The sequence below is a fragment of the Rattus rattus genome, chromosome 16, assembly GCF_011064425.1.
Source record: "Rattus rattus isolate New Zealand chromosome 16, Rrattus_CSIRO_v1, whole genome shotgun sequence".
Lineage (NCBI taxonomy): Eukaryota > Metazoa > Chordata > Mammalia > Rodentia > Muridae > Rattus > Rattus rattus.
Window position 1 is genome coordinate 31,569,597 of NC_046169.1, and position 120,710 is coordinate 31,690,306.

At 49.8% G+C, this 120,710-nt stretch overlaps 3 protein-coding genes across 3 annotated transcripts; 1 reads left to right on the top strand and 2 right to left on the bottom strand.

Annotated features, from left to right (window-relative positions):
- The first annotated feature begins 15,809 nt into the window (after positions 1-15,809).
- On the top strand, positions 15,810-43,812 carry Tctn1 (tectonic family member 1). Its single transcript, XM_032886714.1, has 15 exons — positions 15,810-16,151; positions 19,162-19,282; positions 24,267-24,397; positions 26,017-26,168; positions 28,202-28,301; positions 30,167-30,276; positions 31,343-31,363; positions 34,065-34,199; positions 35,579-35,704; positions 35,987-36,072; positions 36,839-36,979; positions 37,555-37,717; positions 40,647-40,766; positions 41,460-41,622; positions 42,424-43,812. Exons 1-14 carry the CDS (start codon positions 15,878-15,880, stop codon positions 41,601-41,603), a joined length of 1,824 nt encoding a protein of 607 aa, XP_032742605.1. The 5' UTR covers positions 15,810-15,877; the 3' UTR covers positions 41,604-41,622; positions 42,424-43,812.
- Positions 42,550-65,653, bottom strand: Hvcn1 (hydrogen voltage gated channel 1). The gene is made up of 6 exons (XM_032886715.1): positions 65,520-65,653; positions 49,739-50,011; positions 45,178-45,282; positions 44,683-44,914; positions 42,934-43,046; positions 42,550-42,654 (listed from the first exon to the last, which is right to left on the bottom strand). The coding sequence occupies exons 1-6, from the start codon at positions 65,538-65,540 to the stop codon at positions 42,583-42,585; spliced, it is 816 nt and encodes a 271-aa protein (XP_032742606.1). The 5' UTR covers positions 65,541-65,653; the 3' UTR covers positions 42,550-42,582.
- A 20,282-nt stretch (positions 65,654-85,935) lies between these two features.
- Ppp1cc (protein phosphatase 1 catalytic subunit gamma) lies at positions 85,936-103,072 on the bottom strand. The gene is made up of 8 exons (XM_032886389.1): positions 102,740-103,072; positions 92,597-92,728; positions 91,733-91,963; positions 89,222-89,326; positions 88,245-88,468; positions 87,917-88,051; positions 87,113-87,173; positions 85,936-86,232 (listed from the first exon to the last, which is right to left on the bottom strand). The coding sequence occupies exons 1-8, from the start codon at positions 102,792-102,794 to the stop codon at positions 86,162-86,164; spliced, it is 1,014 nt and encodes a 337-aa protein (XP_032742280.1). The 5' UTR covers positions 102,795-103,072; the 3' UTR covers positions 85,936-86,161.
- Between the last annotated feature and the right edge of the window lie 17,638 nt (positions 103,073-120,710).

Consider the following 120,710-nt stretch of genomic DNA (forward strand, 5'->3'; position numbering starts at 1 on the left):
TACAAAATGCCAACCCAGGTGCTACCATGTGCTTCGTTTATCTACTCGGTATTCAGAAGCTCTTGGGATAGAGAGCCTCACACAGATTAGACATGATGCTAATAAGGTGGGAAACTCCACCCTAAAGGACGGTAGCAAACCTTGTTGCATTGGGCTGAGCTCCCACGCTGAACAAAAAGCAGGCAGTCGACTGACCACTGTGCTCATCTCTCTCTGCTTCCTGACTACAACGGTCAGGATTCTCAGCTCCTACCATGTAGTTGCAGAGACGGAACCAAGGCAGAGTCTTAGGTTTTACCTGCTGAGCCATCTCTGGTCCTGCTCCCCCTCCCCCCCATGCCCAGTCATTGGCCATCGGCATCTTTATTGATCAATCAAAAACCAATTGTGGGGGCGGGGAGCTGGAGAGATGGCTCAGTGGTTAAGAGCACTGGCTGCTCTTCCAGAGGTCCTGAGTTCAAATCCCAGCAACCACATGGTGGTTCACAACCATCTGTCATGGGATCTGATGCCCTCTTCTGGTGTGTCTGAAGTCAGCAACTGTGTACTCATAGATAATAATTAAATCTTAAAAAAAAAAACAATTGGGGACAAGGACCTTTAGTGTTTGCACAGGCAAATTCCCGATTGAATCAAAGCATTAGAACCAATCTCCAACGACTAAGTAAACAATCTGAGGACAAAGCAGACTTGGTGAAAGAACCTCTGAGGTCACACAGAACAAGCAACCTGTTTTACAACTGAGGAAAGAGGGTAAATAGAAAGTCTATGCCGCTACATTGTGGAGGCACGTGTTTGTAATCCCTAGGCTCAAAAGTCAGATGAAGGATATCTGTGAACCTGAGGCCAGCCTGGTCTACATAGAGAGCATAGAGAGTTCCGGGACAGACAGAGCTTTTTTTTTTTTTTTTTTTTTTTTTTTTTTTTTTTTTTTTTTAAATAAATTTCTAACTTTTTTTTTTTTTCTTTTTTCTTTTTTTCGGAGCTGGGGACCGAACCCAGGGCCTTGCGCTTGCTAGGCAAGCGCTCTACCACTGAGCTAAATCCCCAACCCCGGCACACGCACTTTTAATCCTAGCACTTGGGAGTCAGAGGCCGGTAGATCTCTGAGTTCAAAGCCAGCCTGATCTACAGAGCAAGTTCCAGGATGGTCAGGGCTACACAGAGAAACCCTGTCTTGAAAAGAAAAAAAGAGGGCTGGAGAGGTGGCTCAGTGGTTAAGAGCACCGACTGCTCTTCCTGAGGTCCTGAGTTCAAATCCCAGCAACCACATGGTGGCTCACAACCATCTGTAATGAGATCTGGGGGCTGGGGATTTAGCTCAGTGGTAGAGCGCTTACCTTGAAGCGCAAGGCCCTGGGTTCGGTCCCCAGCTCCAAAAAAAAAAAAGAACCAAAAGTGAACAAAACCTCAAAGACTACTCATAAGGAGCCAACGGGTAGTTGGGTGTTGCTGGTCTGAACTGGAGACCGGGAGAGGTGTTGCCAGGAAATTAATGGCTAGGAAGGAACGAGGCACCATCGGTTCTTTGGAGTTGCTTTGCTAGGATGGGGTGGTCGGTGTTTCCCCCTCCTGAAACCCCTTACCTCCTCTTTTTTTTTTTTTTTTTTTCTTTCGGGCCTGGGGACCGAACCCAGGGCCTTGTGCTCGCTAGGCGAGCACTCTACCTGAGCTAAATCCCCAACCCCCCTTACCTCCTCTTAGCTCTCTGAGAAAAGAATTTGGTTCTCTTGGAGGAAAGCTAATCCACTGTGGTCTGAGATTTGTGTACTTGGACCAATGTTCCGAGAACCGACACACGAACTGGAGAGATGGCTCATTTGGCAAGGATAAAGACCTTAGTTCGGATCTTGAACACGGACATAAGAAGTCGAGCTCAGTGGTTGTGCATCTGCAATCCCAGCGCAGGGGAGGTAGAAACGGGAGAATCCCTGGTGCTTACGAGTGAACTCCAGGTTCAGTGAGAGATACTATCTCAAAAATAAAATGGGATCGATCCATCAAAGGAGACACCCGATGTTAGCTTCTGGCTTCTGCACACCATATTTGCATGGTGCATGTGCACATACTCAGAAATATGTCCCGAAAAGTGAAGACCCAGCTGTGGCCAATCAGCATCATAGGCTCTTGGTCACAGTCATTGGTTTAAAGAGGAAGGAACTAGGGTTGGGGATTTAGCTCAGTGATAGAGCGCTTGCCTAGCAAGCCCAAGGCCCTGGGTTTGGTCCCCAGCTCCGGGGGGGGGGGGGGATATAACTAGTGTCAAACCGATGAAAGCGATTTTGAGATTCTGTAGAAAGTTAAGAGGAATCTCGATGCCCACCAGGGCTCCCAGAGCTGGTGGGATGCAAGCCTGGGTCTCTGAGGGCTGTCACCTCGGCTTCCTGGGAAGAATGAACAGCCGGACTGGATTCAAGGGAGGATAGATCACAAATCACTGGAGTTCCCCCTTGGACTTAAGCCTCAGGCTTTGACTTGCAAAACAAGGCGTCCAGACAGACACACCACGTGACCAGCTTCCATGGCTACCCTAACACTGTCAAGAACAAAGTTCCTACAACAAAGAAAGCTGTGCGGGAGGAGCTTCTCTTCTGATTTGCATAGAGAAGTGGGAACAGGTGCCTCTCACCCAAGAAACCACTGACTTCCTGCTTCGGGCTCTGCTCGGCATACAGCAAGCTCTTGATTGGAAGCTTGGGCAAGATGCTGGGTGTGTAGCCAGTCTCCTCCTCCTTTCTCCTCTCACCTACCCTGACCTTCAGACATGTGCATTCTGTGGATACCCGTGGAACCTGTGAATTCCTGGTCCCTGTAGTAACCCAACCCGGGTCTAGCAGAAATCAGTTTGATACCGCGAGGCTGTTTCTGACCAAGCTGGGTCTCCTATGAGATTTGCACACAAAGTTTCGATTTCTAGTGTCCTGATTTGCAACGGCAACGTTACCAGTACTGCCATTCCACAAAACCGAACATATTCACTTTTTGCAGAGCTCCCATAGGAAGACACGGGGACGGACTTTGGGAGCCTAAAATAACACACAAAGGTCAGGGTTTTTTTTGGAACAAACCAGGTCTTGGGTTTAAAATGTGAGTTAGGTGGATTTTGGGTCTGGGTGGTTTGAGATAGCTGAAATTATTCTACAGGGTTTTAACTGGCAGAGACCTAAGGACACGGTTTCTGGTTTCTGGATCGAGGAGGCCGTTCCCACCTTTTCCTAAACTATGAAAACCGCCCTCAGGCTGTATGGTGGGTCTCCTGGGTGCATCTAGGGGTGTCCCTCTCAGACCAATAAAAGAAGGCCAGCTCTTGCCCTTAAGGTCGATCTGCATTTTCATTCTTTTTATTTACCTCTGCCAATTTCATTCCTACTATGTGGATCCCAGAGGTCAAACTCAGGTTATCAGGCTTGGCAGGAGTCTTATTTACTGAGCTCTTTCACCAGCCCTAGGCCTACTCCCCCACCACACACACCTTTTTGGGTGGTACTGCGAATTGAACTCATGGCCTCCTGAGAGCTAGGTAAACACTGTCCCTGTACTACTTCCAGCCCCTTCCGCCTAAAAGTAAACGAGTTACTTAAAAACTTGAAATTTAAGAAATGAAAAGTGTCAGACAGGTAGCTGGTGGCGAAAATCTTTAACCCCAGCACCAAGGAGGCAGAGGCAGGCGGATCTCTGAGTTCAAGGCCAGCCTGGTCTACAGAGCAAGTTTCAAGACAGTCAAAGAAAGATACACAGAGAAACCCTGTCTCAAACCCCTTCCCCGCGAAAAGACTTGAAAGTAGAGACTGTTCCCTTGACTTTTGACATGAAGCAGGAGAGAGAAGTGGGAGAAGCTGAGGCCTGAGAACTGCAGGCAGATGGAGGCAGGTCTGCTCCAGACATCGAGAAGGACTTGAGGGATGGAGAGATGGCTCAGTGGTTAGAGCACTGACTGTTCTTCTAATGAGGCCCCGAGTTCCTAGCAACCACATGGTGGCTCACAACCATCTGTAATGGAATCAGATGCCCTCTTATGGTGTGTCTGAAGACAGCTACAGTGTAGTCATAGAAATAAAATAAATAAATAGATTTAAAAAAAAAAAAAAAAAAAAAAGGAGGACTTGATTTGCTCTGGGAGAAAAAAAAAAGTTCCTGTCACCTGCCAGAAAGCAGCCAGGAGCAGAGAGAGCAGCTACTCAGGCTGGAGAAGCAGATGTTCAGGCTTGAACTGAAATCTTGGGAGACAGCCTCAGCAGGTGTGAGAGGGAGGGAAGCTTTTCAAGGTGCTCTGAGAGGTTTTAAGAGGGAAGAACAACCCACAAGTTCAAGAAACCCGAGAAAAGCTGAGGTAACCATTTAATTAAGTCAGTGGGAAGAAAATATTATTACTCTTTTTTTTTTTTTTTTTTTTTTTTTGTGCTTCAGGAGGTTAGTCATCCCTTTGGGAAGACCTAAAGTGGAAGCTGGGTTTTGTGGCTCATGCCTGTCATTCCACTCTCTGGAGGCTGAAGTAGGAGGGTCAAAAGTTCAAGACCAGAGCTAAGAAATGGCTCAAGGGGTAAATGCGCTGAGTTTAATCCGGGAGCCTGCAAGCTGTCCTCTGGTCTCTGTATCTGTACTGTATTTTTGCACGCACGCGCGCGCGCGCGCGCGCGCGCACACACACACACACACACACACACACACACACACAATTAATTATTATTTTTCCACCAAGAATTCAAGGTAGCCTAAGCTAGAGAGACTCTGCGTCAAAACAAAATCAGGTTAATTTGATCCCTGACTTCATATACAAATGCCACAAAATGAAGAAACAAAGGAAAGAGAGGATAAATTCCAGGCAGGAAATTTTTAATCCTTTAACATTTTTATGTATTATTATGAGTGTGTATAATGCGTGCGTGGGAGGAATGTGGGGGGCGGTGCAGGTAGAGTTGGCTCTCTCCCACCTTTATGTGGGTCCTGGGGTTCTAATTCCCACTGTGGAGCTTGTCCGGCAAGCACCTCCCAATCAGCCATCATACTGTTCTTTTATTAAAGTCATTACTTATTGTTTAACACATACCCACGCGCCCAGAGGGTGTACGCATGCGCACTCACATGGGCCTGCGACCCAGAGGGTGTGCGCGTGCGCATTCTCATGGGCGTTTGTACACGTGTTCCTTTTCTCTTTCTACCATGTGGGGTTCAGGAATTGAATTCAGGTCACCGGGCTTATATGTCAAGTGTCAACCTACTGAGCAATCTTGATGGCCGACAATTTGCTTTGTGTGACCAAGTTTCACTATATAGTGCTGGGTGGCGTAGAATTCTCTCCGTAGACTGGCCTTTCGTCAGGCTCATGGAGATCTGCCTGCCTCTGCTTCTTCAGTGCTTGAATAAAAAATGTGCGTTACCATATCCGGCATAAACCTTTTCTTGAAGTTACATTTATTTATTTATTGGGCACATGTGTACATGACATCATGTGTGATTGAGGCCATAGGAGAACTTGAAGTGGAGTCTCTCCTTCCATCTTCGGTTGGTTGGTTCAGTTTGTTTGTTTGTTTGTTTGGTGTTTTGTTTTGTTTTGAAACAGGGTTTATTTGTGGAGCCCTGGCTGTCCTAGAACTCTGTAGACCAGGCTGTCCTTGAACTCAGAGATCCACCTGCCTCTGTCTCCCGAGTGCTGGGATTAAAGGTGTGGGACCACCACTGCTCCCCTCCTTCTATCTTTATGTGGGTTCCAGGGATTGCCATCAAGTCATCAAGCTTGAAAGCAGTCACCTGTACCCACTGAGCCATCCTACCAGCCCTAATCTTTTGTTTTAAAGTTCAAGCCTCAGGGTTGGGAATGGGGTTCTGTGAAGGAGCTCGCTTATCTAACATGCACAAGGTCCTTGTTTCAAGCCCCAGTGCCTGTCTTGACCTCATTCCATTGTAAAAGAGAAAAGGAGAAAGGAAGGGAAGAAGGAAGGAAGGAAAGCCATGGTTTGGGACCCATTTTTCATTTCTTTTTCGTTTGGCTTTTAAAACCAATTGTTTTGGGGGCTGGAGAGATGGCTCAGTGGTTAAGAGCACTGACTGCTCTTCCAGAGGTCCTGAGTTCAATTCCCAGCAACCACATGGTGGCTCACAACCATCTATAATGGGATCTGATTGATGCCTTCTTCTGGTGTGTCTGAAAACAGTGACAGTGTACTTATAAATATAAAAGAAATAAATCGTAAAAACAACAAAAAACCACAATTTTGGATTTACTTTATTTCTATAAATACAAGAGTTTGTGTGTGTGTGTGTGTGTGTGTGTGTGTGTGTGTGTGTGTGTGAAGTGTGGGCCTGGTACCCAAATAGATCAGAAGAAGGCATAAGATTTCCACAATCCCCTGGAATTGGAGTTACAGAGTAGCCACATGGGTGCCGAGAACTGAACTTGGATCCTTTTCAGGATGAATAATTACTCTTAACCACTGAGTCATTTATCCAGCCCTTTTGGGTTTTTTACTTTGTTATTTGTTTGTTTGTTTGTTTGTTTGTTTGAGACAGGACTCACTCTGTATCCCAAACTGGCTGGACCTCACTAGAAACCCTGGGCTAGCCTCAAACTCGTAGCAATCCTCATCTCAGCCTTCTGAATGCTGGAGGGAAAAATATTCATAGAGCACGCAGTCAAGAAAGAGTTCTGGGATTGGGTATTTAGCTCAGTGGTAGAGCGCTTGCCTAGCAAGCGTAAGGCCCTGGGTTCGGTCCCCAGCCCCGAAAAAAAAAAAAAAAGAGTTCCTATCTAGGGACCCAAGAGATGGATCTAGGGCTAAGAGAACTTGCTGCTCTTTCAGAGGACCCAAGCACAGTTCCCGGGCGCTCATTTTAATAACTCCAGGTCCAGGGATCAGGCACGTGTGCACAAAGAAGGAACTCACATCCAGAATACACAAATAACTTCACATTAATACAAAGTAACAACAACAAAAGTCTAAATACCCACCAGACAACTCAGAAAAGAAAATCTTTGTATCCAATAAATAGGAAGAGATACTCCCTCCCAAGGAGTCCGCAGGCAGATGCCTGCAGTATAGAGGTTAGTTCCAATGGCACTGGGGAGAATTTTAGCCTTTGAACCAAGAAGTCTGTGTGACACGGAGACTGGAAAGTGAGCAGAAGACTGTACAGCATAAGGACCAGAGTTGGGGGTCTCAGAATCTACATAATCAAAGCTAGACACCTAGATGTGGTGGTTGTGATCCTGGAGACAGGCAGATTCCTGGGTTCACTGACCAGACAGTCTTGCCTGCTTGGCAAGTGCTAGGCCAATGAGAGACCCCGTCTTAAATAATGAGATGGACAGCACCTGAAGAATAATAACAAAGGGGGAACCATGGCTGGAGAGATGGTTCAGCGGTTAGGAGCACTGACTGCTCTTCCAGAGGTCCTGAGTTCAATTCCATGGTGGCTCACAGCCATCTGTAATGAGATCTGATGCCCTCTTCTGGTGTGTCTGAAGACAGCTACAGTGTACTCACATACATACAATAAATAAATCTAAAAGGGGGGGTGTGACTGTTCGATCTGCCCCCCACACACACAGTTGACTCATACCTCTAACCACAACACTCAGGAGACTGAAGCAGGAGCATTGCTGAGAGTTGGAGGCCGGCTTGGACTATCTAGTGTCCTGTAGCAGTTTCTTTGGAGATTAAAACCGTCTGTTTTAGAGGGAAACTCCTTAAAGCACCGGATATTAAGTAGTAGATAAAACACTAGGATATTTTAAGACAGGATGCCTGCTCTCTCTCTCTCTCTCTCTCTCTCTCTCTCTCTCTCTCTCTCTCTCTCTCTCTCTCTCTCTCTCTCTCTCTCTCTGTGTGTGTGTGTGTGTGTGTGTGTGTGTAACAAGATAGTCTAAACTGAAACATTTCATCCTGCATGAAAGCTCATTAAGTCAGGAAGTAAACTACTCAAAAATGGCTTCAGGAAGTCCCTAAAACTGACGAGATTCACTATACTCTGCCCCCCAATCCCAAGCCTGGTGAGTCACTCAACTGAGTTTCCAGGAAAAGATACTTCCTAGACTGTTGAGCTAACTGGGCTCTAGGTTCTCAGCTTTTGAGCTGTCACCCATGCTGGGTTGGGTCTTGGTCATCCAGCTGTCTTTGAGTTGTTTCTGCATCTGTAAGTAACCCCTCACCCAAATTCCTATAAATAACCACAATAAAACTCATTGGTTCAGGTTGGGGATTTAGCTCAGTGGTAGAGCGCTTGCCTAGCAAGCGCAAGGCCCTGGGTTCGGTCCCCAGCTCCGAAAAAAAAAAAAAAATCAAACTCATTGGTTCACCAAGTTGGACTTCTGTCTGTCGTTGATGGCCTTCCAACCTAGGGCAATTGGAAGCTCAGTCTGTCATTGGTTCCCTCCCTACGAAGGGCGAGTACATGTTTATTCATGGTTCCCCAGGAATAGTCTCACGAGACACGACACGCAGGGAAAACCCTCTCTCTGTGGGGTGTGGGTGGGTGTGAGGGGGCCAGAAGTTCAGTGAAAAAAATGAGGAAGTAAACCTTGGTGAGGTTGGGCAAGATGAAGGAACTTCTTCTATAGGTCATCTGGGGGTTACAGGAAGAATTTGGCCTGTTTGGGGTGCCAGAGATCGTCCTTCACATTCAAGTCGATGGCACTGGAAAGAAATTCTCAAGTCCCTTCTCCTCCCAGTCCCGTTCTTTGTCAGTTAACAGATCTTACTGTTAATTACCAGGAAGAGTGAGACACCGGGAGGCCATCTGTGACTCACACAGACGCACCTCAGAAAGATATTCAATTTGCCAAAGCCCAAACAGTTAGTGAAGCTAGTTATAGGTGTGGTGGCAAAGACCTTTGATCCCAGTACTCCAGAGGCGGAGGTAGGTGGAGCCCTGTGAGTCGGAGGCCAGCCTGGTCTGCATAGTAAGTTCCTAGACAGCTAGGGCTATGGCGAGAGGCCATGTCTCAAAAAAACCCCAAACCAAACCAAACTAAAACATAAAAGCAAAAGTCATAGTAAATAACGTCATTTGCAGATTTTTTTTGTATGTTAAAAAGGGGGGGGGGGCTGGAGAGATGGCTCAGTGGTTAAGAGCACTGACTGCTCTTCCAGAGGTCCTGAGTTCAAATCTCAGCATCCACATGGTGGCTCACAACCATCTGTAATGGGATCTGATGCCCTCTTCTGATGTGTCTGAAGACAGCTACAGTGTACTTATATATAATAAATAAATAAATCTTTTAAAAAACATTTTATTTTTGAGGGAGAACCCTGGTTAAGGCTTTGACTCAAACTAACTCAACTGAGTAATTTTCTAGGGGACCCCTCATCTCCCTTGAAAGAAGACTCTAGAGCCCTTGGACATGATAAGTTCTAAGTGTCTTTAAAACTAGTGTTTCTTCTATAATGGGGGGAAGGCATGTGTGTGGAGGTCAGAGGATGACTTGTAGGATTCCATTCTTGATTTCCAACTTGTGGGTCCTGGAGCTGGAACTCTCTGTATTGTCAGACCTGGCAAAAGCACTTTTACCCACTAGGCCATTTCCCTGGTCATTAAGTGTTTTGTTTTGTTTTTCCCTACTGTGATCTCACTGGTTCACTTCGCCTATTAGGTGCTCAGTTAACATTCACTAAAGAAACAGGAGCTAATGAAAGAAAAGCCGTTTTCCTTCCCCTTGGAGATGAATAATTTTAATGACAAACAGTGCCACCTGCAGGTCGAAGGTGGAAGTGTAAGGTTGAGAACAGCAAAATGCCAACTTGTTCAATGGCAATATTACATTTTCTTTAGTTTTATGTGGACTGTAATCATCCCGAACCTGTCCTTCCCAGCTGTGGAACTCTGAAATGTGCTCAAGCCTCTAAAAGCTTATCGAGTGGCTAGTGCCATGCCACATCGTGTTTTATCACTGTCACTGCCGTTACAGGAGTCTAAGGACAGAGGACACAGTCACAGTCACATTGCTAGCACGTGGCAGAAGTAGGGGGTTTGAACCCAAGCACTGCTCTACAATGTGTTCTGAATTTCTGCTTTTTACTTTTGTTTTTCTGTGAATGTGCACATGCTTGTGGCGTGTGTGTGTGTGTGTGTGTGTGTGTGTGTGTGTTTTATTTTGTTTTCTGTTATTGTTATTGTTTGAGATAATGTCTCCCTGTGTAGCCTCTACTGGTTTGTAATTAGACAGACAAAGCTGACCTCAAACTCACAGAGCCAACTGCTTTGCCTCTTACCATGAATGCTAGGGTTAAAAAAGATTAGCTCAGTGGTAGAGTGCTTGCCTAGCAAGCGCAAGGCCCTGGGTTCGGTCCCCAGCTCCGAAAAAAAGAAAAAAAAAAAAAAAAAAAGACTCTGCCACCAAGCCTGGCCCATGCCTGAATTTTAACATATTCTTTTTTTTAAATGTATGTGAATACATAAAGGTTTATTTATTTTATGTGAATACACACTGTAGCTGTCTTCAGACACACCACAAGAGGGCATCGGATCCCATGACAGATGGTTGTGAGCCACCATGCAGTTGCTGGGAATTGAACTCAGGACCTCTGGAAGAGTCGTCAGTGCTCCTAACTGCTGAGCCATCTCTCCAGCCTTAACATATTCTTAAAGGCAATTTAGATTCATAGCAAAATCAAACAAAAGGTAGAGTAACTTTTCCCTGTATGCCCCTGCCTCAGCCTCGTGTAGTGCTTCTCCTCATAGGATGCTCTTACCATCTTCTGTCTCTCCAATGTCTGACACAGAGATGTTGCCTGAAACACAGAAACATGGCAGACAGCAAGGCTATGGTCGTCACTTTTCAGAGGTGCACCCCTAAAACAATCGTAAAGGGATCAAAAGGTGAGCCCGAACAGAGAAGGGGAGAGAAGACCGTTTGTCAGACGCTCAAGGTCTTTTCTGAAAGGTAGGACCATCAGTCAGGCTGAGTACTGGAGTTCCTCGGAGTACAGGAACTCCAAGCTTTGCAAAAGGAATTGCTGAGCAGTAAGCCAGCTGGAGCAGAGGAACCCCAGAAAGCTTCTTGGGGTGAGGCCAGGCTCATAACCCAGTAATCCATGGGACATGTGCAACATGGGGAGCCTTATTATTCTATCTCCCTATTTAACCTATAAAGAAGTTCAGCATCCTATGGCTGTGAAGGGACACCATGACCATGGCAACTCTTACAAAGGAAAACACTTCGCTGGGGCTGGATTACAGTTCAGAGGTGTAGTCTATTCTTGTCGCAGCGAAAAACATGGTGGAACACAGGCAGACATGGTACTGGAGAGGTAGCAGGTGGTCTATTACGTCTTGATCCAAAGGCAGAAGTGAACTGTGGGCCACTGAGCCTGGGCTTAAGCATCTGAGACCTCAAAGCCCGACCGCTAGTGACACACTTCCTCCCACAAGGGCACACCTACTCCAAGACCACACCCCTAAATTGTGCCACTCTTTGTGGGCCAAGCATTCAAACACATGAGTCTATGGGGGGCCATTCCTATTCAAACCACCACCGTTTGAATAGGAATTCCACTCTCAGGCTTCTGGGAGATTTGTGCTTGTTTGTCTCTGAGATGGGAGTGTCACTATGTTGGGGTAGAAATCACGGCTCGCGTCCGTACAAAACACAACGGGCCAACAAGGTTCCACGTGGAAAGGTTTAATGAGAGAAGAAAAGTAGAAGAGGAGAGGAGTAAAGGCCGGCCATGAGCACGTGGAGGGAAGGGGTCAGGGTAATGGGGAGAGAAGGGACAAAGGGGAAAAGGGGAAGAGCAAGAGAGTGAAAGAATGAGGAGGGAGCAAGCAGCCCCTTTTATAGTGAGCCAGGCATACTTGGCTGTTGCCAGGTAACTTTGGGGCGGAGCATAGCTGGCTGTTGCTAGGTAATTATTGGGGTGGAGCTTACCTGGCTGCTGCCCTGCTAACTGTGGGGGTGGAACTTAGACAGAATACCAACACAGTATGACCTATATGAGCCACACTGGCCTTGAACTTGCCTGCTTTAGAGTTCTGAGTGCTGGGACTACAGGTGACTACTACCACCCCTCCATGGCTTTTAATGTACTGCACAATGAACCATCAATAGTACATTTTATGATTTCTTTTGAAGATTTTCTCTCTCTTTGTGGCTGTGCCCGTGAATGTGGGTGCCAAAAGAGGAAGTCGAGTCCCCCAGATCTAGACTTACAGACCGTTGTGAGTCACCCGGAGTAGGTTATAGGAACCACCCCCAGGTCTTTGACAAGGGCTGAAAGCATTCTTCACCTCTGAGTCATCTCTCCAGCCTTCACTTTGCATTGAATTCTGTTTATTCTTTGAATAAGCCTGGGGTGGTAGGTAATGTGCATGTGCTGTCACACAGGCTGCAGCTTCCGTGCTGACTGATGAGGCCCCATAGGGTTTCAGGAAGAGCTGACCGAAAGAAAGAGGAACCTCCAGGTCCCCGGAGCAAGGGTAAAAACATGTTTACATCACAGAAGTCCAAACAGAAACCGGGAAGGAAAGAGCAGCAGATCTCAAGGGGGCTAAGAGTAGGTAGCTCGATTCTAGTTTGAAGCTCGATTTCCATTCCATGCAGACCATTGCTACGTAGCTGAAGGTGACTTTGAATTCCTGATCTTCCTGCCTGCTGTCATCTCCTGAGTACTGGAATTATATTCACTTCCTTCCTGCCTTTTCCTTTCAGACAAGATCTGTGTAGCTCAGGGTGGCCTTGAACTTGGAGCCGCTCTCCTGCCTGAGTATTCCAAGTATCTACTACACCTGGCCTCAGACTGTGTGCTTTGGTAGCTCGGAATTAATCTACAAAGTCAGCAGGTCACGGCATGTCGATGGGATAGTAAGAGACAACTGTAGGTTGAAGTGTACACACCTGCAGTTCCATCACTAGGGGAGGCTGGTGAGGAAGGGACGGAGAACACACAGTAAGATTTTTGTCTCAAAACAAACAAACAAACAAACAAACAAACAAAAAAACCCCACCAAGCCTGGGAATATGGTGCACTTGGTAGATGCTTGTCTAGGACACACAAAGCCCTAGGTTGGATCTCTAGGGTCATACACACTGGGTACAGCGACATGCACCTGACATTCCATCCGCTTGGGAGGAGGGAGCGAAAGACCAGAAGTTCAAAGTCATTCTTATTTACATAGTGAGTTTGAGGCCAGCTGGTGCTACACGAGAGATCCTGAATTAAAAAAAAAAAAAAAAAAGGATCTGGGGCTGGAGAGATGGTTCTGCGGTTAAGAGCACTGTCTGGGGTTGGGGATTTAGCTCAGTGGTAGAGCGCTTGCCTAGCAAGCGCAAGGCCCTGGGTTGGTCCCCAGCTCCAAAAAAAAAAAAAAGAAGAAAAGGAAAAAAAAAAAAAAAAAAAAAAAAAAAAAGCAGTCTACTCTTCTAGAGGTCCTGAGTTCAATTCCCAGCAACAACCATCTGTAATGAGATCTGGTGCCCTCTTCTGGCCGGCAGGCTTATAGGCAGGCAGAACGCTGTATACATAATAAATAAATCTTTTTAAAAAAATTATCCGACAATGGGAAACCGCCACAGGCTTGTCAGGTTAGCCAAAATCAAAAATGGAAATGAAGTTGAGCAGGCCTAAACTCCCAGCGTTTCGAGAGCATTCGAACCTGGAGCTGTGTTGTGGTTTGCCTTGGAGTTCTCTCTGAATTTGTAAAATAAAGGCAAAAGCTCGAGATTTGGGCAGAGGGAGGAGTCGGGAGCGAGAGGGGAGGAGTCAGGAGGGGGAGGAGTCAGGGGAGGAGAAAGGAAAGAAGCGGGGAGAGAGTTGTCGTGGGAGAAGGAGAAGCTAGAGACCTGGCAAATAAAAGGTGCAAGGGATGAGGGATTTGGGAGCTAGGAATAGGACAGTGTAGGGTGGATCTGCCCAATCTAGACGCTAGATTGTTTTCATATTAATTGAGTTGCGTTTTCTTTGTATGGGCCGATTCCGGTTGGAGAGGAAACTGCAACAAACTGCAACAAAAGAGCTGGCAGACTCTATTGGTGGGAAAAGAAAACTGGGGAGTCGCTCTAGAGAAAGGTCGGGCCGTTTCTTATAAACTTACAAACACACATGACCATAGAATGCACTCCTAGGAAGGAGCTCTGAGAGAAACGGAAACACAAGTCCACTTAAAGTGTATAGTGAACCTGTAGAGCGGCACTCATTAAAAACCACTGAAAACCAAAACCAAACCAAATTCTACCACCCAGTAAATGGATGACACTTGTTGCCAATAAAGACGTTGACTGGGAAGAAACCCCAGCATAGGTGACTATATCGGTTATTTTTATATATTCAGTGCCGAGAACTGAACCCTGGTCCTCTGCAAACAGCAAGTGCGCCTAATGGCTGAGTCATCTCTCTAGCCCCTAGATGGACTCATTGACCTATGATGGGGGGGGGGAACCCTAACAAATGAGTCCCCAGGGGCCCTAAGGCTTGCAAAAACAAATGAACAGATGCAGTCTGCACCTTGACTTTTACATTGGGGCCATCAGGGCTTGAGATTAGATAAGACGACTTTGAGAACTGAACTTTTCGCAGAATGGTTCGAAGAATGGGACTGTAAGACTTGAGGAGGGGCTGGAGGGTTAAGAGTTCTGGCTGCTCTTCCAGAGGTCCTGAGTTCAATTCCCAGCACCCATACGGCAGCTCATGACTGTCTATGACTGCAGTATCATGAGATGTGATGCCCTCTTCTGGTGTGCATACGGACATAACACCCATATACAAAAAATACACAAATAAGCCTAAAGAAAGAAAGGAAGGAAGAAAGAAAGGAAGGAAGACAGACAGACTTGGGAGGCAGAAGCAGGCGGTTCTCTGAGTTCAAGGCCAGCCTGGTCCACAGAGTGCGATCTCGGACAGCCAGGGCTATAGAAGCCCTGTCTCAAACTCCTCCCCCATCTTCCCCCAACCAACCAACCAACACACGAGAACATTCCGAATGATGTAATCATAACAGCAGAAATGGAGGTTGGGTTCCGTGGTGCATGTCTGCATGAGGCACTGATACAGAACTTCCTTGAGTTCGAGATTAGTCAGGCGGAAACAGAGAGATCCTGTCTAAAAGAACCAAAAAGTTAAGAATTCTTTTGTTTCTCTTATCATAAATACGTGGATAGAAGTAGTCTGGCGACCTCCTGCGATGTATCTAAAGGCAAAGAAAGTAAAGTCAGTAAGTAACATGGGGTAAGAAATTCAAGGATGGGGGTTGGGGTTTAGCTCAGTGGTAGAGCGCTTGCCTAGGAAGCGCAAGGTCCTGGGTTCGATCCCAGCTCCGAAAAAAAAAACAAAAAAAAAAAAAAAAAGAAAGAAAGAAATTCAAGGAATATGTCTTAAAGGACTCAAGTCGCTTCTAAACATGCACTTCTAACCATGACACATTAGTGTCACAACAGAGGTTTACAGCTTCCGGTTTTCAGAGGGCTCCTTAGAAAGAGCAGTCTCTCGGGGTTGGGGATTTAGCTCAGTGCAAGGCCCTGGGTTCGGTCCCCAGCTCTGGAAAAAAAAAAAAAGAAAAAAAAAAAGAAAGAAAGAAAGAAAGAGGGGTTGGGGATTTAGCTCAGAGGAAGGGGGCCTGCCTAGGAAGCGCAAGGCCCTGGGGTCGGCCCCCAGCTCCAAAAAAAAAAAAAAGAAAAAAAAAAAAAAGAGCAGTCTCAGACCCCGCCCCCCACGGTCCCGGCCCCGCCCCTCCGACGCCAATCAGGTCCCGCCCATAGCCCTGCCCAGTTCCCGCCCCTTTCGTGATCGGCGGGCCTTAACCCAATCCCCGCTGGTCTGGCTTCAGGCCCCACCTTTCTCCGCAGACTAGCGTGGCCTCGGGAGCCCTTACCCGTGGTGCCTAGCGCTCGGCTGTGACTGTTGCCCGGCAACAGACAGGCCTAGCTCTCTGGCGCGGGATAGTATGCTATTCCATGGGGTCGCGGTGTCTCCCGCCGCTCCTGCTGGTGCTCCTAAACTGCTGCACCTCTTCGAGCACCCAGGTCGTTGCCACCCCGGCTGCGGCCACCCCGGTGGTGACGAATGAGGATCTCAACTTCACCGAGGCCACCCCGGTGGTGACGAATGAGGATCTCAACTTCACCGAGGCCACCCCCGCCACTCTCAGACCCTCCCGGTCTCCTAGGACCCCGGGAACTCCCAGGCCACCGGAGCTCTCTGGCCCCAGGCCCACCCCGGTCACGGACGGTGGGTACAAAGTGCTAACTCCCTGACGCGAGTAGACCAGTAAGAACGTACGGAAAATGATAACCCTTCTCAAAGTTCCACCTTTCTCAGCCTCCCTGTCGTTCCCTGAGAGGGAGACGGGATCTCCAGCACACAAACGCGGAGAGCGGAGCTAAGTTACTCCCTTTCCCACATAATTTCAAACAGCTGGAGTGTTGATGCAGAAAGTGACTCTGGAGTGGAGTTCTAGATAGAAACCTTCAGAATGAGTTGTAGGCAGTACTGGTAGAAGAAAGGGTGCTAAGTAGATCTTAGTCCTTTCCATGCAGACACACGGACGTGAGCATACGAGTGCTGTTTAGATGACTTGAGAGCTCAGTGGAGTTATTAAACACGCCAGCTTTACCCTCATCTTCTTACCTTCTGAAGCTTTTGCAACAATTCGTGGTTGTAATTTTAAACACATGAGGCAGTGGGCCTAATTGCTCTCTTTCTGCTTTCCATGCCAGTTAAGGGATTGTGGCGTTATTTTAGCGAGCATGCCCAGTTGTCCATGGCTAGAGAGGACCTCATCTAGAAGGAGCACATTTGCCTTTCGGACTAAGAAACATTTTTGCATTTATCAATAAACTTCCTTTTCCTTTCGTGTCTTTCCAGAGCACATTATACCATTTTGGGGGAGAATTTTTCTAAAACTATATATATATATATATACACACATATATATGTATATATATACACACACATATTTAATTATGTGTGTATATTTGTATAGGTGAGCACTTGGGTGGCTGGATATGTATTGGTGACCTTGGAGAACAGAAAAGGGCCTCAGAGCCCCGGGAGCTGGAGTTGGTTTGTAAGCTGCCTGACTTGGGTGCTGGGGACAGAAGCAATATGTGCTTTTTTTAAAAACTCCTGAGCTATCTCTCCAGCCTCCTGTAGAAATATTCTAGTCTCCTGCTTTCTCCTTTTTTCTTAACTTTGTTCCTGACAGTTTTGCTAAGTGACCCAGACTGGCCTATATATAACCTGATACCTTTCTGACTATCCTGACTGCTTCCCTGTTGCTGAGATTCCCAGGTGTGGGCCTCCCATCATGCCTCCCATCTCTAGAGGTTGTTTTTATTTTTTTTTTTTAAACCATTCATTCATAGAAACAATGCCATGATGTCCTATTAGCTAAAGTTCTTTGAAGCCTGAGATTGTTGCCTCCCCCACTTCCCCTAGGAAACAAAACATTACAGTTAAGAATCAGGGAGCTGGAGAGATGGCTCAGTGGTTAAGAACACTGACTGCTCTTCCAGAGGTCTTGAGTTCAATTCCCAGCAACCACAGGGTGGCTCACAACCATCTATAATGGGATCTGATGCCCTCTTCTGGTGTGTCTAAAGACAGCTGCAGTGTACTCATATAAACAAAATAAATAATTCTTAAAAAGAAAATCAAGTGAGGTGGTGGTGGTGGTGGTTGTACACACCTTTATCCTGGGGTAAGGTGGGTGGCACAGAGGCAGGTGGATCTCTGAGTTCAAGCCAGCCTGACCTCCAAAGTAAGTTTCAGGACAGCCAAGGCTACACAGAGAATCTCAAAAAAACAAAACAAACAAACAAACAAACAAAAAAACCCCAACAAAACAAAACAAAAAAAAACCCCCAAAGATTCAGTGACATTTTAGCTGGGGAAAGGGAGAACCGTGGTGGGTCACAACTGTGATCCTTCATCTTCTGCGGAGAGGTGGGAGGTCAGGAGACACGATCCAAATGAGCCTCTGTTTCAGAAAACAAAGAGCAAAACAACCAAGATTATCAAAGCCCCGAATTTATTACTTCCTCCCCGTCATGGCAGTCCGAGCCATGCATTCAGTTTACTTCCAGGCTCTGGTATTGGTCGTCCTTGTTGTTGTATGTTCTGGTTTTTGAGATTTATAAGGGGTGTTTTGCCTCTGTAGATACCTGAATGATGCCATATATGTGCCTGGTAGGTACCTGCAGAGACCAGAAGAGGGCATGAGATCCCCTGGAACCAGAGTAACAGATGGATTTCTCTTTTTCATAGATTTATTTATTTGGTCATTTAATGTATGTGAGTACACCGTAGCTGTCTTCAGACTCACCAGAAGAAGGCGTCAGATCCCATTACAGATGGTTGTGAGCCACCATGTGGTTGCTGGGATCTGAACTCAGGACCTCTGGAAGAGCAGTCAGTGCTCTTAACCACTGAGCTATCTCTCCAGCCCCTGTTATTCTGTTCTTTCTTTCTTTCTTTCTTTCTTTCTTTCTTTCTTTCTTTCTTTCTTTCTTTCTTTTTTTTTCCTTTTCTATTTTTCGGAGCTGGGGACCAAATCCAGGGCCTTGTGCTTGGTAGGCAAGCGCTCTACCACTGAGCTAAATCCCCAACCCCCTGTTATTCCTTTCAAAGGGTTTTCTCCGTGGACAGAGACGGAACGAGTAGGGCAGTAAAGTCAGTGATAAATTGAAGCAGTCTCTCGAGTACACTCAGCACCCTGGGCTCGGGAGGTTTTGGAAATTTCGGAGGAGGCTGCCTCCGCTGCTCTTGTGGGGGTTCTCTACCTGTTAAATGGGGTTAGCCATAGGGTCCTGAAGAGTCACAGCGGCTGTCAGCGCGGATGAGGTCTAAGTTGCTGGCGGGTTGGGGGCCTTTCCTCCATGTTGTAGTATCCTGTCATCAGTGTATTACCCTACATTGTAAATTTTAAATTAACAAAGGCCATCTTGAGCCAAATCAGGAACACTTGATTTTTGTTCGGGATCTTGTGACTTTGAGTTCTGCTTCAAAGCAAAAGGCTGCATGTGAGGAAAGGAACAAGGCTGCCAACAGTCCTTCCTGCAGCTACCCTAGAGAGACACTGAGGTGAGGTCCTCATGTACTCAAAGTGACTGATGTCTATGAGCAACTTTTCCCCCCAATAGGGACCAGATGCTTTTGTGACATTGGTTTCTGGAGTCCTTGGTGGCAGGGAGCAGTAACAGCCTACTTACCCTCTGGACCCCACTGTCCTGTTTCCTAGTTGCTGCTCTGTGTGTCTGCGACCTGCTTCCTGCACAGTGTGATATCAACTGCTGTTGTGACCCTGACTGCAGCCCTGGGGATTTCAGTGTCTTCTCTGCCTGCTCCGTCCCAGTTGTCACGTAAGCATATGACAGGGGGGTTTGATGGCCATTTGGCCAGGATGATTAAGTTTGGGGACAAGAATTGTGTTCCACACTCTTCAGAAACCCTGTTTGCAAAGCCCTGTGTGCAAAGCCATGTGCTGTCAGAAGCAGTCATTTGTCCCCATGCAGCCTCTCAACAGTGTGGGCAACAGGGGCATGTGTGTTGCCTCCAGAGTGTTATGAAGTTTGGAAATTGATATTTGAGTTGTGCATGGATAATGTGTCACCAGCTTGTACCTGGGAAATAGTCTCATTTGGCCTAGGGGTGTGTGTGTGTGTGTAAGTGTACATATACACCGGCGTGCGTGTCTTTGCATGTATGTGTGTTGAGCTTCCTACCTTCATTTTTGAGGTGGGCTTTCAATTTTTTTCTTTTTTCTTTTTTTTTTTTTGGAGCTGGGGACCGAACCCAGGGCCTTGCGCTTGCTAGGCAAGCGCTCTACCACTGAGCTAAATCCCCAACTGAGGTGGGCTTTCTCACTGAACATAGAACTCAACTAACTCACTCCCCTGCCCCACCCCCCACCACTGATTGACAGATGGGCTTGCAACCTCCTGTCTCCGCCCTGCCCAGCGCCCTGTTACAGATAGACACCGGAGCCCAGGCTAATCCCTGCTGGATGTCAGGCTTCTTTTATCATGCTTCTGAAGCAGGCACTTTCCCCACTCAGCCGTCTCTCCAGCCCCTGCGGACTCTTTCTGTGGACTCTAGTTAGTGAGGATGCTTTGTGTGCTCCTCTCTGGTTGTAAACGAAGCAAAGATTCTCAGTTCACAGTGCATGGGAAGTGGCAGAGAGGGAAGTTCTCAAGCGAGTGTAGTCGAAGATGTGATCACTTCTGAGTGATCTCGGCTTGCTTTTCAGGGGTTTTTGTAACAAAACAAAACAGCCCTTTGAAAAGGTTTGCCTTCAGGATGGGACCAGCTTACTGCAGAAGAAGCTGGCTAAAACTCAGGAGAGTCACCTGACATGCTTAGTCCTTTTGGAAACACAATGGACTCTTCCCATGAGAAACCGTTTTATCAACCCAGGAGGGCAAGGGCTGGAGGGTCCTTTTCTAGCCTCCAGTACCAGAGCATGGTTTAGCCTTCCTTGAAAATCAGTCTGCTTGTCTTAGGACTGCAAGCATGCCCTGCCAAGAATGCTGTTTTTAAATTGGAGTGCTGTTTATTTAAATATGGTAATTTGATTTCTTTTTTCTTATGACAGGGTTTAACTGTGAAGCCCTGACTGTCCTAGAACTTATATGTATACCAGGCTGGTCTCGAACTCACAGAGATCCACTTGTCTCTGCCTCTGAGTGCTGCGGTTAAAGATGTGCAGCACTGTGACTTTGTTATTTTTATTTTAATTAATTATGTGTATGCATGTGTGTCTTTGGGGGAATGGGATATGCACATGAGTATAGTTGCCTGCCTTGGCCAGAAGAGGGTGTTGGATCCTTTGGACCTGGACTTAAAGGAGACTCTGAGCTGCCCAACATGGGTCCTTGGAACCAAACTCAGGTCTCCTTCAAGAGCAGGACATGCTTTTTTTTTTTTTTAATTTATTTATTCATTTACTATATGTAGGTACACTGTAGCTGTCTTCAGATACACCAGAAGGGGGCATCGGATCTCTTTACAGATGGTTGTGAGCCACCATGTGGTTGCTGGGAATTGAACTCAGGACCTCTGGAAGAGCAGTCGGGTGCTCTTAACCACTGAGCCATCTCTCCAGCACGAGCAGGACACACTCTTAACTGACAAGTCATCTCTCTGGCCCCTTTAAATTGTTGAGACAGGGTTACTCTATGTAGTCCTGGCTGTCCTGGAACTCACTGTGTAGACCAGGCAGGCAGTGAACTAAAGAGATCCGCCTGCCTCTGCCTTCTCAGTACTATGATTAGTAATACTTAGTCCCGTACAACTTTTTTTTTTTTTTTTTTTTTTCTTTTTTTTCGGAGCTGGGGTCTGAACCCAGGGCCTTGCGTTTGCTAGGCAAGCGCTCTACCACTGAGCTAAATCCCCAACCCCAACTTTTTAGTTATATGAGTACACTGCAGCTGTCTTCAGACACACCAGAAGAGGGCATTGGATCTCATTACAGATGGTTGTGAGCCACCCTGTGGGTGTTGGGAATTGAACTCAGGACCTCTGGAAGAGCAGTCAGTGTTCTTAACCACTGAGCCATCTCTCCAGCCTACACCTTTTTTTTTTTTTCTTTTCAAAGCTGAGGATCGAACCGAGGGCCTTGTGCTTGCTAGGCAAGCGCTCTACCACTGAGCTAAATCCCCAACCCCTTGAGATTACTTTTTTACCTACTTTGTGCGTGTGTGTGCTCATACTGCAGCGCTCATGTGGAGGTCAGAGGACAGCTTGAAGTCAGTTTTCTCCTTCTAGTATGTGGATCCCAGGGGTTGAACTCATGTCATCAGACCCGGCAGCAGAGACCTTTACCCTCTGAGGCATCTTGTTGACCCTCAAGTATGGTCACTTTATTAGATAGGGTATTTGAAACATAAGGAGAGAAGCTTTGTAAGGGGCCAGCCAGGCAACAGGTTAGTCAACGTGGCGTCACACGGTGTCCATTGCAGCTGCCATTCATAATGTGAACGAGGTGGGCCTGTGCCCTATAAAGCTGTACTTCTAAAAACACCTCATCTGTAGACCCCTAGTTTGAATCAGGGCTAAATTTCTCAGGAAGATTTCAATTTATTTTAAATTAGTTTTGTTTGTGATCTCCACCCCCAGCCCCCACCAAAGGAACCAGATTAAACCAGATTAAGCTCAACCTCCTGTAGCCACAGCTCCTGAGGGGCCTGAAGTGGGAGGAACACTTGAGCCTGGTGTTGGGAACTAGCCTGGGTAATTAGAGGCAGACCTTCTCTCTAAAAAAGGAAGACAAAAGTCGCAAAAATCCCAGTGCCAGTTTGTAGCCCCGTTGTAGCTTCAGTTCATAAAGGTTTTGTTAAGTCTATTGACTGCCACCAACTTGCCTGTTGGATAATGACTTGGTATCTGCTGGTGAGCATCCCCGTGAATCTGTCCTCATCAGAAGGGACCTTCGTGAGCACAGGAATCTCTGGCTCCTACCATGTAATTGCCTTTACTGGCTGGGACACCACTTAGTGGTAGAGCGCAGGCCTAGCGTGCATAGGGCTCTAGGTGTGTGTGTGCTCCTTGCTAACACACTAGCTGACTGGGTTAATAGAGTTATGGGTCCATTTCCACTGCTGTCAGCCTTTCAGGCAGACACCAAGCCAGGAACCTGAGGCTCTTGGCCCCTGCTCCTTCCTGGCTTTTTATGCAGGGCAGGAGGTCGCAGGATAGAAGCAGGGCCTGGCACAGCATGGTGGGTACTCTGTACTGATATACTTAGCCATCTTCTATAACTTTTTTGAGCACCCACTGTTAGCACTAAGGGCATAAAGCTCAACCTTCCCCATGCTTTTTGTTTGTTTGTTTGTTTTGTTTGTTTGTTTGTTTGTTTTGGTCTTTTGAGATATGGCTTCTTTGTGCAGCCCTGGCTGTCCTGGAACTCATTCTGTAGACTAGGCTGGCCTCAAACTCAGAGATCCACTTACCTCTGCATCCCAAGTGCTGGGATTAAAGGTGTGCACCACCATTGCCTGGCTGCCCATACAACTTTTAAGAGCTCACTGTTGGCTGGGGGAGGTGAGTGAATGCAAGGGCCCTGAGGAAAAGATGGTCAGAGCTGTGTCGTGTCCTGAAGATCACCCACAAGTTGGGCACCAGAAGTTGGGAGACAGACCTTCTCTAACTGTGGCATAGGCCCAACAGGGAGCTGAGATAGCGAAGGTGGGAAAGAGAGCAGGGCAAGATGGCTCAGTGGGTAAAGGTGCTTCCTGCTGGCCTGAGCTTAATCTCTAGGACCTACATCATAGAAGGAGACTGACTCTTGTAAATTGTCCTCTGACTTCCACACATGTGACCTGGAGAAAACATTACACACACACACACACACACACACACACACACACACACACACACATAATTACTCCACACAAACTTCCTGGTATGTCTTTGTATTTTATTTGTGTGTGTGTGTGTGTGTGTGTGTGTGTGTGTGTGTGTGTGTGTGTGTGTGTGTAGGTATGCATGTGTGTGTGCGTGCTCATGCACATCTGTGTATGTCATGGGTACCACATACATACAGTGCCTACAGAAGCCTGAAGAGAGCATCAGAGCCCCTGGAATGGGAGTTCCGGCACGGGCGGTTGTTATGGGTTCTGGGGACTGAACCTAGGTTCTCCTCAAGAGCAGTAAGCATTTAACTACTGAGCCACCTCTCCAGCTCCCAGAATGTCACGATCTCAACGCTGTCCAAGTTTATGGAAAGTGTTCTGCACGGTGCTCCTCACCCAGGAGGCTTCCCTTACACGGTGGTAGTGTATTTTCTTTTTTTTTTTTTTTTTCTTTTCTTTTTTTTGGGCTGGGGATCGAACCCAGGGCCTTGTGCTTGCTAGGCAAGCGCTCTACCGCTGAGCTAAATCCCCAACCCCGGTAGTGTATTTTCTGAGATAGGGTCTCACTGTGTGGCTTCGGCTGATGTGGAACTTGCTGTGTAGACCTGAGCTCCTAGACTTGCTTGTCCCGACCACCCCGGGGCTGGGGTTAAAGCTGTGCGCCACCACAGCGGACAGAAGCAAAGCCTCAGCACCACCCTTACCAGCAAGTCCAGCCAGACGGAGTCTCCGCTGACACGACGCCTTCATCAGTGTCCCTGCATCAGTGTCCCTGCATCAGTATCCCTGCATCAGTGTCCCTGCATCAGTATCCCTGCATCAGTGTCCCTGCATCAGTGTCCCTGCATCAGTGTCCCTGCATCAGTGTCCCTGCATCAGTGTCCCTGCATCAGTGTCCCTGCAGCTCCTATTTCTGTAGTGGAGGCGTCTGGGAGATTAGGATGATCTGGCTTAGATTTCGGACTGAAAATTTGCTGTTTTCTTTATCTTTCAGGGGTGATCGGCAGTTTTGTAGTCAGAAGGCAGCCTTCTACTCAATGAATTTGACAGCAGACCCGCCTCACCGCGACTTTAAACTCATTGACCAGATCAACCCTTCCATCTTCTGCATCCATATTTCAAACTGTAAGTATTTGGATTTGACAGATTTTGGAAGCTCCATTTTCTTTTAAGTTACTGTATGGAAGAACACCTCCTCACTCAGTTCATTTCAAGCACCTATCTCCTGTTCTGGCTGTGAATAATTCAAGCCCTGAGGCGGGTTTACAGGTGGCTTTTTTTTTTTTTTTTTTTTTTTGTTCTTTTTTTTCGGAGCTGGGGACCAAACCAGGGCCTCGCTTCCTCAGGTAAGCGCCTACCACTGAGCTAAATCCCCAGCCCCTACAGGTGGCTTTATAGATCCTGGGCACGCACTGACTTCAAGTATTTGCTCTGTAACTGTCTTTATCTTACACTTGACTTCAAAGATCTTTATGCCATGGAGTCAGAGGGATCCAAGTTGTGCGTGCCCGTGTGTGTGTGTGTGTGTGTGAGTGTGTGTGTGTGTGTGTGTGTGTGTTCATGTGCGTGCATGCACGTGCCTGTGTGCATGTGTGTGCATGGACGTTTATTTCCTCGTAGAGCAATGGTTAAAAATTAGTCTCATCTTTAAATGTTACCTGTGGTTTCCATTTCCTTTTTCTTTTTTATTTTTACTAAGGATATTTGCATGAATACAGGATCTTTATTTTTAACCCGAGCAGTCAGGTCAGGCGGATGTGTTGGTCCACAGTACTCCTGAATGTGTGCTACTCTCAGGATACCAGGCCCACTCATGGCCCTGTCAGCTAAATGTTATCATCTCATTCCCATGTCTTTCCATGTTTGTGATTTGTTCCCTCATGACTAAAGACCCAGGGGAATGTACTTATCCAAAGTGACAAGTGACAGTGACTGTCTAAGCCCAGTGGGCATGGAGCCTGCCTCTTCCTCTCCAGTCAGACACAGCACAGGAAGTGGCTGCCAAGAGATTAGTCCCATTTTTTTTTTTTTTTTTTTTTTTTTTTTTTTTTTTTTTTTTTTTTTTTTTTTTTCGAGCTGGGGACCGAACCCAGGGCCTTGCGCTGCCAGGCAAGCGCCTACCACTGAGCTAAATCCCCAACCCCTAGTCCTATCTTCTGACAGGCACCTCAGAGAGTGTGCTCTAGAAGGGGAAGAGGCAGACTCTTGTCATGTGCTGGACAGAGTGACCAGCCTGACCCTTGCTTCTGCTGTGTTGTTTCCCTGTAGGCCTTCAGACTTAGATGCAGCCCAGTCGAGTGATCTTGCTTATCTATTGAATTTTCATGACAGGGTCTCCTCATGGATCCTTTGCTGGCCTAGAACTCACCATAGAGACCAGGTGTTCTCAAATTCATGATGATTAGGGATTCTGATCATTTAACAAGTCTCAAGAAATCCTGGGAGAGGCAAATGTACAAGAAAATATCTTAAAATTTAATGTGTTTGTGTGTGTGCACACACATGTGTGATTGTGTAGATTAGAGGGTGACTTGTATAAAGTCAGTTCTTTTCCTCTATGTAAGTTCTGGGGATCAAACTGAAGCTGTGAGGCCGGCCGGCAAGCGCCTTCACCTGCCGAGCCGCCTAGACAGCCCTGAAAGACGGTTTTCCTACAGGAGTCTTGTGCTGCTAACTGTGGTTTCCAAAGTTCAGGTGTCACATACTCCATATATTGCTGCTGATTTCCAATGCTTTGTCTACAGACAAGCCGGCGCTGTCTTTCGCCAATCCGGAAGTGCCAGATGAGAACAATTTCGATAGACTGATGGGAGCATCAGGTGGCTTTACACTGAGTGCCGAGTCAGGAGTTCCTTCCACAGCCACCTCAGATGACCCACAGCCCACTAAATATGAGGTGAGCCAGCAACCTGATGGCCATTGTTCATACACTCTGAACTACTCTTTCCTTATAAGCTAACTTCAGTATCGACGTATAACGCCAAACTGCCTGCCCCTTGGACACTGAGAGAAACAGGTAGAGGGAAGTGGCCCATGGACTCAGTGTCAGATTGTCGTGACAAGCTCACCTTCCTGGTGTTGTCCCACCATCCTAGTCTTGGCAGTGATGAGGGTGGGACTCATGCTATGAATGAATTCCCCAACCCCCAGCCCCAGCCCTCTATACGTTTCTGGAATCACGTGTCACAGTGTAATTCAGCTGGTCCTTGAAATGATCTCCCGTCTCTACCTCCCGAGTGGAAGATCAACACCAGCCGCTGTCCATTCTTGTCTGTTTATGGTGGATGCCTTTAGTAGCAACGTTTTGGAGGCAGGCAGATCTCTGAGTTTGAGGCCAGCCTGGTTTACAGAGCCAGTTTCAGAACAACCAGGGCTACACACAGAAACCCTGTCTTGAAAAACCAAAATAATAATTATGTTTTTATACTTATTTATTTTTGAGAAGAATCTCACTATGTAGCCTTGGCTGTCTGACCTAGACCTCACTCTGTAGACCAGGCTGGCTTTGAAGTCTGGCAGCCTAGAGATCCGCCTGCCTCTGCTTTGAGTGCTGGGATTAAAAGCGTGAGCCCCCCTGCTGGTATATTACGTTTGTGTGGGAGGGCATGTGCAAGTGAGCATGGAGACCAGGAGAAGGAGACGGATCCCCTAGATCCCTTAGAGGTGGAGTTACAGGTAGATCTAAGCTGCCTGATGTGGTTGTTGGAAGCTGCAGTGGGTCCTTTGCAAGAGCAGTATGTGTCTTTAACCATTGAACCACCCACCCTCCCACATAGGCCCCTCCCCCCATCCACAGACACATACAATCTCTGAGATTTTAATGAGTATCACATAGTGAGACAGGTGACAATATGGTGATGCTGGCACCACACACACACACACGTTCTCCTTAGCCTCTGTCTATTTACTTGAGATAGAGTCTCACCGTTTAACTCTGATTCACTTAGAACTCCCTGTGTGGACCAAGACGACGTCTAATTTACAGACATGTGCCTGCCTCTGCCCCCCTAGTAGAGGACAGAACACAGATAAACCTGGGTTAAAGGCTCGAGCCACCACACCTACCCCAAGCAACTTTAATCCCAGCGTTGGGAGGCTGAGGCAAGAGGACCACTGAGCCCTGGCAGAGTGAGACTAGCTTGGGCAACAAATTAAGAGTCAGCTCAATAAATGCATGAAAATTAAGGGGCTAATACAGGGGTTCTCAACCTTCCTAAGGCTGTGACCCTTAAATACAGTTCCTCATGGTATTGTGACCCCCAGCCATAAAATTATTTTCAATGCTATGTCATAACTGTCCTTTTGCTACAGTTCTAAATTGTAACGCAAAGATCTGGTGTGCGGGATGGTCTTAGATGACCCTGTGAAAGGGTCATTCAGCCCCAAGTTGAGAACTACTCATTTATTATCTTCTGGACCTGGCCTGAGAGTCTTTTTAGCATCTCTGCTCTGCTGGTCTCAGGAACTCTAAGCTTTTATTCCTTACTCTTGGCAGGGAGGGACCTAGTGAAGCTGGCCAGCTTCAGGGACTTCCTGAAGTTCCTTTGAGTTGTTTACCTTTCTGTGTAAGGAACTTTCCTTCAGGGTGGACTATTTTGTTCTTGGAGGAAACTGTTAGACAGCAGTTTTGGCTGTGTAGTCCTGGCTGACCTGGGACTATGTATACCAGGCTGGCCTCAACCTCACAAAGATCCATCTGCCTCTGCCTCCTGAGTGCTCCCACAAAATTCATTTTAAAAAGGTGTGTGTGAGAATGACCCCGCCCCATTCTCAGCACTGTATTCCCAAACCCTCAGCTGTGTGAGCACTGTGTCAGTAGGGACTGTGTTCAGCACTGCGTCCCTAAATCCCCAGCCCTGTGGGCACTGCCATGTGTCCAGCGCATGCTGCAGGAGCACTTTATCTAACCTGTGGGTGCTGTGTTTGCAGTATGGAGCCCTTCTGCAGACCGCAGGTGAATCTTCAGGGTCATTTCTGAAACTGCCTTCGCCTCTCACTTCATCTCTGTGTGCAGATGAGAACCCTGCAGGTAAGAGGGTGTGGCTGTGCTTCCTGATGGCCACTAAAGCTTGCCAGTTACACAGGCTCATTGCCTGCAGACTCCAGGTAGAAGGCCTGAAAGGTCACCCCCTGAGGAGGTCCTTTCTACCTGGTCAGTGACCGCCTGTACCCCGTAGTGAGTGCCTGCAGTAGAATCTACCCATTTCAGGCAGCGTGAGTCTCTGCAGCATCTGATTCAGCACTAATGAGTGCTGGTCACCAATCTGCATGGGGCTGCTTCTTGGCACCCAGGGGCTGTGACAGGGCTTAGCAGGGAAAGATGCTTGCCACCAAGCCTGGCAGCCTGAGCTTATCTCTGAGACTCCTCGCAGAGGACCGTATTAGCCTCTACCTTCCACATCCACCACAAGTCAAATGTAATTTAAAAAACAAAAGAAAATAAATTGTTTTCACACTGCCCCTTGAGGTCATGCTAATATCCCTGCTTTGTCTCAGATGGAAATGGTGAGGCTTTAGTTTTCTTTCTATTGTTGTTGCTTTTTGGGTTTTTGTTTTTGTTTTTTGTTTTTTTTTTTAATTTTTTGGTTGTGAGTCTAGCTTTCAATAGCTGAGCCATCATCAGTCTAGTCCCAACCCTCCCCCACCTTTTTTCCCCATTTTTTAAATTTTTTGAGACACTGTCTCACTATATAGCCCCAGCTAACCCAGAACTATGTAGATCAGGTTGATTTAAAAAGATCCACCTGCCTCTGCGCTTCCTTCTGCTATCCCCACATTAGATTTTTTTTTTTCGGAGCTGGGGACCAACCCAGGGCCTTGTCTCCCCAAAGCAAACAAGCCAAGCTCAGACCCCATTTCCACTGTTCAGATGGATTAAGCTGAAAAAGGTGGAAGCTGTGGAGAGACAGACTCTCCTGCCGCAGTCGGTCGGGGACAGCTGGTCACGCCCTGCCATAGGCAGCGTGACATACGATCAACATTACCAGAGCTCCTGAAGGAAGGCTTGGCCCACACACAAGAGCCCCATGCAGATTGTGACTGCAACAGCCAAGGCAGAGACAACTGCTGTGGCCATTAGCTGGGAACTGGGGAGTAATTATGCCGCATCCGGGCGAGAGCGCTAATTACCCCTTCAGGGTTGCTGGAAGGCTCAGCGTGCGCACATTGCTCCCGGGAAATGTGCAGAGCAGTGCAGGGTGTGCATCCCTGTCCAAAAGGGGACAATGGTTGTTTAAAAAATAACCTTTGCACATGTGTTTTGTTTCATTTGCATAGTACTTCTGAAAGCTTCTGCAGGCATCACCTTCCCCCTCTGAGGCACAGCCCTGGGTGGGGGCAGAACTGGGAGGAGACACTGTTCTGCATCTTCCGGGCGTTTTGTATTTAGACGATTTTGTGCATGTATTTCCTAGTTGAAACCCATTTTTAAGCCCCATTTTAAACTTGCTGCATTTGAGTTGTAGCTTATTTTGCCTTTTCTTTTTTTAAAAAGAATTATTTATTTATTATGTGAGTACACTGTAGCTGTCTCCAGACACACACCGGAAGAGCACATTGGATCCCATTACAGATGGCTGTGAGCCACCATGTAGTTGCTGGGATTTGAACCCAGGACCTCTGGAAAAGCAATTGGTGGTTTTTTTTTTTTTTTCTTCTTTTTCTTTTTTCTTTTTTTCGGAGCTGGGGACCGAACCCAGGGCCTTGCTCTTGCTAGGCAAGTGCTCTACCACTGAGCTAAATCCCCAATCCCGCAGTTGGTGTTCTTAACCACTGAGCTAAATCCCCAACCCCTATTTTGCCTTTTCTATTGACTTTCCACTTCCCATTCATAAGCTGAACATGTTCTGTATATCCCTCCCCAACTCCCCACGCCCTGCATGTTACCGTTCCCAGCATTCCTGGTGAACCAGGCCTTCGAATGCAGCCGAAGGGTGGCCCTAGAACAGTGTGAAGGAGTGGAAGCCCTCAGCATGGCTCACTACAGCAGCCCTGCCATTCTGAGGGTAAGAATCATCTGGAAACAGAACCGACTGACCCTTTAAGATGTACAGTGGTCTCCGCATGCCTGGCCCAGGTGCGTCCTCTGGCACTGTGGCCTTGGTGGCTGCCCGAGGGATCTCTGTGAAGTTTGTCTGTGGCTCGGCTGGGTCTTGCTTGCACTCAGCTTTAACATTGACCTCATTTGTCTGGAGAGCCGCTGAGCAAGGCCAGGTCTTCAGTGACTGCTCACAAATCAACACCATAAAAAGTGGGCTCCCAGGACCAGCAGGGAAGGGAAGTGCATGTTTGCCTAGAGACAGGGGCCATCAGGAAAGGTCTAGCAGTGGGTGGAGGGCACCCAAGTCCCAAGGAAAGGGCCTTTCCCTTAGAGTTGGTGACAGCTGGGATGGCCGTGAGCAAGGCCCTGGCCTACTTGACAGGGAGGACTGAAGAGAGAAAGAGGTGACTCAAGCATGGGACTATGTCCAAGGCCCCCCCCTGGTTTCCAAGTTCTTACTAGGGCTGTGGGAGGGTGAGGCAGCCTGGGCGGCCATATTCAGTCGTTCACCCCTCCTCGATCCTTCGTGTTTTCTAAGTTGGTCCTCCAGGCCCAAGTTCTAGTAAGTTTGAATTCTCAAGTTGTCCTCGAGTGTGACAGGGTGTAGCTCTCTCTCAGTACAGGCTTGGGAGAGCATGTCTTATCTGTCACTCTCCCAGAGGACCCCAGGCCTGATAGGGTATATAGCCATGAGAGTGGGAGGCAAGCCTTTGGAAGGACAGCTGTGTGATGTAGGAAACCAGAGACAGGCCCTGCTGTGAAGACAGGCGCAGCAAGAGGCAGTGTGGGATGGTGACAGCAAGGCAGGCAGGCCTTGGAGTGCTGCCGCTGAGGGAAGATGAGCTGGCAGAGGGAAGGTCAGTGGCTACCACATAGACGGAAGCGTGCAGTGGCTGGGCCTGCGCGGGGAATCTGCCATCATGTCAGTGGCGTCTCAAATGATGGCTGTGGCCTTTAGCTGAAGTCTGAAAAGGCTGTGGAAACTCAACCATTTGTTGGGCCTAACTTAGCTGTGGTTTATTTTTGTCTAGGTGCCTAATTCAACGACACAGGTAAAAGCATAAAGCCCCCCGCCCCTGCCTGCCTGCCTGCCTGTCTGTCTGTCTGTCTCTGTCTCTGTCTCTGTCTCTGTCTCTCTCTCTCTCCCTCTCTCTCTCTCTCTTTCTGGGTGTGTGTGGGTGTATGATTTAGTGGGATGGGATGGGGAGGATGTATACATGTGTGTACAAAAACTGTTAGCCAGAGGTCAACCACCCGTATCACATTCCTCAGTTACCTGATTTTTTTTTTTTTTTTTAAAGATTTAATTTTACCCAGGCATAGAAGCACATGGCTTTGCTCCCAGCAACTGGAAGGCAGAGGCAGGCAGATCTCTGTGAGCTCAAGGCCAGTGCAGTCCACATAGAGAGTTCCAGGCCAGCCATGGCAACACAGTGAGATCCTGTTTTCAAACAAAGCAAAATGTGTTTCTGTGACACAGCCTCTAGAAAGTGCCTGTTTCTACCTTTGAAGCTGGCCTGGCCCACTCCATTGCTGGGTAGCATCCAGTGGTCTTTTGATTTTAACAAGACCCAGCTAAGTCACAGCCCAGGGTCCCCACTTGACTCTGCTGAGGTACGTTGGTGGCATAGAGAGTTGTGCACACTAGATTACCTTTATCCTGTCCCCCACGTCCCCACACTGTCCCTACACTGTTCCCTGTGCGAGTGAGTGATTTGCCCTGAGAGGGCAGTTGTAGTGGCCTTGGTCATAAGAGCAGACGTGTAAGGGCTGCATCTTTAGTTCTAAAGTGATGGCTTCAACACTTGCCAGTTTGAATTATAAACAGCTCAGCAAAGTTGAAGACAACGTGAAGAGCTTTGGGCGCCTTCCCAAGTATGGCTTCCAAGAATTAACCTGGAGAGGCCTCGTCAGAAGCGTCCTGTCTGTCCTCAGGATGCTTTGTCACTCTTCTGGTGTCACGATCCAGGCTTCCTGACACTATTTAGAAAGTTTGCAGGCTCTGTCCTCCCCGATCCTGCTGCTTAGCCAGCCACTGTGTGAGCTGCCCGGAAGGCAGGCTGCACCCTGAGGCAAGGGTTTGCTCTGGGAAGCCGGGCTTCGGCTGTGAACCTAAGACTGAGTGTGGAGGTCTGCACTGTGTTTCGGTGTTAAGCGTGTGTGTGTGTGTGCGTGTGTGCGCATGTGTGTGCGTGCGTGTGAGTGTGTGTGAGTGTGTGTACACGTGCGTGTGAGTGTGTGTGAGTGTGAGAGTGTGTGTGAGTGTGTATGAGTGTGTGAGAGAGTGTGTGTGTGAGTGTGAGAGTGTATGTGTGCGTGCGTGTGTGTGTGAGTGTGGGAGAGTGTGTGTGAGTGTGTGAGTGTGTGTGAGTGAGTGTGTGTGCCTTGTGTGAGTGTGGGAGAGTGTGTGTGCGTGTGTGCGTGTGTGTGTGTGTATGTGTGCACACGCGTGCACAGTTGGTCATACAATGGAATTGTGTATTTGTAATGTGCCATGCAGTTTCCCCCTTTGGTGCTGGGTTGTGAACCCTGTTCTCCCATATGCTGGCTCTTCTGTCAAAGTGACCAATGCTCTGGCTTTTAGTGTCATTACAAGGTTGTGCCAGCGTCTCTGCAGTCTAACCCAGGAAGTTTTCATCACTGTAAGAACTGTAGTATCCCTTAGGTGTCACTCCGTGGGCTTTTCAGTTCTGGTCCCTGATAACCACTTTAGTCTCTGCATTGGAATGTCCATATTGAGTGCAGTCTGCAGGATATGTGGCCTTTGGTGTCTGCTTTCTGTTCTTTCTTTCTTTTTTAAGATTTATTTATTAATGTCTGTGAGCACACTGTAGCCATCTTCAGACACACCAGAAGAGGGCATCAGATCCCATTACAGATGGTTGTGAGCCACCATGTGGTTGCTGGGATTTGAACTCAGGACCTCTGGAAGAGTGGTCAGTGCTCTTAACTGCTGCGCCATCTCTTTTAAACATTTCTTTTCAAAACATTTCTTTTTATTATTTTTAAACTATATTCTGGGAGTGGGAGGTGGCACACCTTTAATCCCAGAACTTGGGAGGCAGAGAGAGGCAGATCTCTGAGTTCCAGGCCAGCCTGGTGTACAGAGTGAGTTTTAGGACTGCTGGGGTTACACACAGAAGCCCTGTCCTGAACCTGCCCCGCTCTCCCGCTCCCCCGCACCCCCACAGATGATTATGTGCATGTCTCTGTGTGTGTGTAGTCCCAGAAGGAGGCGTAGGCCACTTAGGGCTGTACTTACAGGTGGTTATGAGCCCCTCAGCATGGTTCCAGGAGCAGTGCTCTTAACCACTGAGCCATCTCTGCAGCCCCTGGTGTCTGATTTCTTCCACTTACTGTTTTCAAGACTCACCCTGCAGTAGCACGTGTGGGGATTTGGTTTTCATGTGTGAGTCATGTTCCTTGTGCAGATGGACACTTGACACTGGTCCAGTTCTCAGCTGATGGACGTCCGGGTTGTTTCCGTGTCTGTGATGAATAGGCTTCTTAGAATGCACTCTGTGAGTTTCCTTTGAACGCGTGTGGTGTGTGTGTGTGTGTTTGCTCGGAAATACCTTCACTCTTGCAAAGGTGGGTGCACTGTGTGCACAGTGTGGGTGGCAGTGGGTGTCCTCTGCTTTGCATTTGCTGCCACTGAGTGTTCATTTTAGGCTCTGGGTGCTGGAACAGGGTCACCTGTGCTGTATGTCGGATGTGGCTGGTAGCCTCATAACCAAATACTTTCCCTCTCAGGTCTCCATCAAGATCCAGTCTATAATGTATCGGTCTCTGAATCACACACTGACCCAGTTAGAAGGCCGTGGTGTCCTGCGGCCATCTCTGGTCAGCACTGGGCAAGACAGACTCTGCAGCAACGTTGTTCTCCAGGTAGGCATCCAGTGTGCCTGCAGTCCTGCTCCAACTGCCTGACTCCAGCCTGCTGGCTGCAGGGGAACTGCACACCTTCCAGAGGGGACGCTGGTCCCTACCGTGCTGGTTCTCTTCTTGGTTGACCTCCAGCTGCTCCTGCTGCTCTGCTCTCCCGTCAGAGAGCAGGCCTTCACCTGTCTACATGAACCTGTCTACATGACCCAATACCTTGCAGGAATACATCACATTTTTCTTGTCAGTGGTTAGGACGATGGCTCAGTGGAGTAAGAGTGTTTGTTCCACAAGGATGCAGACCTGAGGTCAAATCCCCAGCACCTATGTAAAAAGCCAAGCATGGCTACTACCATAACCCCAGCACTGGGGGACAGCAGATCCCCAAGAGTCAGCCAGCCTCACTGAAATAGAGCTTGTGGTTCAATGAGGGACTGTGTCTCCAGGCAATAAGTCTGAGAGTTACAGAGGAAGACACCCAGTGTCATTCTCTGGCCTCTGGTCTCTGCATGTGCAGGCATGGGTACACACTCTCACATACTCACTCACACTCTGCATGTGCAGGCATGGGTACACACTCACACACTCACACTCTGCATGTGCAGGCATGGGTACACACTCTCACACACTCACACTCTGCATGTGCAGGCATGGGTACACACTCTCACACACTCACTCACACTCTGCATGTGCAGGCATGGGTACACACTCTCACACACTCACACACTGCATGTGCAGGCATGGGTACACACTCTCACACTCACTCACACTCTGCATGTGCAGGCATGGGTACACACTCTCACACTCACTCACACTCTGCATGTGCAGGCATGGGTACACACATACTCACACTCTGCATGTGCAGGCATGGGTACACACTCTCACACACTCACTCACACTCTGCATGTGCAGGCATGGGTACACACTCTCACACACTCACACACTGCATGTGCAGGCATGGGTACACACTCTCACACTCACTCACACTCTGCATGTGCAGGCATGGGTACACACTCTCACACACTCACTCACACACTGCATGTGCAGGCATGGGTACACACTCTCATACACTCACTCACACTCTGCATGTGCAAGCATGGGTACACACTCTCACACACTCACTCACAGGCACCATACATACAATTTATCGCTACCACATTTGATTGGACTCATTTCTTCTGCAGAAATAGGCTGTTCACATTGTGCTTGAGTCAGCTGATCTGAAATGTCAAAACCCTGGGTACAGAGAGGCTGAGGTGACTGTCCACTAGGATGCTAAGGGGACACGAGTGACGTGATTGGACAGCAGACTTGGGGGCTGTGGTCTTTCTGTGGCTGCTTTGTTGGAGTTGGTAACATGGCTGCTGAGCCCCATTCTTCCCCAGGTAAAGTACAGTCTGCTATACACAGCCAGCGGCCAGATCCAGGAAGCCGACCTCTCCCTCGTGCTGGGGACACTGAGCAGCACCGTGAGTCTCCTGCAGCAGAAGTTTGAGATTCACTTTATTCAGGTGAGTCTGAGAGGAAGCCTGGCTTCTGGGGCAGCACTGACAGTCGAGAAGCATGCATGACCCAGCTCCCAGCCTGCGCTGCAGTAGCGTGTGGGGTTTGCCTGGAAGCCGGGTGCTGTCCCGTGCCTTGCAGGCTCACAGAGCGCTGTCCTCCCACTCTCTGGGATCTATTTATACTTCAGAACAGAGGGGGCTGCTCTTCCAGATGTTACGGTGAGAAGCACTGTGCTGCCCCCGCTCTGACCTAAATAATGTTGCCCAGGTCAAAACCTTGTCTTTCAGCACGGCACCAAGCCTGTTCCTCTCAGTGGCAACCCTGGTTACAGAGTGGGACTCCCGCTGGCCGCTGGCTTTCAGCCTCAGAAGGGGTATCCTTTTTTCCGGGTCTGTGGAGAAGGTCACCTTCCCTGTCTGCATGGTGGGCCGTGCTTCCATTTGTTGCCAGGGACGCTGTGGGCGGCCTATGGGAAGGAGGTACCTGATTGGCCAGAGCTTCCACTGAAAGCGCGTTCCACTGAAATGTGGCACGGCTGGTTTAAGTGGAGTCTAGTACTTTGGGGAAGATGGCAGTGCATTTAAAAGGACAGCTGGAGGCAGAGGGTTCTTCTAATCTTTGATTCATTTATTCAGTTGTTTTTGAGAAAGTCTCTCGCTTTGTACTGAAGCTCACTATGTAGGCCAGGGTGGCCTCAAACTCAGGAGGATGCCTTGCCTCCTGAGTGCTGAGGTCAAAGGTCACTCTTTGGCATCGCTTCCAATCTCAGGCTGGCTGTGGCAGTGACTTGAGGAGTCTCCTGTCTCAGCCCCCTCACCTTACACTTCATTTCGAAACAAGGTTCTGGCAAGTCGGTCACCCTGACTGGTCTCACGCTCACTTGTAGCTCAGGTGGTCCTCAAATGTGGCCCCCTCAGCCTTTTGAGGGGCTTGATTGTGGGCCTGGCCACCGCAGCTGGCTGGAACTAGTTTGGAAGATGAGCCAATCAAGAAAGAGATTTGTTACCCTTCCTGGTAATAGGCCAGGGCCTGGAGGAGTCTGCGTCTCACTCAGGTCTCACAGCATGCATGAAGCCATTTTCTTCCTAGACAGTCTGACTGCTCTGGAAGTGTTGACTGTCCCTTAACAGTCTGTGAATGTCTGGGATTATTCAGACAACGAACAGACAAGGCCAACTTACTATTCTTCGTAGCACAGGCAAGCAGGACTGCCTTGCCAGCGAAGGGCAGCGGGCTCCCGTGCTGTTTGGCTACAATGTGCAGTCTGGCTGTCAGCTCAGGTGAGTGGCCGTGGCAGAGATCACACATCCTTCAGCTTTAGCCACGTCACTAGCACAGGCGTCACAGTGGAGGCTGACCCTAACCCTGTGTAGCTCAGGGCAGACTCGAACGCCTTCTGAGATCTGTAATGGCATTTATGGATCTCTGGGTCTGTGTATTTGTTGATGAATTCCTACTCTGTACAAACCCTTCTCTTTGCTCCTCTCATTTCTCCCTTCCCCGTAGCCTTCCCACATCTTTGGAGTGACTCTGTTGTTGTTAGATTGCTAGATGTCAGATCAGTGTTTCTTCCTAAGAGTTCCACCTAACACTCTGCCACAGGATGCCAGGAGACATGAGAAAGCCACTGTGTTTCCCGGCTTCTGCCCATGGCACAATGTTCAGAGGGGCGGGGGAGTGGGAGACAGGTTGGGAAGCTGCTTTGGGCTATCTCCATGACCAGGATGTCCAAAGGCAGGGCCATGTCAGCAATTGGAGGATCACATTTTTGGAGAGGGAGGAAGAAGTGTAGAGACTGACGTGTCTTGGATGTTGTCAGCTCCTCCCTCTGCTGGCCTCTCTTTCCTTCTCAAAGGTTGACAGGCACCATCCCATGCGGGCTTCTGGCACAGAAGATGCAGGATCTGCTGAGAGGCCAGGCCTTCCCTGACTACGTGGCTGCGTTTGGGAACTCAGGAGCCCAGGATGTGCAGGACTGGGTGCCTGTGCACTTTGTCACCCACTCCTCCAACATGAAGGTAAAGACTGAGAGGCTGCTGGCCCCCCTCGAGTGTGCCTTCCTCTGCCTGGTGGGCCACAGGAGGCTAGGGAGGCACCAGGGCGGGAGGGAGGCAGGCAGGCAGGTTTCAGGGAGGGAGGGAGGAAGAGGGCTACAACCAAGCTGGGTGGGTTCCCAGCTCGCTCCTCTTCACGTGCCTTGATGAGTAGTTTTCAAGCGTCTGTTTGCTTCCCTGTGATGTGGAGACTGAATGGACCAGGTCAGCACAGGACCCCAAGGCCAAGTTCTCAGCACAGAGGAGATGTATTTGCCCCAGAGGGACAGAGGGCAAGGAATAAGAGACAAAAACAGGAGATAGAGGATGAGGGGGAAGGAGAAAGTAAGAAGGGATGGGGGTTAGGGGAGTGATAATGCCCTGCAGGGACAAAGAACTGCCTCTGGATAGAAAGGAGACAGACAAGGCCCGTAGGCAAATAGAAATTTATAAGGGATGAAATGTTTTATTTTAACTGGGTGTGTTAACCAGGGCAGCCAAAGGGGGCTTTACTTTGATAGCTGAACCTTGGTAGTCAGCCTCAGGAGGAGGAGGAAGTGGCCAAATGTGGGCACAGGCCTTGGGGCCAGCTTGGGGATGTGATCTAATGATTTAACAAGGCAGGGGGAGGGGGAGGAGCAAGGCCTGCCAGAGCCCTCCAGAAACAATGTCACTGACCACACAGGGTTATTTGTCTGGTGTTGGCAGGACACAGTGGTCACTCCATAAACTGGGAGCACAAGTGACTACCATAGTCGAATATGGTTGGGAAATCAATGTTACATCTAAATCTGGAACTTTTTAGTGCCAACATGTTACTCATCACATGGTAGCTGTGGTCAAAACTTGGGCTCCCTGAAATATCTCTAGCCCTCCTGTGTGAGGTGGACATGATCTGTGAATTTCCTGTCCATCTTCAACTTTCCCAGTCCCCAGGATACCAGGCCCTCCAGAGTTTCCTGCAGTCCTCCAGGATGGTCAGCTCAGAGGGCAGTGATGCAGTAAGCCTTCCTTGGGCATTTGGGGACAGGAGGGACAGGGGATGTGGCCTCCTGTCTCCACTACTTCCGTGCCATGCCCTCTGTGCTGTAATGGCAGTCCACCCACACGGGAGTTCTTTCCATTCCAAAGTTCCCCAAAGAGTTTAATGGAAGCTGACATCCTACAAATAGCTTCCTGGTCACACGTGACTCTTCTGCCCACCTCCTTCTCTTGTCTTAACAGCAGAGTGTGGGCTGTCCCCAGCGGAGGTGTGCACTCCATTCTCCCCTAATTACCCAGCTATTTCTTGTCACAGCCGCTTCAGGCCTCTCAGTATCTGCTTTGTGTATTTATAAGGAGCAGCTCAGTGGGGAGAGGAACCTCACCAGACCCCCATTCCCTCCATTCCAAGAATCGCTTAACCCCTGCTCAGCCTCAGTGAGCCTGGGGTATGGCTCTTAGCTTCCTGGCACTGGGTAAAGACACCAGGCATTAGTGCCAGAGGAAGCAGGCCCACTGCACCTGCCACAGCTCCTCACCTAGCGACAGGATATTGGCAAGCCAGTTCAGTGACAAGGTTCCTAAAAGGCACTTGTAAGCTGAAGAATCCTGTGACTGCTTTTGGCAGGCTCCAGTCTAGCAGGTCTGCTAGCTTTCTAAGCCAGGACATAATTTAGAAAACTATGCATGGAGAGTGAAACATCCAGGCAAGTACTGTACTCTGCCCACTGCAGCTCCTGCAGTCCCAGTTCTCAGCAAGAGGAGGGTCCGGAGGCCCCGAGTCCATCTACCTCAGTGAGGATGCTGTACTGTTACTGTTTGTTGATTGAGACAGGGTCTCTGTAGTCCTGGCTGTCCTGGAACTTGCTGTGTGGACCAGGCTGGCCTTGAACTCAAGTATCTGCTGCCTCTGCCTCCGAGTGCTGGGAATAAAGGTGCGCACCATGACTGCTCTGCACTGTCACCTTTGGGAACATAGACACCATAGAGCAGGCTGGCTTCAATCCCAGAGATCTGCCTGCTTCTGCCTCCCGAGTACTGGAGGAAGGGCATGTGAAACTGAGCTGGGTTTTGTTTTTTGTTTTTGTTTTTTTTTTTTTTTTTAAGATTAAAAAAAAAAAAAGTGTATGGGGTTTTGGGAGAAAGGCTCAGTGGTTAGGGCACTGACTGCTCTTCCAAGGGTCCTGAGGTCCAATCCCAGCAACCACATGGTGGCTCCCAACCATTTGTAATGAGATCTGATGTCCTCTTCTGGTGTGTCTGGAGACAGCAACAGTGTACTCACATATATAAAATCTTTTATAAAAAAAATGTGTATGCGTGCACATATATATGCATGGGCATAGTTCCTGCAGAGGCTAGAGGAGTGTGTCGGGTCTCCGAGAACTGGAGTTACAAGTGGTTTTGAGCTGTCAGGTGGGTGCGGGGACTCAACCTAAGTAACCAGTGCTCAACTGCAGAGCCATCTCTCCTCCCCAGGATGTATTTTCGTTGCTAGATGGTGAAATTAGATGACAGAATGATGGTGTTTCCTGTTTCATTCTAACATGTGATACAAGCAAGTTCACCTTTCCACTGTTAAATTCTCTCTTCCCTGCTGACCCCTAGCCAGTGTCCAGAAACATCTCTGAAGTGGATGAGGACTGGTCGAGGCCCTGAAGGTCCCACCATTGGGTAGTGGAACTTCACAATTGCACAGTGACTCTGGCTTTTGGGACTAGGAGGGGCTGGTGAAATGGCATTTGTAGCACTGGATGCTTTAGTAACTCCGGCTCTGTGAAGTCGCTTGTACCTGAACTTATGTGGCCCATTTACCCTAGTGTTCTGAACATTCTGTAATTGGGAGACATTTTCTAATTAAAACGTTCAGCTGCAGAGTTGGTCTGACTTGTGGTTGTGGGATATTCTGGTTTAATCTAGTTTTCTTTTGCAGGGCTCTTGCCAGCTTCCTGTGGCTTTGGGTATAGAAGTAAAATGGACTAAGTATGGGTCCCTGCTGAACCCCCAGGCCAGGATAGTAAATGTCACTGCCCAGCTCATCTCAATTCCAGAGGTAGGCCTGCTGGCAACGGTCTCCATGGGCTGGGGTATGGCCCAGGGGTAGGCCCAATCTTTTTTCCCTCCAAGACAGGGTTTCTCTGTGTACCCCTGATGTCCCGGAACTCTTTTTGTAGATCAGGCTGGCTTTGAACTCAGAGATCCATCAGCCTCTGCTGAGATTAAAGGTGTGAGCCACCAGACAGAACAGCTCTAGGCCCGTTCTTAGCCTAGGACAACCTTCAGCCTCACACAGAAAGAAGTATGAAGGAAGACAGAGGGCCCAGGGACAGCAGGGTGACGGGGAATGTTTATTACTCGGGATGAGAGGTGGCCATCACTCTCTGGATTTCAGTCTCTTTACAGTGGGGTCTTGGGCTTGAGATGGCTGTGCTCACGTCACAGCTCCTACGTGAGGGAGGGCAAGGTAGGCAGATGATGCTGTGCCCTCTCTCACTGACCCTGAGTCTCAGGCTCCTAACTTAATTTTGAGTCTTAAAACAATTTCATGATCATTCTTTAACTTGTACTCAAAAAGGCTGACAGGTTTTATTTGCAGTCACAATTCTTGTGAACACAGAACCGTGGTTGCTGCTGCTGGACCAGCAGAGTTGATAGCATAGTGCTCCTCAGCCGCTGTGCGGCTCCTCAGGCTGGCCGTGAGGGCGGGTGAGGAAGATGATGACAGCGCTGACCCTTTTCCTTGCAGCCCCTCCCAGGGCCCGAGAGGACCATGGTCGTTTCCGCTGCAGTGACATTTGTGGATGTTTCGGCCGCTGCAGAGGCAGGCTTCCGGGCCCCGCCCACCATCAACGCCAAGCTGCCCTTCAGCTTCTTCTTCCCATTTGTGTGACGAGGTGGCCCCCACACGGGTGAGTACCCATCCTGAGGGCTTCCCTTTGGCAGCAGTGGGCACCTGGGCCCCAAGCTCAGGAGGACAGGAACCTCGCTGCCACTTCTCCTTGGTGTTTCCCTTAAAGCAGCCCTCTGCCCCGCCCACTGCCTTCTCCCTCTCAGAAGCTTTGCTCTGCGGGGCATTGGGTCAGATGGTCCAGCACACACAGGTCAAAGGCGGAGTCACCTCTGGGAGAGAGGAGGGAGCAAGCCTGATGCAGCAGTGCGTGGGACGCCTCCTCGGTGCACCATTCCTGGTCTAGTGGGAGCTGACTAGAACGCCCGTCAGCATCTGAGAAGTACAGACCTGCAAGAGGCTGTGTAAAACCATGTGCCCCAAGGGAGCTGTACCCCAAGAGCATGCTAATTGCAGGGCAGTCTTGGGGCCCTGCCGTGAGCTGGCTGGATAACTGGTGGGCTGGTGTGGGCTGCCACTGAGGAGAGAATGTGGTAGGCGAGCCCTGGGGAAGGAGAGCCTATTATACATTAATTGTACAGTAACTGAAAGATGCTGGTGGGTGCAGAGCCAGTTCGAAGCTGACGGTACAGCCGGATGCTGCAGTGGGGCTGGGTACCATGATGGCTCCCCAGGGACTGCAGCAGGAGAAGCTGTGGACCATCTAGTAAAGGAAGGGTTTGCAGGATGGGCTGGCACAGGGCGCAGGCTCCAGCCCCATCCCGGATGTGTGTCAAGTTGGTTTACAAGTCCAGCTTTCTCCATCATTTCCAAGCAACAGAGTCTAGCTTGAGAAAAGGTTGTTATGATTCCTTTGCTGCAGGCGTAGGGCGTGGACACGGAGGAGACAGCTGTGGCCATGAAGATTTGTCCCCAGCATCCAGGAGTGCAAGCCAAGGCAGAGAGGGGTGGGGACTGGACCTTGCACCACGGTTGCTCTCTGGACACAGCCCAGCTACTCTGGATGGACCTTCTGGAAGGCTTAGTTCACGTTCACGTCCCCAAGAAGTCCGTTCTGTCTCAACAGCTTGCTCAGTCGCTCAATTTCTTGTTCCTATTGTAAAAGCAAACGCACACAGGGTGATGGCCTTCTGAGCCACATTTCCCCCAGGCCCAGGGCTGCAGATAGCTAGGAGCCACAGTCTGTGGCATTCTGGCTGCTGAGGGAAACCCCTTTCAGGAAGGGCCCTGGGCAGTGAGAGCAGGAGCAAGATGCCCCGAGGAGGGACTGGACCTGGCTCTTGAAGCCCATACTGAAGTTGAAAAGACCAAGAAGAGGGAGCTACATGTCAGCATGGGCTGGAGGGGACCGCAGTGGAACCACTTGTCTCACCTTCTCGGAGCAGCTGAATTCCAGATGCTGGATCTTGGTGGCCAGTTGGAAGTTTATCTGCTTTAACCGTAAGATCTGACGTTCAGAGCGTGTCTTCACTGAGATGATGATACCTAGAAGGGAGAGGAGGGTTTTGGTGGTGCAACAACTTCATCGTAAACGTGTGAGAGAGGGGTAGGGGGATGGGGTGCATGTGCACCACAGAGTCTGTGGACGTCAAAGGACAAGACCTGGGAAGTCTGTCTTTCCTGTCACCATGTGTGTCCTATGGCTAAACTCAGGTCACCAAGCCTTATGGCAAGAGTCAGCCCCACGACTTGTGCTGACTCACACATAGAGTTGGGCATGTAGACAACTGTCACTGGGCAGCCTCAGTGAGAAAGACAAGGTGGTTATTTCTGAGCTCAGAGTAAGCAGCTAGACAGTATTTCCCTATGGCCTGCATGGGTGCTGAGTCTCTACAAGCTAGCTGTGTTCCCGTTCCCCAAGGACGTGCGTCCCTAGCAGTAAGAGAAAGCTGCTTGTCTTCCCTGGTCAGAGTCCATCCAGAGTGTGGAGATAAAAGGCAGGAGTTAAGGCAGGGACTCCCTGCCGTAGGCCAGCCCTGACTGGCTGACACCTGGCCTGCTGGCTTGGGGAAGCCTTGCACGGCTCCAGAGACCCAGCTCCTGCCCCACTGGCAGTGCTGCCCCTCATGAAGACCCAGAGAGGCCCAGGTGTGCACCCGAGTTACCTGACCCAGCTGCAGTGGGAGGCTTCCACCCCTCTCAGCCAAGGCACCCCCGTCAGGGAGCCTACTCTGTGGCTGCACTATGTGATAAATGTAATAAATCTTTATGTCTGCCTTTTGATAAATTCATTAAAACCTTTTTTTTTTAACTAGCTTGTCACCTCTGTCTCCACCTGACACAAAGGAAATGTTCCTAGTTTGCTTTTCTCTTCTCTCCAGAGCTAAACTTGCTTAGCTGTGGCCCCGCCATCCCACAGCCCCAGCGGCCCACTTCACCTTCGGGCCCTGACACACTGAGTGGGCTGTGGTGCACGAGGTACCAGCCCCTCAGAGGACACCCCCACCCCAAACAGGGCCCCACTGCCACCTTCTCAGCCCAGGCTTCCCAAGCCTGCCTCGGGGACAGCTCTAGGTGAATGCTGTGTCCCAGACAGGACTGAACTGCTCCAACTGCCAGCTAGCCACAGACCCGCAGAACCCCTGCTCCTAGACACAGGCACAGGGGCAGCGCTTGTGCCTGGACTTGGGCAGAGCAGGACTTCCTGGGTGTCCTCTCTAGAGACAGAAGCCAAGCGATCCTGACGAGTGTCTGCAGCAGGAGGGTCATTCAGGGGGCCTCTGGGAGCCCCGGGGCCTGGGCTGTGTAGGCTGATGTTCCCCGTGTGGGGACCCTGGGGTAGGGTAGTCAGCACAGAGAGCTGCTTAGCCACTGTGTGTCTCCTAAAGGATGCCCTCCGGTGCTGCCCTGGGCACAAGTCCCACGCTTCCTGACTACCTTCTGGTAACCAGGAAAGCATGGGCAGAGGGTGAAATGGCTTTCAAGCAACCACAGTCGGCAGCTAGAGGTAACCCTCATCACCAAACATCACTGTCATACATTTCTCCCAAAACCCACGAGGTAGCAGCCATGACACAGACCAGGGATGAGATCCTGGGTATCTGGTGACTGTATTGCCACTGCCACCTCAGTACCCCACCCTGCCCCCACCCCGTGTAGCCTGCGAGCACAGGAGACTCACCGTTGATGATCCGGGCCACCCTCCAGAGCCGAAGCAGAATCAGCAGACCAAGAGCTTCAAAATGGTGGTTTTTAAGCAGGAGGATGAGGTCAAGGACAAAGGACACCACCACCACAATGGCATCCAGGATCTCAAACTTGTGGTGGAAGAACTCCAAGCGGAAGACAAAGACTTTAAAGGAAATCTCCAGCATGAAGAAGGCCAGGATGGCAAAACCCAGGTAGCGGAATACCTGCGGGCACAGAGCAGGAGCAGAGTCACGGGGTAGTCTCTGGTTAGCAGTGCCGAGGCCAGGGTCACCGTCGCAGGCAACGTCTCCACCCTTTAGAGAGAATGGCTGGGCCTGGCTATCATCCCAGCACTTGGGAAGCTGAGGCAGGAGGACCAAAAATACTTGAACACTTCCCTGGGCTTCAGAGTAAAACTGCCTCGACTCAAAAGTAAAGATGGCCTGGGACAGCAGCTCGGTCACGTGTGTCCCCGCCTTGTCCCTACCTTGACCGCATAGTGTTTCTCGTCCAGCTCAATGATCTTCAAATCCAGAATGAGGTCAGCCAGCACCAGGAGAGCGTCCAGGACCACCAGGCAGATGATGATGACCTAGAGGAGCAGCAAGAGGCTATGAGGGCAGGACAGGCCTGGCCCCCCTTCATTCTCAGGAACGCTGGAAGTGCCCTATGGGGAGCTTGGGGAACCCCTCCCTTAGGGTCCCACAGTCTCTCCCACTCCCTGCCCCTTGGTCACCCAGTCTGTTTCTCCAGTACCAGCTCTCAAAGGAAATGCCACTCTTAAAAGGCAAATAGAGGAGGTTGGGGATTTAGCTCAGGGGGAGAGCACTTGCCCAGAAACCGCAAGGCCCTGGGTTCGGTCCCCAGCTCCAAAAAAAAAAACCAAAAAAAAAAAAAAAAAAGGCAAATAGAGTTTAACTTTCCTTCTCTACTTCTGTGGTTCACTGTTGCTGGGGTAGACGCAGAATAGATACTCAATAAGTGGTCCGACACACCCCAGCCTTGGGACTCTGAGTTCCAGAAGGGACACCCCCTCCCTGGAAAGGCTGCCTGTCCTTAGGGAGTAGGGTGGCAGTGTTCTCACCCTGTGTGCTAAGCAAGCTCATCCTAGCGTGGTCAGCTAGGGCTGCATGGTCAGGGGCAATGGGGAGAAGGCAGGGCTTCCAGGAGAATGGAAGGATGGGGTGGGGTTGTGACCTGATGGAATGGAGGAAGGGCAGGTGACAGACTGGGGTGGAAGCCTGGGCACTAATGGCAGAGGGAAGAGGGGCTTTTAGGTTTTTTTCTTTATGTGTGTTCCCATGTTGTGTTATGTGGGGAAGCTAAAGGGCATCCTCAGGTGCTCTGCCCTAGGAGGGGAGCCCCCCTACCTTGCCTTTTTTTTCCTTGTTGAGATAGGATCTCACTATGTAGCCTTGGCTGACCTGGAGCTTCCCACATAGACCAGGCTGGCCTCGAATTCACAAAAATCAGACTGCCTCTGTCTCCCAATTGCTAGGGTTCCAAATGTGACACACATAGCCTGAGCTTACGTTTGGAGGCAGAGTCTCTCGTGGGTGTGGGCTCACTAGACTGGCCAGCCAGCAAGCCTGAGGAGCTGACCTTCCTCAGGGCTATCACAGCAGCTTCTTCTGTCTTTTACAGCCTGGGTTCTGCGTCCTCTTACTTGTAGAACAAGCACTTTCCTGACAGAACCATTTTCCCAGCCTGGATTTTGGTTTGGTTTTTAATTCTTGGTTATTTTAGAGCCAGAAGAATCAGAAAATTCACATGCTCTAAAGCCAAGGCAAAGCCACACTGATGCGTGGATCTGTGCACTGTGGATATGTCGTGAGTGTGCTAACACAGAGTGCAGGCTCATCACAGTCACCGAACAGCACGACACATGGATCTGCCCTGTGTGGATGCGCTGAGTGTGCTAACACGGAGTGCAGACATGATCCCCAGGAACAATGCAGCCTGGGGTTCTCCTGACACAGGATGGGCAGTAACAAGAAGACTTGGAGCTGGCTAGTGGGAGCTACACAGTTTTCTATGCACTGCACACCACAGAAATTGGTACTTTCCAAAGATTAATCTTACATCAGGCCTCTGGTACCTCAAGTTAGAAGTGAGAGAGAGAGAGACCAAAAAGATACTTGGCCTCTATGAACTGATGCCCCTTCATCTGGCTGCCTTGTGTGGCAAGGAAGGTCGCATCCCTTTGTTAACCCACATCCTGCCCTGTGGGGTGACAACTGCAGGGTTCACACTGTGCCCGACAATGGGCTTGCTACGCCAGGTGAGCTGAGGGAGGGCTCAAGCTCTGGCTGCCCCTTGTTCAAGATGGAAGAAAGTGCCAGACCCACCTCAGATCTGCCTCCCCTGCAGGCTGGTTCACCCCCACCTCAGAGCTGCCCCCCCTGCAGGCTGGCTCACCCCCACCTCAGAGCTGCCCCCCCTGCAGGCTGGCTCACCCCCACCTCAGATCTGCCCCCCCTGCAGGCTGGCTCACCCCCACCTCAGATCTGCCTCCCCTGCAGGCTGGTTCACCCCCACCTCAGATCTGCCCCCCCTGCAGGCTGGCTCACCCCCACCTCAGATCTGCCCCCCTGCAGGCTGGCTCACCCTTGTCATGCCTTTATTATGCCATCGTACATGACAACTGACAGCACACTATCACTATGTCCTGCAGATCCTACCAGCAGACACAGCAAGAGTCCTGAACCCTTTCCCCCTCCTCCCATCCCACCAGGCTTCCATCAAAGATCTGTAACCAATCTGGTCACAGCCTGTCCACAGCAGCCCCTGCCTCAGGGAGCGATCTTGCTGCTTTCCCCACAGGAACCTTGCCACCCTCTCCACCCTTAACCAACTCAGGCCTCTGCCTGAAACATGCCCTTCCACCCACCAGACCTACTATGTATGCTCAGCCTTGTGTGTCACATGACAGTCACCAACTACCTGACTCCCAATTTCTGCCTGCAGGGGACATCTTGCTGGCTAAGTAAGCATTTGTCACCCCTGCCAGCCAGCTTGCTGCCATCCACAGTAGGTGCTATACTGTCCCCTCAGACAATAAATACCATGATGAGAGTCAGACCCAAGCCCAGTAGTCAGAGGGGTAGAGATGAGTGCCTTCCAGAGACAGGGACATGGGGGGACGGCCGGGGCTCCCTGTACAGCTGGAAGGAAGCTGCCTCCCTCCACGTGCTCAGAAATTGCAGGTTTGGGATTTCAACCCCAACAACATAATACCACGTTTCTTGCCACAGCCGCAAAGGGCTGGCAAGATGCAAGGGATGCTGGGTTGTTGGCTTTAAGTGGGAGAAAAGAAAACATTTTTTCCCTCCTTGAGAACAGGGTCTGTGGTGAGACCGAGGCTGTCTCTTCCTGCTTCCAGAAGGGATTTGGACTCAATGCCCAGAGTGGCACCCCCAAAGCACCCCCCCGCCCTGTGGTACTGGACTGGACAGGGGCTGTATCTACCCCTATGCATTCTTTGGTCTCTTGTATACTCGTGGAGGCAGCCCTGCTTCTAGACACTTGTGTGCCACCTCTGCACAGAGACAGAAGCTTTCATGGGGCTAGAGAGCTGGCTCAGAGGTTAAGAATGCTCACTGCTGGGCTGGAGCGATGGCTCAGTGGTTAAGAGCGCTGACTGCTCTTCCAGAGGTCCTGAGTTCAATTCCCAGCAACCACATGGTGGCTCACAACCATCTATAATGAGATCTGATGTGCTAGGGCTTCTGGTGAGTCTGAAGACAGGGACAGTGTACTCATATATATTAAATAATCTTAAAAAAAAAAATGCTCACTGCTCTTTTCAGTTCCTAGAACCCCCATCAGGTGACTTACAACCACTCTAGCTCCAGGGGATCAGACACCCCTGACCTCCCTCTGAGGGCTCCAGCATACGAATGGTGCATGCACACACATACAAATGAAAAATCTTTTTGAGAAAAATTGCCCTTTGCAATGTTGGAACAGATGGCTTCCAGAGTTCAACTCAACTGTTTCTCTCTGAAACCAGGAAGTCCCCTCCCTCTCCCTGTGACAGCATCTGCACAGAGGTGGTGACCGTGAGAGCCAGCCGGTCTGTGTGTGTGTGTGTGTGTGTCTGTCTGTCTGTCTGTCTGTCTGTCTGTCTGTCTGTCTGCATACATGTAAAAATCAGAGATCCACGTTCGTGTCTACAGTTTCTCCATTTAATTCTTCGAGACAATCTCTAATGGAACCTGGGTCTCCCCAACTGGCCGGTGAGCCCCAAGGAGCCACCTCTGTCCCCCTTCCCAGTGCTGGGATTCCTGGCAAGTACTGCGACACCCAACATTTTCCCTGGGTGCTGGGGAACCGAACTCAGGACCTCATGCTTGCATAACAAGCACTGTACCCACCTTAACCTAAGCTTCCCCAGCCCCACGTGTTCTTGGGTCCAAGGGCCAGGCATGGTGATGAGCTTGCAGAACGGGGGACCCTCATGCCCTCATCCAGGAGCAGGCACTCTGGAATGAATGCTCTCCTAGTGTACTTTGAGCATATACACAGGCCAATTCCTCACAATGAAAATAACTAGAGTAAAGTAACCATTCACAGATTGCCATAAAGATCTGCGGCAGTGGGTACAGTCACAAGGCTGTGCAGCCGCCACCACTGTCTACTTCTAGTCTATTTCCACCACCCCAAAAGGAAATTCCCTTCTTTCTCAAGCCGCCGCCCCCTCTCTCTTTTCCTCTCTCCCACAGCCTCCCATCTGTCTACCCAGCTGGCTATGGTGGACGGTTAGCTATCTGGCGTCCCACGCAACTGGGACCTTCCCTATGTGGTCTGTCACTCAGGTCATGTTTTCAAAGTCACACCATATGTATGCATGTCCTTTGTCATGCCCAGGTCACACCCTCTGGAGGGACAGGGACGGGCCACAGAATGGCCCCTCCCCCCACTGCTAACACAGGTCAGACCACAGAGCATAGCACGTCCAAGGTGCTCAGAAAGCACCTGTGGGATGCAGAGGCAGCAGCGGCGGATGGGGCTCCCACCTTAGCGACCTGGCGACCTCCCTCTCTTACCTGAAACCTGTGGTAACTGAATAGTTTCCTTAGCCGGCTCCTGAAGTCCAGGGACGGCCTGGGCGTGGAGGCAGAGCCAGCCTCAGCGTCTGGGCCCACAGCACTGCCCTCGCCCTCCGCTGACGTGGGGGCGGGCTCCTCCTCATCCTCCTCGTTCTCCCACTTCTTGTAGTTGACATTCCAGGTGTGGTAGTCGTCCCCCACCACTGTGAAGTGCTTCAAGAACCTGCTCATCCTCTTGGTGGGAGCCACCTTGGTTCTGCGAGTGACGGCCTGGAGGGGTGGGACAGAGCAAGCACTTGAGGTTCCCCAATGCCGATGCCCCCGTGATGGGGAGTAGGGCCCAAAGCAGGCCTCAGGGTGCTCAGAGCAGCCTAGCCCAAGTCAAAAAGGTGGGGTTTTTAGGGACACTTATTTTTGGAACTTAGAATCGCAGTTTACAAGGGGCAACAGGAAACCCCAATCCGGCCAGACATGTCCTTGCGGTCTGGCTGGCAGTCATCAACGGTACTACAGCCCGGACTCCGCATAAGGCCCACGTGTAAGTACCAGAAGAGCTGTGCACTCTCAGAGAAATGAAGGGCTAGTGAGAGCAGAGGAGGAAGTGTCCAAAAGTAAAAGTAAGAGTTTCACAGAGAACTCAAAGAAGTCGCCCCTACGCTCCCCAGACTGCCTGGATGCACAGGCAGAAAAGGGGTTCTCCCCAAGTATATCCAGCAAGGTGCCACACACCTGTCACCCCAGCAACCAGCATTTAAGGGGTGAAGAGTTCAAGGCCAGCCTAGGCTACATAGTATCTCAAAAAAAAAAAAAAAAGAAAAGAAAAAAAAAAAGAAACAAAAACCATTATGGGCTATCCCACTGTGTACTCAGCCTGCCTGTTTGTTTTTTGTTTTTTTCCTTTTTCTTTTTTTCAGAGCTGGGGACAGAACTCAGGGCCTTGTGCTTGCTAGGCAAGCGCTCTACCACTGAGCTAAATCCCCAACCCCATAACCTGCCTGTTTTAATCTGCCTTAAAAGCAACAATGTAGCAACTAACCTTCCTTGCCCTGGATTTCCCGTGGAATCAGCTTTTACAACCTAAGCCAACACATGGCTGTAGTCTTAAGGACTCTTCCACGCCCCTGACCTACAACAACACGTGTGTCCTTGGCGGAAAGAAACCTTCTATAATGAAGATCCATTCATGGACACTGGTTGGTAAACAGTGGGGTCAGTTGGAGCCAGTAACTTAATCTTTATCTGGAGAAGATGTAAAGTGTCCCATCCCTCCCCTGGGTGATGTTTTCTGTCACTGGTCGATTGAAGACAGAAGTCCTTTGTGGGGGACAGACAGGGCCACCCAGTAGACACATGTGGTCACACAACAGACAATACGCAAGTTACACACAGTCACACTCAGGGACAGACAAATGCACAAGACAGTCTCCTCCAAGCAGGCACGGGTTCCAACAGAACAGAAGATGGAGGAAACGCGTAATGGAGAATTCAAATCCAAGGGAAAGTGCTTTTATTAATTCTCCTCCCGGGTGCTTTTATTCCTTTCCTTAATGTTTTGTTGGTGACTCAGTGTTCGTCACTAAAGTGTATAATCTATAATCCACGTAGGTGATTCTGAAAGTTCTGCCTTTAACCTCTGTTCCTACCATGACCGGCTCCCACATCTCTAGACCCAACATGGCTCCCAGCTGTCTCTGCCTAGACAATTCCTAGAACCCAGGAGGTGGAGAGAACCTTCTCTTGTCCTTGGATCACCACAGGGACAGTACACATACACACACACACACACACACACACACACACACACACACACACACAGAGAGAGAGAGAGAGAGAGAGAGAGAGAGAGAGAGAGAGAGAGAGGAGAAAATACATGTACTTTAAATGTGTTTTAAAGCTCTGTATGAAAGAATATGTAGGGGTTGGGGATTTAGCTCAGTGGTAGAGCGCTTGACTAGCAAGCGCAAGGCCCTGGGTTCGGTCCTCAGCTCTGGAGAAAAAAAAAAAAAAAGAAAGAATATGTAGAAGTACAGGGACATGCTTAGAAACTATGAAACTATGTGTGGGGCTGGAGGGATGGCTCAGAGGTTAAGAGCCCCGACTGCTCTTCCAGAGGTCCTGAGTTCAATTCCCAGCAACCACATGGTGGCTCACAGCCATCTGTAAAGAGATCCGATGCCCTCTTCTGGTGTGTCTGAAGACAGCTACAGTGTACTTATATATAATAAATAAATAAATAAATCTTTAAAAAAATAAAAAGAAACTATGTGTGGAAAATGTGTCAGGTATGCACAGAGGCAGGAGCATGACACACGAAGGAAGAGATTCTGCCTCCTGGCCAGTAACTGGGGCTGCCTTTCCTTTCTCCATGCTCAGGAAATAAAATAAAACACACACTGTGTTCCTGTTAAAGGAATTGATCCCACAGTTACCCCGACTTCCTGTCTGGAGGAACTTTCTAGATGAGGAAATGAAGACTGGTGCTCAGGGAGTCTGCAGTTCCCTCCCTTCCTCAGGGATCTCAGGGCAGGGGAACTGAGACAAAAATGCACTTTCACTGGACCCTAAATGTCACAGATAGGGGCAGATGATACAATGTAACTCAGGAAACAAAACAAAACAAACACCTCCCCTGAGACAGTGTCATTTACAGAGAAAACTTGTTTCTAGTTATGGTCTGGCTCAGCCCTAGCAGACATTTAATCCCAAGAGCTTTCTGTAAACAGAATTGAATAAAGTCAACCACAGGCCAAGAGGTGGAGAAGGGAACAGAAGGAAGAAGGGACAGTTTTAGCGGGACAGGTATTCAGAGACGTGTTACAGAGAAAACAAGCCAGATAAAATGAAGACAGAATGAACCAGAGAATGAGAAGGAGTCAGAAGATTAGAACAGACTGCCAGAGTTAGTTTGAGACCAAGCAGAGCAATTCAATCAGAAGCTGAGAGAAGCCAGACTGAATCAGTCAGCTAGGAGAGGACTTTGAGCCAGCCAGCCAGAGTTCAGAAAGAACCAGGAAGGGTGAGCTTATTCAGCAGTAAGTCTCAGAAACTGAAAACATTCTAGGCCTAGATAAGACTGAACAGAGGCTAGAAGCTTCCAGGACCAGGGCTCGGCCAGCAGACAGAGGCAACAATTACAACAGGTGAATAAAAACTATTTTAACAGCGAGAGGCAGAAAAGCTGCAGAGACAACTGGAGGCTGGTTGAGGCAGTCTATTCCCAGCAGCCAGAGAAGTCTTCACAACCTCCAGGCTTCAGCGGGAACTCCAGAAAAAAACCAACAGACTGACTTCATCCCACGGACTCATCCTAAGGAACACACCTTGAAAAGATCAGCCATGGGGCTACGAGATGGCTCAGTGGTAACGGCACTTGCCGCTAAGCCTGATGTCCTGAGTTCAATCCCCATGACCCACATGATAGAAGGTGAGACACCCATAGGGTATCCTCTGACTTCCCACGTGTGCTGTGGTGTGTGTGTGTGTGTGTGTGTGTCCCTCCATATATGAATAAGTAAATGTAAAAAGGAAAAACTCATGGTTCCATTAAAGGAAGAAATCAGCTGATCCCTAACTAAATGAAATGACCCCTATTGAACAAAAGTCAATTCCCTATCCGGAAAGACAACAGCATGTGCTGAGCAAAACGGATGCCATACTGTCCAGCATGTGACAGACACCAATCAACAAAAAGATGCAGGAAAACGTAGCCCACACCTACTCTGAACTCAAGGTGGACACACATGATAAAACTGGCCACCAGATCAGCTGTAACATATATATCCAAAGACAGCATGGCAGCAGGGACTAAGAACACAGGCGCTTGGGAAGCTGGGGCAGAAGGATTGAAAAATTAAGGAGAGAAGGAGTAGCCCACACCTTTAATCCCAGCTCTTGGGAGGCAGAGGCAGGCGGATCTCTGAATCTGAGACCAGCCTGGTCTACAGAGCGAGTTCCAGGACAGACAGGGATATACAGAGAAATCCTGTCTCAAAAACAAAAACAAACAAAGGGCGGAGGAGGAGGAGGAGGAGGAGGAGGGGGAGGAGGAGGGGGAGGAAGAGGGGAGAGGAAGGAGGGGGAGGGGGGGGAGAGGAGGAGGAAAAGGAAAGGAGGGGAGAGAGAGAGAGAGAGAGAGAGAGAGAGAGAGAGAGAGAGAGAGAGAGAGAATGAATTTTGGGGCCAGCCTGGGCTACACGGTGAGACACTGAAGTGTGTGTGTGTGTGTGTGTGTGTGTGTGTGTGTGTGTGTGTGTGTGTGTGTGTGTGTATGTGTGTGTAGGTAGAAAAAAGTCACTGGCTTAAGAGCCAATAGTGATTGCTTATAATATGGTACTTGGGAGCTAGAAGCACAAAGATCAGGAGTTCAAGGCCAGCCTTGACTACATAGCAAGTTCTAAGCTAGCCTGAGCTATACAAGACTCTGTCAAAAATCAACAAAGACAAAAAACAATACAAAGATATAGGAAGGAACCATCGGTTCCTGAGAGACAGAGCAACTGAAAACACCAGTGGGAGGTTTGGGGAGACTTGTTCTCCACACAAGCATCAGGACCTGAGTGTAGATGCCCAGAACCTTTCTAAAGCCACACACAGCAGCACTGTATCATCCCAGCATTCCTGCAGCAAGGGGAGAGAGCGACCAGACAACCCCTGGAAGCTTGTGAGCCAGCTACCCTGGTGTGCCCACTGCGGAGCAACCAGAGACACTGTCTCAGGAAGTAAGTGGAGGAGTGACTTCTGACCCTCAAGTGCACAGTGGAGTAAGATACACTCTCATTGACACAGACGCATGTGCACATGCACACACACTCACACACACACAGAGTTAGATACAAAGTTACCAGTTGGCTGGAAGTAAACGGAACAAGCGGGGAGCCTCAGGAATACTAAGAGTCCAACACAGGGGCAGCTGCAGTACCAAGCAATGACAGGGAGATTTTAAAAAAATGATGTTCAAAAAAAAACGGCTGAGGTTGGCAAGATGGCTTGGTGAGTAAAATGCTCGCCGTCAAGTCTGATGATCCGAATTTGATCTCTGGGATTGAGGTGGCCAGGAGGGAAGAAACTCCTGGAAGGCCTCTACATGCATGCACCTCCAGGCACATACACCAACATAAATAAATAAGGTACGTTTTAAAATGACTGGGAAAAAAATAGTCACGTTTGATAGAATAGACAGGTAGACTGTAACATGATGAACTCTAAGCAGGAGGACCATGTGAGAGAACGGGCGAAGCCATGTGGCACAGTGGTTAGCGTGCCTGCCTAGCACCTTCTAGGCCCTGGGTTCCATCCACTGCAGCACGAGGAATAAATAACGTGTGTACTTGGGAGCAGACTGGGGGAGGGATGTGCCCTGCCCTGGGTGGCTTTTTGTCTCCGTGTTCCAAATTTGGTCAAGAAACACCTCCCCATAGACGCGACATTTTCTAAGTGCCAGGGAAGCCCTGTAGACACAGCTGAGGTGAGGCTGAAGTGGAGGGTGGAGGCTGGGGCTGTGCAGACATCTAAACCCCTGGGCTGCCGCCATAGCCCACCGCCCATATTCTCTGGATACCTCAGGGGCCACAGAATTCAGATTTCTTCAAAGGCTGAGAGGCCCAAAGATAGCGTAAAACAGCGCATGGCCTCCTAGTAGCAGCTCCACCGAGAGCCCCAGCCACAGAGGCCAGCCGTCCCTCTCTCAGCCAGTGTTCTAGCCTAAACTCTTGTCCTCTGTAGCCCCATGAAGGCTACACGGCCTCCTACTGTGCCCTGACTTTTCCATTCTCTACCTGGGCTCGAGCAGGTCTCACCTTGACTCTGTCACCGCCCTCCTCACCCCTGCAATTGCTCCTTTGTGCTCTCCAAGTCCAGGCAAACATCCAAGGGCCTTTACGCGGTGGGCAGGGCCCTGGGAGGCCCAGCCCCTCTGCTTCCGGGCAGCCCGCCCCCTCACCTCTGCCCCTGGAGCCCCACACCACCCACTCAAAGCCCTTCAGCCTGGAAGCTCCTAGCCGCCCTCTGACTTGGGTTCTTTCTAACCCGACTCATGAAGACTCAGCTGCCATGTCACTTCGTCAGAGTGCTCCTTCCTGGACCCTGAACCAGCAGAGCCAGATTCCTCTCCCAGTTCCACAGCCTTGCCCTTTCTTCCTTTAGTCTTCCTCAGAGCCCTCCTCACATTACCTAACGGTTTATTACTCCTCAGTACGTAACCACCACAAGACAGGGGCTGTGTACCCTGACTCCCCCTCCTCCCAGAGCAGCCATGAATTCCCCCAGGAAACACTTCACCCTGCAGGCAGAAGCCACTGAGGCCGGAGGGCTCTCTACCAAAACCACATAGTACGCGGGAGAGGCCAAGTTTTCTCTCTGAAACTCTGTGACCAGTCAAGAAGTGACTCAAGTAAATGGGATGGAAAGACTTGTGGTACCCGGCAGAGCAGAAAAGGATTCTGGTTTTAAGTCAAGACTGTCATGCCGGAAGCAGGAAAGTTCCAGAAAAAGATTGACCACAAGAAAAAAAAAAAAAAAAAAAAAAAAAAAAAAAAAAGCCATGTACCTTAATTTCTCCATCACCCCCGCCTCTCATTGCCCTAGAAAGACGGGGTTCAGGGGAGCATGCTGAGACCTGCCCAGGTCAGGACCCTGTGGAGCTTAGTGGCAACTCTGTGTCACCAGCGTGGAAAGTCATACCCCCCCTTCTCCACCGGGTTGCAGATCTGTCACTTGGGCCTATGTCTGTGCTACTGTCTCCTGCAGACTTTACACTGGAGGGACTGGCACAGACGCCCTGGGTAAAGTGCTTGCTATGCAAGAGTAGGTACAAGAGTTTGAGACCCAGGGGTTGGGGATTTAGCTCAGTGGTAGAGCGCTTGCTAAGGTCCTGGGTTCGGTCCCCAGCTCCAAAAAAAAAAAGAAAAGAAAAAAAAAAAAAAAAAAAAAAAAAAGAGTTCTAGACCCAGCATCCACATAAAAGCTGGTTAAGAATAAAGACTGCTTCTTGCAGAGGACCCAGGTTCAGTTCCCGACCCTGAGACCAGGCTGCTCACAATTGCTGGTAGCTCCAGCCTCAGGGGATCCAATACTCTCTCTTCCACACCTGCGCTCACGGGCACGCACCCACATACATAGACACAATTGTAAAAATAAAACAGTAAAAGGAAAACAGCTGAACGTGGTGTCATGAGTTTATCATCCTAAAGGGTCAGTTCCGGGCCAGTGAGAGGCTCTCGTTCAAAAATAAAGTAACCAGGGGCTGGAGAATTGGCTCAGTGGTTAAGAGCACCTGCTGTTCTTACAAAGGACCTGGGTTCATTTCCCAGCGCCCACATGGAGGCTTGGCACCTTAGCACCAGGCGTGCGTGTGGCACACAGTTATACACGCAGGCCAAGCACTCATACACACAAAACAAACACATGGTCGATGGCTCCTGAGGAGCAGCACGCAGTATCCAACGTTAACCTAGCCTCTACCTGTACCTGTGTAAGCGCTCATGCATGCAAGCGCACACACACACACACACACACACACACACACACACACACACATACACCCCATTCTACTGACTGTTGCTGACCCTATAGTGTATGACAGGTTCCCACCTCTCGCCTCCCCCTGCTCAGTCTCCCATGCCCCGCCTTCATCCAGGCCATCCCAGAGCCTAGCAAGCTGGAGCCTTCCCACTTCCGGTGGTCCCCACTTCCGGCAGTCCCCGCTTCCGGTGGTCTCGGCTGCCCAATGTTCCGGGCTGCTTTGTTCCAGTATACAGCCCAGTCTAAATTGCCTCCATCTCAGTAGTGCCGTGACCCCAATTCAGCTCACTGTACCACCAAATGTGCTTCTCCCAGGCTCCGCATCATTGCCACTGCACCCCGAGAACTGATGATCCGGCTGGATCCCCTCGCACTATCCCTGCTCTGTACTTCACCTAACAACTACCTGCTCAGATGCCCTTTCTTTGGCCGTTGCCTCTGGCCTGGACCTATTCCACCCCCTTGTCGGTACCAGCTAGGCCAGGTTCTGTCTTTCCCTCTGTCCCACCGACACTCTTAGAGAAGAACTGTGGCCTAACTCTCTGGGTCTCCTCTTTGTCCTCCTGCCTTTGCCCACTCCAGGATCGCCTGTGTTTCGAAAGCACATGTCATTGGCTGAAGTCTGGGACCAATCTTATCATCCAGGTCTTGGACCTAGATGTCCCTTCCCCAGCTGTCCCTGCCATCATTAGCAGCCATCACACAGTATCAATTCACTGTACTCCTGTACACTGAGCTCCATAAATATTTAACAAGTAAATTAACCACATAATAGAATCAGGGAGCACACACGCTACCTTCCCTCCCATAGTGGGCCAGCCCAGCATTGAGGGTCTCGGTGCAGGGGAAGATGGCAGAGTCAGGCTCAGCCCCAGGGCTGTGTGACTCAGAGACCATGTTCTAGAATACAGGGTCAAGAGAACCCAGGTAGCTGGTGCACAGAGATTGCCTGCCTAGAGCATTAACGGGTCACACCGTGGGGTCCCGCTGGAGCAATAGGAATTGGCTATTTTGTCAGGTGGGTTTCTGCTAACAATGTCACTGAGATATTGAGATGGAATCACTAGTTGCCACTGTCCTAAGGAGTAGAAGAGAGACACAGACCAGGTCACACAGAGACAGAGGCAGGTACCTGATACTGTGACAAGCTAAAGCCACCCCCAGCCACTCCCTTTTGCTGGGGCACACAGACACACCACCTGCTCTCATAGAATCCTGAGGAACAAAGGAACATTTTCTGCATTCCATAGATGGGGAAACTGAGGCCAGGGGAGGCAAGGACACTGCCCTGCAGTCATTTGTCACGAATCAGTGGTGGGAGATGGGTGTTGCAAAGGGGACACTGCTCCAGGCCCCCAGAGAGGGATGCTCTGAAAGAGGTACCATGATGTTTCCTTAGCTGCTTTTTTTTTTTTTTTTTTTTTTTCTTTTTTTTTTTTTTGGAGCTGGGGACCGAACCCAGGGCCTTGTGCTTCTTAGGCAAGCGCCCTACCACTGAGCTAAATCCCCAACCCCCCTTAGCTGCTTTTTTAAATTTTATTTTTTAGTTATTATATTGGTGATTTGACTGCATGTATGTAAGTATGTATGTATGTATGTATGTATGTATATATGTATGTATGTGTGAGGGTGTAGGATCCCCTGGACAGGAGTTACAGACAATTGTGAGTTGCTGTGTGGGTGCTGGGAATTGAACCCAGGTACTATGGAAAAGCAGCAGTGCTCTTAATCTCCAAGCCATTTCTTTAGCCCCCAGCCTTTTTTTTCCCCTCACAATCTCATTTTGCTGCCCAGGTTGGCACCTAGCTTCTGAACTCAAGCAGTCTCCTGTCTCAACCCCTCCCTGATTCTTGGGACCAGGTATAGGTCACCATGCCCATCACCTAACTGTTTTTTCTTTTTTCTTTCTTTCTTTTTTTTTTTTTTTTGGGGCTGGGGACCGAACCGAGGACCTTGGTTGCTAGGCAAGCACTCTACCACTGAGCTAAATCCCCAACCCCATCTAACTGTTTTTTTAAAGATTTATTTATTATGTATAAGTACACTGTAGCTGACTTCAGACACATCAGAAGAGGGCATCAGATTCCATTACAGATGGTTGTGAGCCACCATGTGGTTGCTGGGATTTGAACTCAGGACCTCTGGAAGAGCAGTCAATGCTCTTAACCACTGAGCCATCTCTCCAGATCCCGCCTATCTTCTAAAAACTGTTAGAAAGCTTTGCCTTCGCACATCGAAGCTATGGGCAAAGGCTCTTGCTACTGAGCCTGACAACCTAAGGGTGATAAACAGAACAAAGTTGCCCTCTAACCACCGTGGTCATACCCACACATGCGTGTACACACACACACACACACACACACACACACACACACGTATGTTTATGTCTATGTGTGTGTGCAGTGCCTGCAGAGTCCAGAAGGAGGCGTCAGACCACCTAGAGCTGCAGTTACAGGTGGATATGAGCCGCCCAACATGGTCCTGGGACAGAACTCAGGTCTTGTGCAAGAGTGGCGGGTGCTCTTAACCACTGAGCCGGGTCTCCCGGCCCCGCTTTAATTTTTTTACGGTGAGAATTTGCTCATGTGGAGCGGCTACAACAGAGACCATAAGTTCACTGCGTGAGCTCTAGCCAGCCAGGTTTGTTCTGTGGCTCCTGGCCAACAAGGAGAAAATGTGGCAGGAAAGCCCCCACACCTTTGTCTAGGTAGCCCAGGATAGCCCCAAATTCAAAATCCTCCTGCCTCTGCCTCCTGGGTGCTGTGATCACAACAGTGTATCTCCATATCCAGCTAAGAAAACTGATTTTTTAACTGAACCTGAATGAGGGTACTGTAAGGAGTAAAATCAAGATTTATAGGTACCTCTTTCCCTCTGTAGCAGATGGGGAAACTGAGGCACTGCCTGAGAATGTTGGTGAGTTAGCTGTGTCTTGTGTCCTCCAGTCCACACCCAGGCAGGCGAGCTGGCCTCAGAGCATGGCCTTTAACCCAATCCTGTGCCCCAGAGTCAATGCACCTGTGCAACTGATGACCTTTGACCTTCCACCTGTGTCTCCCAATATCTGTCCTGACCCAGATACTACCCCTCACTTGGAGGTTGACCCCGCTCACAGCTCCCTGCTGCCATCTTGCATCCAAGTGTGTGTGTGTGTGTGTGTGTGTGTGTGTGTGTGTGTGTGTGCGCACGCGCATGCACGCACATGTGTGCATACTTTTAGGTTCTCATGCGTGCTTAGCATTCATTACCAAGTGAGCCATCCCCCAGGCCCATACCCATGCATTCAATCTTGCACGCGTGTGAGTTCACATTCACATGTGCCTGCACACACGGAGACCCAGGGTTGATGTCAGGACTCATCCTTGATAGTTTTTCCACCTTAATCCCTGAGGCAGGCTCTCTCAATCAATCCCAGAGCTCCTGATTGACCAGTCCCACTCCTGAGCCAGCTTGCTCTGCCTTCTGAGACTGGGATTGCACCCCACACATCCAACCCAGCATCTGTATTGCTTTCTGGGGATTCAAACTCAGGTCTTGTCACTTACAAAGCAAGTGCTTTCCCTGCTAAGCCATTTCTCCAGCCCCAGCTGCAGCCAGAGGACCCTACTGGAAACAGCCTGTCTCATCCTGTACAGAATAGAAAGAGGGCTCTCTTCAAACAGTCTGCCTGGCCTGTTTCCCAGCATCTTAGGACTTGCAGTCTCTAAGGGATGCTGTAGCATGCTGTCCCGCCCTCCCTATCCCTTATGCTTGGGGTGGGGCGCTTTGTAAAGGCCCCAGGGGACTCCTCAAGGAACCACCCTCCTCATAAACCCTCTGGGTAGAACCGTGAAGCTTGTGCATACCTGGAATTACGGCACTCAGGAGGCTGAGGCAGGGGGATTGAAAAAGGCAAGAGCCAGTCTCATAACCATAAAACCCTTCTGGGTGTGGTCTGGTCTCTAACTGGCTTCTCTGGTCCCGAACACCTCGGGGCCTGTCACGGTTCATTGCTGGAGGAAACAGTAAGTCCTGTGTGACCCTTGGGAGGGGAGTCTTACATGCAGCCAGCTTCCTGTGGTCTCAGCCCAATGCCTTCCCCCTTGGCTGGCTTCACCTGGGGTACATGTCTGCTTGTTTTGCAGCCTTGCCAACAAGGTGCTGACCGTGGGGATGGTGTGGAGGGCCTTTGTGACCGTCTTTAGTTTCCCACTACTTTAAATGGTAAAGAGCAAGCCCCACCCCCTACCCCCCCACACACAAGGCTCACCCCACCCCCCTACCCCGCTTCTTCCTGCTGCAACTGTACCCACACATCTGGTCTCACCTACCTCTCCCTGCTTGGCCATTCTGCCTGCGTTCCAGGCCTCAAGGCCTTTGCCCAGGCGGCTTCCTCTAGCATGGATTGTGTCACCTCTCATGTTGCCATATAGTTTTTCTCTCCTCTCTTAGGTTCCTCCCAAGTGTCTCAGATCAGGGGTGCTGGACACCCTACTCACATTATACACGTATACACCTCTTCAGTTGCCCACACCCCTGACTGAACACCCCAGGGTGTGGGCGGCCCAGGTTCCTGCTCACACTGTACCTTCCACACCTGTCCAGGACCTCGGGCTCCACACTCAGGGACAGGGCAATGCAATGAGACACACAAACACTGTCACCTGCCCAGGGAGAGGCGGGGCTCGGTGTTCTGAGGAATACCTATTTATAAAATCAGGGAAGTCTGTAAATAGACGTTGAAGTCTTTCCTTCACTAGGGTGGGGAGGAAGTTTGAGGTTTGCAAAAACAACTGTGCCAGCTGACTGGCTCAGGTGGGGTGGGGGGGATGAGTGACCAGGTCTACACAGAGCAATGCTCCTCCATCACCTCACCTGGAGGGTCAGGAGCCCCCTGCTCAGAGGCTGTACAGGCGATGGCTTTCACAAGAATGGGATGAGGGTGCAATCCTCTCCCATCCTAGACCATCCACTCCCTCAGGAGTGCTATACACAGTCTCCCGAAACAACGCCAACATCCCTGCTCCATGGGTCCAAACTGGCCTCACCAATGCTAAAACCAGGAACAGAGAGGCCGAGAGACTTGCCAGAAGTCACACAGCTATGGAGAAACAGAGCCCAACTGCAATCCAGGCTGCCCAGCGGAGTATCCCTTGCTTCCGACATAACCCACTGAGAACGAGGCCCAGGGCTCCTGAAGCCCGGGCTGGTGGAAGCCTGCAACAGGTTCTCCAGACAGAGGAAATGTCGTGCCTCACCCCTGCACACTCTGACACATTACCCCAGATAGGATCCTTCCTACTGTCTCCTTCACTGTTCCGTTTCTAAAGGACCAATGGCAGCCTTGTCTAAAGAGGCATGGGGAGGGGCTGGGGATTTAGCTCAGTGGTAGAGCGCTTACCTAGGAAGCGCAAGGCCCTGGGTTCGGTCCCTGGCTCCGAAAAAAAAAAAAAAGAAAAAAAAAAAAAAAAAAAAAAAAAAAAAAAAAAGAGGCATGGGGAAGTACCCTGCTCCTTTCCCAACAGGACAAAGCTACTGATGTTCAGGGACAGGGAGTCAGACACAAAGTCTGCGACACCAGTCACACCACCTGATGCCACAAGCCGGGCTGCTTCACAAAACCAGAGGAACAGTGAGCTATCCCTCTAGGGAGCTGTCACCCAAAGACCGACGTGGGGGTGATGCTTCAGCCATAGAGTCCACTGAGGAAAGACTTCAGGCCCCTCTGCTCCCTTCTGGAAAGTGCCAAGGAACCTTAAGGGGATATGTGAAGAGAAAAACTGTTTATCATCCAGTCTGTCTCCAACTACCTGTGAGAAACTTCAACACACCAGACAGAGCAAAGGTGACCCGTGGCAACCATGTATGTTGCCCTGAAGACGCCTTGACCATGAATGTCAAGGACAAGTGAGCTGTTCATTGAGGGTGGGCATAGGTGTGACCTTGAACCTCCTGTAGTAGCTTCTACTCAAATCCCTCAACCTGAAGAGAGCACCTCACTTTTTTAATAAGCAAGCCATCATAGACACTTAAGTGCTTCTCCCTCAAGAAGCTGAAACCTGTGTCTGTCCTCCCATCTGTCTGTCTGTCTGTCTAAATAATAAACTACTTTTGTTTCAGTCTGCCTCATCCTGAAACTCTTCTCATGTCACAGTCAAGGCCCCGAGTGGAGCATTCCAACAAGGAAGGGGAGCTGTGTCCCCCCCAACACCACTGACGGTTTCACAGAGAGGCCAGCTGTGTGTTGGAATGACTGAACCTGAAGGTGGGGGGCCTTACGCACACCAGACAAACCTCCACAGCTGAGCCACACCCCACGGTCACCTGGCACAGGACAGTCACAGACTCAAGAGTTCCTGAGTTCACCAGAAGTGTATCCACTCAGTTCAATGCTTCCAGAGGAAGTGAGCCGATGTGGTGCCCCACCCCCACCTTACACACCTGACTTCCAAGCCCTGCAGATGGGCCAGGCATGTGTGCCACTTATGGAATAGGGCCAGCGGGCAGACCACACTCCTTACTTGTCCTATCATGGAATTACCAGCCTTTGACAAGCGGCAGCTACCCCCAGGCACCCTGCTAATGCCACTACTAGGTCTAATCCTCACTGCACCTCCCTCTGTAGGCTAATATTATTGTTGTGACTTCCCAGAATGGGAAACTGAGGGACCAGGACAGGAAGGAGAAAGAGACTCTAAGGAAGTAAGTGTCCACACGGGTGGCCAAGCCTGTCTGTGCAGAATTAGTAACTGCCAATCAGCTCTGTGCGGTGGTGCACACTCACCCCTTCCCTGAATATGCATGTGTTTTTGTTTTTTTTTTTTAGAGCTGGGACCAACCCATGGCCTTGTGGCTTATAGGCAAGCGCCCACCACTGAGCTAAATCCCCAGCCCCCTGCATGTGTTTTAAACCTAGGAGGGCCAAGGCCAGCAACATGGCTCAGCAGGTAAAGGTGATTGCCACCAAGCCCAATGACCTGAGTTCAAACCCTGGCACCCACCTGGTGGAGGGAGAGAAAGGATTCCCATAAGTTGTCCTTTGACCTCCACAAATGCACCATGGTATAATATACATGAGTGTGTGCATACACACACACACACACACACACACACATGTATGTATGTATGTATGTATGTATGTATGTATGTATAATTAAAGAAAAAACCTAGGAGTGCTGGACAAGTTTAAAGCCATAAAAACAAACTACTCAGGCAAGCATTCCAGAGTACAGGCTAGACTCAGCCACAATGGGCACTGCTGTCTCTGAATGAAAAAAAGGGCCGGGTTGGGGATTTAGCTCAGTGGTAGAGCGCTGCCTAGGGAAGTGCAAGGCCCTGGGTCTGGGTCCCCAGCTCCGAAAAAAAAGAACCAAAAAAAAAAAAAAAAAAAAAAGAAAGAAAAGAAAAAGAAAAGGGCCAATCTGCCACAATGCGCCCTGTCAACAATGAAGACAGCCCTGGTGGTGGCCACATACCCCAGCTGGCTCTAGCTCGCCAAGGGGTTTGTCCTGGTTGGGTTCTCCGCTCCAACATTCAACATCCACTTGCCCTGCTAGCCCCGCACCCTAACACAGGCTGCTGAGAATCTTTCAGCACCTTATAACGTATCCCTGCCTCTGTCTGACTTCATTCCAATCCCCAGAGCCACCTGGACTCTCTACTTCAGCTGTGACTGCTTCCTCTGGGGACACGCCTCTGCCTACCTTGGTGCTCACGGTCACTAGTACCAAAACAGGAACAAACCAAAACACCACCCTGGGCTGGAGTTCCCGGCACCCCACCATGTCACTGGCCTCTCACCTCATGTCCCTATCTCCAAGGGCTGCAGACAATTTCACCTCTGACTTCACCCCACTAATTGTGAGTTACAGACCCCTGCCTGGCTGGGAGCCGAGAACCTTCCTGGGAGAGCCCAGCGATCTTACCTCGCCCACCTGCTCCTATCTGTAAGCGCCCACAGCACCAAGTCTGAGACCCACGCCATCACACAGCTGGGTACCCAGAAATCGTTGCTTGGCTTGGCTTTCCCTCACTGAGCCGGAACGATGACCTCAAACTCAATGTGTAGCCAAGGATCATCTTGAATCTCTAAATCCTGACTCCCCTGCTCTACCTCCCAAGTGTTTGGGATTACAGGTGTCCCCCTCCACACCCAGCCAGGCTCTGACCACATGGTTCCCAAACTAGAAGGGTCAAGGTTTGCCTGGCAAACCCTGGCTCCCCAGCAAGGAACACCCATAAGAGTCTCCGCTCACGGCAGGAACCTGCAGACACGATATACCTTTTGGTCATGGGAAGTCATTTTCCCGTTGTCTCAGGATCCAGCGAGAGTACCCCGAAAGCAGACTTGTCACACCGCTGTCCTGAGTTGGACACTTGGCAATCTGTCCTCACAGGTTCCTTTTTGAGCAGCGCCTAAAAATAAGGCCACAGAATAAGTTAGAAGGGATGCTCTGGGAAGATAGACAAGCAGTTAGCGATACTCATGGGCATCTGCCTGAGCGCCGGATCCACTTTCGAGCATTTGTAAGAAGCCCACAATAGTCACTGTGGCCAATGAGTGGAAACAACCAATGTCCACCCACAGAGAAACAGAGAGGGTCACGCAGCGGAATACTATCCAGCCTTTAAACATAGCAGCAGCTACAGAGTGGAGAAGTCCTGGGAACACTACACAACGGGAAAACAGCCAGATTCAGCACACAAGTGTGCTGAGCTTGGCGTGTGGTACATCTGTAACCCGGCACTTAGGAGGCTGAGGCAGGAGGATGATGAATTTAAAGCTAGCCTAGACTGCATAGTGAGGCCCTGTCGACTGGAGATGGCAAGATGGCTTAGGGGTAAAAGTGCTGAGTTCAATCCTTGGGACCTACACGGTGGAAGGAGAAAGCTGACTCCCACAGACCGCCCTCTGGTCTCTGCACATGTGCCATGCTATACACACACACACACACACACACACACACACACACACACACACACACACACAAATAAAAGTCTTGAAAATAATTCCCAAGACAATCTTTTTAACATGTAGCCCTAGCTGGCCTGGAGCTGGTTATATGGACCAAGGTGGTCTTGAACTCACAGAGATTCACCTGCCTCTGCCTCTGCCTCTGCCTCTGCCTCTGCCTCTGCCTCTGCCTCTGCCTCTGCCTCTGCCTCTGCCTCTGCCTCTGCCTCTGCCTCCCTAGTGTAGAGTTAGAAATGTGTACCACCCCCTAACAAAAAAAATTAAGATTTATTTTTAAAGTGTGTATATATGGACACATATTTGCATGTGATATATATATGTGTGTGTGTGTATATGTGTGTGTGTGTATGATTGTGTAAAAATTTGTTTTTATTTTTAAAATGTGTGTATGTGGTGTGTAGGATTATGCAAGTTCTCACAGGCCAGATGGAGGATACCCTCCACTGGAGTCCATGTTGTGAGCCTCTCAGTGTGGGCGCTAGGAATCAAGCTCAGGCCTTCTGCAACAGTAGCAATATACTCTCTATACCACTGAGCCATCCTACCAGGCCCCCGGCCCCCCTTCTAAAGGAAAACTTTGGGCATTAGCGAGTCTCTTCTTTCTCTTTGGTTCTGGAATGACTGTGTGTGACTTTTTTCAAAAGTATTTTTAACATAGGTGACAGAGGCCTATAGTAAAACTTTAAACTATGCAGAAAGACGAATGCTGGTAAATCTCCATCTACCCTGTGCTCCATTCCCAGAAGCATTGACTCCACAAAGCCTTCTGTGGTTTTCCCTCTTCACAGGAAAGGCCTGGGCCTGCACAAGGGGCTGCACGCACATGGAAGGCCATGCATGGTCACGGAAGGCCTGCACAAACACGGAAGGCCTGTGCATACACTCTCACTTTTTTCTTACACAAATGTGAGCGACTTGCTGTCTCTCAGAACTACACTTATTTCCTCCTGGGTCGGGGTAGGACAGTCTCCCAGAGCACCCAGGCCATTTTTCCTCAAACCTAGGAGTTTGTCACTTTATGTGTGCCCGGTGACTAAATTCAAGATTGAGTGACAGGAGGTGGTCCAGGTAGACACTGTAACCAGGAGGGTCCGTCTGAGAAGCCAAGGGATGAGGGTGAAGGGGTTGCCAGCAGGAGATGCCCGGAGGCTAGTTCATGCTATGTGCACGCTAAGAACTGGTGGGTCGGTCCTCAACCCACGCGGAGCCTCTGGAAGAAAGGCAACCTTGTACGCCTCTCCATCTGCACCATGGAAAATGCTTTTAGGCTTCTGATCCACAGAACCAAGAGACCATAGCTGGGGCTTTTTTATAACCACAAAATGTATAGTCCCTGCTACAAACCGGTGACACTCACCATCCCCTAGGGACCGCACTGTGGCCGTGAGCTCTAAGCAGAGGTGCTTACTACGATGCCCAGTACTCCCCCCGTGGGAATGTAGTGAGGCTTCATGGGGTTTCCCATCCCTTCCTATCCCAGACCCCACCACGCATCTTGCATCCTGCCTGTGTGTGTATCTATTCCCTCACGAAAGCCAGACCAATATCGGACATCTTTCTCAATCTCTCTCCATGAGATTTTTGGGGGCGGGGGCACACATTCTCTGATCCTGAACTTCAGCAATTCCGTGAGATTGGCTGTCAGAAGCCTAGAGGTCCTCATGTCTCTACCTCCCGGAACTGGGATTCTAGCCGTGTGGCAGCACCAATAGCTTTTAGTGCAAGTACCCTCCAGCCCAGATGACTGTTAAGAGTGTCAGCAGCTTTGGTGACAGCTCCTTAATAGACAGGGAATTCGACCTTCACAACTGCAGGTGAAAGGGCCAGCAAGATGGTTTCAATGGTAGGGGTGCTTGTCGCTAAGCCTGGCAACCTGAGTTTGATCCCAGGACCCACATCGAGGAAGGAAAAAGTCAACGCTGGCAAGTTGTCTTTTGACTTCCACAAACACACTGTGGCAGACACACAGACACACAGACAGACACACACACACACACACACAGTTAAATAAACAATCTACTAACCTACGTACAGGTAGAAGGAGGTATCAAAGAGCCTTGTATCTTCAAAGCAGAAACTAACTCACGCACAGAAAAACATTGTCTTCACCAACAGAGGACAGAGGGTTTCGACTCTCATGTCTTCCCCAATAATCTAGCCCAAACAAATAAAAATGGTAAAGCCCACTGCCTGGATGGCTCTGGAGAAATCCCACATTGGCTAGAGAGATGTGATCTACTCGGACATCTAGTGATAGGGGCTTCCGAATGGCTACATCCTAGACCTGAGCAATTCATTCCAGAAACCTCCCCAGAGCTCCCTAGCAAGTGCGTGGGCAGCAGTGTGGGCCCAGTAGACGCTGTTGCCAATCCCCCAATACCTTACTGGGAGAAGCTGAAGGCCACACAAGTGGGGAGGAAGGGCACGCTTGGGTCTGCACAGAGATGTAGAAAGCAGACCGTTGAGCAACCAGAGTGATAAGTGCAAACCAAGCCTGCTCACTTTGCAAGCAGCAGAGCCAGTGTCATCTGAGCCTTCCCTATGCCCAGCACTGTGCTGGGCTTGGGGGCAGCAAAGAGGAAGAGGCCAGGAGATGGCAAACACCACAAGGACAACACACAGGGCTGAGGCCACGCTCTGCCACCTGCCTGGTGGGGGAAAGCAGGACAGAGCAAGATGGGAAGCCAGGCTCTTGCAGGTCGAGTGACTAAGCTCTCGTGGGGACGAGTGTCCCAGGAAGAGGAAGATCCTTTGACTGCAAGAACTTAAGAGGACAGAGCAGGGAGTGGGCAAAGCAAGAGGAACTCGGGAGGAGATGTTAATTAAGAATAGTTGTCAGGCGGGGGTAGAGCGCTTGCCTAGCAAGCGCAAGGCCCTGGGTTCAGTCCCCAGCTCTGGAAAAAAAAAAAAAAGAATAGTTGTCAGGCTGGGCCTGGTGGTGCACACCTTTAATCCCAGCACTCAGGAGGCACAGGGAGACAGTCTCTGTGAGTTCAAGGCCAGTCTGGTTTAGAGAGAGTTCCAGGATAGCCAAGACTATATAGATAAAACCTATCTCTAAAAACAAAAGAAGGGAGGTTGGGGATTTAGCTCAGTGGTAGAGCGCCTGCATAGGCCCTGGGTTCGGTCCCCAGCTCCAAAAAAAAAAAAAAAAAAAAGGAGAAGGAAGAGGGGGAGGAGGAGGAGAAGGAGAAGGAGAAGGAGAAGGAGGAGAAGGAGGAGAAGAAAAGAAGAAGAAGAAGAAGAAGAAGAAGAAGAAGAAGAAGAAGAAGAAGAAGAAGAAGAAGAAGAAGAAGAAGAAGAAGAAGAAGAAGAAGGAGAAGAAGGAGAAGAAGAAGTAGTAGTAGTAGTAGAAGGATCAGGATCAGAGTCAGGGGAGGTCTAGCAGGGCTCTCAGCTTGACTGAAATGCTAAGGACCAGCTCAGGGCCAAGAGTCACAGCAAGGACATGATGGGGAGGGTCAAGGAGGATGGAGGGTAGTAGTCATGGTGACACAGCATCCAGACTGGAGATCTGTGTAGGCCAGAACTTGTGACTGGCCTAGATGGAGTGGGAGTTGGGAAGGAAGCTACAGGCGGGAAAGCCTGGGCAAGGAAGTCTGTGGACATAGTCTGGGCTTCTTCCTTCTTGCTAAACATGGCCAAGGAAGGGCTGTGGGCTGCCCAGCAGCTCTGGAATTGGGTAAGACCTAGCCTACAGATTTTCAAAACCCTGCCTTGACCAGCCTTTCTGTCAGGAGAGTCTTGGAGGCAGAAGTTGCTGTCCCCAACCATGGCCTTACTCAAGAAACCTCAAGCTGCTGGTGGGCAGTCAGGAAATACTGCAAACCTCAGAGTCCCCACCAATCTGCGATGAAATGGCCAGCATGCAGAAAGGCCTTCAGAGGGGCAAGGTTGAGAGCATAGAAGCACAAACTCCCAAGTGACCCTGTGCTAGCTTGGAGGGGGGGGATTGCTAAGTCCCCCCAAACCCTCCCTCCAATCACCACAGCACTCCTGGGAGGTAGGTGCCATTTGGAATGCCACAGGGCAGAGAAGGACACAGAGACACAGAGACAGAGTCCCACAGCTAAGACAAGCTGGGCACACACCAGCAGTAGGTGCTGGGTAAGGATGGGGGCTTCTGTAGGGCAGAAATGCTTGCTGGTCTCAGTCTTACAGTATAACCTGGCCCCAACCCAGCCCCCATTCTTGTTCCTTGGCACCTCTGAACCCAACAGACAGGGGTTCAAATCCCTTCCAGAAGGCTCTGCTAAATTGGGTTTCTTCTTGCTAGGGTGCCTCGATGTGCTGGCTTCTTTGGGGTGCTCTTGGGATGCCCATACTACTTGCACACATATCTCACTCTCCCTCCTGCTGTCTCTCTGGGGTAGCTGTGAGGCCCTGGGATGGGGAAGAGGGCTTAAGGCTTCACACCCACCTGCTAGTAGTTCTACTTCTGTCTCCTTTGGAGCGGCTGGCTCTCTCCACCTGTACGAGGGGGGACACTGTTACTTCTCCATAAGTCACACGCTGCTGGGTGCGACAGAGCCATGACCATGGATCCAGGTAACACCCACCGGGAGAGGAGGCGCTTGTCAATGCTCAGTTCCCCAGGGGGGAGGACAGCGGAGTGGGTAGCCACAGTTCAAGAAGCAGCCAGGGCCTTGGTCACCCCCACAGTGTCCCCTGGCCTGGTCCTCCCCTCCCTGCAAGCCAGAATGGACAAAGGAGCAGCGGGGAATCACGAGGATGGAGGGTGGCCAGGGCTTCCTTCCTCCCTCCGTGACCCCGCTGCTGGCGGGTGTGCAGGGCGCGGAGCAGATCGTGGCAGCCCTCAGGGCAAGATGCCACTGAAGCTGGGGGGAAGAGGAGCGCCCTGGCCTCCCCCCCAGCCCCATCCTTGTTACCTGGCAGCAATCCGCTCAGCTCTGCTCTCATCCCGGGGCAGAGACTCGGGCACAGCCCTGCTCTGAAGAGCCCAGGGGGCGGTCCCATATCTTTGGGGGTGTGGTGTGGCGGGAGTTTCCACAGCTGCTCTAACTTAGTGCTGCAAACTCACAGAGGCCTAAGGAGGCACCAGTGTGCTGCTCCCACACAGCTGGGAGGCCCCAACTCTGGAGCGGCTCTCAAAGGACAAAGATCGAGGAATGTACCGGGCTAGAACACTCTTCCCCGCACCCCACCCCCACCCATCTCCCCCAAGGACCTCCTCCTCCCTCCCTTGCAAAGCCTCCGTGCTTGCTGGAGGAGATGCAGCCCCTGGCTGGATTCAGGGAGGCCAATGGATACCAGAGCAGGTTAAAGAGAAACTTTTTTTTTTTTTTTTTTTCGGAGCTGGGGATCGAACCCAGGGCCTTGCGCTTCCTAGGCAAGCGCTCTACCACTGAGCTAAATCCCCAACCCCAAAGAGAAACTTTTTACGTGCCCGTGGTGGAGACGGTCCCAAGAAAGTGAGGGCAGAAGAAATATATCATGCTCTCTAGGCTGGGGAGGGAAACTCAGGAGCGTCACTGAGAGACAGTGTGTGTGGAGGAGACACTCAAGGAAGGAGTGGGCTTCCTAGGGTGCCTATTCAGATCCGCAGAAGCCCAAAAGCCCTGGTCGGTATAACGGAAGCCATGGTTCAGCTTCAGAATTCCAGCCTTCCACGGCTGCTGTGTGTGAACCCCTGGAAGCCTGTTTCCTCAAAGTTCAGTGATGTCAGCTTCAAATAACTAGTCTGTCGATTCCGCCATTAATAAGCAGGCTATCTGAAAAATTTGTTTCCTTGTAACTATCTGCAGGTGTGGCCTAGCCTCCCTTCCTCAGCGGCACAGCCCACTTTGTGCTTAAGGCTACATCTCCACAGGCTCTGGGATGCTGTGCAGGGGAACATTATTACCCCCCCTCCCCATTGGTCTCTGATCCGCTGGCTTCTACGAGCTCCCCTCTCCTCCATGCCGGTGGCTAGCTAGGTTTTGTGGTGGCGGGACTCCTAACTCATGCTTTGAAATGACTGCCTCGTGTCGGGTGCTCCCTTTTGAACTTGAGCCTTCTTGGGCTTCATCAGAAACGTATCTCTCGGGGCTGGAGAGATGGCTCCATGGTTAGAGCACTTGCTGCTCTGAGGGAAGATCCAAGTTTGGGTCCCAGCACCCACATGGTGACTTACGACCACCTGGGCCAGGGCATCGGATGCCCTCTGTGCCCTCCACAGACAGTTGCACCCATGCAGTGCACCCATAGGCCAGTGCACAGGCACATATACAAAAAAAAAAAATCATAGTTTTCTCCTATCTCAGGGGCAGCTGGACAGGGTGAAAAAGAAGAGAGACAGTTCCTCCTCCTGTCTGTAGGGTGAGGAAAACCAGGGAGAAGGGACAAGAGTCTCCGAATCTAATGAACCACTTCAAAGCTGTGGGCTGACATCGGCAATACATCCCACCGTGAGTTACAAACAGCGTAAGACAAGCTGTGGCTTTGGCGACTAATCCTCAAGTCTGGACTCTCTGGCTGACTCCCTGCTGCGTGTGTCTGTCCCTTTTAGCTTTCAACTTGACACAGCCTAGAATCACCTGGGAAGAGGGCCTCAGTGAAGAACTGGCTACATTGGGTTGACCTGTGGGAATCGTCTTATTAAGTTAACTGATGTGGGAAGACCCAGCCCACTGTGGGCGGCACCATTCCCTAGGCAGGCCTCCTGCGCCCTCTGAGAGAGGAGAAAGCTACCCGAGGAGTGAGTGAAACAAGCAGGATTCACCACGAGTCATTCTCTCTTTGCTCTTGATGGTGGACAAGAGGCTCTACGTTCCCACCTTGATGTCCTCATTATAATAATGGACTGTGACTAGAACTGTGAGCTGAAAGCCTGTGACCACTGCTGCTTTAAACACTGTAAGAGATCTTGGCCAGAGCAGTAAGGCAAAAAACGAGGAAGTTGGAAGATAAAAGAGTGAAAAGCTATCATCTGAGGCCATTGTGAATCCAGACTTGGGGAATCCCACAGACACAGCGGACAGACGCTTGGTCCTTTGGTAGAGCAACTTCTGTCCCCATAGAACGCCCACTCTAGTTGGGTGTAGTGGTGAGGCCACTGATTGGTAAGACAGAACAGTCCCAAGAACAAAGGATTCAGGACCGAATTTTAAGGTAACCTTGTACAGGGAGAGAAAAATGTTGCTCTGAAAAGAAGCCGGAGTTTGCAAAAGAACCTTTGGAGTTCTGTGGTTGACATTTGCTGGTTTGTTCTCAAGTATGAGGAAGTCCCTGTCAGGCTGCCCACCCCCACACACCCCTGCGTCGCATCCCCACCCCATCCTTCATTTCTGCCCCTACTCATGTGAAAATCCACCACTGTCCAGATGCAGAGGTCCTGCCCTCCCTCCTCCTGACGCTCACACAACAGATCAAAGCCCAGGGCCAGGAGGCTATTTCTACTTGAGCTTTCTTTCCCCCTCCCCCAGCAGAGAGAGAAGGCTGCCTTCAAGGGCTCTGGTGTCTCCGGTGTCTCTCCTGGCTACATCAACCACTTCCCTTCCTAAAGCACACAGGAGCACGTGAGAAGAGGAGAAGGAAGAGAGGAGATGAGGTTTTGGCCAGGGATAGGTTTGGAATTCCCCAAGTTACATTGGTTGCCTGGGCCTACCTCCGTGTGACTCACTACCATCTGTGACAGCCCCATGACCATGTCCGTATGAGCCTTGGGGACCTGTGTGATGCTGAAGTGTGGCTAGGGCTTGGAATGGAACTCGGAGGTAGAACACTTGCCTAACATGTGAGGACCTGGGTTCAACCCCTGACCTCACGGATATGTGGGACGATGACAACTGAACTCTGACCCCCGTGTCCTGAGGCTGACTTCTGCTTTGGTGCTTAGAATGGTGCTTAGAATGGTATGGAAAAAACAGAGAGACAGCAGATGACATCCAAGGGGCCTGGAGTTCAATTCTTTCCTCCATCCTGCCTGTCCTAGCTGGGTGATCTTATAGCCATTCAACAACCAGTCTCAGAGGGTCACCTAATTGCAGGCACTAAACCGGCAGAGGCTGGTGGGTACCATGGGCCACATCAAGCCTGCTCTGTGAAGGGACATAAGAGGACTAAATGCATAGCAAAAGCATTACATAAGGCAAGAGGAGGGGAAGTCCTGGCTGAGCATAACAGGAGGGGACAGAGACTGCAGAGAGAACGTCTTGTGTATTGTGTGGATATATCACCTGTCAATTAAAAAGGCTATGGCCGGGCTGGAGAGATGGCTCAGAGGTTAAGAGCATTGTCTGCTCATCCAGAGGTCATGAGTTCAATTCCCAGCAACCACATGGTGGCTCACAACCATCTGTAATGAGATCTAGTGCCCTCTTCTGGCCTGCACGTGTACATGCAGGTACAACGCTGTATACATAATAAATAAATCTTAAAAAAAAAAAAAAAAAAAAGGCTATGGCCAATAGCTTAGGCAGGAAAAAGAAGGTGGGACATCCGGGAGGAGAAAGCATTCTGGGACAGAGCCAGGCGAGATGTGACGAGACAGGTGCCCAGTACCTGAGCACAGGTAACCAGCCACGAGGCAGAATGTAGGTTAAGATCAATGGGTTGCCTTAAGTTATGATTCTAGTCAGAGAAGAGCCTGGCTATATGGCCAAGGTATTTTTATTTTGAGTCAGAGCCTTCTTTCTGGGAGCACGGGGCAGGGAGGCAGAACCGGCCATAACTTTACAGGAGGTGAGAACCACTGAAGCTAAGAGGTCAGGGGAGGGTTCTCAGGGGGGTGACATTTAAATGCTCCAAGAAAATGAGGTGGAGCCCACCGTGAGAGGAGGAATAACCTTTGCAGCAGAGGGAGCTGCATGTGCAAGGCCTGAGGAGACAGAGGATTACCAATGCACCAAGAAGCCGTGGGCCGCTGAGGCAGAGTGGGGCATAGGTTGACTGTGATGTGTGTGTTAAAGCATACAGACCATGGGCCGGGTATGGTGGGGTGGGCTTATGATAGAGTAATAAAGAGACTGAGGTAGGGGCATACTAAGTTCTTGGTTGGCCTAGAACACATGGTGAGCATGTAGCCCGGGAGGGCTACAAGCTGAGACCCTGCCAGGAAGGAAAGAAAGAAGGAAATAATCTGGATATGAGAGGCCAAGCAGCGCTCTCTCTCTCTCTCTCTCTCTCTGAGTTTCAGGCCAGCCTGGTGCACATAGTGAGACCATTTCTCAAACACAAAATCTGTAGTGAGAGGAAAGGCACGGATGCTAACATTCCAGCCACAATAAAATGCATAGTTGGGGGAGGTGAGATGGCTCAGTGGGTAAAGGGGCTTGCTGCCAAGCAGCCTGACAACCTGAGTTCAAACCCTGGAATGCACATGGTGGAAGGAGACTCCTACAAGTTACCCTCCAACTTCCACACACATGCTGAGGCACACCCTCACACACGCACCCAGCACATGCCACACGAACGCAAATTATTACAGGTTCAAATGCTAAAAGTATAAACGGAAAAACCAACCCTGCCTCTGCTTGCTGGGTTGGGGGTGGGGAGCGGATAACTGGGAGGGGAAATCTCAAGTGCAGGTCAGTCAGCAATGGAACAGGGGTGTGGACAGGGATGTTGGGTGGCAACTGGGGACTGGGTGTGGAGGGCACTGTGCTTGGTGGCAGTGTGACCCCTGACCATGGGGAGTCAGGAGGGTCTGTGAGGGTCTGTGTGCAGTCAATGGGCAGGTGTCAAGCAGGTAGTGCGTGTGCGTGGACGTGTGTGTGTGAAGTGGAGGCTAGAGTTCAACCTTCACTCACTTTGGTGTTCCTCAGGAGTCGTCCATATTGTCTTTTATGAAAGGGTCTCTCATGGCCTCGGAGCTCCCCAGTGAGGGAAAGCAAGCTGGCTAATGATGCCCAGGGATCTGCAGGTCTCTGCCTCCCCGGCGCTGAGATCACAAACATGTTCTACCGTGCCTGGATTATTTTATATCGCTGTTGGGGATTGAACTCATGGGTCCTCATGGTTCCACGGTCAGCTGAACGATACCCCAGCTCCTTCTATTGCTCTTACTGAGACCTAATCTCATGTAGCCCAGGCTGGCCTCAAGCTTACGAGGATGCCCATGAACTCTTGGTCCTCCTGCCTCTACCTCCCAAGGGCTGTAACATCCCGCTTGGGCAGTGGGTCTGAGCCTGGAGCCGGGCCCAGATGTGTGAGCATCCTTGGTGCACAGTTGGCCTTGCAGATATAGGCTGGGCTGGGAGCTCATTCCAAAGGCTGAACCTGGTGAGAACATGGAGGGAGAGGCTGTGGACAGAGAGGAGGCAGGGGTGGAAGGAAAAACCCAGAGCACACTGGGCTCTGGAAACTAGGAGGGAGGCCATGTGCCAGGGCCGGTCTTTCCTGAGCCTCCTTGGGGTCTTCCTGGCAGGGCTGGTCAGAGGGCTCATACTGGCAGCTTGTACCCTGTCCCGTGTGCCTTGTTCTACCTGATGGTCACTGACGGGAATGATCTCAGTGTGGCCTGACCCAGCCAGGAGGGAGAAGGTTCAACAGTGGCTAACTCTCACCTTTCCTCCTTCAGGGAGAGAGACCCAAAGTTCACTGGGGCATACCACCATGCCTCTCTCTGGTCACTCTGTTTTAGGATAGAGCAGGCTACCCTTGCTCTGTAGCAGGCTATCCTTCTGCCTCTGTGAGTGACCTGCTCCTGTCCAAGGCCTGGGGCCTGAGAGGGGCTCATTCACTCCTCTACAAGGACCTGCCTCCCTGTGGTTGGCTGCGGCTGCCCAATTCAGTCACACTTAGCCCTGTGCTGGCTGTGGCTCTGCTCAGTCCCCCTTTCCTATCTCTTTGATAGAACGTTCTCATCCATGTTGAGCCTCATTTAGTGAAACTGCTCAAGATAAATAGTAAGCTTGGGGCCAGCCTGGGCTACAATGACAACAAAATGGCCTCGCTGCCCTCCCTTCCAACCGAGGTGGACACAGGACTGGTGATGCTCTTTGGTGGTTGAGGCACTGCAGTTTGTTTTCTGAGGAGGCCTCTCCAGGGCAGGCCTAGCCTCTAGCCCTCTCCTCCCTCAGGAGCCACAATGCCTTCTGCAATCCTGTCTCCCCACTTGCCTGCTGAGTCGGCCCCAGTGGCCCAGAGTTACATAACGGAACAGTGGCAGGGTGTAGGAAGCAGAGCTGAAGAGATGGCTGGGTCGTTAGGAGCCCTTCCAGAGGACACAAAGTTCCCAGCACACGCTGGGAGGCTCACACCCCAGTTCCATGTGTTCTGATGACCTCTTCTGGCCTCCTCGAGCATCAGGCGTGTATACACGCGGTGTACAGATACACATGCACGCAAAAGACGCAGCCATACAAAGTGGAGATAGTATGTAAATCTTGAAAAAGAAAAGGAAAGATGAAGGTTTAAAAAGTGTAATTCGTGGGGGTTGGGGATTTAGCTCAGTGGTAGAGCACTTGCCTAGCAAGGGCAAGGCCCTGGGTTCAGTCCCCAGCTCTGAAAAAAAAAAAAGAAAAGAAAAGAAAAAAAAGTGTAATTTGTTTTACACAATAAACCCGGGAACACGGACCTTAGCTATGAAGCATCTTTGAAGTGAGCACAGGTTCAGCCGAGCACCAGCCAGGACATTTATTTGGGGCACAACTGAGGCTGAGCATAGAGTCCTGACCTCTTGACGACCCCAGCTAACCTCGCCTGACCCTGGCTATCCAAACCAAGCAAAGGAAGCAGGTGACCCTTATCACTCTCAACAAGAGGGCCCGGGACAGCTGTGCCCCGCCAGCCGGACCAGTGTCTCATGTGTCAGGAACTGGATCTGGACAAGGAAATCAGCCCCAAGGAAAGACTAAAGGAAATGATGGCCTTCGGGTCTGCAGGGCCATGGATCTCCTCCTGACAAAGCAATTAAGATCAAAGATGCACCACCAGGCTGGCCTGCTGGGCGGACACCTGGCTGCTGTCTGAAATGCCACCACCGGTCTGTACCACCCAGCCCTAGACAGACAGCTTCCCCTAGAGGTGGACTGTGCATGGGAACCCCTTACTTCCTCGGTGACCTCTTTCCTGCCTTGACTATTAACCTGTGTGGCGAGAGGCTGGACGTGGGTATGTTAACCAGTCCTACTAAGGAATACCGTCGTTAGAATAAACTGGCCACCTGTACAGGAAGTGTGAAATGACCTGGCGGTTTAATAGTCAATAAAGGGTAATACACTCGAGTCATGATTATAAATGAGCCCAGTTGCTAACGGTGCCTGCTGTCAAGATGAAAAGATCTGAGTTCAACCCCGGGCCCAACGTGGTAGAAAGAAAACTTATTCCTCCAAGTTATCCCCTGGCCTCCATAAGTGTTGTACATGTGCCTCCTCCCATAAATAGATAAATGTAAGAAAAAACATGTTACATGTCTGAGTGTGTGAAATATTAGTATGTAAGGGAAAAATGGAACGATATTTCTCATAAAAACCGAAATGGTTGTCTCAGGGAAGGAAGGGCCTAGCTTCAAGATCGTTTATTGTGTCCCCTTTATGCCTTCAGGAAAAAAAATTAATGTTAGGAATATTAATCTACCACGGGAAAATAATTAAAAAGCCAGAACATGATCAGAAGGGGAGGAATGAGCAGGATGTAGATCCTAATAATAATAATAATAATAATAATAGGGCTGGAGAGATGGGTCAGTGGTTAGAGCACTGACTGTTCTTCCAGAGGTCCTGAGTTCAAATCCCAGCAACCACATGGTGGCTCACAGCCATCTGTAATGAGATCTAATGCCCTCTTCTGGTGTGTCTGAAGATAGGTACAGTGTACTTATATATAATAAATAAATACATCCTAAAAAAATAACATTATTATTATTATTACTATTAAAATGCAAAATTAAAAAAGCCAGAATGATTTCCCCAGTGCCTGAGTACAGGGCCCCAGGGATGGCGGCTACATGAGTGGCTACTCTACGTGACCAGCCCCAGCTGCCAGGTCCCCAGGTTGGGTTTAGGGCATTTCTCCTGTGACTTCTGGCAGTTTCAGGCTGTGCCTTCCAGTTTGGCTCCCATGCATCCTGGAGGCAGGAGGTGGGGCTGGTGGCAGGAGGGTCCAGCCTGAGAGAACTGTCCCCGCCCCCTTCTCCCTACTGTCCTCCAGGGTCGACACTTCTCTATTTTCTTTCTTTTTACAAAAATTTATTTCATGTATATGAGTACACTGTACTCAGACACACCAGAAGATCCCATTACAGATGGTTGTGAGCCACCATGTGCTTGCTGGGAATTGAACTCAGGACCTGTGGAAGAGCAGTCAGTGCTCTTAACCCCTGAGCATCTCTCCAGATCACACTTCTCTACTTTCAATGAAGACTCAGAATGTTCTTTTTTGTGTGTGAAAAGTTAGAGCCAGGGCTGGTTGAATGGGGCCAAGTTCTAAAATCTGGCAAAATGAAAGGCAGCCACACGCAAGAGGAAATGTGCTGAAATCCCACGTCCCATCCGAACACCAACAGGAACTCTGGGAAGGCGAAAACACGGGCCAGACGGTGCACAGCCCATCCCTGTGCAAGACACGATGTGCAAGAAGTGAGGAGGGCTTCACTCAAGTGTGGGAGGTGGGGGAAGGGAAGATTTATTCTAGCATCGTGGAGTCTGTAAGACATTATGAATACTATGGTGGTGTGTTTGCGCGTGCATGTCGAAATCAGAGGTCGATGTTGGGTATCTTCCTCAAACATCTCTACCCTTTTTGGAGACTGGGTCGGTTGCTCGCTCTCTCTCTCTTTCTCTCTCTCTCTCTCTCTCCCTCCCTCCCTCCCTCCCACCCAAGGCCAGATGTTAGGCTGGGCTGATGTATCAGTGAGCACTGGAATTACAAGCACCCACCACCACATCTTAGCCTGATTTGTTAGTTTTTTTGGAGGGGGGGGTCCTAGGACTTGAACTCAGGTCCTCAAGTTCGTTAACATTTTGTCTAAGCTCCATCCCCACAGCTACCTGGCAACAGCCAGGTAGGCTCCGCCCCACAGTTACCTGGCAACAACCAGGGAGGCTCCGCCCCAGTTACCTGGCAACAGCCAAGTATGCTCTTCCCCACAGGACACTATAAAAGGGGCTGCTTGCCCCCTCCTCACTCTCTCGCTCTTGCCCTCTTCCCCTTTGTCCCTTCTCTCCCTATTCCCCTCCCCGCTTCCCTCCACGTGCTCATGGCCAGCCTCTACGCCTCTCCTCTTCTACTACTCTTCTTCTCCCATTAAACCTTTCCACATGGAACCATGTTGGCCTGGTGCAGTTTGTCCGGATGCTAGCCGAGATTTCTACCCCAACAGAGCTTGCAAGACAGGCAGTGTACCAATTGTGCCACCTCGTCCACGCCAGCCTAAGACTGAGTTTCTTAGGCAGTTTTAGGCTCACAGCAAAACTGGGAGGAAGGCAGAGATATCCCATCTGCCATTTAACCCACAACGTAAGTCTAGGAATATTTAATGTATTCAATCTTTTTTTTTTTTTTTTTTAATTAGAGGCTGGGGAGATGGCTCCGTGGTTAAGTGATGGGTGCTGGAGTTGAACCCACGTCCCCTAGAAGAGCAGCCAGTGCTCTTAACTGCTGAGCCATCTCTCCAGCCCCTACATTCATTTGCTTAGCGTGCGTGCCTGACAGAGTTGATTCTCTCTTTCTACTCAGTGGGTCCTGGGGAGGAGCTCGGGTTGTCAAACTTGGCGGCAAGCCCCTTTACCCACTGAGCTGTCTTGTCTGCCCCTGTGTCCTGGTTGGCTTTCTGTTGCTGTGATAAAACACCCTGACTTGGAGAAGAAAGAGATTATCGGCTTACGTGTCCTCGTCATTCACCACGAGTTGGGGAAATCAAGGCAGGAACTGAAGAAGAACACCGTTCACTGCCTTGATCCCCTTGGCTTTGCTCAGCCTGCTTTTTTTTAAAAAAAAGATTTATTTATTTATTATATATAAGTACACTGTAGCTGTCTTCAGACACACCAGAAGAGGGCGTCAGATGTCATTACAGATGGTCGTGAGCCACCATGTGGTTGCTGGGACCACGGAACCATCTCTCTAGCCCCCAAAACAATTGTTTTTTGTTGTTGTTGTTTTGTTTCTTGTTTCAAGTTTATCTGTAAAAACAGCATAGGACACTGGTCCTCTGCAAATAGTGTGAAGATACATGTGTCACAGCAGTCTGTCTGTCTTCACACTGGCAGGACCCTCTTCTACGGGGTCTTCACAGGGGCCTAGGCTGGAGCTTTGGCCCCTGCCTTGGTTTGAACCTTGGACTTTGGTTGGCAGAGCCTACGACCCTTGGCCTTGCAGCTTCGAATCTTCTTTCCAAGCTTGGGGTGAGCGCTGAAAGCCAGACGGCTGAGTTTGCGGCTGGAGCCCTATGGCATCTTGGGTTTGATGGCCTCTGCGCGTGCACTCACGGCCTTGGCATTGTTGGCCTGCATCTTCTTCGGGCCTTTCTTGTTGTGCTTCTTGGCAAAGCGCACGTTCCTCAGGAACGTGGGCTCAACCCCCTTAAGAGATTCGTATCTTTGTGACCGGGGTTTCTTGCTGCCATTTCTGTGCCATTTGCAGGACTGGTTGGTTGTGTGTGGTGCGGTTCTTGGACTTGGCCATGTCTGCACGGTAAGCCGAAGCTCCCGCAGCGCTTGGGACCAGAAGAGCAAAACAATTGTTTTTAAAGGCCAAACAAAAAAGAATCGAAAGATGAGGTGGAGAGATTGCTCAGTGGTTAGAGCACTGACTGCTCTTCCAGAGGTCCTGAGTTCAAATCCCAGCAACCACATGGGGGCTCACAACCATCTGTAATGGGATCTGGTGCCCTCTTCTGGTGTGTCTGAAGACAGCGATGGTGTACTCACATACATAAATAAATCTTTAAAAAAAAATAAAAAAAAATAACACACACACACACACACACACTGAAATGCAACACACACAAAGAGAAACCAAACAAAAAGTTGGCACTGGGCCTGTCTTCCTAGGACACGTGCTCTCCAGGGGGTTGTGCCACATCTGGAGGGCGAGCTGTGCGACACTGTACTTCTGCACACTCTCCGGTGAGCCACACTGGAGCTGACCGCATTTCCCTTCCTACCTGCCTAGAGCTGGGCTTAGATTTCTTGGCCACTTGGCCTCTAGTCCAGGCATCACACGGCCGGGCGGGCTGCCCTCTGCTCAGCACTGGCCTGTACCCACGGCCTTAAGCAGCAGCTTGTATTTCTCTGACGACCGTGGCTTCTGTCCTTAGGCGTGGACGGTGGTGGCAACAGCCCTGTACTTTCTTCATTTTGCAAACAAGCTTTAGGTTGGTTCTGCTTGAAAGGCTCCACCCTTTGGCCAGCACTGTCTGCAGTTACGAATACAGATCGATGCCGCTGGGCTTCACTCTACTGATTTCCCAAAGCTGAGGGGTGTGATCACTGCCAGCTACAGGCAGTTTATGCTTGAAGTTTGGGGACTCTGGAGAGGGGTGTTTGGAAGGAGGTGGCTGTTCCCCCGCTGCTCCTGGCTGCTGTTGCTGAGGTTTGTCAAGGGTTCATGAGCGTTTGACAAGAAGTCAGAGATATCCTGACGACGATGAAGATTGGGCGTGCTCCAAGGAACTCATCGCCCCGAACCGGAAGGATGTAATCTTAAGAGACCTATGCCCCCTTTTCCCCTCCAACCTTCTTTCTCTCCTACCTACTACTGAAGGAGAGGAAAGGATTAGGGTGTCATAAGGCTTGGAAGGACGGTAGAGGTATAAAAGCCCAATAAAATAGATTAAAAATACGTCAATACAAAACACTAAAACACACCTTATACACGCACATACGAGATATAGGTAAGATACCCGTGCACACACACCTGACAGCAGACCTGAAACCCATCCAAGTCAGGCTCCCGACTACATCCACCCACCCCAGACCATAATGCCTGCATCTTCACATTGCGCAGCTGCAAACCCCTCTGACTGGGGCTGGGGGTGTGGACGGAAACCACAGGCTGTCAGCTCCACTTCTCTTAGTCTCACATGTTGGCGCCGGGCACCGGGAGGAAGCTATGTGGTGCTGTGAGGGGAAGGAGGGAAGTCCATGCTTGGCAGCAGGTGACTTGGGGTTCAAATTCAGAATCTGACCCCCTCACAGAGCCCCTCTACCCCACCTGCTGTCCCAGGAAGGGCTGGGAAGACTGAGAGCCACCAGGCTGTCCAAGAACATAATGACTAGGCTTACTCACTCACCAGCCCTGAACAAGTGTGTGGGCCGTCCTCACCGTGTACACAGTATCTGCCACTGTGTTAATTGGGTGGCTGGGAGAGGAGAGGAAGAACTGTTCTTAAATGGCACCTTGAATGGCTTCCCTATTACATCTCGACTAAATTAAAATTAGTACCTGTCCCGGGAGCACTGTCACACGCCTTCAATACTTGGTGGGGAGGGAGCACAGAAGCAGGAGGATCTCATATCTGAAGCCAGTCTGATCTGTAGCGTGAGCCAGGGCTATACTGGTAGACTGCCTTAAAGCTTTTGCCCCACTTTTTTTGTATGAGTACGAGCACAGGTGGTTATGTGTGAGCACCAGAGGACTCAGGTGTTGTTCATCTGGGCCACCACGCCCAGTTAATTCCCCCACCCCCACCCCCTTTTTAGCAAGGCTTGGCTTGAAACTTACCAATTGGGTCAGGCTATCCAGGATCTGTTCTCCCTTGTGTTGGGACTACACGCACATGCTACCACACCCATTTTCTTACAAGGGTTCTGGGGATTAAGCTGGTGGCTCGTCAAGCTTGTGCACCAACTACTTCCTGGGGCTCTCCCCAGCTGCTCTTGGCTTTTTGATCATTATACTGTCTACTTATGGTCTTACCAAACATGCTAACGTATTTTACATAACTGACAAAAAAAGTCAAAATCCTCTCATGGACAATACATACCTGTCCTTGAAGATACTTAGAAGGCCAGAAGTTGTGGTCCAGTATGCATGGGCCAGCAACACAGGGTGGATTTTTTCCAGTTCAGCTTCGGGAGAAGGTGGCAGCCTACAAGGCCTGTCTTCCTTTCCTGGGAACTACTGGGGAATGGCCTTTGCGTGTCTCGTTTCTATAAAGCAACCCCATGGGGTTGGAACAGGAGTCTTTGGTGTCTCTCTGGCTGATGCTGCCTGAGTGTTTGGTATGTGTGGAGTCCTGAGTAGTCTTGAATTAATCCTACCAGGGAATATTCTAGTTGTTCTGTGGGCCGGAAGCTAGTCTGGTGTACCAAGACTGACCTCAGCTGAGTTCTTCTATGTCACCATGCAGACCAGCTGGCTGATCCATTGGCAGGTAAACAATGAATTTCAACTACTTTCCAAGAAGAGGCCACTGGCATCTCAAACCTAGCCTTCTCTTTCAATTAAAAATTTAAAAAATGGGGCTGGAGAAATGGTTGAGAGGTTAAGAGCACAGGCTGAGGGGTTGGGGATTTAGCTCAGTGGTAGAGCGCTTGCCTAGAAAGCGCAAGGCCCCGGGTTCGGTCCCCAGCTCCAAAAAAAAGAAAAAGGAAGAAAAAAAAAAAAAAGAGCACAGGCTGCTCTTCCAGAGGTCCTGAGTTCAATTCCCAGCATGGTGGCTCACAACCATCTGTAATGGGATCCGACGCCCTCTTCAGGTGTCTGATCAGTGACAGTGTACTCACATATAGAATATTAAGTTTTTTTAATATAAGTATGTGTCTGTGTAGAACCCCACAGAGGCCACAAGAGGGCCCTCGGAAGAGCCTGAGCTACAGGAAGCTGTGCACCCCACCCTGAGTGGGTGAGGAGCAGGGGGCCTACCTGCCCACCTCCAGCCCTGTGCTCCTCACCACCCAGACATTCCTGACATCTTCAGGAGCAGCCCTTTGCCTTCTTCCTTCCAACCCATCCTACACAGGCTCAAGAGTCCACTCCCACGTCCCCCAAGCTAACCCGACAGCCCTATGATACTCAGCCAGCTCTTACCTACCAGCAGGTAGAGAGGCTAGGTGTGCCATCAGTCACCTGGGCTGGCCCCAACTGGGACACGGGCTCTGTTTCCTTCTCTCTGAACCCAGTCCTTTCTTCCTGGATTAGCACTTGTCCCTGCCCCCCAGTTTCACCTGTTACACAGATGTATGCTGTTCATGGAATGGGTGGTATGTGTGCTACACATGTATGGTACATTTGCATGTTTGCTGTGAACATGAACAGAATGGCACTGTCTCAGACAAGTTTCTACAGGTTTTGACACTTAATACTTCAATATCTAGGGACAACTATGACCTCCCTCTGTGCCTTTTTATGTTGGTGTCAGGAAGACTTGCTACAATGAGCTCAGAGGAGCTCAGGTAGGTCTAACTCAGCAGGGACGCCCATATACTCACAACTATGACTTGCCAGGGCTGTGGCTCTGCCACTCACCCAGCTGGAGAGCCAGAAGCTGAGAGAAATGGGGCTCCCTAGGTTACAGGCATGCGGAGAGATAGAGGAGGGAGACTATCAACTCCACATTATCTTCTCTGCTCAGGATCCCGTGACGGAATGCCAACCATCACTGTGGGCTGACGCCCTTCGTGGCCTCTGACCTAATCAATGGCTCAGATTTCTCTTCCTCCCGCGAAGTTTACAGAACCTCAGGTTCAAGCTGAAGGAAGCGTGCTGGAAGGGGAGTGCCTAGGAAGACAGCCCCCTCCTTCCAGGCCACACAGCTAAGAGCCAAGCCCCTCCCAAACCACGTGCATATAAAAAGACAGAAATGGACTCAGTGGCCGATGACAGACAGACATACACGGACAGGTTAACAAGCTCGCATTTAATAAGTCTGAAATCATTCTTAGCACATGGCATTGTACACGGGCATCTGTGGAAACAGATTCATTTTAACAGGTCGTAGTTTAAAAAAGTCATAGATACTGTGAGTTCTGTATAAACCGGTGGACGGCAAGTTAGTTCCTTTTGATTTATAAGCCTCAATGTCACTGCAGAATAAAGAATGTAGCCAAAGAAAGCATTATCGGTCACTCATATAGGACAGTGTTGTTTCTATAATTTGAAGCTTTCTGAATGGACGGGTTCAGGCCTGATCCAACTGTAAAAAGATTACTCAGTGAATAGACTATATGGGCACTGTACAATGTCTCATTAACTTCCACCATTAATAGCTTACCCAGCACTACATCACTATTGCTAGTTAAAATAACCTGCTTCTTTCTGAGTCCCCACGGAGGCGGCCTGTGCACGCAGCCTTGGTGCCCTGGCCACCTCATGTCCAGGGTGTGCCAATACAGTCCAACAGAAACTTTGGCTTTAGGAAGGAATCACAGACATTGAAAAGAATGGCTTTAATCGTCAGTTAAGTGTGCAGTGGGAGGGAGTGTGCTTCAGACAGCCTGGGCAGTGTGGGTGGCAGGGTGGCAGGTTGCTCCTGCTGCCACAGCTGCAGACACTAGTTTGTACAGGATGAGACAGTGAGGGAAAGCAGTCCCTGTCAAACAAACTTGGAAAAACTGTTCACAGTGGTTTGTATCAACAGAATGCATTTATGACAATTACATGTACAGACTCACGCACCCTAGGGCTCTCTTTATATCCTAAAGAAAACAAGCATTTACATTATTCATGATTCATACTAAATTTAAAAAAAAGATCAATTGTACACTTTCCCCTCGGACAGGATAAACTGCCAAGGTGTACAGCTTAACACCATCATCAGAGCTGTCCACAAAGGGAACAGAGGTTAAAAACAAACAAAACAAACCGCTTTCTTGAGAATGAATGCTTCACTTGCTGCTATAACCAGCAAGTGCCAGCAATAATCAAAATGGAGAAGGGAGGGCCCGACAGGTCTACCTGGGCAAGCTGACCAGCACACATCACAGTTTAAAAAGGAAGGTTATGTACGCTATGTTACAAGTCCCACTAGGCAGTGTCAAGTGACATCTATTTCTTTGCTTGCTTTGTGATCATACCCCGTGGCGGTGTGACAGGTCTCGTGGCGTTGGGCTTCTTTTTCTCTGCAGGCTTTAAAATCTGAGAAGAGGAAAGAACCAAGAACCTTAGGAGCCATACCTGGACCTCAGCCTTGTTCAGAGCTCCCATCCCGAGGTTCTGTCTGATGCTGCCCCAGTGCTGAAAGCCCCTCTAGGACATCACTGACCCAACTGGCACCTGGGCACTGCAGCGGAGACGCGCCTGACGCACAGGCAGAACGTGTGACCTGGACAACAGTGTCTGCCTGGACAACGTGACAAACTCAAGCCTACAACTCCCCTCAGCCTTGAAGCTCCGTGGAAGGCACTGAGGTTTGCAGTCTCTGGGGACTGCTGAGGCCTGCCCTGGGACTTCCACGGCTGCACTAACATTTCCAACTGTGTGAGCAGTGGATCAAGCCCGCTCACTCTGGGGAGGGAATGTGAGAACCGGAGCACAAGCAGACACGTTGGCACCTGAGAGGCAGAGGCAAGTGACTCTCTCTGCGTTCAAGGCCAACCTGGTCTTCAGGTGAGTCCCAGGACAGCCAGGGCCACCCCAACTCCCTCCTCTCAACAAAAGCACTGACTAAAGCTGCAACACATTGCTTGTTTTCACCCACTAAGAATTCAATTACACTAAGTCAATGCCGGGAAAACGGCCCTGTTTCCTTTCTTAAGAATTCTTGAGCCCACACATTACTCCTATGGGACAAATGTGCTACTGAAGAAGAATGGGCAGCCTGCTCAGGAAACGACAGGAAGAACTTCCTCGGGAGGTCAGCAAAGCTGCTGCAGTCTCACCTGGAAGGAGCACATGAGGGTCTCATCCACACTCATCATGGCGCCCGCATTGTCAAACTCGCCACAGTAGTTGGGTGCAGAAAACAGAGTGACTAACTGCCTCTTTGCAAAAAACTCATATCCATCTTCAACCACCTGTGGAGAGACAGCGTCAGTGTGAGCAGCTGAAGCCTGAGCCGCTCCATTCTCCTTCCCCACTGAGCTTGGCCTCCTGCGGCTCTCCCCAGAGGCACACTGTGTGGCAAGCCATACCTACCCACCAAAATCAACAAGGAGAATCTGCTCACACACATGCTCTAAGTGTACATGTAAAATTCAAAATCAATACCTGATGGGCTCTACATATAAGATCCAAATCATGCTTATGGAGAAATTTTGCAACCACTTCTGCACCAAATGTGAAGGACACTCCTCTGTCATTTTCACCCCAGCCTAAGACATCTTTATCGGGGTCAGACCACAAAAGATCACAAAGAAGACCTTGATCTGGTACATCAGTTGGTCTCATAATTCGCCGAATCTGCTCCATAGATTGAAGATCTGGTGATAAACCTATTCAACGAGAAAGGAAAACCCCTAAAGCACAAACGGCATGGGCACGAGCATGCGGCCAGCCCCTCCTGCTGCAGAGGCTGGTGCTGCCTCGCTGCGCTGCCGTGACATCTATGGGTTTTTTATTTGGTTTTAGGGGAAATAATGCAGGAAAAGTACTGTACTGATGTTGAAGTGCAGGGCAGAGACACTACTCACCTCAACACAGAGCCCTGCAACACCCAGCCACTGCATCCACACTTCTCCCAACAGAAGGCAGCAAGGAAAACACACAGGGCAGGCACCACCCTGACCAACTGCAGTGGCTGGGCACAGGGACAACGTGCCCAGCTGTGAGGCAGCTCCCGTCTGTTGTCTGAGCAGCCAGAGTCCCTTTCTCTCTGTGCCCATCCACCAGAGCGGGGACCACACCACACACACTCTATGGTTCTTGGATAGCTGCTTCATTTCCAGTGCCACCTCCTTTACTACCACACAGCACAGCCATGGAGCCATGCTTTTGGAAAGACCCCACCCCCACTCCCCAGAAGGGTTCAGGCAAACACACGGCTGAGCAGATGCACCAGGGCTCGTTCTGTATTTAAGGTCACAGTCGATTCCCAACCTAGAACCCATTTCCCTCGGCTTGACCCACATGACCTGGCTGTGTCACTGTGAACAGGCCTTAGTGCAACAGTGGCCCAGCCAAAGCCATCATTGCCCAGTTGACTTTCCAGAAGCAGGGGAAGCTGCACAGGTGAAGGAGCCACATACCTCCATGACAGCAGAATATCTTCTCGTCCACGATGGCTGCTATCGGTAAGCAGTTAAAACAGTCTGTGAACGTTTTCCACAGCTTAATGTTGTATCTTCTCTTACCTGTGAGAATGCAGACGGTCACCCCACTGTTCTTCACACCTTTCAAGTAACTCAAACATGCTGGTCCCCACAGGCCCTACAGCCTCAGGGGTCTAGGACACAGGACTCATCTAGAAGCAACCAAAATACGTTCCCACAGAGTTCTAGACAGGGGCACACCTCAGTTTGCCACAATTAGTGGGCAGTGCCCAATCTATTTGAAGCCTCATTTGTTCTGTCTAATCTTGACCTTGAGGAAACTTGTGACTTCTGAAGGCAACCGCCACCAAATCCTCAAGGTCTGTCACCTCTTTCTTCCTGCAGGGGCCTGAGCTCTGAAGCTTCCTGCAACCAGACAGAAGCCCCACTCCAACTCCAAGAGGTCCAAGTGTTCAGTCCTAACACACAGTCTGCACTCAGTACACTCCCTTGAGCACCAGGGCTATAACAGGGTGTCAGAATGTGTCCCCTTTAAAACCACTGTATAAAAATTACTGTTTGAGTCACAACTCACTCATAAGCCATAGCAACTACCAAATTCTCTTTAATTGGTCAAGGACTGTGCATGCTGGGGAGCCTCTGTCTCCTGGGCCACCCCACACTCACGTACCACCATGTTGTGTTTGTCCCTACACTAAGACTCTATCTTCTTTACCAGAGGATACAGGGCCTTGGAGAGCAACAGCCTTCTTAAGCCATGCCTTTCAAGCTGGGCAGACCTGACCCCACCCCCACCCCCCAAGCACTCAGATCACCATTCCCTGTAAAAGCTTGCATTTCAGCTCTGAGGAGGTCACAGATTCCCTTGATAATTCTGGAAACTTCAATGAACAGAGCCAACAACCTCCAATTACCAATAGCTAATGGTAATAACATCAATGCAGAAACTGAGGCCAGATGGCCTTGACTCCATTCCAAAATCCATCTGGTCCTGTCTCATTCTCTGCTGAACCAGTGTCTGGACAGTCACTCATGCCTTTCTTTCCTGAAGGCTGGATTAAGGCTCTGTGTGTGAGCTGAGAAGACTCCATGCTGACTACCCAAGCACTCCCTGCCGCAGTCTAGGACACATGGGCAGCCCTAACTACAAGCTCCTGCATGTGTGTGTACATTAGCAAGTGCTAAGCCAACGAACTCGTAAGCACCTGCCACCCCAGCCCAAGCCCTTTCCCGGCAGAAACAGCCCGGAAGACAGTGCAGCCAAAGTCTCAAAACTTGTGACATTTTATGTTTATATGAAGTAACACAAGCCCTCCACCAAGCCAGTTTGCTCTTTTCACACCAAATTCTTTCTAAGGCTTTGGAAGCATTTTTCTCGATGATGAACTCAAGAGCACAGCTTCACTAGACAATCCAGAGCTGTGTGGGGTGGGCAGCTGACACCCCCATCCCAGGTCAGGAAGCTACAACTGGGACCACGGCTAAGGTCAACACGGGCTACTCAGCAAGAACATTTCAGAAAAAAAGTAACGTGAGATAACCCCAAATATGAGAATATGCACAAAGTATTATTTTAAAAATAAAACTGGGGGGAGAGATGGCTCAGCGGTTAAGAGCACTGACTGCTCCCCCAGAGGTCCTGAGTTCAATTCCCAGCAACCACATGGTGGCTCACAGCCATCTGTAATGGGATCCGTTGCCCTCTTCTGGTGACATCACATACATGAAATAAATCTTAAAAAAAAAACAACAAAAAAACAAACAAACAAAAAAAAAAAATCCTGGAAGGATGGATGGATGAATGGACAGATGGATGGACGGGTGGATGGATGGACGGATGGATGGATGGGTGGATGGATGGCAGGCAAAGCTGGGGAACGGTGCAGTAGCGGAGGAGGTAGGATGCTCGAGGTGCCAGCGTGGCAGCACCAGTCTAGGTGGAGACAGCACGAGAGACAGAGACTCCGGCTCCTCCATCCTTGCATTCAACACCAAAGACAGACTCGAAATGAAAATGTAGGCTTTAAAGCATCTTTCTCCATTATGCTTATCCCAGAAAAGTTGATGTCCCTTTCCTAAATATAGCTGCACTACAGGAAAACCACACCGTCCATTTCAAAAACAAATCGTTTCATTGCAGGGTCCCACCCACAGACAAGGCTGGGCAGAGCAGACCAGCACTGCCTGCGGCTGTGGCCCTGCTCTCGATTCCCAGGCCACTGACCCGCAGGCTTCCAACAGATGTGCTATGTGGAACCAATCTAATCAGAGCTGTGCAAAGCAGAGCAAATGGAGCCAACAGGCTCTCGGAACTGCACTAAGAGCGTGTGCGCCGCCAAGACTCTTCCCCTCCAGCCCCATCAGCACCCATGCAGGCAGCAGCCCCTAAAGCCAGGACATGAGCAGGAGTGCCGCAGCAGCTCTGACTCTCACAGGCCTGCCGCCCACTGCCTTCCAGCCCCTCCTCCTCAGAGGCAAAGTACTTACACTCATCATAAAATCCGTAGATTCTATTGATGCTGGCACACTCATGGTTCCCTCTAAGAAGAAAAAAGTTCTCCGGATACTTGATTTTGTAGGCCAGCAAGAGGCAGATCGTCTCTAGTGACTGTTTGCCCCTGTCCACATAGTCCCCGAGAAACAAATAGTTGCTTTCTGGAGGAAAGCCACCGTATTCAAACAGACGGAGCAAATCATAGTACTGCCCGTGGATGTCACCTGGAGATGAGAACATCAGTGTCACCGTCCGCACTGCTGAACCCACAGACAGAACCTTGGCAAGACACCTTTCAAACATTCACTGCATACACAAACATTCACAGTGGCTGCTAACAAGTGCACAGCCAACACTAATTTCCCAGCTGGTAGCATATTTAGTTCAACCGACCATGTTAAATGCACAGGTCCAGAGCTCCCCCCAGACACAACTCATTACTTTATTGTGTGGTAAAGAGTATCTTGTCTGACCTGCTTCCTGCCAAGTACTGTGGTTCCCTCTGAGATCACGGAGACCTCAGCTCAGCTTCAGGTACTTAGGTCAGCACATCCTCTGTGAGTGTCCAGCGACTGGCCCCCTCACAATGCTTGCATTCAAGACACCACCTTGGCCATGGCCTTTCAACTTCTGCGAGGTCAAAGCCAAGGCCACCTCACTCTAAACATACATGGTTTACCCTGAGTCAGAGATGCAATGCATACCCACCTAGACTGAGGACGGCCGGAACCTGTCCTACAGCAGAGCAAGCCAAACTAGACCAGACCACCCCACGCACCCACAATGGCCATAATCCTTCCGAGAGCATCAAAGGCCATCAGTGTGCCCTCAGCTGAGTGATGGAGTACCACACTCACCACATATCTTGAGTGGTGCTTCAAGTTCTAAAAGGATAGGCTGACTGAGGAAGATCTCCCGAGACTTCAAGCACAGTCCCCGGATTTCATTCTCCTGGAGCTGGACATTCTTGCCTGGCTTGGACCCTCTCACTGTGGAAAGAAATAGCAGTCAGGACAGAGTTTCACATAGAAATGTTCAATTCAGGACAGCAGTGGCTAAGAGCAGTTTACACCCACAGCAAGCAGCTAATTACTGACTGTAGCTCCTGGCCTTGTCTGGCACCTGTACTCAAATGCACACCCATACACATAACAAAAATGAATCTTTAAAAAAAGAAAAAAAGATGGTAACTTGAGAAGAGGGGAGTGGTGTGACTAATTTAAATCTTTCCTTTCCCACAATAAATACCTGATAGATAGGAGCTGGCCAAATGTGACTGAAATCAGTATTCTGGCTGGCCTGTGAAAACGTCAGAAGTTGTATACTTCATGCCAAGTTAGACTCCTTTACAGCAGCCTCAAGGTCACCCTGACCCTGCCAGTGTTCCCTGGACACCATACTCCTACCCTGTACCAAGACTACAGTGCCTTCTGCTTCCAAGCCTCTCTACTTTTAGACTGAACTCAAGCTTGTAGTAGGAAAGGCCACAGTCGTGTCACCAAATCTGTCCTCACAAAGTCCAGAGCATGTGTCCGTCAATGGTTTCTCAGGACCAAGTGTAGCTGCGTGATCTCTAACGTATGCAGTCTGCACTTCACTTTAAAATGCTGCAGAGTTCATGGTTAAGAGCATTGACCCAGGTTTGACTCCAACAGCCACGTGTCATGTCACAACTGTACCTCCAATACCTTACAATACAAACATGTACCGCACTAACATACATGCAGGCCAAACTACCACATAGGTACATTAATTGAGAAATGCCTTAGAAGCTAGGTAGAGGGTTGAGTTGATAAAAAGCTTGCCTTGCAAGCACTAGAACTTAGGTCTAAGTCCCACAGCTCACAGAGAAGGGGTGGGGAGCCAGGCTGGATGGCTCACACCTAGAATCCCAGTGCTGGAGAGCAATGTCTATCAAAACAGACAGATCTGGGAAGCCAACCAGTCAGCCCAACCTACCAGGAGAGGCAGTGAGAAATCCTCGCTAAAGGAAGGAGAAAGAAAGCCAAACCACTCTTGCAGAATGAATGATACACCCCGAGGTTATCCTCTGGAATCCACATATAAAACATAATACCAGGGGCTGGAGAGATGGCTCAGCGGTTAAGAGCACTGACTACTCTTCCAGAGGTCCTGAGTTCAATCCCAGCAACCACATGGTGGCTCACACAACCATCTGTAATGGGGATCTGATGCCCTCTTCTGGTGTGTCTGAAGACAGCTACAGTGTACTCATATATAATAAATAAATACATCTTTTAAACACACACACACACACACAGAATACCAGCCCCTTATGCATAGGGTTAGGGTTATTCTAGTGTGCAGTGTGAACTTGCACTACTAATGCCAGTGCCTGTGAAGTTAAAGGCCCCCCAGGCATCCAAGTAGAACAACTCCTAGCCCAGTACCAGTCATGGTAACCCGTGAGTCCAGAGTCAGTCCTGAGCTCTGTTCATCGCCTCATTAAGCTCTGGCCACAGCCCACTCTCCTCAGGAGGCGAGGGTGACAGCAGTGGAGACATCTGTGTGGGTTCCGGTTACAAGAGATCAGATAATCATTATGCAGACTGAAGAACAACTCCAACTGCCAGGGAGCTCAACTCTTTCCAGTTCTCAAGTGGCAGCTTCTGGAAACGGCTGCTACAGGCCCTGCTTGCTGCATGTGTGGTTGGCACAGGGACCTGATCACTCAGTGTGCTAGATTCTGAGTCTCTGCTTTTTAGTACAGAAGACTAATGAAGCAGGCATTTGAGTTCAATAGAGCCAGGCTAAGCAGCCCATTTAAGACTGCATCTGTCTACTATAAACCAGTCCACAGATTTGCTTTTAGCAGAATCCTAAACCTGACTAGCTTAAATTTTAATTGCAGGCTTTGTCATCAAATCATCTGTCCTGACAGCTAGGTAACAGTAGAAAGTCTAAGGGTTTATATAGCTTTTGATCCTGCAGGAGAGCGATGGCACTCCCAAGAGAGGCCAGCTATACTGAGCAGAGTCCACTCAAGGCTGCAAGGCTGCACCCATGCTTGGAAACCAGAGCCTCAGGGAAGCTGGCCTTCAGCCTGTACTGACAGAGACACCCCCGCTTCTCTGAAGGAACAAGTTGATCAGGAACGGAATAGTGTGCAAAGTAGTATTAGTTTTTCAGTGAAAAATAAGAAGACAGAAAAGGATAAGAAGAAAAGGATGTGCTCTCACAGCAGGAAGAGACATGGGGGGGGGATGGATTCCTTAGGTGCACCTTCTGCCCCCAAATACAACTGGGCTATAAGACAAAAGATGCACACACTGGGAATTGACATCATCAGGTATGCTGTCTTTCCTCTACTTCATTCTTTGCCTAGAGAACTGTCAAGGATCCTGTATCTCCCTTCAAGTACTGGGGTAACAGACACCTTAGAAAATAGGTTTTGAGCCTGGCAGTAATGGCACATGCCTTTAATCCCAGCACTTGGGGTTCCAAGATAGCTTGATCTATAGAGAGAGTTCCAGGACAGCCAGGGGTAGAGAGAAACCCTGATTCAAATAAACCAAACCAAACCAACCAACCAACCAAACAAACAAACAAACAAAAAAAAAAAGCTTCTGGTGGGGTTAAATACAGTCCTTGTTTCTTCAGCAATTTTTACAGACTAAACCATCTTCCTTCCCCTGTCCTACCCTTAAATTTTACGGGGGTTGGGGTTGAGGGTGAACAGGTCAGAGGACAAAGTTGTGGGGCGGTTCTCTTCTTCCACCCGTTTGCCCATTCCAGAAATTAGACTCAGAGCTCCAGGCTTATGTAGCACGTACCCACTGAACCCTCACCAGTCCCTTGTGAGGCTATGTAGCCCAGGCTAAGCAGGCATGACCAATTTTGAGATGGAGGTAGCCCAGCAGTAAGTCTTCAGAGAACGCAGTTTGAATAGCAGCTAGGCAACAAGGCTTTCCTTTGCACCAGAGCCAGACAAGACAAGAAGCACTCAGACAGGAGGAGAGATGGGAGTATCCTGCCTCACTGGCCAGAAACCTGGGCAGGCTGCCCAGGAAGAGACTTATTTTTGGTTAGAAGGGAACTCCTGGAAGCTTCTGGTTCCAACAGGAATTTTCTTCAGGGGAGCTCTACACTTGTGCATGAGTGGCCCATTCTTGTGTCTTTAATTAGAATCTCCGTATCTGGCTTCTGGTACAGCCCACAGGCTTGCTTTGTTACATACATACATACAGGGTTCTACTGAAGAAAGCCGGTGTTGCTAATATTCCTTGGTTCTGAAAGCATCTACTACCATTTTTTGGACAGTTTGAGTTCAATTTTTTTATTTTTATTTTTTTAAAGATTTTTGATCTATGTAGCCCTGGCCAGTCTTCAACTCAGGGATCTGCCTGCCTCTTCAGTAATAAGATTAAAGGTTTATGTTACTACAACCAGATGTTTTTGACAGTGGATCTCACTATGTAGCCGAGGTTAACTCTGAAATTCATGATCCTCCTGCAGCCTAGCTGAACAACCCGTCTATGTGGCATCCACTGACACAGCACATTCCACAGCTGGAGGCAACTGCTCACCCTTCCTTCAGGAGCGACCCAGACTGCTCAACTGAGGCTGTCCTCTTCCCCAAGGATACATTACACTTCCTCACTGCTGCTAACTCCTGAGTGCCAACTGGCTCCAACTGTCACTCAGGTCGGCCTGCTCATCAGAACCAATGCATCAAGTCTGTACCCATCTTTCCTGCTGACTTTTTTCTTTCTTTCTTTCTTTTTTTTTTTCCGGAGCTGGGGACCGAACCCAGGGCCTTGTGCTTGCTAGGCAAGTGCTCTACCACTGAGCTAAATCCCCAACCCCCCTGCTGACTTTTGAGACAGAGAGAGGTAGGTGGAGTTTGAGGCCAGCCTGGTCTACGGATGGAGTTCCAGGACAGCCAGGGATATACAGAAAACCCTGTTTCAAAATCCAGGGGTGGGTGCAGGGGGTGAAGCTGGGAATGGGTTAAAACATGCACAGGACCACAGGCTTCGCCAGTGAGCACTGGATAGTCTGAAAGCTGCCCAATCAGCAAGGTCTGCTTTAGCTCAGTGTCGAGCAAGATAACCCTTTCTCACAGCTAACGAACAGCAACAGCTACTGTCTGCCATGGCCCCTACTGTTGCTGGTCAGCCTGCTGTTCCCAGCCTAGAAAAGGGACGGGTAGGCATGCCCATAGCTAACAGCCAAGGCTGTTCTGTAGAAACTGCGCTTACGTGGAACATCACTAACATCAGGAAGTACATCAGAGAAGTTTCACCAAAAACCCCACTGACAACAAACCCAAAGCTTATAAACCCTGAGACTAACCAGGCTGCTGCTGTTTGCAGGCCTAGTACCTCTCCAGACAGCAGTGACCTTCCACAGCCTAGCAACAAGCAAGACTGCATTACAGGAGGGAGACTAGGAGACTGCATACAGAGGGATAGAAAAGCCTCCACAGGGTTGGTAGAACCCTTAGGGCCCATCACACACCAAGCCCGGGGGTTCCGCCCCAGCATAAAACTGGGCATGTTACCAAGAGGATCAGAAGTTCAAGGGCCTTCTCATCTACATAGACCTGTCCCAGCTAGCCTAGGCCAGGAAACTCCATCTCAATTAAAAAATAATCAGATAAAAAAGGAGAATAGGACAAAAAAAAAAAAAAAAAAAAAAAAGATAGGACAAAACACCAGATGAATTACAATGCGATTTGGAACCGAGCGTTGCCCACACAGGAGCAAGTCTGCAGCTCTTGCTGTCTGAAGACCGCCTGAGTCACCACCAGCCACACATACCCAGTGTTCATCCCAGGCAGGCAGATCTGAGTACAAGGCCAGCCTTTTCTACAAAGCGAGAGCCCTTAAAAATAAATAAATAAAATTAAAAACGTACCTTAAAAACATGTAGAAAAAGATCTTTTTTTTTTCTTTTTCTTTTTTTTCGGAGCTGGGGACCGAACCCAGGGCCTTGCGTTTGCTAGGCAAGCGCTCTATCACTGAGATAAATCCCCAACCCCGAAAAAGATCTTTTTTTTTAAAAAAAAAAGATTGATTGATTGATTGATTGATTTATTGTGTGTGTGAGAGTACACTGTCGCTGACTTCAGACATGCCCATTACAGATGGTTGTGAGCCACCATGTGGTTGCTGGGAATTGAACTCAGGACCTCTGAAGAGCAGATGGTGCTCTTTACCGCTGAGCCATTTCTCCAGTCCCGTAGAAAAAGATCTTAAACCAAACTTAGTACTTGCCATACGGTATACTTTCTTGCAAACAACCAAGTATTTTCTACAAAATATGTAAACTAAAGAAACCTTTCAAGAACCCCCTTTCCTCTCAACAGCAAAAAACCATGGCTCTACCTCACTGTCTGTCTCACACCCCCTCCTCCACCTGGCTGGGGACTGCGCCGCCATGCACACTCTGGACTTTAAGGATGACACTGATTTCCTCTACGTGGGCAGCCAGGATGTGGCTAAAAAGCTCCAACCAAAAAATATCCCAAGGACACATCTAGTCTTCTATGATGAACACTAATTAAATTTGATCACAGTGTGTTTTGTTTAAGTCAGACTCTGGACTGTCACCCTACAACCTATTACTCAGTAGTGGGAGACAGGAGGATAAAGAGTTCAAGGTCATTCCCAGCCATGTAGGAATTCGAAGGCAGCATGAGAATCTGTCTTGAAAGAAAATTGTTCCCCAGCTGAACACATCTTAGCACCAGTGCCTTGCACACTGGACCCTATCTATGTGCTTCTATTTCCTGTAGGTCCTAAAAATACACCCTTCGAAGGCAAGGATGTCAGTAACCCGGACACAGAGGTGGGAAACATCATCAGAAGGCAGTACCCTGCCTTCACACTCTTGACACAACTGTGACCTCAAGACTGAAGACCAAAATTCATTCCAGAATTATACAGCTCAAGGAAATGGGATTTGCCTTACTTCAAGTATCCTGTGGGGCTTCCTCAGTTATGAGGCAGTTCCCATCTGACCTTTCTCCCCTCATATTTAGGCCGTGCGGTATGCCACAAAACCCAGCATAAATCAAAGCAGTGAAACACACTCACACACACACACACTTCCCTCAGACATTAAAGTGTACTGACCACCCCTAACCCACTCCCTATGGCCCTTACACCTGCCTTCTTTGAGAGCTGGCTGGCTGCATCCCGCCTGCCTAGTCAGTCCTGCAGCCCAGCCTTGTATAAGCAAAGGGCAGTGAAGGCTCTGGGAGTCATACTTGGGGTGGGGGTATGGTTTCTGTATGTAGCCCTGGCTGTCCTTGAACTAGCTCTATAAATCACCCTGCCTCTGCCTCCAAAGGCTTATGCCACCAATGCCCCGCCCAAATTAGAATTTTTTAAGACTCCCACACCTACAGATCCAGGAGAGGGAGGGTCCTGCTCTGCCTGCCAGGTGAAGTATGGGGACATACGCCTATCCACGCAGAGGGAGGGCAGGATGCCCCTTATTAATGATCCTGCTGTGTGTCCTCTGCTCAGTTTAGGGATTGCTTTAAGACCATCCTCACTTAAATCTTTCATTTAGGCCCTTGGCTTTCTAGAAACTCTAGAGCAGGAGCACTGAAAAGCCACATGCACAAGCGACTTAAGAGAATGGTGGGCCTTCAGAGGGATGAGAGCTGGCAAGCACTCTGTATTAGCAGAGCCACTTCCCAGCCTACACTGACAATGGCTTTCCTTTACACAAACATCCTTCTTGCACACTACCATGTGAACAAACTAAAATCATGTGCTAGTCAAGAAGAAACGCTACAAGTTTCATGAAGAAAACACCCCAATTCCCATTTTCCCACCAAAATAGCAGAGCAGGGTGCTAAGTTCACACACAGCTCGTCTGTCTTCTGTCTAAGTCCCTCTGCTCTCGCGTGTAGCTAACGGCGCTGAGGAGTGGCACACACCTGCAGGGTGACTGGCTCAGGGAAACACTACTGCATTTAGAGTGCTGCAAAGCTGTAGTGCTTATGAACCAAACCCTGTGTCCCGTCTGTCTCTGTAGTTGAGGCTTGCCTCTAAGAACTCATGTAGAAGCTAAGCTAGCCTTGACCTCCTGACTCTACCTAAGTGCCTGTGACTACAGGTCTATGCCAGGTCATGCCTTAGCCTGGGGTGGCCTAGCACTCATCTCTAAGTCAGACTGGCCTTTAACTCAGAGATCAAGCTGCCTCTGCTTCTCAGTGCTTCCATTAAAGGCATGTGTCACGATGCCCAGCTTAAAATGTATTCCTGTGTGTGTGTGTGTGTGTGTGTGTGTGTGTGTGTGTGTGTGTGTGTGTGTCTGACCCCGGTTCTGGAGTAACAAGCCTTGAGGCACCTGCTGAGTGCAGGAGCTGAGCTTGGATGGCCTGGGTGAGTAATGTACACTCTCATCCACACTAAGCCATCTCTCTAGACCTCAGCCTTTGGTTTGGTTTATGGGTTTTTTGTTTTGTTTTGTTTTTGAGAGGGTCTTATTACATATAGTTGACTGGTGTGGAATCTGGTATATAGACCAGACTGGCCTCCTAACTCTTACTTCTGGGATTAAAGGTGTGTGCTCAGTGTCGCCTTAATCTCTAAAAGACCCCTTCTCAACTACTTCATTCAGCCCTAAGTTTGGACAATCTTACGGAAGGGTTCCACGTATGAGCTCTTGCTACCCAGAGTCTGCCCTATGCTTTTTCATGCTCACACTCCAGTGTGGGGGTAAGCAAGCTGCCCTGACTGAAAGGTATCAATTACCAATATGGAGAAACACCGCTTCATCAGGTGACAAATCTTATCTCTCCCTTTCAGAATTAGGCCAGTAGCTCCTTTTATACCATCTTGTGTGTGTGTGCATGTGTGCAGCGCCACACTTGCTGGAGCAGGTGTGGATGGAGGGAAGGGAGAGGACAACCCTCCGGTTCTCTCCTGAATCTCATGTGGGTCCTGAAGATCAGATCGAGTCTTCAGAATTGAGGACAAGAGCCAAAACCCGCAGAGCCGTCTCTGGAGATAGTTTCTGAGGGCATTACAAAGAACATAATCCCATCATCCTCTGATCAGATCCCTGTGGCCTCTGTCAAGCACTTCCATAAGTAAGAAACACACACATGCACTACACAGCTAGTTACTCTCAATGTTATTTAAATGGTGGCTTACTCTGTTAAGTTCAACAGAAAAGAATAAACCAGACCAGACAAGATAGTACAGCTTTGAATGCTAGCACTCAGGAGGCAGAGGCAGGCGGATCTCTGAAATCCAGGCCAGCCTTTGGGACACAGCAATATCCAGTCTCAAAATTTAAAAAGTAACTAAGAAACTATGGGAAGCCAGGAGTGGTGAAAGCTTTTAATTCCAACACTGTGGACAGCTGAGACAGAGACCAGCCAGAAAACGGGGAGATGGGGGGTAGATGGTTGGGGGGTAGATGGTTGGGGGACTGAAGTGATGACGGTTCTTGGAGACAATCTGGGCTCCACTTCTAGTACCCATACGTGATAGCTCACGTCTACCTGTAACTTCAGTACCCAAGGACCCAATGCCCTTTTCTTCAGCATATGATGCACATACATACATGCAGGCAAATTCTTGCAAACAGAAAATGTTTTTTTTTAAAGAGGGAGAAAGGGAAGCTGATGAGATGGTTTAGTCAGTGGAAAGTCTGCCTTGCAAGCCTGACCGGCGTTTGATTCCCAGAATCCACACAAGAACAGGAGAGAACCCACTACACCCAACTGTCCTCTCAACCTCCTCATGTGTGCTATGGTCTGCCTGCATCCACACACATGTGTGCTGTGGTCCGCCTGCATCCCACACATTCCACAGGAAAAAACAAGTAAGTCAGGCTTAGTGGTCTATACAATTCTAGTACTTGGGAGGAGGCAGAAGGATCAGCGTTTAACGCCAGTTCTGACTCCTGAGACCCTGTATCTAGGAGGCATGGTGATACAGAAGATGCCATCAATGAGGAGGGGGAGGAAGAAAGATCTGTGAGATTTTGAGGCTAGCCTGGTCCACACATGGAGCTCCAGGATAACCAGGACTGGAGAGACCATGTCTCTATAAAACCAAAGCCAAGAAACCCTATCTAAACAAAACAGAACACAGCATTAGAGAAGGGGAAATGACCATTTAAAAAAAAAACAAAAACACACTTTTTGACTTTTCTTTCAGCGACTTGAAAACATCTACCACCAGAATTAGGCAGCTGTCCACCACTCCACCAATATTTTAGGCAAAAGCAGTGAAAGCAAGAAGGTTATTGGATTCCCCTTCTCCTTAGCTTTAGCAGATATGCTGTGGGATTTGTGAGGAGCAGGTTTTCAGACCTATGTAAAATCTGAATATCGAAAGTAGGAATCCACTGCAGAGCCGTCCCCCCGCCCCAGGTTGGACAAAAGGAAAGCTGTATTTTTAACCTTTACTAAACCACTGGACATTCTGTGTTCCCACAGGGTGAACGGTGGAAAGGTGGCAGGTTCTACCTCGGTCCTGGCTACCCGGGGTTTTAAACCTGATTGTTAACTGCATCCTTGGTCCAGCGAGGTCTTTTTGAAGTTTCTCTTGCGAAACACACTTCCAGGATAACAGCACCTACCTGGCAGGTGCTCGCTGAACGCAGCAGCGTCCCCCTGTCCTCAGGACAACAATCTGATGAGCAGAGAGCCACAGTCACCCGGGCTGGGTCCGTGTGCGGATGCACGTTCAAGGGGAAAGAGCACTGGAGGGAGGAGGATGGCTTTGGGGTGTGGGGGGGTTGGGGGAGGAAAATGAAGGAGACGGGCTCTCATCGCACTGGGACGTCGCCCTGCCAAGTCACACTGATGGGTCCTTGGACTCCGGATAATGAGAATGTGAAAGCAAGGGCAGGGGGGTGACAAAAAGGCAGGGTCCCCAGACCGGGAGGCGCTGTGTGCGCGCCCCAGATCCAAGCGGCTCCCGAGAAAGACCGGCCTCTACTGGGCCTGGTCCCCACCGGCCCAACCCGCCGCCCGCTCGCCCGCCCGCCCGCGCGCCGCTCACCTTCCAGCAGCCGTTGGATGATACTGTCGATGTTGAGTTTATCGATATCCGCCATCGCCGTCCCGCCGCCGACCCTCCCGCAGCGGCGCCGCCGGCTCGCGCCCGGGTCTCACTCGTCCTCCTTCTTCACGCCACGAGCCCCACGAGCGGTGGTGGCGGCGGCGGTGGCAGCAGCAGCCGCGGCGGGTCCCCCCCCCAGCCGCCCCGCTCCCGGCTTCCTCCTCCTCTCGCCACTGGAACCACGAGAAGAACAAAATGGCCGCCGACTCCTCAGGCCAGCCTCGGGCGGCGCACGGATGCGCGCGCGGGAGTGCAGCGGCCGGGCCGGGACTTCTTTACAGGCCCATAGGGCGCGCGGGAGGGGGCGGGGCCATCTGCAGGAGGGGGCGGGGTTTGGGCCCACGGGGGGCGGAGCCCGGGCAGAGACGGTTGAGCGACGCTGCAACAGCGCGCGGGATCCTTCCGCCAAACGGGCGGGGGAAATAGACCCCCCCGTGGCGGGAGAGTGAAGTTGCAAAGTTGGCGCGCGCGAGTTGGAGATGGGCATTGACCGGCGGCTACGCGCTGCGAGGGTCACCCTCTCCTCCCGGCTCTGCTGCTTTGAGACAGAAGTCGGTCGACCTGGCCCGGTGGGAACCCACTAGGGAGTCACCCCTCGGAACCAATCTGGGGTGGGGTTGCCCGTGGAGTACCCTAAAGAGGAGGAGGTTGGAGCGTTGGGGATTCAAATATTCTGGCTCATTGGTGAATAGGAAGAGCTAAATATACGGCTCCATGGTAAGAACTCTTGTCTAGTATGTGTGAGATCTTTGGTTCAAGCCCCAGCACTGGCAAGATTTAGTAATTCTGCAATAAAGCACCTAAGATCCAATATTTGGGGAAAAAAAGAAGACCCCAAGATAAGCCCAAAATGTTAATCCACCATGAGTAGCACATTATTTCGGTAATGTGTGTGCTTCTTGTGTGCATTTCTGCAATTTTACATTTTTAGAGAGAGGTTGGGAGAATTCTGTAAGGGATGCTATCTATCTTTCAAATTGTCTTCCTTGAACTCAGAAAGTTATATAATAACGGAGAGATTCCCCTGCATTTAGCCCGAGCTGGGTTGAATGAGCGCGCCGGAGCAGAGAAAATGGGAATTTGCACATTTCGCGCTAGGGACGCGGATGTTAGAGGCTGCTGTGCGCTCCAGGTTTCAGCACATTCAGCGGCTGCTTGCCTCTAGCTTCATCGACTTCCCAGGGCACCACTTCACCCGGGGGTCCCCAACTCTGCTGCCACGCAGGCTAGCTGCATATTGGAAGAAATGCACACCCATCTGACCCATTTATCTCTCCCAGTAGCACTCCAGAGTTTACAAAGTGCTCTCTCCCCCAGTCCCCACTCCAGTTCATCATGTTTCTCAAAGCAGGAAGGATCGGAAGACTCCTTTCCATGCATGCCTTGCGAGGTGGTTTCCCCATCTAGAGATTCATTTTCTGCAAGCTCTGTCTTCCCACGGCGCCGCATTATGGTGTGGGATGCACCCATCCAGATCTATCCAGATCTGTGCCCCTCTTCTCCTGCCGGCCCGCGGGCAGAGCAGTGGAACTTCAGGACTCGCCTCAGCTCCCCTCAGCCCTCGGCTCCACTTTGCCCACTCACCAACTCACTGTCCCAAGCTGTGGTTTTGCCCACCGTTACACAAATGGTCATTCGTAACCCCAAGGGGACCAGCTCACCGGGCATCTTGACATCCTGGAGTCGATGTCAGGCCTTGCTGTGACTATCTGTGGAGGTCAAAGTGGTCCGTCCTCACGGAGTTGTTTGGGATCGTGGACTCCTCCAGGGCAGGGTATCTTCCCCGGGACACCGTAGGGGCAGGGATATGTAAGCCAGATTCACTCGGGAGACATTTAGAGTGACTATTCTGGGTGGAGCAGGTTGAGTAAGACAGGGAAAGCCTTTCTTTCCCCGGGGAGATTCATTTAGTGGGATGGAGAGACAAACACACACCACCCTTCCTAGTATGAACCAGAAACTGTCTCAATGTGGAAGCTATCCGAACAGCTTTTCAGGTAAGGTGATAACCACCGTCTGCCAACCAGTTTGAGTTCCATCCCTGACACAGGTTGTCCCTCTGACCTCTGAGCAGACATACATACAAAATAAAATGTAAGGAAACATTTGACAAAAAAAAAAAAAAAAACAAACTACCTCAAAGCTGAGCACGGTTAGATATGGCTTTAATTCCAGCACCAGGGAGGCAGAGGTAGGCAGATCTTTGTGGGTTTGAGTCCAGTTCCAGGCTGGTCAAGACTGAGAGCGAAACCTTGTCTCAAACAAAACAAAATCAGCTCATGGCGTCCTTGGTACAAGCCTAGAGATGATATATTCCCATCGTTCCCATTTTACAGATAAAGTTAGGCACAGAGAGGCTGGGTTGTTTGCTGAAAGTCACACAGCGAAGTTCCAAGGGGCAGGACTAGAACTGGGGACAGCCTGAAACCACAGTCTTTTTTTTTTTTTTTTTTTTTTTTCCGGAGCGGGGGGCCGAACCCCGGGCCTTGCGCTCGCTAGGCAAGCACTCTACCGCTGAGCTAAATCCCCAACCCCACAGTCTTTTGTTTAATAAATCCTTTTATGCAGCCTTAGGAGCCCAGCAGACCTTGGCCCATATCGTGCGTCCTGGGGAAGCCAATGGAACGATCTAAATGTTTATGCCCACACCGCGTATCATAATTTTCTTTTTTTTTTTTAAAGATTTATTTATTATATATAAGTACACTGTAGCTGTCTTCAGACACACCAGAAGAGGGCATCAGATCTCATTACAGATGGTTGTGAGCCACCATGTGGTTGCTGGGATTTGAACTCAGAACCTCTGGAAGAGCAGTCAGTGCTCTTAACCACTAAGCCATCTCTCCAGCCCCCGTGTCATAATTTTCTAGATGCCAAATAGCAGGTATATATGTCACTCGGTCCATGTGGTGAGGGCTGAAGGAAAATTACAGACCGAGCCGGTAGAGGGGACAATTTCTATCAGGCAACCTCAAGGGACAAGTCGCCAACAGAATCCATAGCCATACCTCAGAGGACTGGCTCCCTTGAGAGGAAAGAAGCTCACGTCGAGAGCCTGAACTTCTGTCAGGAACCCTTAGCTATCAGGATGACCTTCAGCTACTGATTCTCCTGCCTGAACCTCCAGAATGTTGAAATCCCACGTGTGACTGCAGAGCCTGCTGAACGCCGTGCTGGAGACAGAAAACAGGGCTTTGGGCATGCTCGGTGAGCCCTCAGCCAGCTCAGTCATACCCCAGTCCTCAGGGTGGTGGTGGCACTCAATCCCAGCACTTGGGAGGAAGTGGCAGGCAGTTCTTGGAGCTCAAGGCCAGCCTGCTCTACAGAGTGAAAGCCAGGACAGCCAGGGCTGCACAGAGAAACTCTGAAAAACAAATAAAAAAGTTCCACTAAAAAAAAAAAAAAAAAAAGTCAAGGTCTGGGGAGGGAGCTCAGTGGTTAAGAACACTGTCTAGTCTATCAGAGGACCCAGGTTCAATTCCCAGCACCCACATGGCAGCTCACACCTGTCTGTAACTCCAGTTCCAGGGGATCTTGACCCCCTTACACAGAGACGAATGTAGGTAAAACCACCAATGTATACACACACCTACACACACACACACACACACACACACACACACACACAGGCCAGATGTAGTGATACATGACTTTATTCCCCTTGGCAATCAGAGGCAGGCAGAGATCTGAGTTCTGTGTGGTCCTCAGAGCTTACATTGGTCTCTGAAAACTTCTGGCTCTGGTTGGTCAGAAGCTTGCTATATAGACCAGGCTGAACCCCAACTCTCAGAGATCCTCCTGCCTCTGCCTCCAGATCGTGCAGGGATTAAGGGCATGCAAGGCCACCCCACCCCAACCCCTGCCTCTCCCAGTTTTTTAAATCAACATATGCTGGTTAATATCAATGGTCAGTCCGAGTGGCTTGAGTGGGGCCTGGGGTCAAATGAAGTCACCTTAAAGTGCTCCCGAGGCTCTGGGCTGGCTTCTGTGACACTGCTTCCTGGTCACCATGCTGCCTGAGAGGAGAAAAGAGATAAGGACTCCCGAGCTAAGGTGGACTTAAGGAACTGGGGTGGGAATGTGGCCAAGCCACTAACAACTGCCTGCAGCCAGGATCCAGACAAATGGTGATAAGGAAGACTGAAGTGTGGTGGCCTCCTAAACCATAAACACACTGAGTGGGATGTCTCATAAACTACGGAACCTCCCCTCTGCCAGAGGGACATCCACCCTTCCTGATAACGCTGCACCGTCCTCCACTGGCGATTACGAGACTGCTGAGTAACAGACCCGCGGGTGGAATCTTCCATCCCAGAACTCCCTCTACCCATAAACCCCCAAGTGCACACAGTCCCTGTGTCCCTGTTCCCTCTGAGTGATTGTCGCACTTCATTGTTCAGATTGAAGGTCATTTTTCTTCTTTTTCTTTTTTTTTTTTTTTTAATTCTACATCTCTAAAATCCATCTTACAAGATCCTTCCATGAACTCTGCCTTCCAACCGTCCTTCAAGCTGGGATCCGACCAACCATGGCTGGGACCTGCTCTCCCCCACACCCCGCCTCCCACCCCAATTCCACTTATTTTCAGCTGTAGTCTCACTAAGTTGCCCAGGCTGACCTTGAACTTGTCATCTTTCTGGGTCAGCCGGGATGACAGGCCACCACCCCTCCCCCCCATTAGGCTTGGTTTCTAGAATGTCTTCATTAACCACAAGGAAGCCCTGTTCCCTTAGCAATGACCCCCCCATCTCTAGCCTCTCCCCTAATAACTTCCGATCTGTTTCCTCCCTCTGTCTTTTTGTCTATTCTGGACATCGAATGTCATGCAGTAGTGGGTGGCTTTTCCTATCTGGCTTCTCAGTTAGTGGGCAGTGTGGCCCACACCAAAGCTGTGTCCTTTTTTTGTGGTGAGTGACATTCCTTGTTTGGTTGTTCAGTTGTTGATTGACAGGGTCACATCCTGTAGGAGCCTATAGTCCTGAATTTTCTTTTTTAAGATTTATTTTTATTTTAAGTTTATGCACATTGACCTGCATGCCTAGGGAGGTCAGAAGAGGGAATGGGGGAGTGAGGGAGGGGTGGGAGGGGGGGGTAGGGGGGCAGTGTGGGAGGTGGGAGGGAGGAGGAGGTTGGTGGGGGAGAGGTGGAAGGGGTAGATGAGGGGTTGGAAGTGGGAGGGGAGAAGATGGGGAGGGGTGAGAGGAGTAGGGGTAGGTGGGGGTGGGAGGGAGGGGAGGTGGGGTGGGGAAGGGTGGGGGTGGGAGGTGGGGGAGGAGGAGGTTGGTGGGAGAGGGGGGGAGGGGGGGTGGGTGGGTGGGGGGTTGGGAGTAGGAGGGAGAATAGATGGGAGAGGGGTGGGAGGGGGGGTAGGTAGGGGGTTGGGAGTAGGAGGGAGAATAGATGGGAGAGGGGGAGGGGGGAGGGAGGGGGGGGAGTTGGATGTGGCTCAGCTAGTACTTACTTAGCACACGAAAAACCTAGGGGCCCATCCAAAGCACCCCAGAAAAAAAACCCCAAAAATCAGGCATGGTGGTGCAGGCTTATTTATAATCCTAGTTCTCAGGAAGAAGAGGCAGGGGGATCATAAATTTAAAGTCATCCTTGCTTATATGATGACTTTGAGGCCAGCCTGGGCTACATAAGGCACCGCGTCTCAAAGCACGCCAAAAAAAAAAAAAACAAAAAACAAAAAAAACCCATACTCAAGATGGCTTCTAGAAAAGAAAAATAAAGAAAACATTAAAAAAAAATATTTTAAGACCAAGCACCTCGGGTTGGGGATTTAGCTCAGTGGTAGAGCGCTTGCCTAGCAAGCGCAAGGCCCTGGGTTCCGTCCCCAGCTCCGGGGGGGAAGGGGGGGACCAAGCACCTCCCCAGTCAGCCCCCTGCTTGTCATTCCAGTCATTTGGGGACACCACCGTCCTATGTCCAGGCTTTCTCGGCAATGCTCCACAAAACCATCAAACACTGGCCACAGAGAGAGCAGCCTCCGTCCCCAAGGTGCCCAGAGGCCCTACGGTCTCTGTGCCAGCCAAGCCTCTTTTCCAAGAAATGTCTATTGATTGAGGTGAAGGAACCAAGACCAGCCAGATTCGTGCCACGGTTCTGGGGCAAGTACCCTTCAGGGTTCCAAGGTAACCGGCCCCGTGCTCACCACCTGCAGAATCAGAAGAAAACTTTCAGGGTCTCCTTTGAGCAAAATATTTTCTGCTCATAAGAGTCACCAGTGTGGGGCTGGAGAGATGGCTCAGCGGTTAAGAGCACTGACTGCTCTTCCAGGGGTCCTGAGTTCAATTCCCAGCAACCACATGGTGGCTCACAACCATCTGTAAAGAGATCCAATGCCCTCTTCTGGTGTATCTGAAGACAGCTACAGTGTACATATAATAATGAATAAATAAATAAATAAAAAAATATTTAAAAAAAAAAAAAAAAAAAAAAAAAAAAAAAAGAGTCACCAGTGTGACCCCAGTATTTGGGGACCAGGTCTCCTTCCATGCTGTTCGATTTTTTTTTTTTTTTTCCTTTTCTTTTTTTCGGAGCTGGGGACCGAACCCAGGGCCTTGCGCTCGCTAGGCAAGTGCTCTACCGCTGAGCTAAATCCCCAACCCCGCTGTTCGATTTTTTTAAAATACCAGACAGACATTATTTAAAATGTTCAGGCTATAATATCGGTCTTCCACCTTTTAAAAATATTTAGCAGAAGCAGGCCGTGCTAGAACACACCTTTAATGCCGGCACACCAGAGGTAGAGGCAGATGACATTTAAGGTCAGCCTGGTCTACAGAGTGAGTTCTGGGACAGCCAGAGCTGTGACTCCAGGAGTCCAGTGATACCCTCTTCTGCCTTCCACCGGCACTAGCAATTTACGAGTGTGCAAAAGTTCACACAGACAACAAACACACGATCTTCAAAATAAGATGAAAACACTTAGCAGTTTTTGTGTGTGAACATTTTGCCTGCATCCGTGAGTGCGTAAGAAGAACACACTTGGTGCCCCGGTACTGGAGAGTACAATTGTGAGCCACTGTAAGGATGGTAAGGATTGAACCTGGGTCCTCCGCGAGAGCAACGGGTGGGGCTGTCTTCTGAGATGTGAGTCGTGTCCCTATTAGAACAGTGCGTTAGGGGGCCAATGAGATGGCTCAGTGGGTAAAGAAACCTGCCAGCAAGCCTTATGCCTGAGTTCAATCCCTGGAACCTACTGGTGGGAGGAGAGAACTGTCTCCCACAAGCTGTCCCCTGACTCTCACACTTATAACTTGACATAGGAGTGTAAACAAGAACAAGATTTGGTTATGACGCAGCTCATAGGGACGGATGCCCAGGAGACCAGGAGATGATGCTGGAAGCGTGGTCACCTCCCAGCTGAGGAGCGGCCTCGGGAAGAAGCCACTCTGCCCAGCCTTGGCATTGGGCAGCTAGAACCGAGGAACCCATCTCTATGGATTGTGTCTGGGAAGATCCAAAACACACAGAGACAGGAAACACATTTGGTTTTTATTCACACTCAGGTGGTAACTGTGTCCTTTTCCCCATTGGTTGGAGTCCAACCTCACAGTCTTATTTGATTGGCTAGTCTGAAAAGAATTCGTAGATGGGAAATGAAGGAGGAAGGGGGAGGGGGACCACTGTTCCAAGGAGAAAGAAGTCATTGCTCCAGGCCACCAAATTCCTGTGATCCTGTGTGTAAACGAAAGTTTTCCTTGGTGGGGCAGGGATGGGGACACTTGCATAAAAATCTATGCCTGGCTTTTGCTACTTCATGGCTTTTTCTTTCTTCCATCCATCTCCACCCCCTTTCTTCCACCCTTTCAAAGAAAAGAGGAATGGAAAGAGGCCCCTGAAGAAAGTCCGGGGTCACAAAGGGGTTGACTCCTTAGGCTACCTCCCGTTGTTTAGGGTCCTGTTTAGAGTTCCTTGGGGCACGTTTGATCAACCCTGTCAAGATATCTAATTTGTTTCTTCTTTGAATGGGACTACTTATCAAACTTCAACTGGGGCTGGAGAGATGGCTTAGTGGCTAAGAGCACTGACTGCTCTTCCAGAAGTCGCGAGTTCAATTCCCAGCAACCACATGGTGGCTCTCAACCATCTGTAAAGGGATCTGATACCCTCTTTTGGTGTGTTTGACAATGACAGTGTACTCACATGCGTGAAACAAATAAATAAATCTTTAAAAAAGAAAACCAAAATACAAACTTCAACCAACGACCAGCAACCCATCAACTCACCTTTTAGGACCCTAGCATCTTTGTACCCTTTAAAAACTCCCCAGAATTCAAAACGTCACACAATCTGAAGCTGGCAAGACCACACCCCTGCTAGAGCATGAGGCAAAACACAGTCACCTCCTGGGGACAGTCTGAAGCGGCCCCATCTCCCACACCCGGGATTAAAACTGAAAACATGTTCTTGCAATATTTCTGTGTTTTTTAACGAAACCAAAAGTCCAAAACCGTCACTACGAAAGTCTCACAAAGTTGGAGGTGAGGTAAAAAGATTTAAATCCCTCGTCCTAAACGTAAGTTTTATAGCATTTGATAGAAAAGACTCAAGGATACTTAACAGCTGGCTCAAGGCCAAGACAGCCAAAGTCCATATGCAAATGAACCACTGTGGCTGTGTTCCAATAAAACTTTATTTAAAAAGCATGGGACAAGCCTGGGTTTAGGGGAAGGGGCTTACTTTCTAACCGTATTTACCTTTTTTTTCATTAGATGTTGTTGTCCTTGTATGGAGAAACGGTGACAGGCTCCTAACTGATAATTTAATTTTTTTTTTTCTTGCAGGGCTCAGGATGGAAGCAGGACCTCAAAGATCCCGGGAAAGGGCTCTGCCACTCAGTGTTGATCATAGGACTTTTCTGAAGAAAAGCAAACTATGTAATAGGCTGGCCTTAAATCCACCCGCTTCAACCTCCCAAGTTGCTGGATCTCTCTACAGGTGTTCATCTTCCCACCACTTAAGCTTTTATTTTTTTGAGAAAGGGTTACATGTAGCCCAGGCTGTCTTAACTACCTAAGTAGATGAAGATGTCAGGAACTTCCCATCCTCTGACCTCCACATCCCAAGTGCTGGGATCACAAGAGTGCATCACTGTCCTGTCTGTGTAGTGCTGAGAATGAACCCTGGGGCTCTGAGCCTGCTGAGTAAACACTCTGACCACTGAGTTACAACTCTGGCCCAAATTTTGTCTTAAAAAAATATTGGGCTGGAGAGATGGCTCAGTGGTTAAGAGCACTGGCTGCTCTTCCAGAGGTCCTGAGTTCAAATCCCAGCAACCACATGGTGGCTCACAACCATCTGTAATGAGATCTGGTGCCCTCTTCTGGTGTGTCTGAAGACAGCAACAGTGTACTCACATATATGACATAAATAAATCTTTAAAAAAATATTAATTTTCCTGTGTGCTTTTGAGTGTATGTCCACCGCTCAATCTAAAACTTTTTCTGGACAGGATCTCACTATGTAACCTTGGCTGGCCTGGGACTAGCTATGTAGCTCTGGCTGTCCTTGAACTCATAGAGATCCTCCTGCCTCTGCCTCCTGAGCACTGGAACTCAAGTCCACCACACTCAGTTTAATATGGTCTTTTGACTAGTGGTACAAAAAATAGGTTTTGGAACTTTATATATATATATATATATATATATATATATATATATATATATATATATAATTATTTCCAGTCTTCTCTTGACCCCTGACCCCTCATTAACCCTTCGTTAACATCTTAAAAATTCCCAAGTATTTCACAGGTAAACAGTCGAGGTTTAGGTTGTTTGAGGAGCCGCCCTCTTACTGCACAGCCTCTTAATTCTGGCCTAAGCCTCGCAGCCTCCTACTGTGACCACTTTGTCTCCTTTAACTCCCCCTCCCCCTTTCAGTCTGAGGATTGGCTCTTTCAGAGAAAGTAATGGGGCTGGAGAGCCGGCTCAGCTAAGAGCCTTGTTGGCTCTCAGGCACACCCAGCTTCCATTGGAAGCTCCCCCGTGGTGACTTAGTCCCAGAGGCTCAGATGCCCTCTTCTGAACTCAGCAGGCACCAGACACGCCCGTAGGGCACACACAAGGTAAAAATAAGGATAAATAAGTTAAATCGGAGTGAAATCAACAATTTTGAATATATTTGAATAGTTTAATTTTTTTTTTTTTTTGAGACAGGATCTCACTCTATAACCCCAATTGGCCTCACCCTGTATCCATCCTCCTGCCTTGTTCTTCTGAATATCAGCCTCACAGGTAGGTGTCATTATGTCTGACTTGGGTCCTCTTGCTGCTTAACTGTCTCAGAACATTGGCCACCTTGTAATGCCGAGGTGGCCGCTGCGGCTCCTGTCAACATAAACTCCCAACAATAATTCAAGAAGGGGAAGGGGCATTTTTTTTTTCTTTTTTCTTTTTTTCAGAGCTGGGGATCGAACCCAGGGCCTTGCGCTTGCTAGGCAAGCGCTCTACCACTGAGCTAAATCCCCAACTCCGGGAAGGGGCATTTTAAAGCACAATCCTAACAAAAATTTATCAGGGAACATTGTTTTAGAAACTTCTTGTAAGATCCTGAGAAGTTCTTCCTTTGCTGGTGAAATGAGCCAATTCAATCCAGATTAGATTATATTAAATGCAGGGTTTTTTTGAGTGAGTTCACTGGCCCCAGGCCCCAAGGACCGAGGCCAGGGAAATCAGCACGGGAAGAGAGGAGGTGGAGTAGCAAGAGAAGGAAAGAAAGGAAATGGTCTGAGAGGGAGGGGAAGAGAGAGGAGGCCAGTGAGGAGACCAAAATGTTGGGTTTCTATCTGAAAGACCCTCCTGGGGAAGGGCAGCCCAACCATGGGCTGGAGAGTTCAGGGTTGGGGGCAGGGTGTGCCAGGTAGGGACTGAGGGATGCTGGAAGAACCTGAAGGTCAGGTCTGCTTTGATATGTAAAATATGCACCTCATCCTGGGGTCCTAAACCAAACATTTCCCTTCAGGTTTTTTTTTTTTTTTTTTTTTGGTTCTTTTGGAGCTGGGGGGCGGAACCCAGGGCCTTGCGCTTCCTAGGCAAGCGCTCTACCACTGAGCTAAATCCCCAACCCCTCCCTTCAGGTTTTTTATCTGTCAAGAAAAAACAGTTTTGAGCTGGAAGCGGTGGTACATGCCTTCAAACCCAGCATTTGGGAGGCAGAGGCAGGCAGATCTCTGAGTTTGAGGCCAGCGTGGTCTACAGGGTGAGTTCCAGGCCAGCCAGGGCTACCCAGAGTAATCCTGTCTTAAAAAACCGAAAAAGGAAAAAGAAAGAAAGAAAGGAAAAGAGAAGAAAAGAGTTTGTATTGATGCCAGTGTTGGCCAACAAGGAAGACAGGAACTGGGAGAGTAGCCGGACGGTCGTTTCTCACGATCACACTGGCATTACTGACTTCTGGCTGTATGACTTGGGCCTTTCTAGGCTTGGCGTCTTCCTCAGTCTGTGGGGATAGTGGTGCTACACGCGAAACTGGAGTTAACAAGGAGGACTTGCCTGTCAGCAGCAAGCAGTCAGTAAGTTATGGTTGCCATAGTGACTATGCCGTCAGAGAACTTTGAGAGAGCGATGGACTTTGCATCCTGGGACTTCTGATATATGAGAGACGGTTAGCTAACATGCCCTTCATTCAGAGCTGCTTGGCTGTGTTTCCCTTATCTGTCAAGTGAAGCAAGGTCTGAGGGCAGGGCTCCCAGTGTTTCCTCAAAAAGAAGAAGAAGGAGAAGGAGGAGGAGGTGGAGGAGGAGGAGGAGGAGGAGGAGGAGGAGGAAGAAGAAGAAGAAGAAGAAGAAGAAGAAGAAGAAGAAGAAGAAGAAGAAGAAGAAGGGAGGAGAAGAAGAAGAAGAAGAAGAAAAGAAGAAGAAGAAGAAGAAGAAGAAGAAGAAGAAGAAGAAGAAGAAGAAGAAGAAGAAGACGAAGAAGAAGAAGAAGAAGAAGAAGAAGAAGAAGAAGAAGAAGAAGAAGAAGAAGAAGAAGAAGAAGAAGAAGAACACATTCCTTGGGCTGAGCTGAGGCGACTGCTCTTGTGCAATAAAATGCTCAGTGCACAAACAAGGGCCTGAGTGCTGGTCCTCAGGACTCAGTAAAAGCTGTGCAGACTTGGAGGATGCACAATGCCAGCCCTTTAGAAAGAGACACAGGACACTACCGTGGCCAGCTAGACTAACTGAAGTGGCCAGCTCCATGTTCAAAGAGCGACCCTGCCTCGGGAAACGGAGTGAAGAAAGTTTAGGAAGACACTTGTGGGGGCTGGAGAGGTGGCTCAGCGGTGAGGACTGTTCTTCTGGAGGTCCTGAGTTCAATTCCCAGCAACGACATGGCGGCTCACAACCATCTCTAGTGGGACCTGATGCCCTCTTCTGGTGTGTCTGATGACAGCTACAGTATACTCACATGGTTAACAATGCATAAATCTTAAAAAAAAAAAAAAAAGGAAGACACTCGTGTGACTGAACACACGGGAGGAACACTCATACACACGGATATCACGTGCACATGCAAATACCCACAAAATAAAAAGCATTTCCTGAGCACCTGGCCTGTGACAGGCAGGACTGGGAGGGTGACTAACAGACCCTTCCCCCACTCACCCTTCATGGGGAAGAGAATATTCTTATGCAGCAGCTGAGGGAAGCTGGGGACACTGAGTAATCCTGAGAAGGAAGTGGGCCACAGAAGATGCTAGACTGCAGCCCAGTGACAGCTCGGGAACAGAACACTGGGAAAAGATGTGTGAAGAAAGCCAGGCAGCACGGGTCACACCTCCAATTCCAGGACCGAGGAAACAAAGACTAGAGGATCACTTGAGTTTGAGGCCAACCCGCTCTACACACAGTGAGTTCTAGCTAGCCTGGACTTACTCAAGAAACCCAAGTTGGGGGCTGGAGAGATGGCTCAGAGGTTAAGAGCACTGACTGCTCTTTCCAGAGGTCCTGAGTTCAATTCCCAGCAACCACACACACGGTGGCTCACAACCATCTTTAATGGGATCTGGTACCCTCTTTTGGCCTTCAGGCATACGCGCAAGCAGAACACTGTATACATAATAAATAAATCAATCTTTTTTCTTTTCTTTTCTTTTTTTCGGAGCTGGGGACCGAACCCAGGGCCTTGCGCTTGCTAGGCAAGCGCTCTACCACTGAGCTAAATCCCCAACCCCATAAATCAATCTTTAGAAACACACACACACACACACACACACACACACACACACACACACAAGTGGATGAATAATTTAAAACAACAACCACCAAATATAGGTATGGCTGGATCCATCAGTCATGAGGACGCTCTCAGGGCTGGTCTCTGTCTCCCCCCTCCCCACCACCTTCCCCTATGAGTGGGGAGCCTGCTGTAACTGCCAACCTCATCCTTCCACTCTGATACCCCAAAACTGGGTGAGAGGGAGTGGCAGCTTCGCCCATTCAACTAAGAAAAGAATGTTTTTGGTTCTGGTGTTCAGTGGTCCACATGGTACTGAAATCACAGGGGTTAGAGCCGTGGGAGGCTCTGGTTGGGCAGCCTGAATCACGTGATCGCCGGAAGCGCAATTACCGCCTCCAGGACCTTTGACAGTATCCATAGAGAGTCCTAAGGCAAAGCCTGAGGTTCCTTGAAGAAAAGATGGGGTGCTGGCTGGAGACACGGGGTCAAGTACACAGCCACTGAGCTTGACGGCAGGCGCTGACATCCCACTAGGGTTTTCATCGGGTTGCCAATCCCTGCTTACGTCAGAAAACTAATTCTGGGGGGTTGGGGATTTAGCTCAATGGTAGAGGGCTTGCCTAGCAAGCTCAAGGCCCTGGGTTTGGTTCCCAACTCCAAAAAAAAAAAAAAAAAAAAGAAAAGAAAAGAAAAGAAAGAAAGAAAACTGCTACTCAGGTCAGCTAATTTTTGTTTTAAATCATCTGTGAGGAAATAAAGACCCAGCTGCTTCAGGAAGGTGCCTGGCAGGAGTGGGGCAGGTCTGTGCTGAGCTGGCAACCCCACCATAGAAAGAGCCAAAATGACCCAGAGGCTTCGAGCAGTTCCAGGTCAGCCAGCTTCAGCGCTGAGCAAAAATCGATGTCCCTGGGACAGTCTCACTTTAATAAATAAATGATAGATAGATAAATGGCTTATTTTTTTTTTTTGAGACAGGATGTCAAGTAGCCCAGGCTAGCCCCGACTACACTATGTAGGTAGGATTATAGTGCTTATTACTGCTCCAGTCTTCCGGTTAGTAGGGAGCTGGTAAGTAAATCTCTGGCTTCCGTGTCCCTAGCTGTACCACCCTGGTGCTTTCTCTGAGGCACTGTGCTGAGACGACTTATAGTGGTAATGCGTTTGACCAAATCTACCTTCTGTGTTAGTCAGTTTTCCAAACTGTAGCGAAACACCTGATCCTCGTGCAAAGAAGAAAAGTTTGTGTTGGCTTCGTTATAGACGTTTTGGTTTCAGACCCCAGGGCTGGGAACGAGGTGCATATTTTACATAGACCTGGTCTCCAGGTTCTCCCAGCATCCCTCAGTCCCTACCTGGCAAACCCTGCCTCCAACCCTAACTTTCCAGGGGTTGGGCTGCCCTTCCGCCAGAGGCTCCTCCCATATAATCTAGACTTTTTGGTGTCTCTTCGTTTCTTCTTCTGCCTCTGGTCCCAGAGCGCTGGAATTCAGGCGTGTGAGCCTGGCCCCACAGCATCCTAGCGTTAACCTTCTCCTTTGTAGGAATCTCTCTCTTTCTCCTCAGGACTCCCTCCCAGCCCCGACTTCACTGTACAACCCAGGCCTCCTAGATTCAGCTGTCTCCTCCCCTTCGCCCTCCCCCAACCCCCATCCCACCCGCCCCCATCCCGTGACTGAGAGAAACTCTAAGACTCTCTCAGTGCCAATACGGAAGGCCCTAGGGCAGCTGGGGGAGGTGTTGCATCTCAACCATTTAAATATGCAGGACTGTGAAGCCTAGTGTGTCCAGGTCCTACTCCTCTGTGAGAACTGGCTGGAACATTCCAAGTCACCCAGGCAGGCAAACCAAGGCTCCTCAGGCTTCAAGATGCTACCAGAAGGGCATCCACCCTCCAGATCCAGACCAGCACCCAAAGATTCATCATAGCACTCAGTCTTCAGTTTTTTTGTTTTTGTTTTTGTTTTCTCGGAGCTGGGGACCTAATCCAGGGCCTTGCGCTTGCTAGACAAGCGCTCTACCACTGAGCTAAATCCCCAACCCCCAGTCTTGAGTCTTAAAACAGCGCTCGCTCCGGATGTAGCCCAAGTTGGGAAACTGTTGGCCGATTGCCAAGCCAGCACAAGACCCTGGGCTCAACAGTTAGGAGAGCATACAGCAGAAGGGGTAATGGATGTTTGTGGACCCAGCCCCGGGGAGGCCAGCAAGGGGGGGATGAGAAATTCGAGTTCCTTTTCAGTTATGCCACCCTGGGTTATGTGAGACCCCTGGTTTACTTGTGCCAAGAAACAATAAACAAACAAACAAACAAAACCCACCTTCAGGGGCTAGAGAGATGGCTCAGTGGTTAGAGCACTGACTGCTCTTCCACGGGTCCTGAGTTCAAATCCCAGCAACCCCATGGGGGCTCACAACCCTCTGTAATGGGATCCGATGCCCTCTTCTGGTGTGTCTGAAGTCAGCGATAGTGTACTCACATACATGAAATAACTTAAACAAAACCCTCAAACCAGAAAGTGAGGCCACATCTAAGATGCTTTAACTACGGTTTCTAGAATCCTGGGGGCTCTAGAAGGATCTGGAAAGTGACCACCGGGTATAAGCAAATGAGAATCCCCACTATGTCAATTCACCGTGGCAGGTACCGACAAGATCAAAGCAGCCCACGTTTATCTCTGATGCCACCGCAGTTTTTCCATTGAAGTCTTCTTGGTGTTTCGAGTGCGTAGGTGAAAGGCAGCAAAGAAAGAGAAAACGGCAGCCCCACCTCTCAAGATTTAAGCAGCAAACAGGACAAGGGCGGGGTCCCCATGTAGACTCTGGCATCGCCTGCCTGTGTAACCTTGCCATCTGCCAAAAGCGTGTGTGCCATCTTCTGCACACAGAGCTGTGTGACTTTGCCAAAAGCACTTGGCCTCTCTGGACCTTGTGTTTATTTATGTGTGTTCGTGCACAGGCACGCATGCCATGCATGCCAGGGTTCATGTGTGGATACCAGAGGACCATTGGTGAGAGTCAGTTCTCCCCTTCTGTCCAACCCAGGTCATCAGACTTGGTAGCAAGCACCTCTACCCACTGAGCCATTTGTCACCAGCGTGGGTCACACAGCTTTGAGGACCCACAGAAGGTCTGAGGTCTACCTGTCCCTGGAGCTGGAAGTGGAGCTCACTGCCCTACCCTGCCCTGCCCTGTCCCATCTGTAGGTCTTGCTATCTGGTTAGGCCCTGGTGTTAAGAGTTGGTCCAGGGAGGATTTTGGATCTTATGAGCTTGGATTCCCCCCGGGGGTCCTTCTTGTCTTTTTCTCTTACAGTGGGGCCAGAGGAATGGCTGGCTCTCTCAGCAGCCTCTGCCTCCTCTGGGTCTCCTTCCTCTTTTTCACGTTCCCTTTCCCGGCATCCCTCCAGGTCATATGAAAGATCTTGGGACGCTCGTGGAAGGTAGCCAAGTCGCTTCATCAGCACCAAGCGTCTTGGCTGGATTAGGTAAGAGAGTGGGAGGCTTCGGGGCACAAAATTCCAACGGGAGCCATTAAAGGATGCTGCTGGGGCTTCATGAAACCGGGGGCTTGGCACTGCTCTCGGAGAGCTGAGAGCGTTCACGTGTGTCCTCAAGCCGACAGAGGACATCCGGCAGGGGAGGTCTGGGGGAGGGGGACCAGGAAGCTGTTTGATTATCCAGCTGTTTTAGTCTAAATATGTAGCACATCTGGTGGCCTAGAAATTGCCTGTGATTTCATAGTCACCGACTTGCTGTCTGGCTTGAGCTTGGCTCTAGGGAAGTGGGGGAGGAGGAGGAGAGAAGGGAGGGGGGAGGGAGGGATGGAGGAAGGGGGGCGATCCAGAAAAGAGGAAGAGGGGCAAAGGATGGGGGAAGGGGCAGAAGAAGAGGAGGGGGAAGAAGAGGAGAGGGAGGAGGGAGAAAGGGAGAGGAGGAAGGGAAGAGGGGAGTGGGAAGGAAGGGGAGGAAGAGGAATTGGAGGAGTCTCATTTCTTCACAGCGGAGGACAAGCGTGTTCGCTCAAACAGCCACTGTTTTTCTCTGTTTCTGCCAAAACTGGAGTTTGGTTTGTGCCAGGACTTAACGCAAAAGCACTGCTCTCCTCTGAGGAAATAGAGGGCTCAGAGATGCTCTTGTCATAGGTGATCGTGCCCCAAACCTATTTCATCCTGTTCTCCTAACAATAGAACCTTCTGAGAGAACCAGGGGCAGCGATGGAACAGTTACCTACATCCTTCTACAAAGCAGAGCAACTGCAGTTTCTTCTTAACAGGGTGTGGGGAAAATGTGTCCAGGCAAGAGTAGGGCCTTCCGATGAAAGTTACGAGAAGATTACCATGTGGCAAGTTCTAGAACAGAGAAGGAAAATCCCTTGCTCCTCCAATAGGTATTGATCAAAGGCTGCCTCAGAATAGTAGGTGAGGAGGTCTTCCAGCGACATCTCAGGGTGAATAATTTCAGTAATGGATTGCTAATGTCTGCCATGGCAGGGGGCAAGCTGGATAGGTTTGCTGTTTCGCTTCTGCAGACTCAAACAGCTGCATGTTGAAAATATTTAGAAACAGTAATCGAGGCAGCCAATTTGAGATAAAAGAAAGATGATAAGCCTGGAGGTGGTCTCTCTCACTTTTCTGTTGTGATTTCTGGTGTGTGTGTGTGTGTGTGTGTGTGTGTGTGTGTGTGTGAGAGAGAGAGAGAGAGAGAGAGAGACAGAGACAGAGAGAGACAGAGAGAGAGACAGAGAGAGAC

Excerpts from the sequence above, each read along its gene's own strand:
- Tctn1 (XM_032886714.1), top strand. The coding sequence starts at position 15,878 with ATGGGGTCGCGGTGTCTCCCGCCGCTCCTGCTGGTGCTCCTAAACTGC. Across the intron at positions 28,302-30,166 it reads TGCAGATGAGAACCCTGCAG|CATTCCTGGTGAACCAGGCC; the intron begins GTAAGAGGGTGT and ends TACCGTTCCCAG. Across the intron at positions 30,277-31,342 it reads GCAGCCCTGCCATTCTGAGG|GTGCCTAATTCAACGACACA; the intron begins GTAAGAATCATC and ends ATTTTTGTCTAG.
- Hvcn1 (XM_032886715.1), bottom strand. The coding sequence starts at position 65,540 with ATGACTTCCCATGACCAAAAG. Across the intron at positions 43,047-44,682 it reads GGTGGCCCGGATCATCAACG|GTATCATCATCTCAGTGAAG; the intron begins GTGAGTCTCCTG and ends TCTCCCTTCTAG. Across the intron at positions 42,655-42,933 it reads AATTCAGCTGCTCCGAGAAG|GAACAAGAAATTGAGCGACT; the intron begins GTGAGACAAGTG and ends CTTTTACAATAG.
- Ppp1cc (XM_032886389.1), bottom strand. The coding sequence starts at position 102,794 with ATGGCGGATATCGATAAACTCAACATCGACAGTATCATCCAACGGCTG. Across the intron at positions 91,964-92,596 it reads AGCACCACTCAAGATATGTG|GTGACATCCACGGGCAGTAC; the intron begins GTGAGTGTGGTA and ends TCTCATCTCCAG. Across the intron at positions 86,233-87,112 it reads ACCTGTCACACCGCCACGGG|TTGGATCAGGCCTGAACCCG; the intron begins GTATGATCACAA and ends ATCTTTTTACAG.